The sequence below is a fragment of the Opisthocomus hoazin genome, chromosome 13, assembly GCF_030867145.1.
Source record: "Opisthocomus hoazin isolate bOpiHoa1 chromosome 13, bOpiHoa1.hap1, whole genome shotgun sequence".
NCBI lineage: Eukaryota > Metazoa > Chordata > Aves > Opisthocomiformes > Opisthocomidae > Opisthocomus > Opisthocomus hoazin.
In genome coordinates, this window is record NC_134426.1 from 29,631,737 (window position 1) to 29,746,508 (window position 114,772).

General features: G+C 42.0%; 1 protein-coding gene across 1 annotated transcript; it reads left to right on the forward strand.

The window, feature by feature from the left end:
* Positions 1–17,258: 17,258 nt before the first annotated feature.
* ZNRF3 (zinc and ring finger 3) lies at positions 17,259–110,400 on the forward strand. The gene is made up of 9 exons (XM_075434821.1): positions 17,259–17,613; positions 71,954–72,079; positions 95,200–95,274; positions 99,299–99,430; positions 100,361–100,471; positions 101,708–101,875; positions 103,909–104,011; positions 105,408–107,153; positions 108,247–110,400. Exons 1-9 carry the CDS (start codon positions 17,383–17,385, stop codon positions 108,288–108,290), a joined length of 2,736 nt encoding a protein of 911 aa, XP_075290936.1. The 5' UTR covers positions 17,259–17,382; the 3' UTR covers positions 108,291–110,400.
* Positions 110,401–114,772: the final 4,372 nt, after the last annotated feature.

Below are 114,772 nucleotides of genomic sequence, written 5' to 3' on the forward strand. Positions count from 1 at the left end.
GGGCACTGGTTAGATCTGAGATGTCGACCTTAGCTCCGTGCCCAAAGCTTTCCGTGCTTTGCCTGTGGCAGTTGCCCATGACCTGAGTAGTTACGAAATTTTGGAACTTTGGCCACTGATGTTAATTTCTGAAATCCATTGATACACAGAATTTAAGTTAATTAAAAGGTTAAAGAGTAAAGAAAAAACATGAGCTTTAAAAGTTCAAAGGCACTGGTGTGCTGGTTTGGCATTACTCCAGTACTGGAGTTCTGCCAGGCTTTTAGAATACAAAGAACAAACTGCGTTTGTAAGTTCGTGTTTGTTCTTTCTGTACTCACAGCAGCATGACATTTTAGTTAAGATGGAGAGTTCATCTTTCTGTTTTGACACCTTTGTGAAAAGTATGGCGACTTTTTGATAAGCCTTTTGGTCTGAGTGCAAAAAAGTCTTCTGGTCTGGTCCTGCTAAGTCCCTCAGATGCTCATCATTGAAAACTATCAGCTTCTCCCTTGTATGCCTTTTCTGGGTTTGGACTTGTTTCTTCTGTAATTCTAATTCCCGATTAAAAACTTTGAAGTTTTCTAACAAAATGCAGGTCCTGTATTAATATCTTTTTCTGCTTTCAAACATTCATTTCAAGTAAGTTGCCCTTTTTTACAACAAACAAAAATGTTGAACAGGCTGCCCCTGCTATTGCTGCTTTGTAATATTTATAGCTATACTGCTGAGACTAGCCATGATGGGATTTATCACATAGATATCCAGATTTCTTAGCACTATGGCTGAAGAAAATCCTAACTTTCTGTGTGTGATTTAATTTTCCTATTTAATTTCGTATGCAACCAGAGAAAAAGCATCTTTTTCCTTTTGCAATAAACAATTGTGATCATGAATAAACTTCAGAAGTGCAGAGGCATATATACTAGTTGTGGTACATGAACCGTTTCACAGTGATGTGTGACGAGGCATGAAATTGGAAGCTGCCCTTGGCACTGGTGGTGTCCACTCTTTCTGAATATAATAATGGCATCCATTAACATGTCTAGTGTGCACAGTAACAGCTGGCAAAAGAAGGGTTTGACACCCTGCAATGTAGTCCTGTTGAATAATTTTAGTAGCATTGCTAAGACTAGCAATGAGGATACTATTTGCTGTCCTGCCAGAAACAACATTAGTTCCTGCTACCATAGCTTTACGTTGTGTGTTCCAGGTGGCCAACCAGCCAAAGGAAATAGTTTTGTTTAACAAAGGTGGAGAGGCTTTGCCCTTGTGTAGTATCAGATACAGAGAAAGAAATAGGAGTTGAATGTTATCTACATATGAAAAAAGGGGGAACAGAGGAGAGAAAGAAAATGGAAGAAGAGGGTGCAGAGAAAAGATAGTTTAACAAGCATAGTCTGAGAAAGAGCTTGTTTGCCCAATGTGTGTCTGAAAACAGTTGGAAAGTAGCTCAGGGCCCCAAGCTCATGTCAACAGCTGGGGTATTCCCAGATCTGTATTAATAGCTGATTAAATGAGAAAGGGAACGGTTCTGCAGCCTAAAATTAGGTTATTCCAAAGCTGCAGTGTTTGTAATGAACTTTGTATTCATTTTACTTATTCTTAAATTTCATCATTACACTTTGGGATTTAAGAGCGCATCACTCAAAATTCTAGTGCTCTTAGTCTTAAGGTGGAAAGTAACCACTACCTTTCTATAAGACACTCTACTAACCTAGTTGCCGAGTTCATGATCAGCTGGAGCAGGGGAAGAGTTTCACTTCAGCCACATTGTTCAGTTGTCTGGGGTACTGGCAACACTTCCTGCTAGTCTTAACAGTTCAGATATTTTGGAAACATACATGAGGTTCATGCTGCTCCTCTTGCTCTGAGTGGAAGGGTTGCTCTTAATGGTCGTAGTGGGTGGGGACAATTTGCAGGCAACATGATAATAAAGGATATAGCACTTTTCAGCAGTCTGGCAAGCCTAGGAGGAACAGTGACACACCTTTTCTTCAGCAAAAAAGTGATACTCCTACAGCATGAAGAATTATGCCGACCCTGTATCCTTTGCTTATCACATGGAGCTGCTAACCTATCCGCGTGCTGTAGGAAGTGATGTTGGCTTTGCCTTCTCTTAACACTGCCACAAGGAAGTCCTGCAGAAAGGTGATTTTTTGGTTAGCTGTTATCCCTTCCCCATTCATACTTACTTTTAAGACTCTGCTTCATTGGCCTCTCTGATTGTTTCCAGTGTAGCACTGGAAAAGCGTGGAAAAGACCCAGTGTGCCCAACTTTAAACCCTGCAAGCATTTTACAAACATGTTCCTTGTCCTTGTGTTCCACCCACATACATTACAGGTAACGGTTGCTGCCCAGAATTACAAGAAACAGTGGGTAGCTTTGCTTCAGTTTCATGTTAGATTCGTGTAGTGGGCCACAGGCATAGGCTGGAGATTCTTAATTTGATGGTCTTGATGGCTCAGTCCTCTGACCTAACCACTTTTGTGGTGAGGGAGAGATCCCTTCACACTTGTACCTTGAGTGCCTCCTGTTACAACTCTGCTTCCAATACTTTCAGAACTTCATGCTGGAGTTCTGTCTGTATTTTCCCCGCAGCAGTGTCCCAGCCGCTGCAGGCAGCATCAGTTGACTCAGTCAGCATGTATCTTGTGACAGATCACACGCCCTCATAGCAGGCCCCTCTGTGTCCTCATCCCAATAGAATTAGTTTTCAGATTGCCACAGTCAATGAAGCCTTGCTTCTGATTCACAGGAGAAATCTGAGTTAACTCAGACAATCCTGTTAGTGTTTCTGGAACAAAGATATTCTGGCTAGAGGTTGGGCCTTTTACAAGGTTTTTTTTTTCAGGAAAAGAGGGTCTCCCTTCACTGCCACTGGAGTTCCCAGCAGCCATAGGCACTGAAGCTCAGCTTGGAGCTCCTCTAGGCAGTTTAGTAGCATTGCCTGCACTGAAAGAGGTTGTGCCCTATTCCAGATCTAGTGGTAGCTTAGTTACAATAAATTTCATGCAGTACATCATAAAAAAGGCAGGTGGGAAGCACGCTTCCCACAGACCAGTTGTAGATGCAGGTATAACAACTGATTAACTTAATTTTTAAAAAATATAAACCTCCATTGTTGTGCTCTCCTGTAGCAACCTTTCTGCATCACAGATTTTTTGACAGCAAAATCATCTCATGCTTCATGTCTTCTAACATTTTGTGTGTGTAATTCCTTTTTTTTAGTATTACAGAATATAAGATGGCAGATTTTTCTTAACAAGGTCTAATGATATATCATCTCTTTTTGGAGTGATAACAGTAAATTTAAGATTGAGCAACCTGTATAAAGAGCTCAGAATGTTCCTCACATTATATACTATCTTCTTTTCCCTGAATTTCACTTGCATTGTAATTCACATTTGCTTCATGTTGTTAGACTCCTCTGAAACTCAAGAATTCTCTGGTCTCAGGCAAGACCAGAAATTAACTAACCTGTATAATTTTGTAGCAATTGCAATTTTTTGCCAATGTGTTTTTTCTGGACTTTGTCCAGAAAACTGGCATGCTTACAAAACAGCAGAGGTCTCAGTGTGGAGGTAGCCTGCTAATCCCCACTCTCATCTGAAAGTTGATCTCTCCCTCCCACTGTCACAGAATGCTGATTATAAAGGGAAAACCTACATGTTTACAAGGACATTCCAGTATTTTGAGATAAAGAGCTTTTCATTTGATTTGTTCTGTCAAGAGTGAGAACCAAATTTCTCTTGCACATTCAGAGGCTGGAGCTTACCACTCATGGGAATTTAAAAGAAGACAAGATACCCACAACAGAGTAAATGGAAAGGCTTGCTTCCCAGCAACACTGTGCTACTAGTTCTGTAAAAATGAAACATTACTGGAAAGCTTTGAAAACATTAGTCATGTAAACAGATCTTTATACACAGCAACTGGATGCCCTTGGGTAGATTTAAGTCATCTGCTAGTCCTTGAGAGACTCCACCTGGGAATCAAACAGCATTGGATCAGCTGGCCAGGGAAGCAGGCTGAGGTCAGGGAATCTGTTTGGTGGGTGCTCCAGCTAGCTGATACGTGAAGGAATCCCACAGGTCAGGAGGAGGTTGTGGTTGTTCAGTGACTTTGGGGCTTTGCTTTGTGTTCTTGTTTCTGTTTCCAACCAACTTGCTTTTTGAGCCCATCCCCTTCCCACACCATTCCTCTATCCTTGACTACGTGATTGCATGGATGCCCTTTCCCTTTAAAAGGTCTAGCTGTTGGCATCTGTGGTGCTTGGCTATGGTTTGTCTGACTGCAATATCTGTTTCCATGCTGTAGTCCTACTTTAGCTCTGTGGCTATTTCCTTTGTAGCTTGGTCCCAAGCACAGTGTTCCCCTGCAAAGTTCTCTTCATAGTGCTGGTGGGAAAATGTGGACCAGAGAGTTATGTAGATTCTGCAGGATCTGGTGGTTCTGGAAGATGCCACTTTTAAACATAATTTCCAAATCTGATTAAGGTCTTGGCTAAACTAGAGGACAGAATTGTGCCCTGTGAGTTCTGTCTTTAGATGTGATGTTACTTGAAAGTTATTGTGTCCACCTTTGTACATTGACACATGGTGATATATTGGTGATGGTAGTCACAAGTGAAAGAAAAAAGGCAAAGGTACTACACTTAGTTGAGATGACGCAGCGAGTGCATCATTGGGCGTGATTTTGCAGAATGTGCTTGGGCAATACAAGTGAGACTAAGATTGCTGTTGTGCTGTCCCAGTGAACTGACAGCCTGTGTTCTGAATTCTGTATAAGTATTCGACATGTTGAGCAAGCTCTCTGAGAAAAACAGCCAACTGTTGAAATCTCACATACCTAAAAGCTCCTGTTCCAGTAAGTTTTTCTGTTTGCACATCCTGGTTCAGAGCTGGAGCCACTTCTTGGAAAATACTCCAGGAGGTAAACAACTGTGCTTAGGAAAACTTGATGACTACTTCCTATTGGCAGAAGCTAGCTCTTCTTTGGAGCAGTGCCAGCTTTTGGAAGGAAATATCTTCTCTGATTTCTTAGTCATTTCCTAGGCTTTGAAAATCCTGGCAACTTTCTTGTTTTGTGATTTTGAAATGATTTCCTGTAGTCTTCCATTTGGGTGCCTTCACCTAGTTCTGCGTTTTGTATGCAAAAGCCTGCCTCCAGCTGGTGTGAAAAGAGGCAGAGGAAAGTTCTCCAGAAATCTCAAGTTAGGAATCAGTTCTGTCTCAATATAGGTTCAGCATGACCCAAAATGTGAGGGATGTTGTCGGAATCATCTGTCTTCTGCCTCATACATTTCTGATTTGCTGAATGCTCTGAGGGCGCAGGGTAACAGCTGGTGTTCACAGAGGGATGAGTCTGTTATGTTTCGTTTCTGGTAGCCTCATTTATTTGCTCTGTTGGCACTTGACTTTAATGATAACTCTTACGTAAATGGTTAGGGACAGTTGAAGCCTTTTATATACTAATTAAATAGATCATATGCTAGTACTCGAAAGTGGAAAATGCAGTGCTTTAAGATGATAAATTAAAAGCGCCAGTCAGATCTTGTAATTTAGGTGAGTCTTTAATATAATAGATAACCTAAGATGAACTCACCTTTGCAAGAATGAATCGGTTGTTAATGTAGTAATTCCTTCATTTTAGCCAGTCACATTTTAAAAATGTGTTTTGCTTTTGGTAGTCAAAAGTGATGAAATCTGTTTGTTGGCTTTCATCATAGGAGTATGTCATATTGCAGGATTTATCCATCGCAATTAGTAGCTAATACATTATACACTTTAATCATGCTTCAAGTTTATTTTGTATTGTTTAGATACTGTTAACTTTAAATAGTGTATTGCTTGAAGTAGGGCACCATGAACAGCAAATTGTACCATGTACTTACTCCAGAAACACTAACGAAAATGTGAATTAAATATAGAAGTGTCAATATTTAGATTGTATGTAAATATGATTTCCACAAATATGCAGGGTATGTTATTTACATTGGATGCTTCTTCAATATTATGGGTGAAGAAACTGCTAAGCACTGACATAATGAACACATAAAATTAGCAGTAATCTGGGATTTAGTGGGGTTATAACTAGAAGTGAGTAGAGATGATACAGAACAATCTCAGGGGGGCAAGAGCACAGTGAAAGACGTTTCTATGGATGCATTTGAGGGTATTTCTTGCAGAAAGAATGGCTATTGAGAATATTGGAAAATATGGCTCCAAATTTTTTCCAAATTCATTCTGTTCCCATCTGTCCTTGGAGAGGGGATGATCAGCAACAATTTCCTAAAGTTATTTCTTAGTATTCTTTTTTTTTCCTTGGTAACATGATGTGCTGTGCCTGCATGCTTGGTGAGGACCCTGAAGGAAGGCATCATGCTTGTCTATACTGTGTTGCAGCTCTCATGTAAACTTGTACTGTATATTGGACCACGGTTTTCAAAAAGAAAAGGCTGCAGTTATCTAAATAAGGGTAGCTGAGGTGCAATTTAACATATTTGAATTTTACAGGCCAGATTCGTTATTATCTTTTCCTTTCCGTAGATAGTTACACGTACAGAGTGAAGGGTTCCCAAATCAGAATGTTTCTCCTTCATACAGGTTTAAAAGACTACACATTGTTGAAGACATTGGAAACCTTAACTTTTCAAACATCAACAGGGGATTTTGTTCACAAATAATTTTTATAATTAAAATTGTCACGCCTAGTCTGTTGGTTAATTTGGATTACTTCAATGCTGGTTTACTTGGATAAATTGTGTTTCTGATCTTTAAATAGCAAAAGGCAAAGCCACAGCTGCATGGCACTTTTTCTTGACATAAATCTCCACTGATTTTTCTTTTCTGAGTTTTAATTGAGCTGACAAGTTACAATACTTTGTGACTGTAATTTAGAATAAGTGATGATAATGATGAAAACATGGTTTTCATAAAAAAGTTTTGTCCATTACAGTTGGCTTTCTGTTCCAGATTGCAACTGCACGGTTCGACGGCATGAAAATGAAAGGCTATGGGAGACATCGTTAATTCAAACTAGTGTTTCTGGAGGTATTTTGGCGTGTTACACGTACTTGATGTGTTTCGCTGAAGGGCAGAGGAACTCGCCCGGCTTTTCGAGTCCAGGAGGTCACCTACTGGTTGCTCTGCCTCAGTGCATGCCGACGTCTCTTCTGGAGGGCAAAGTCAGAAACGGCTTAAGGAGTGCTGGAGATGTATCTCCCTGTATCAGAAGATGAAACTGTTAAAGCTGCTTCATCAAGCGCTCAGTTATGTCCGAGTAAAGCTTGCAGTTAGTCCTAAGCCTTTGTTTGTGCTGTGCAGTCATGCCTCCAGAGGCGTAGAATAACAATTTTACTTGGTGATGAAAAAGGGCAGGCATGTACATGCCCGTGGGTTTACGGAAAAAGGACATCTCTTGTTTCTGTTGCTTATTAGGAGGTACAGAAATTTCATTTGGTTATGAAATAAGCTGTAAGTAGCATTGGCCTCTGCAGAGCACGATGTTAAAACATGTAGGGAAAGTGGACAGTAGTCAGAGTTGTCAGTTACTGAAATCATCTGGAAAGGTAGATGTGGGAGCGTGAATGAGACAAACAGCTCTCCTTATCCTTCCTATGCACACCTGGTCTGCTATGAGGACTTCGCAGATACAGTTTGCTGTGAAAAAGAAGGATCTCAAGTTTGATTTAAGAAATGCATTAATGAAAAACTCTTTGTTCATCAAAACCTTATTCTCGTTGTGCAGAACTCTCTGGTATGAGGTTGCTTCTGATACCTCTTTAAAATTAGCATATGTGTCACCACACTGCACCATGCAATGAAGGTATGTCCTGAATCCCTCTATGACATTCTTTAATCTACACAAGGGGACCTCTGACACACCACCTGCTTCTTAAACTCAAGTGTTGTAACAGCTCAGAGTTCCAAGGTAGATGCTAAGTAAATATCTGTAATGTAGGAGGAAGATGTTGAGTCAAGTAGTTTACAATTATATAGTGGGACCCCTTTTTCCTTCACTTCACTTTACCAGTTTGATTGAAGCAAAAGGCAGACACTTCTTCGTTTAGGTGGAACAGATATAAGTAGAACTGTATCTCAACACAAATTGGCTTCAAAGGGAAATTGCTAGTCTCAGTTAAACATTTATAACACTCATAAACAATTATAAAGAATACTTAGAATACTTGGACTAATTTGTAAAAAGGAGTTATAAACAAATCCACTGGAACTATCCAGAGTTTCTTATTTTGACGGTGTTTAAAATGTAATGGTTTATCATAATTCTTCTGTTTTAATCCAGGTGTATTGGCATGCTTCTTCTTGATTAGTCAGTGATGTTTTTCTCAGTTTCTCTTGTGTCTCACCTGGACTTTGAGTTTTACAGGAAAGCCAGTATCCTAAGCATGGGCAAACCAATGAATCACTATGATCGAGCTGGCATGTGAATTTATAACCTAGAAGTGTGTGAGGTAACTGTATGTATGTTTCCATCCTCTAGTTAATGTGAAGTAGTCTCATGCCAGCAATTATTTCATGGTAACTTACTCATGTGCCCACATTCTCAATCCTTCCCCAAGTGCTTTGGAGCAATAATTTAGGAATTAGCACATCTGTCTGCAGTCATCATGCACAGCCTGATTTTTCCAATTAAATGTGTTTCAGAATTAGCATTCGAAGTCTAATGCAGAAGTGAGATATTATTGTTCTTAGCTGGGGGAGGAAGGAGATGATTCTTTAATGCACTTTGTTAGTATAAAACGAATGCATTACATGGGTTACCAATAGGTGCAAGCTGGCACTTACATGACTGTTTCTAACTGTCAGAGCAGTAAAGTCAATTTCCTCAGTAGTCACAGTAGTGAAGGTGATCCCTTTTAAAGGACAACTCAATCACTTTAGGAACAGGATTGAAATTTTGTGTCCATAATAAGAGAAATCTGGGTTTATTGACCCAGGTTCTTACCAGGTCTAAGCCTCCTTCTCACAGACTTTCTCCCCAGTACTCAAACACTGCACTGTAACACATTACTATTACACAAACACATTTCTATACAGTTCTTTCTCTAATTCATTGCCTAGTCTCAAATACCATAAAATACTTCAGTGACGTGTGTCTGTTTAATGAGAAAGTGCAGTAAATAGGAGAATAGAAGGTTAATAGAAAGAATGGGATGAAATTCTGATTGTTTCAAAGTTAGCAGAGCAAGGCTTTTGCTCACAGAATGAGGCCAGAAGGAATTTCCTGTGCCTATCTAATCTGAGGTTTTTATAATACAGGTACATATAATTTCATAAAAAGGATTCTTTCATCAAGCCTAAATGTCATGGCTTGAACTAAAAAGAAGTGTGGTCTTGCTTGTTTTTTAATAACTCATGTGATAAAAAATTTACCATAATTGCTAACTAAGCTGCAATAGTAACCTGTTGCCTTGTTTAAAATGCACCGTATCTGCAGATTGAATTTATAAAGCTTTACTTTTTAGCCAAATTCATTTGGCTGCTTTTCCTGTATGAAATTTTCTATCTGGACAGACAATCCATGGGACCATGGTCAGATTACTACTTTAGTTTAACTTGAATAAGGTGAGTAGGTTGAGCTTCCTAGACTCAGCTGTTCCTCAGGCCACAGAGCTTAAATGCTTCTTGGTGTTCTGTTAAATGCAACACTTCAGGATCCCTTGAATGGCTTGAATATATGCTTTTTTCTAGGGATCTTTTCCTTACCTTGCAATTCTGCAAACTAAGTCTTTTTATTGTTGTCCTGGTTTTGGCTGGGATAGAGTTAATTTTCCTCCAAGTAGCTGCTGCATTTTGATTTAGTTTGAGGAGAATGTTCCGATGTTTTCAGTTGTTGCTATGAAATCAAGGGCTTTCTCCAGTGTCCCATGTTCAGCTCCTGAGCAGGCGTGCAGGAGCTGCGAGGGGGCACAGCCAGGCAGCCAGCCCAGGCTGGCCGAGGGAAACGTTTTATACCATGGATGTCAAGCTCAGTTTATGAATGGGGGTTGCGGGGGGGAGAGGGGAGGGCGGGGTAGGAAGCTTTCTTTTCATTCTCGTTTCCATGAGTTTGAATCCTCTCTTGTCTGGGAGTTCAAACTTTTCTGGGAGTTCAGTCTTTTCTGGCAGTTTTGCAAATCCACAAGTTTGGAGTTCTGTGATTGCTGCTCAGGGACTGACTATTAAATGAATATTGTGACAAGTGTGATGATTACATTTAATGAAATTTGCATTTATAAACATGGTTATTTTTATGCAGTATTGACTAGCATTATAATATCATGGATTAGATTACTTAGTAATAAGTCAAGACTAAAATAGTTCCTGGTATGAATCAAAAGTCTGGATTTTGTTTGATTTAGTTTTTCTTCTTTACACTGCCACTACACTGACTTCTTTCAGATTGTACCTTCTTTTCCGTGGTGTGACTGAGGGAATAATTCATCTTATTGACTCGACAGAGTGTGTGGGTACTTCATAAAATTGCATCAATAAATTTTGTTAAATCATGAAACCCGTTATTTATTAAACATAGTCAATTTCCATTGTTCAGAGGTGTGTCAAAGTACCATCTTACTACAGCCCACTAGCCTGGAAAAACTGGAAGTCGTCTTTTTTGGAGTCACTGAATCTCCTTACAGAAGTGCATCTCTCCTGTATCATCACAGCATTGCCATGGAAACATAATACGCCCCAGCTTTCAGGAAATGCTCTCAACACTGTAAGATTAACTATTGTTTTGAATGAGATAACTGGGCTGCCTTTGCAAGTTGTTTACTTTGTCATAGTTATAGCAGCAGCCTGGAATGCTGATTATTGTCTAACTTAACTTGAAGATGTATCCACTTGCATAGGATCCTTTATGTGTTCATTATGTTGGTATTCAGATCTTTCAGCATCTTTCTTTCAGCATCTTATTTAGTACCATTGGTAGCTCAATACTTTAGCTGAAATCCCCTTGGTGACTTGTCACTTGGTCCTCTGTGTCAGGTGACAGTCCTCCCAGGACATTTTGCCTGTTCCCCTACCTACCATGCATACTGGGCATGATCATAACCCTTCTACTGCATATAAAAGCCTGATGATGCTTTTGTGACTATCAAAGATTGGTTGAGGATACAAGCTGTTTTGTAGTCATCACCGATTATTTACTTGCCTTTATAGAATAAATAGGTAGGAGGATGAGAAGCAGTTGTGTATGATCTGAATTAGTCTGTGAAGTATTGGTGGGATAAACTGCTCTCCTTTCCATCAGCACTTCTACAGTGCTAAGAATTGATGGAAACCAGTTTTTCCAGGAATAAAATTTCTGTTCATCGGTTGTCATTGTCAAGAAAGGAAGGAAATGAGGACCAGCTTGTTCTACTGAAATATAATCCATTTTTTCATGTAGACCTTATTCTCAACCGCAGTTCCCATTTGCCACTGTATGTGCAGAACACTTTTATTAATTGGAGACAGCAGTGGTGATTTGTTGGGGGGGGGGTGTTGTGTTTTGGTTTGGTTTGATTTGGTTTTTTAAGTGGCAGCTTATGAAACTTACATTGAATACCTGGTAGTTAAAGGGAAAAACAACCTCAGTACTCTCTGTGTGGGTGCAATATTCCCTGCAAATACTCACAGCCTAGATGTGGGAAGGTCGTTGCTCACCAGTGCAGTAAGGTTCACTGGATGCTGCAGTGACAGGTTGCCCTCACTCTTGTAAAGGGGTTTCCCATTGAAATGTAGCCACGCTGGGTTATCTAGTGTTATTGGACCACTTCTTATGATAAATCATAGTAGTAAGAGCCACCTTTTCTTACTATTTAAAGTATCTGAGCAGCCTCTTTTAAGAGATTTTCTTTCTTCTTTACAAAGTGGATGAGAGATGAACTATGCTCCAAACATGTCTGGCTGATACTGGAAACAATCTCAATCAAATGGAAATCAAAAATTCACAGTAACTGAAATACTTTTAGTCCATGCTCACTGGCTAGTTTATTTCTTTGAGAAAGGGTCGTATTTTCCTTTGTTATGCTAGAATCTAAGACAATATATGAGGAAAAGAATTTATTTAAAAATTCATGTTATTACTGGCTGAAAGTTCGGTAAATTTTTTGAGTTCTGATATTGTCATGCTTATCCAGACTGGATCATCAGAGACTTAACAGCATTGCAAATTGTCAGGAGGCTGGGTTTTGGTAATGTGTCCTAAGAAAACACTTTATCGAAAATGTCATCTGCTTGTTGCTGTACTAATAACTGATACTAGGTTGTGGGGAGGGTCCCTCAGTACTGGAGGACAAACAAGTTAATGCCAAAACAGCACAGTTAAAGACACTTTGTTTCCAAGATATTTGTTCTTAATATCCCTGGCCCCCTGCCCTTATCGCCTCCTTTCCATAACCTGAGTTCTTCTTCCCTTCCTTTCGTGTTCCTGAAGCATCCTCATCAAGCAAAAGACAACATACGCTGTAAGTAATCTGCTGCCGTGCACACACTTTTTTGCTGGCTACTGCCATGCAGAATGTGTAACAGCTGAACTCCACCAACCTCTGCCCCCCTTCCAGTAAGGGACACTCTACTGTACCAAGCATTTACATGCACACACATTTTTTGTGTCCTTTCCTAGTGTAACCCCTTATAATGCAAAGCTTCATGTTAATTAAATGGGATACAATCAGAATGGATTCTTTTATTTAGAAAACGTAAAATTAACAACAGACTGTTCTTTGGACAGTAGAACTGAAAAAGCTCTAGCTTCCCCCATGTCCTTTTTGGATGCTGCTGCAGTACCCAGAGTCCAGAGCCCCTGATTTTAACAAAATTTGCAAGAATGTACTATCTTAAGACCTCTGTTCTGCCCTTAAGCTTGGTTAAAATTAGCTAATAGGTTCAGAAGAGCAACAAGGCTAGCAGGCAGACAGTGTATGTTTAATTTCATTATGAAATGAGGCTAAAAGAGGCTGTAGAAGGGATTCTCCAGTGTGCTGTATTTGTGGTTGACTGCATAGATGTGACAGAAAGCAGCTTTCAGATGTCTTCAGCCAAATGTATTTTCAATTACAGGGATGGCAGGACCAGGGAAGCTGGATTCCTGCCTCATTTAATAGTGAGAATGGCTGATGGACATGTTGTGAGTGGCTGCTCAATGTTGTTTTCTTCTTGCCTGATGTGCAGAGCTATACTTACTGCACAATATGCCAGCTCTGCTCTCAGCACAAAATAATTTTGTTTTGGGCTTTTTCTATAACATTCATCACAGCAGTATGTGGGTACCTTGCTAACATTGTTTTCTCTCAAGTGCGGGGGAAGAGGAGGGTTCTATAATACCCATTTCTTTGCAAGGCAAATGAGATGTAGGAAGTTTTGTGTCAAAAGCACCCTCTAGTGTTGATTGCCCTCTTCTGAGATGCCTAGGGCGTACTTTCTCAGACCATTTGGTATTATACATAATTTCATTATGTTCAAATCACAGCTCTTACTGTCCTCAGTTGCACTTACAAATGCTTAAGACTTCAGTATTTCAGACCCTGGGCCTCAGTTATGCAGAGGGAAAGAAAGAAAACTTAACTGAAATAGTATGGCATAACTGAATTGTGAACTGTATGCTGCCAGCTGGGACAGAAGCCAATTAGAAATACTTGATTGCTTTAATGATAGACAGTCCATTCTCTTTCTGCAACCTCTTGCTTGGATTTCTGCCCAAGTGGAGGAAACTTTGTGACCTGAGACCTAGTGCCTCATGTCACTCCTCAGTATTCGACTACGAGGCTACTGCAAAGGCCATTTTGCTGTGTCTATAGTCCCATGATATGGGTAGTTTAGTGGGGTGGATAAGATCTTCAGCAACTTTTATTTTAGGGGTAGGATGCTTTCCACTTGTTATATAGACCCCCCTTCCCGTATTTTTCACCAGTTATTTTCCAGATTTATTTGACCCACCATTTCTGCATTCCTAATTCTCAACCTAACCTGGAGAGGCCCTGCTTCTAGGCCATTTCCTAGGAAATATCCAAAAAGTACTGATGATTCTATTTCATTAACAACAGAGGTAGAGGTCTTATCTATAATATTTTTTCACTATACTTCATTGATTTTTATCTACAGTGGGATTCTCCTGTGAAGCAAGACCCTGTGGGACAAATGCATACATGTAACAGAAGAATTTCACAGTACATGTAGACAGGAGACAAGATTACTGTTGAACTGTCTAATCTGGATAATCCCTATTTTCTTCATATTCAAATTTGAAATATAATAATATCTCAAGGTATGATGTTTATATAATTTTTAAAGATTAAATAGAAAAAAAGAGGAAAAATAAAATACGTAGCGTTCACAGATGCCTCATGAGGGGCATTTAAGTTTGATGCAATGAATCTTCAGACAGTTGCCTGACAGCTGAGCCCCTACACTGCTGAAGTAAATTGACATCCACTTTGTTGACCAGCAGGGAAGGACACAGCATTCTTGACTTTTCAGTTTCACAGCTAAGAATCAGGAGTCTCAGGTTCTTCCCAGCTTTTGTAGGACTAAAACTGTGTGTTCCACACACACTGAGCTCTTGTCATGGTTTCTTAATAAGAAACTCCTAGATTTCCAAGTCCCATCTCCACTCCTAAAGCTACTCTTCTCCACACTATTTTAGCTTGCTGATTCAGTTTAAAAATAACCTTCTCTGCTCCGTCCCTGCCCTGCCCTGGGCTGCCTTTAGCCCTGGTCTCTTCCCTGATCCAGTTTGCCGCACAGCTCCACAAACATTGACATGATTATGGAGAAATCATAGAAATGAAACCAGTGGCAAGAGAAGAGCTGTTTAAAATAAATACTCCAGAAACACATGAACTTCTCCCAAATGTGGCAAGTCATACTCAGCAAAAAGCTCATCAATTGGCACATCTAGTGCAATGGCTGTCCTTAGGCTCCGACTGTGCCTGGGACAGAGGAGGACAAATACCATGATGCTGGGCAGTTCCTCCAAGCTGCCCAACGGTGCCCTACTGGAAGACATTCTGTAAGGGGCACCATTCATTCATCACCTTTTTTGTGATAATCTGCACACTGCACATTGTCCTCCGACACTGGAATTCCAACTCTTCTTACTGCCAATAACCTGATGACTTACCCATTGAGCATGGAAAGTTGGGAGGCCTTGACTTACAACAACTTATCACATAAGCTGTTTACTAATAGTACATTGAAAAAACTTAATTACAGTGGCATAAGGATCTTTGCAAGAAGAAAAATACTCAGTGAAAAAACGACACCTAGAATCTGACATGCAGGGCATAAAAACCTGCCAGTGACTGGAAATTACTTCCTGTTGCCTCTTCTGGAAGGGATGACAATACAGCAGGTTAAAAAGTCTGGATATCATTTGCCTAAGCCACTGAAGTTAGTGAAGAGAGAGAGAATTAGCTGAATGTCAAGGGACTTTCTCCTCATGACACATGTACAGTCCAGGTTAACAGTGACCCTCTCTCATCATTGTAACAGCAACCTCTGCACACATCTCTTGCTTTTGCTACAGATTGTGAAATGATTTAGCTGACTCAACAGAGAGAAAATCTCCTGGAGTTCTCCAGCGTTTAAGCTGTTCCTATGTTGATTACGATGTAGGAAACCCTGTGTTGTCTAAGCGTCAGCCATTTGCCTCACAGGTGAAAGAAAATCAAGTAGAGGTAGTTTACACTAAGGGATTAAAATGCTTCTATTTAGTACACCAGATGCTATGCATTTCTGAAATTCTGCTGGAACATAATCTAAAATTTGCACGTTGGCCACATCTAAGTTTGCATTGTCTGTTGTTACCAGGCGAGCACCACAGCGATGCCCCTTCCAGCTCTCTTTCTATGCATGCTGTAGTTTTGCAGCCTTTGATCCATTGTACTGAAGTCTTAGGTTTGTGGGGGTATTTTGTGGCTTGTGGTAGAAGCTGAGAGTGTATGTTCCTGTGATTCCTTCTTGACCCTTCTTCAACTGAAGAAATCCTCAATCATTCATTAAGGTGATGTTGCTCACTGTGTCATGCTAAGGATGCCACTACCTTGTCTTCAGTTGTAACAAAGTATATTTAGGAAAAGAGCTGGCAATTCATAGACTGTGGTATTATTCCTCCTGCCAGTGGGTTAGGGACTCGCCCCAGAGCTGGAGTGTGCTTCCAAACATTGTGCTTTATAACCAACAAAGGATCTTGCACCAGTTTGTCTAATCCCTCTTGTAACCAGTTTATACTTTCACGCTCTGTAACATCTTGTGTTAATGAGTTCCACAACTTAGTTGTATGTACTTTTAAAGGAAAACTGTATCATTGGCTGCCATCCAGTTCTTGTAGTGCGAGACTTAAATAAAAATCATTACCCATACACCTTTTCCACATCATTCATGGAGGTTTCATAGACTTGCATTAACAGACAAGCCAAAGAGTCCGGGTGACCTAGTCCCCTCCAAGAGAAGCAACTGCAGAGCACGGAGTGCGAGGAGCCGGGTCAGCCATTCCTGCCCTACAGACAAGCGAGGAGCCTGTCGGGTGCTGCAGTCTGCTGGAAATGGCGAGCGTCACCGCAACGCCGTGCACGCCCCACAGCAGCGCAGCGTCTCTCCAGAGGCAACCGGAGACTCTGCCCGGCGGCTGCCCGGGGTCGCGTACCGCCGGCGCGGCTGCGGCCGTGCGGCGATCGCGCCCGGGCCTTCAAGACTAACGCGCCCGGGCATTCTCCGGCGCCGGCGAGGAGCAGCTGGCGGCTGCGAACCGCAGCAGCGCCGGGACGCGGCCCCGCCCGGTCCGCTCCAGCTCCGCGGCCCGCAGACCGCCGCCGCCGCTCCGCGACGGCTGCCAGGCCGCGGGCCGGGCGGGGCGACAGCTCCCGCCACCGGCGGGAAGGGCCGCGACGGACGCGGGCGTGCGCCACAGGCCGCCGGGGCCGCCGCTCGCGTCCCGGGCCCGCTCGGCCCGGCCCGGCCCCGCAGGCCCGGCCGCGTGGGAGGGCGCCTCCCAGCGGGCCTTCTCGAGCGCCGCGCGGGTCTCTCCCGCCCGCTCTCGGGGCCCCGGCGGCCCTCGGGCCCCGCGCGGAGCCGGGACGGGCCGAACGCTGCTCCGCTCGGCCGGGCTTGGCGGGGCCGCGGGCCGTGTGTGCGCCGAGGGAGGGAGGGAGCGGGTCAGCGCCGCGCGGAGGGCGGGGATAACCCCGCGGTGGCCGTCACGTGGAGCAGATGAAAGGGAAGCGGCTTGGCAGGGCGGAGAGGAGCCGGGGTGGGGGACGGGGAGCGCGGGGCCGGCGGCGGCGAGGAGCGGGGCGCAGCGCGGCGGGAGGGCTGCTGCTATGGGGCGCTGACCCGCCCGGGACCCCGGCCCCGGAGCTGGAGCCTCTCGGGAGCGATGTGCGGCGGCAGGGCGCCGCTCCCCCCCGCCGCGCGATGAGGGGCTGCGGGGCTGGCGCGGGGCCGGCCGTGCCGCCGCCGCTGCTGCTGCTCGGTCTGCTGTTGGTCGCGGCGCCGGGCGCGGCGCTGGGGAAGGAGACGGCGTTCGTGGAGGTGGTGCTCTTCGAGTCCAGCCCCAGCGGCGACTACACTACCTACACCACGGGGCTGCAGGGCCGCTTCTCCCGCGCGGGGGCCACGCTGAGCGCCGAGGGCGAGATCGTGCAGGTGAGCACCGACCGGGGGGCGCCGCCTGCCCCAAGATGGCTCCGCGGGCCCAGTCGCCCGTCACCTGGCGGCACAAAGCCCGCGCCGGGCCGGGCCCGCCGCCCCACGTGCGCCGCGCGGCCTGGGGGTGCGGGGCGCCGCGGCCGCGGTGACAGATGCGCGCCCGCGCACAAAGGCCGCGGTGCGCCCCGCGCCGGCGGCGCGGCCGCCGAGCCTTGGCTTCACCTTGCCGGGCCCGGACCGCTTCACCCCCCCTCCCGGACCGCGGGCGGCGGAGCCGCGCTCGCCCCTTTTGACAACCGGGCGCGGCCGCCCTCCGCGGCGGGAGTGCGCCGAGCCGCGGAGCAGCGCGGAGCCGAGGGGCTCCTCTTCGTGGGCGCCCTCGCACCTCCGGCGGCCGTCGGGCGCGGGGCGGCGCGGTGCCTGCGCGGCGGGGCGGGGACCCCACCCGCCGCGCGCTCCGCGGGGGCGGGGCGGCGCGGGGGCGGCCCCTCGCTGTGCCGGTGCTGTGGGGCTGTTCGCGGAGGCACCCGGTGCGAAGATGCGGCGGGAGCAGCCGGCTGCGGTCCGCGCCGGTCTGCTGCTGGCCCTCGCCCTTGGTCCGGGCGTTCTGCCGCAGCTCTGGGGTTGTGGGGACCGCTGCGCGCTGCTACCTGTTACTGCTGCGCTCGGGCTGGTCTTGAGCGATGCTTTCACAGCGTAAAACTTGTTACAGAGCTGCTCTTGACTTTCTCATCAGAGAAATAATTTTTTTATTTATCTGAACGCAGCTATTCTTTTACGCTGTTTGAAACTCTTGAAGTGCTTATCTAATTCCTTTGTAGTCACTTGTAATTGTTGACTTTTTTTTTCCCCTTTGGCTAAGTAAAGATAAATTACTTAAATGGTGTTTTAATAAGTTTGACTGTTAAGCATTTGCCAATAGCAGTCCTTATTTCTCATTAATGGCTGTGGACTTTGTTTGCTGGAGTTCCATGTATGTACGCATACATACACACAAATATATATATAAGTTTAAAAAAGCTAGCTGGTGGTGAATAAGCTCTAAAAACAACTGGTAAAGCTCTACAAGCACAAATACGTTTCTATCAAAATAACTTTTTTTTTTGGTTCTTTTAAAGTAAAGAATACTGCTTTTGAAGTGCTTGTTATTTCAAAACAGTTTCAGCTGGGAGGATTTCTTATAAAAGTTCGCTTGCAGGCAGAAAAGTTTTGAGGACAAGCTGCTGATATTTATCATTTTAGAGAAGAGAAGGATGGACCAATTAATTTATATTTCTGACATTTTAAAAAATGGTGGTGTTAGTAGGGGCTGAAGCAGACTTTGACGTCTTCTAACCTTTTGGTGTGTGATCAAACAATACCTGTAAGACTTAACACTGTGTCTTTCGGGACGGCAAGAGACTAAAGTTTCTTTTTGTGTCAGGTGTTGGTGTTAAGAACAGAATAGAGGCCGTTTACTGAGGTCATACTTTCCTTGAGACTGTAACTGAAAGTGGAGAAAAAACGTACTGTTTTAAAGACTCAGATTTACATAACTTGAAACAAATGTATTAAATGGACTGTTTAGTAGTAGGCCTTATTATGTATCACATCAACTATCTTCTTCCTTTTAATACCTGAATAGCCAGCCCCCCAAATAGGAAAGACTACAGTGAAAGTTAAATTATGTGGCAAATGTTTTACAGTCATTTATCACTCAAAAACTGTTTTGCTTGTTCATCTGTACATTTACTAGAGAACATATATCATGAACAGGCTATTTTTTTTCCTTAGTCACCGGGTGTGCTATTTTTCACTTTTTTTTGGAGAAGAGAGTATGGCAGACATTGTTCCAGAGCAGCTAGACTGAATGCTATCAGTCATATTTTCAGTATTGAGATTTTAGATATTATGTAGCATGTCTTGTCAGTGTCATGCTTCCTTCTCCTCCTCCTGAAAGTGAGTTTTTCAGAGCCATACTTTATAAAGATTTTCACAGCATTGTCTTGCCTTGTTTTTTCAGCTGGGCTGTATCTTTATGGAACTGTGTGAATCTGCTGTTCTGGATCATCGTTTAAAGCTCACTGTGAGATCTGGAAAAGGATCATGAAGCTAATGCCACTAAGAACCTGTTAAACAGTAGCTAGTGGTACATCAGTCAGTGAAACAAGCTCTTCTGGGCCCCAACCACTTTGTCAGTGCACACAGCTCTTTCAAGATTAAGATGCATTTTTCTTTAAAATTAAATATTAGAAATTCTTGAAAATCAGGCACACATTAAAGAATGGATCAAAGCAATTGTGGTTTTGGTACTACATAAAGACTTACTTTTGTTTATGTTAATAGCATCAATTACTCATTGGTCTTGAAAGTCTGAACAAAAAAACCACCTTAAGAAACAATGTGCTTTCAGCTTTTCATAGGTTATACATTCACTCCTAAAGTGGTTATTGGTCAGATTCCTATCCAGTAGTGGTGTGCTATTATATTGTTTCTCATGTTACTGCGAACAAGTCTTATTAGGGTCAAGTGTGTACCAGAATAACTCTTCAGAGAGATGAAATGTTCATGTATCTTCTTTCATGTGGCCACAGTTTGCATTCAGCAAACTCATCCTTAGGTTGCTGTGTCAGCTGGTCCTTAAACTGCTCGAAGGTCTAACCGTCTCAGTGGTATCTGGTATACTGTATTATGTGTTTCTTGGGGCAGTATCGTGGCCATTAGTATGGTTGAGACTGGAAGTTGAAAACGTCTGATTAGAGAGTGATTGTGAAAGCAAGACTTTGTTGAAACCTCTAAAATGATATTTTGCTTTAAAGTAAATGATGGCTGGTGAACTCCTTATGGATGAAACTTCTTGTAGCATTCAGGCCAAAAGCTCAGATGTAGTTCTGTGTCAAACTAGATGCTGTGTGGCCACAGACTTACAGCACTAGGACAGTGAGATTCACTGATTTGATGAGCAGTGGCTTTTTTGCTCAGAGTGCGATTACGCATCTTCATTCTACTTGCAGTTGGCAAGATTCTGTTCCAGTTGCTTATTCTGCTTGATAGCTAAGGTGTGGAGCATCAAGTGCTGTGTTTCTTATAAAGCTGCGGTGGTGATCGTACTGCTCAGGTGAGCTGCTGGGAAAAGAGGATCAAATTTAACGTTTGTTTTGGATTGCATTAAAAACTCTGACATGTCAAAAACTTCAAATGATACAGATTCATTATTGTCAATTTTCTCTCGGCCTTTCTTTTTGCTACTCCTGACTTAGATACACTGCTGAATACAGTAATGTAGGTGGGTTAACAATATATACAGTTTTGAAGAGAAGCAGCAAGGAGGAGAGATTTAGGAATATTATGCCTGCTTTTTCATGTGCAATAGAAGTTGGGGTTTTGGTTGTTTTTTTTTCTGCTTGGAAGCCTTAGCAGGGGAATAATGAACTTTATGTAGCCACTGTACTGGAGTGATGTGTAGATTACATTATAATCTCCAGTTGCATATATTTTTTGTGCTCAAAAGGTGACAGTTTGGGGACAACAAGCATAACCTAGTGCTTTAAGCTCCAGGAAGAAAACGGAAGTGGGACGCTTCCCAACTTTTTGCATGGCAGTTCATTGTAGAGATGATGTTACTCATCTTCTTTCTCTTGCAGAAGATGGAGAGGCTTAGAACTGGTGTGCAAGACCATGTGCCTGTGTGTTCCTTCCTTCTGTCTCCGTCCCACCCCTGATTTACTTGAATAGCTTTGAACCTTTCCTCCATTTTCTCAAAACACATAAGTTGCTAAAGACTGTAAACTTCTGTCAGGTAGTCTTTGCACTCTGAAGCATTGGCAGAGTTTTTAATGGCGTTGAAAGCAGTGACTTGAAATAACTGTGCAGATATATAGATGCCTGGCAGTGATCAGAGGAGGCTGAGTCAGGGGAATGCTTGTGTCCTTTGCAGAATGGAACAAAAATGTGTATTTTTGGGGTTGTTTTGTGAACAGGCAGGCTAAGTTTCTTCTTGCTGAAGTTGAGTGGCTGAGGGCTGTTCAAATTGAGGAAGTGGAATTATTTGTGGCTTGGAGTCACTATCTTGTTGGATGTTTTCTTTGCTAGTTATCTTCTTAGAATATGAAGACACCTGCGACTGGGTTGTTGTTAGTTTCCATGCCTTGGCTGTAAAGCTGCTGCTTACAGTAATGATCCTGAGGACATCAGGGATGATACATTTCTCTGGAGAAAGTGAGTTCCTAGTACTAGTGTTTCGGGCTCCAGGTTTGCTTTGTCATCGTGTCCTTGGAGTGAAGTATCTTGGAGTTGAGCTGTCATTGAGCACGTTCGTTCTGGTGGAAAACAAAGAGCTGACACCCTGCTGATACTGCAAACGGGATGAGGAGGAGGGCTGTTCAGCATTTACTATGTTTCTCTGTTGTGGTACAAAGACAGGAGACCTGGAACATACCTGTTCTGTCTTGTATAAGAAGTGGGACTAAGTTATAGACTTTGTCCTCTCTGATCTTCAGCCTTTGCTGTTATGAACAGATGCTCACAATTGGCAAATGTTGTGAGGCAAGTAAGAATAGTCATCTTTGAGATGTCCATCTTCAGGTGTTGAATCTAAGCACTGTCCTGCTTGAGCCTCTCATCTGAACTTGTATCAGACAGGACTGTGAGTCCCATCACCATTTTGAAGGCCTGCCGAAAGTTAAGGAGTTTGTGTTAAACAGATAACAAGGCTGAGTCATGAATGGGAGAGACTTAATTGCTACTGTCTTAACAAACAAACAAAAATTCTGAGCTTTCACAGTGCCTATTTACGGTTTTAAATTTTATTTATTTATTTAAATAACGGCAAGTCAGTGATGACTCCTTTTTGGTTATAACAGCATCAGGTGTGTGTCTGTTGTTATGTGGTCAGCACTGAGTGATTTCAATACTTATGGTTTTGCTGCTTTGTGGATCAGAAACCTTGTCTAATCTAAGCTTCAGTTTATCTTTTGTTGTCTGGTTATCATTGTATTAAGACTTGACTATCCAGCTGGTCGGAACAAGACTCATCTACACTACAGCCTTGACTTATGCATGGAATAGCAAAATATTTTACAAGTTTTGGTTGTGCAATTTCCAAAATCTTGGTTCTTTAGAGCATGTGTCCCGGTTTTGAAACCTGAACCGAAGGTTTCCATTTGTTCCGTGAATTGGCAGGGCTTGTCAATCCTCTCTGCTATGGAAGAGAGTTGATAACTGAAAAAAAGATGAAAAATGCAGGTTTAGTCTTGTGGACAGCAGGCTCCTCTTCTATAGTTTCTGTGGTGTGCTGTGCCTGATCTGAGCTTAATCGGTGCTTACTCTTCAGTACTTTCTGACAGAAGAGTGAAAACCGCCCACGTCCAGCGTTGCCTGGCTTCTTTCAGGGCTGGGGTCCTCTGTTGCTGTCAGTTGTTTTTTTGTGCTGTGAAAGTAAGGTGTTTTTCATGGGAGTGCAACAGATGACTGCAGGTCTGGGTCCTCTACAGGAGAAGGCCAAGATGATAAAAGAAGCATAATTCACATTTAAAATAAGAGACTGTTGAGGTAAAGACTTGCACAGTTATTGTACCTGAACAGCCTCTGTAGGGTGTGTAATGCACAAGCAGCTTGCTTGCAGCAGAGTTACTGTCCTGGGCTTGATCTTAGATTAATCTAGCTGTTTCCCAGTTTCCATCCCTCACTCTGTTCCTCCTCTCTGTTTTTTTAAAGTTTCAGTCATGCTTTATTCCATCGTGTACTGTAGTGTGGGATTGTACACAGGGGGAGTTGAAGACAGCCCATGAAAGTGTTTTGCATAGGTTGTTCATCCTCTTGTACTGTTTTGTCTTGACGCTGGGCACTATCTTCACACTGTGAGCTCCAGGCCGGTAACATCATTGCTGCTTTAGTTAACAAGAAGTTGCCTGTTCTCATTGGCTTCCAAATGCAGTATCGTAAATAAGGATCCTTATTTTTTATGAATTCTTCTGTATTGCAGTATCCAAGATGTCTCTTAGAATGGTGCTGAAAGGACTTGGTAACTCCTTCTGTGCTAACTACTGGCTGTTCTGTGATGTATACTTGCAGCTGTAGGGCTCTGCTTTGACAAACCTGTACTTGTGCGATCCTGTTAAGGTATGCTGCAACGCTGTAAGAGAACTGATGAGGAGGGGGTCAGAGATTGTGGTGAGAAGGGGCACTTGGCTCCTTAAACCTTCTGTGAGAACATCCTTCTCTCTCCTTCCGTTGGACAGTTTCATGTCTTCTTTCATATTTTCTGGAAAAATAAACCCTTTATGAAAATAGTTAATATAAACGCAAAATTATAATGGAATTTTAAGAGCTACTAAATCATATTTACCTAGTTTAAAACTTTGGACTTTCAAGCTTTAGACTATACATAATAATGTATTAATGCAGAGGTAAGGGCACCTGTGCAAACAGTTTCTAAATGAGTCTGAGGCAATAATAAATAAGTGTTTCTAGGCATTACTATAGGGGAGAGGGCTGTTCAGAAGATAAGGTACTAAATTCAGTGATGAGTTACTGGTTTTGGAGGAAGCTCCAGTGTCTGTGATGTTTGCACACAGTTGCAGCAATACCAGAATCCTTGTACCAGAGCCTTGTCAGTATGCAACACTGAGACAGTCCCTTGAGGAGAAGGTGGAAGGCACAGTATAAGAAAATGAGGTAGAAGATGTCTAAATATGGCTTGGCATTGAAAGAGCAAAAAACGCTAATGTAACCTATTCAGAGGAATAAGAGTAAAGTAGGTTAAGAAAGTAAACAGCAGGAGAAAGGTTACAGCACTGGGTCTTGTACTCAGGCCAACCAGTGCAATTTCTGTTCGGTTCCAAATAAAGATAGGTAATCAAGTGGGGAAAAAGTAGTTTGTGGGAGTTTGGGTAAATTTTCCACAGAGTCCATAATTTTAGTTAAACCTCTGCACAGATGTTTAAGGTCTGTACTGTTGAAAACCTTGCCCTTGCTGGCAGGATGCCGATCACTTCCTTTTCCATGTACTCATATTGCTCGTTCAGGAGGTGGAACTAGGAAAAAAACCCAGAGGAGTGGCACTCAAAAATTGTTAAACATGGAGCCATTTGGAGAAGAGAGGGAAGAGGCTGGCATGGCTGAGTTGAGACATGCTGGTCAAACTAAAGAGCAAGAGGGAACTGCACAGGCCATGGAAGCAGGGCGGGTATACTGGGAAGAGTATAGGGACACTGCCTGGTTGTGTAGGGATGGGGTCAGGAAGACCAAGGCATGGCTGGAACTGAATTTGACAAGGGATGCAAAGAGTAACAAGAAGGGCTGCTACAGGTATGTCAACCAGAAAAGGAGGGTTAAAGAAAGCGTACCCCCCCGATGAGCAAGAATGGTGACCTAGTATAAACAGATGAGGAGAAGGCTGAGGTACTCAGCAACTTTTTTTCTGTTGTCTTCACTGGCAGCCTCTCTCCTCACCCATCCCGAGTCGATGGACCACTAGATGGGGACCAGGGGGGTAAAGCCCCTCATATTGTAAGGTAAGATCAGGCTCGTGACCACCTGAGAAACCTGAACATACATAAATCTATGGGGCCTGATGAGATGCATCCCAGAGTCCTGAGGGAAATTGGCTGATGTCGTTGCCGAGCCACTCTCCATAATATTTGAAATGTGATGGCAGTCAGGTAAAGTCCCTGGACTGGAAAAAGGGAAACATTGCACCCATTTTTAAAAAGGGTAGAAAGGAGGACCCTGGGAACTACTGACTAGTCAGACTCACCTCTGTGTCCAGGAAGATCATGGAACAGATCTTCCTAGAAGCTATGCTGAAGCACATGGAGGACAGGGAGGTGATTCGAGACAGTGAGCATGGCTTCACCAATGGCAAGTCCTGCCTGACCAACCTAGTGGCCTGCTATGATGGAGTGGCTGCATCAGTAGACAAGGGAAAAGCAACGGATGTCATCTATCTGGACTTCTGTAAAGCCTTTGAGACGGTCCCCTACAACATCCTTCTCTCTAATTTGGAGGGATATGGATTTGATGGGTGGACTGTTTGGTGCATAAGCAATTGGCTGGATGGTCACATCCAGAGGGTGATGGTCAACAGCTTGATGTCCAAATGGAGATCAGTGATGAGTGGTGTGCCTCAGGGGTCCGTACTGGGACCAGTACGGTTTCATACCTTCATCAGTGACATAGATGGTGGGATCGAGTGCACCCTCAGCAAGTTTGCTGATGACACCAAGCTGAGTGGTGCAGCTGACACACCAGAAGAATGGGATGTCATCCAGAGAGACCTGGACAAGCTCCAGAAGTAGGCCTGTGTGAACCTCATGGGGTTCAACAAAGCCAAGTGCAAGGTCCTGCACCTGGGTCAGGACGATCCCTGGTATCAGTACAGGCTGGGGGATGAAGGGACCGAGAGCAGCCCTGAGGAGAAAGACTTGTGGGTACTGGTGGATGAAAAGCTGGACATGACCTGGCAATGTGTGCTCACAGACCAGAAAGCCAATCGCATCCTGGGCTGCATCCCCAGCAGCATGGACAGCAGGTTGAGGGAGGGGATTCTGCCCCTCTGCCCAGCTCTGGTGAGATGCTCCTGGGAGTCCTGTGTCCAGCTCTGGAGCCCTCAGCACAGGAAACACATGGAGCTGTTGGAGCGGGTCCAGAGGAGCCACAAAGATGATCAGAGGGCTGGAACACCTTTCCTACGAGGACAGGCTGAGAGAGTTGGGGCTGTTCAGCCTGGAGAAGAGGAGGCTGTGTGGAGACCTGCTTGCGGCTTTCCAGAACTTAAAGGGGGCCTATAAGAAAGATGGGGACAAGTTTTTTAGCAAGGCCTGTTGTGGCAGGACAAGGAGTAATGGTTTTAAACTAAGCGAGGGTAGATTTAGACTGGATATAGGGAAGAAATTTTTTACCATGAGGGTGATGGAACAGGTTGTCTGGAGAGGTAGTGGACACCCCATCCCTGGAAACATTCAAGGTCAGGTTGAACGGGGCTCTGAGCAACCTGGTCTAGTTGAAGATGTCCCTGCTCACTGCGCGAGGCTTGGGCTGGATGGCCTGTAAAGGTCCCTTCTAACCCAAAGCATTCTGTGATCCTATGAACTTTTTTTCGTTTATGTATATTTATGTTGAGACTGGATCTATGTGGCTATAGATAGGTTTACATATACTTACATCCTGCTTCATAATGTTACCAGCATTTGTGGCCAGCTGTGCCCCATGGATAGAATTAGCACTTGGTCCCCCTTAGCACTCCACTGGTGGATGTGATTATGGGAGACGGTAACTTCGTTTCATCGCTTTGCGTAGTGTGGAGCTTCTGAAATGACTCCGGGTGAAGCATGTAGATGTCATGATTTGGTGTGGCATAACTTGGTGAGAAAGAAATGCAGGCAGCTTTGCTGCAAGCAGATCTTATAGGAAAGTCTTGAGCGATTGTATAAAACCATTGATTAGCATACGTAGTAATTTTCTTCCAGTTTATACCATCTTGTGGTGGAGCGTGTATTTAAAAATGCTCCCTTTTTTTATTACAGTCTTCTAGTCCTTGTTTTGGAATTTCAAAGTGGGGCCCTTCTGGACCAAAATAACTTTCATAAACATAGTTTTTCAAAGTGTGAATGCTTTCAAGAGGCCAGCATCTTGCTGGTTAAGGAAAGGTAAGGTCTGGAGGCAGTAATCTGCTGTATGTTTTACCCAGTTATGTAAGTGGTACATGTATTTGCATTAATACACTTAGTACATTAGAATTGCTCAATTTAGAAAGTGTTGAGTATTAACTGGTGCATACTATCTCTTCTTTTGGGCATCTGCACTTCAGTAGTCAAATGTGGTCAGACCAGAGCTTGTGGTGCCTACATATGAAACAGAATGAATGCAAGCTGAATGCTTGGCCTTATTTCTCATGTTTCCTGGCTTGAAGGGAAAGCCCTTCACATTAAAGAAGATTGGCAAAGGAAAAAGAGATTGTTTAAAAACAAAGACATGTTTTTAAATTGTTACAGCAGCAACAGAAGATCCATGTAAAATAAATATTTTTTTTCTGCATTTTTCTTGACTGCTTGACACTTGAACCAGAGGTGACCAGGGGAGTGTGATCTTGCGGCTAGCCAGAAGAGACTGCTGAAAATTGCACTTTACTGCATTTATCCCATTGGTGGAGCTGTGCTTATGTTAGGATTGAGTAGTAGTGCTCAGGAAAATAGGGTTCTAGTGGCTTAGGGTGTCCTTTTCATGGTGATGAATTGCTTTCATTCATTTTTTTCAAATTTCATTTTCATGCTGCTTTAAAAGACTTTTGTTCTTGCACTTGGCTTTAAGATGAAAAGCCAGTTTACAAGAGTTGATTAGGTGCCTGTTAAGTTCCAGACACAAGTACACCCTTAAATATGTAGCTTAGTATGTGCAGACTTTCTAGGCTTCCCAGACACATGTTACTCTGTGCATTAATGTAAGATTTTAGTTGCTTTCTAAAGCTGCTGGCCAGCTTAGGTTTTCTGTTGGTTTTCTTGAGTTTAAGCCATTTTATTATTTTGCATCATTTTCAGTAGTAAAGCAAACTGAGGAATCGGGGAGGAGGTGAATGGCCTGACAGAGAACTAAGGGGCATACTTCAGAGTCTGCAGTCATGGCTGGAGTACAACTGTTTAATTAGCTGTACAGGCATGCATGTTGCAAGTACATGCCTCCTACTGTGAATTTATTGCATGTGCTTGCTAAGCAACTTTCAAATGCTTCTGATTGTAGTGTTTGAAAGATTGCTTTTAATTGAGGAAAGACCCTGGTTTGTGCCAAGATCTGTTTTCCTACTTTGAGGCTTATGATGCTTGCCTGCTTTAAAAAAAATACAATAGAAAATGTATTAAGTGTGGGTGGGAAAAAATCATTCTCCTCCATTTCTCTCTTTATCCATTCAGTCCCCTCCTGCCCAAGCAGAAGAGGCTCTAACCAAGCTTTTCGTTGAGTTCACCTTTGGAACTGAAAGTTTCCAGCCTGAAACAGTCCACTTTGATGGCAGATTAAGAAAAGTGGATTTGAAGGACTGACTTGGAATTGTAGAACGCATTCTGTTCATTTTTATACACTGATGGGACAGTTCTGAAACTCTCTAGCTCATGAATAAAAATATATTTTAAAGGCTGTGATTCCTCCCCCCCCCCCCCCTTCAGAGCCTGCCCTTGAAGATACATAGACTTCACTTTCTGTCTGGGCCTGGCTAAACGGTGGCACTTGCAATTGAGCCTTGATAGGTTTTACCTTAACAACAACAACAACAATAATAATGTCAGTATCTGGTAGATTAAACATCAATATTACATATATGGCATGCCAGGTGTGCACACTAATGCTGTCTGTTCTTGCTGCAATGAAGTTTGACCTGTCCTTGCTGGCTTTGTAGATAGGGATAGAGGTTAGGATATGCAGTGTAGCAGTTGCTGCCCTTTACTTGGGCAGAAGTGGATTTCTCCTGAGGCAGTGTCTAAACGGTGTGTATGCTATAACAGGAAAATGTACTGATTTCCATTGCAGCATTGTATTTTGCAAGGGTCCAGCGTACTTTCTCATGCTTGTTTTGTATTTAGTTAGAAGCCCTTTAGAGCAGATACTGTCTTAAATGCTGTGAGTATAAAGGGGAGATGAACGCTCTATGGTCTGGATGCCAAGCTGGCAGATGTCCTGAATGGTGTGTAGTAAGGCTGAGTGAGAAATGAAGACATGAAACCGAGCCAGGAGATGCTGCTGAGTTCAGTATTTAATAGGAGCCAAGGTCTGGGGACCCCTTTTTGCTCAGAGGCAAGGTATCCCCAGTCTGCTGTCTGACAGTATTTTGCCTGTTTAAAAGATACTATCTTTTGCATCCCAAACTGTGTCTGAGGAAAAGACGTTGTGGAATAGTTAATGCAAAAGAACTCCCAGGGTGTGATCTTACTTAGTTTTTTTGCTGTTTTACTTGAGAAATCTGCGGTGCCGGAGTTCTTCCTCCTCCACCACATTTGTAACTTTCAGTGATAATCTTTGTAGGTGCTAATAATGGGAATTTACAGAGATTTTATCTGTAGTGAAATAACAGGGTTGTAGTTGCAGATTGGGCTAAATTTCTCATCCATGAGTATTTTGTGTATATTCAGTTGCTACCAGGAGCTGAATGAGCTCTGGTTAGACCCCTCTGGGACTCCTTTGTCCAGCTCTGGAGCCCTCAGCACAGGAAACACATGGAGCTGTTGGAGCGGGTCCAGAGGAGCCACAAAGATGATCAGAGGGCTGGAACACCTTTCCTACGAGGACAGGCTGAGAGAGTTGGGGCTGTTCAGCCTGGAGAAGAGGAGGCTGTGTGGAGACCTGCTTGCGGCTTTCCAGAACTTAAAGGGGGCCTATAAGAAAGATGGAGACAAGTTTTTTAGCAAGGCCTGTTGTGGCAGGACAAGGAGTAATGGTTTTAAACTAAGCGAGGGTAGATTTAGACTGGATATAGGGAAGAAATTTTTTACCATGAGGGTGATGAAACACTGGAACAGGTTGTCTGGAGAGGTAGTGGACACCCCATCCCTGGAAACATTCAAGGTCAGATTGGACGGGGCTCTGAGCAACCTGGTCTAGTTGAAGATGTCCCTGCTCACTGCATGGGGCTTGGGCTAGATGACCTCTAAAGGTCCATTCCAACCCAAAGCATTCTATGATTCTGTGATTCTGTGAATCTCCTCAAATAACAGAAATCAAACAGAGTGATCTGGTCTCCATTTGTCTACGCTTCTTGTTACCTTCAGGCAACTATGCGAAGATGAAGGAGATGTGAAATCTCTCGGGACACATTTAGTATTAAACAAAAATAGTCAGCCAAAATGTATGCACATGTTTTTATGTGCGATGTATGTAGGATGATTAAATTGAAGTTACACTAATATGAAACCAACAAAATCTTCTCTGTTTCTGAAGACTGTGTAAGCATTTGTTTCAGTGGCTTGGATAGGAATGTTCCTGGAGCCTGAAGACATCCCAGCTGTGGAAATAGCATGGGAAGAAACTACTATCCTTGTCAGTAAAAGGGCTTAAGTGTCCTGAAAGAGTTAAGCTCTAATTAGCTCACTCATAAGGTATTTAATATCCTTATTAAACTCAACTGCTGGTTTGCTTTTTTCTTCCTTCTTATGGTGAATAAAATTTCTTGAAGAGCTGAGCCTCTGCCTCTCAGATCAGAGGCTCACATGTTGAAGCTGGCAGTGCTAGAGGCTAGTTCCTATCTGTGTGACAGCATTTTTAATTTAACAGGACTGGCTTTGATGTTCTCAAATATTTATAGTCAGCTTCAGATCACTCCAGTATGTATTCTTTTTAACCATAGCAGAAGTTCCTCCTCACACAACAAAATTTCTTTCCCTCTGTTTTACTCTTGGGTCCCTTTTGGATTTGCAGTCACCGGAGTGGTTTTATGTTACGAAGATTCTGCTTAAATACTTACTTGTGGGAGGAACCACTTGATTTCCTTTCTAGTTTCTGCAGCTTGGGGGTAGTCCAGCTATACTGTGTCTTAGCTCCTTGTTTGAGCCTCACTATGGACACTTACGTTCTAGGAGAGACAGATGCAGTGAAACATAATTTGAGCAAAATGCAGTTATCGTGAATCCTCTCCCACTGTCTCTGGGATCTCAGGCGTGCCCGGAGTGGACCAGACCTGAGGTCCGCTTTGGTCGGGGCTGTCATGGCCCCCATCAGGAGGATACGGAAGGGTCTCTCAGACACGCTAGAGAAAGAACAGGTTATAGTCGTGGTTTGTGGTTTAAACAGGAACTGAAATCTTGAGGTTAGGCCCTCAGTGGGAGCTGAGCAGAAATTATGGAAAAAAGTTTTAGCTGGAATTTGCAAATTTATTAAAATGAATTGTTCCACTCGGATGGTTTGACTTGCATGAAACTCTGACTAAACTCGGGCAGGCATCTTAAAAAGGATACTTGATGGGTCAGCTATGGTTTTAACCTTGCAAAGTTTTTAACCTTGTCTCAGCTTTCTTTGCCTCAGCAGCTAGGCAGACACACCATCTCTGACTCCAGGCCTTCTAGGGTGCCTGCAGCCCAGGAGGTGGGCTATCTCGGAGCTGGCACTATATATGTCCTTTCAAAAACAGAGATGTGGGGTTTTCTGCCGCTTTAAATTCACTAGTTTTGGTGTCTTAGAAAGGCCTTGTTGTCGTTTCAATCTTTGCCTTGATTGTGCCACAGGAGGAAGTGTATATGTCGCATGAAAGTGTTTCCTCAGACTAGGTTTTGCGGTAGACTTCTCTTTTCCTCCTTTCTCTGCCATGTTTCTCTTCTGCTTTTTCCTCTCAGCTCTGTTGTGGATCTCTCATGGACACCTTATTGCTGATGTTCCATCCCAGAGAAACCTTGTCATGGCCAACTAGAACAGCAAAGCTATGGGGTTTTTTTCCTAGAACTTTTCTGTGTGGATGCTGATAGTTCAGGCGGATTTCTGTATCCTGCTCTGCTGTGCTGAGTTTTTGTGGCGAAGTTCTGTACGCTTTGTGTTACATGATGATCTCCTCCTAGAGTTCTCGAGGGTTTATGTGGAACTCCATTATTGAAGTAGCAGATTTTTCGTGTATTAATTTGAATGATTTTACTTTGTTGAAACTTCTGTCTTTCAGTGATGATAATTTGTTTTAATGCATGGCCAACAGTGGAAAAGGTTTGTGGATTTAGACATTCCTGCTATAGATGCACTTCTTTGTTGGTACAGCCTTTTCTAGTTCGGCAAGCAAAATCAATTATGTCACTGCCTACATAGCTGAATAGTGCTGGGAAGCAACCACAGGAGGAAAGTGCTTGATTGTCTATTTGATGTAAATAGTTTGCTCAAAGAGCAAGGTTTCTCTTGCTGTGGAAATTCAGCAGGGAAATAGAGACCTATAACTTAGTAATATAGCAGTGAGAGTTTCAAAAATATGCCAGTAAACAGAACTTAGTACTAACATACTAAAGTAGGGAAGGATCTTGATACTACTTTTTCCAGAAGAAAAAAAGAATCTGCCTGTGGCATCTAAACATCACTTTTTCACAGTTAATTTTAAGGGAAGGCCTGTTTGGAAAGTGTGGTATCTTCAGGAATCTGGTGTTCACAGGCATCCTGCTCATGCTGATGTGAAGTCATTGTCTGAACTGTGTGGCTGCTAGAGTGCAATTTCAGTGCTTGCAGCTAGGGATGGGTGATTGTGACTTCATTTTTCTTTAGTTCCCTCCTTCAGATTGTTGTTAACAAAGGTAGTTTTCCTTCTCCCTACATCCCCTATAATATCCTTGTGAGACAGAAAAATTTATGAAGTATGGAAATACTTAATGCTTCTGTCTATAGGAAGGATTTATCCAGTTTAGTTTTTTCTTGGTTTTGGTAGAGCTGTAGTAGAAAGCTGGTCCTAATGGTCTAAGGTGCTTTACTAAATTTCCCTCTGTTCCATCTTTGTTATGCAGTACTATTGCTAATCCAAAAGAGTTACAGAAAATGAAAGAAACAAAATACAAGCAGTATGTGGTACATGCATGAGATTTTTAACCAGCTCTGCAACTTTGTTTTTTTTTTTTTTGGGGGGGGGGGGGGGTGGGGGAGGGGTGTGAAATTCCCCCAGGTGTTTAGGGTTTTTTTGAGGCTTTACTTTTCGTGTAGAATTCACATCTTAATTTAAATTTAGATTTAGTAACTTACGGAAACATTTTGGGATGTTTGCACAACCTAGATAGAAATTATATCAGGAAATCCACTTATTAAGATTAAAGAACCAGCTCTAAACTTATCATTTAGGAGTGAACAGTACATAGTACCAAGGTTGTGGCCCAAACAGGAACATCATCGCAATCTGAAGTTTATAGTCAACAGAAAGCGTGTTGTAATTTGAAAGCTGGTATGCTTCTTCAAGGCTGTGAGTAGATCTTCCTTTGAAATAAAGTCCTCAAGACTGTACTTTGAAGTATGCCCGTTCCCATTCCAAATTACCCAGTACTGACATTTCAGTTAAAAGCACAGTAGACAGAAAGAAGAGAGCCATTTTGCTCCTTCTCACTGCGAACCACGGAAGTTAATGACATTATCCAATACTAAGATGAAATTGCAAGTCAAATTAAAAAAAAGCCAAAAACAACTTGACAGTTTTTTGGCTTTGTAAAGCAAGAGTTGCCATTTCTGTAATTTCTTTATTGTTGCTGGTTTAAGATGAGTTTTACTGGCGTGGTGGCTGTTATTGACATGTCCTTGCACTTAACAGCTGCTTCTACTTTGCAGGCTTTTCCATGGATAAACTATTGCACTATGACCACCTAAATGAAACGTGCAAGCTACTGTGCACTAAGTTGGCATCTATGAACTGGGACGTTAGCATGTCACATACTCACTCTTCCTCTGCTGCTTCCCCAGTTGCAAAGTATAATGTCATCTTGAAGCCACCGCATTTTTTTTTCCCTAGTATTTACTTGGTTACTTGAGCTCACATCTCTGGAAACAGCTATGGGGGAATGTAAAATGGGGTTTTGTAGCAGTAACTCTGACTGCACTGACACCTCTTTTGCAAATGAGTGAGCCTCTTCGCGTACAGAGAAGGGAACTTGGCATGTAGTTGTGTGTCACAGCAGCATCATTGTTAATGCTCTGTAACTGAGACAGATGTGTCCTCATCCTTGTTCAAGTCTGTGCTGATCCCTCCTTGCTGCTGAGCAATCTTGCTTGGAATCATCAAAACCAAAGGGAAGATTGCTAAAAAGGCCCAAATAGTCCTAGGGCTTCTGACAGGTGATATCCCATGATACGAAGGAGGGGAGAAGGAATGGGTTTCTGCGTATAGAAAATCTGTTTTTCTTTGCTCCTTTCCTGTCCTTTTTGAAAGGGGTGTGGAATAATATAAAGTGTTCAGGGGCTGGATGGGTTTAAATGAACTTGTGCACTAACAGCATGTTCTGTAGAGGAGTGTTGTGGTTGTGCCCATATTGTCTCAAGGTGCAGCTTTGATGGTCCAGGGCTACGTTGGGGAAGAATCATTTTTGTGCTAGTAGCAGAGACCTTGGTCCCGTCAGCATCCATATTTAGTTACTGGCACAAATGAGAGCTTTGTATTCTTGCCCTTTAATTGTTCTTACAGTTTCCAAATCTATTTCTCTACTGAGTATTTTTTTTCAGTGACATTTAGTGGTCTGAAGTCATTGATCAACACGTATGCAAGCTGTAGCTGGAGCCATTGTGTGTGTGATTGAGTCTACAGCTTTGTAGTCTTCTTCCTCTCAGGTTACTCATGTGGTTGTACCCTTTAAGTGAAACGGTGTGCACTGGGTTTGATGAATGTTTTTCTGCCTTATGCTTAGAGGAAGGATGGACTTTGGAAAATTACTCTACTTTGGAAGGAGTTACTTCCATCTGATGAAGGCCGTGGAGCATCTGCTATAATTAGAAAAAAGCTAGTTTGGAAAGCATAATGTTTACGTATGTAAAGTAATTTTTTGGAGATTTTTTTTTTTCCCCCTGGGCTTTAAACTTGTTAAACTTTAAGCTGTTTTAAAGTATGATTGTATAGGGCTTTTGAATTATGTGATAGAATTGTGTGTTTTCTGACCCCATGCATTTGGTCAGCTCTGCTTAGACTAATCTTGTCATATTTGGTGATTTTATTTTCACATAATGTTATCTCCTTCCACTGTTTTCCCTGCTGTGCCATTGTCGTGCATAGGTCAAAACACTATCAAACACTTGCTACCTTGGTGTTAGAATTCTAATTTGTTACCTTAGATTAGAGACTTTAAACTTTTTTTTTTTTTTTTTTTTTTTTTAATTTACAGGTTCCCTAACATTTTTTCCAGTGAGGGTATGGACACCAGTGTGTCAATCTTAAGCTTATCTATGTATTTCACATCTACAACAGGCTGCATTTTATTAATTAATTTTTATATATCCTTTTTATGTAATTCACAAGCTGCAGGTTCACACCTTTCCTTGAGAATGTTCTCTGCCACCTGTATGAGGAGGGGTCAACACTCATACTTATTTCTGGGTCTAGGTAGGATTTTCAAAATGCTTATGCCAGCACTGACATGTATTGTTGTGGCCCTGTGAGGACCCAAATCTAAAATGTGTTGAGATGCTGTGGGTCAGGACTAATGGTGTAGATACTAGTATTCTCAAATATATTTAAGAAGTCTCTGCAAACAGTATTTCCATCTCTCATTGTGTTTGTGTTAGGAGGAGTTAGCAGACAGTAACGTACCTCTAATTCAGTGCTATTGCAAAGAGAATTTTTGCCAATCAAATACAAATTATTTTCAGTCTTTATCTTGCAGTTGGTGTCTTTGAATTGGAATTGGTAAAGCTAGGGAAGTATTTGCTCCCCGTGTAAGCAATACAACGTACCACGGCTGATAAGGATATTGCTAGTGAATAACCTCCTAGATAAAGATCTTAGTCAGACTAAGTTGCACTGCCTAGGAAGCTGAATTATATTTTTAGCAGTTGTACTACCCAAGTGCTGCTGAATCTTGAAATCTCATCTTTATAAATGTAGTCCAGATAAAATGGACACTGCAGTCTTCAAAACAATACACAAACTGATGCAGTCTGTTATGGAGATAAATGCCAAACATATCCTGCAGGCAGCAGAATTCTGACCTACGTTAGGACTAGTTCAGTTAGGAAAGGCTGAAAAAAGTAGTAGGAGTCCTGAATACCTGTCAAGGGAAGGTTCTGGGGCAGGGAACTTCACTATTTTAATAGCATTCTTGCCAGAAAGAAAATAATAAAAGGTACCCAGAAGAACAGAGGGAAGTTGAACAAGCCTTAGAAGAGAGCTATCCTAAAGTGGTCGCTGAGTGTATAACAAACTGTAAAAACTGAACAGCTGGAGAATACCCTTTAGCACTTTTTCTGCCTGCAGAGGCATGGTAGTTACAGCTACCCAGCTTTAAGGAATGGGTCATGAACTGTATGATAGAGGAATTTAATCTTTGTATCAGTGCAATAATGTGGCAGTTCCATGCTCAAATGTAGTGCTCCATTTCTCAGCGCAGAATAGCATTTCTTAGTCTGGAAGAGAATCTGCAAGTGAGTTCACAGTTTTTTGCTGTTTGTTTTGTGTGGAATTAACACCACAAACTGTGCCTCCGGGCTGAAGACTTGGTTTTATTTACCTTTTCAAACTGAGAGTGCCGCTAGAAGACCATAGTAATTTTTTAAAAAAAAAAGCTTTTTAGAAATAAAGTGACTTACATTTGTGTTAAAAACATAGTTGTTTTTCAGAACAATTGCAGGCATTTTCACTGCTTCTCCTTCATCTTCTTGCTTCTTAAGAATACAGAATACCTTTATAAGCGTATAGGCATTTTGAAAGCACTTAAGAATGTGCCGTTTGACTGGGTACCTGTGTTTGGTTTTTGTTTTTTTGTTTTTCAACTGTCCATTGAGAAACCCGTCAGTGAAATGTCCTTGCAGATGCTGAGGGATGACAGTTAACAGTGAACAAGGTTATTGGAAGGATGAGCAAAATGTGTTAGAGCAACGCATATGCTCTGCTTTTCTGCAGCAGAGCATGTGCTGCCTATCTGAAGTGCTAGAAAGGATAGCTTTTAAATCATGTATGTTTTAGGAAAATATTTATAATATGTCTTCCTGTCTCTCATTAGCTGGCAGAGAATTGCATCTCTGATGTTAAGACTCTAGGATCGTATTTCTATTGCTGAGGCAGGTAGTGGGTGAATAAACTTCATTCATGCTGTTTAAAACTTGGCAGCTAATCCTGGCAAAGCAGCAGTGCTCCCCTGCTGTCCTCCAGAGATCCAGATTGCTTTTCCAAGCCCACGTTCCTGCACTCAGGGTGGAAGGGGCTGGCACTGCCTGGGGAGGAGGAGGGGGGAGCAGCTTTCCGAAGAGGGGCTCCTTTGCTGATTATAGGCTGGGGTGCATTGTTTCCAGGGCTGGCAGCATTGTTACAAGAGCAGTGATGGATAAGGAGTGAATGACGTTAAATGAGGATGGGTGAGCAAGGTATAAAAAAATTTATGCTTGACCTCTGATTTCTTTCCCAATGTGTTTTTCTTGCCTTTGATTTCTCACGTTCTGATTCCTTCTTGTTTCTGGGTGAATTCCCAGTGCATTACCATGGACACACGCTACTGTCTTTGAACTCTGGGGTGCAACTGATTTGCAAGGTAGAAAATTAATTAAAAGTTCATCATCCTAACATTTCGACCCCGCACTTTTAGAATACAGATTGCTATCCTGCCTTTGCACTAGTCTCAGTTAGTTGAGTAACTAACTAAGCAAAGATATTAACAGCCAAGACTTCCCTTACAAGGAATGTGCTAAAAGGGTGGAGGAGGATGGTAAGCAACGGTGTATAGGATGAGCTCTGCCCGGTGTATACAATGAGCTCTGCCCGTAGCATGGCTCCTAGAGTTTTTCATCCTGTGTCTGATTTGGACTTTGCTGAAGAACTAGGAACAAATAAGAAAAGCTCTTCAGCCATGTAAGTTAAGGAGTGGCAATTGGCAGCACTGTGCAGTGAAAACGGGCTGAGAAATCCAGTAGTTCTTAGACTAAATTGGGATATTTTCTTGCTGTCCAGAAAGGACAGGGATACTGAATGTGGAACAATGGAGAATGGTTGAGGAACAAAGAAGGGCATGTAAGTTTCTGTATCTGAAGTGAAAGTATTAAGACCAAAGTTTTCTCTTAGCTGTTATGTTGGAAAGGGATACAAGACTGACTCTGACATGGCAACTGCTGGATGTCAGTAGACCATTGGGTATGAGGAAGAGTGTACCTTCGCTGAAGATGTGAGGTAAGTACAAGAATTGTGCCCTGAGTTACTTTCTTTCAGCCACAGTTCCTGTTACATGCAGGAGGTAGTTATTCTGGCAAAGATGGGCCTTACGGTGCTAATGTGAAATTAGTGGATCCTTGGGCTGTGTTCTGTGAACTATACATCCACGATTAGTAGCTTGAAGGGAACCAGGGAAAAAAAAACAGAGTACTGGGAAACTGAAGGATGATGAATAATGAACAGAAGGACTCTACGATTTGATGGCTGGGTAGCATGTGAAGAAAGGTTTGTCTAGCTTTTCTAAAACTCCTCTAGCTTTAATCTGGGGAAGTAATCTTGCATCTTGCAGATTTTACACATGTGGAGAGAGACTAGCAAGAGATTATAATGGTGACATGTTTGCTTGGAGAGGATTGGAGCAGAGAGAGAAGCTAGAGAAAAGGTTGAGGCAAGCTTTGCTGGTAAGCAGTGCTGTGAAGTATTTGGCAGGGAGTGCAGTGCCAGGACTGTTGGACTGGAACAAAGGTTTTGGAAGAAATGCTGAAGGTTGAGAAGGCAAATGATGCACTCTCGTGTGGAGTCCTAGAGTAGATGCCATGAAGAGATGATGGTAGACTTTTAGGAGAAGGGATGGGCATGGAGTGGGAAAGGTCCACATAAAGGCTTGCCTTCTGTGCTTCTGGTAGTGGGGTGGGCCTGCAGTCAAAGTTAGCAGGGCTTGGAATAGGTGAGATTCAGAAAGGGTGTGACAGAGCATGGAATGAAGCAGTGAGTGGGTATGCAACACAACGTGGATGAGAGGTGAGAGAGGTTTGAAAAGAAAGGAAAACTGATAAAACTGAGAATTGTACAGTATGTTGAGAAAAGGGAGCTGGGAAGCATGTAATAGTGATTAGTATATGGTGAAGAAGTGAGAATGATGTTGTCTTCTGCACCAGAACTATGCCATGGTTTGTTCTGAGCCATGTTTGGTCCTGTGTAAATTACGCTTAGATAAGAGATGGGACTGTTGCTGCTCTTGAAAAACTACCTAAACTTGCATGCAATGTTTCTGAAGCAGCTTCTCCACAGGGCAGCAAATGCTGTTGGTATGTCCCCAATTTGAATTTTCCCCCTTTTCAAAGCGTTGTTAGAGTGTCTATAAGTGAAAAACAGCAAGGTTGGTATGACAGCAGTATGCAGAACTCAATCCTGTCATATGAGTGAAGAACATAACTTCCTAAATAAAGCTTCTGCTCATATGTAAGTGGTGCATTGTTTAGATTGTGGGAGTACCCTAACCTTAGGCTTCTTGTGATTGTGACATGATGTGAAAATAAAGCTTGTATTAATAAATCAAAACAAAATCCTTCAAAACGATTCGTCTTACCGTCTGCACTGGTGTGGAAAACTAGAGAAGATGAAAACTTGGAGTTTTCAAGCAGTCTGCTTCTAAAAATACACTTTGAAATGGACTGTACAAAGGAGAAAGTCCGTGTCAGAGGTCTTTCTTGAACAGGTCCGTGGTGAATGTCTTTGCCCTAATTTAAAGAGGACTCCATGGTTTCAGTGTCTGTCATGCAGTAATGGTTACAGATTAGTAGGTGTTATGGTATGCAGGGGAATGTTCTGAAGGAATAATTCAGCGCCTAGATTTCCAGAGGGTGAATAAGTACTGGGTGTCTGTCTTTTGTCTTCCCTTGGAGCCATAGCACTGAAATTGTGCATCAAAATTTTGTATCTGAGATACATATTTAAAGACCTGCAATAAGATTCATTTCTGATGTGAGATGACAGTTTTTATATGCCTCACCTGTGTGAGAGAGTAAGCAGGCAGCATAAATGTCTTATTTCTTTAGTGTTGACAATCTTCCATATACATGTGGATATTTTTATATAGAAGGTTCTGTTTACTTGAAAGAATATAAGCTGTAAATCACTTAAATTCTTGATACAAAGATGTATTATAGCAGGCAGTAGTTCTAGATCAAGGAAGAGTATCAGGGAGTCAGATACCTTATAATCTTCATTTAAATTTGTGGTTCTGTAGAGGAATATTTGCAAGTGTTTCCCTCGAACATTGGAGGAGAAGACAGGAAAAAATAATAGTAACCTCTAACTAATTCAGAGTTAATCTTCACATAGCTGAATTTCTCTTCCTCTTTGTTTTTGAGGGTAGAGAAGGAAGCTTTAGTTTGTTTTGAAATGTGATGCTTTTAGTCCTATGCTGTTGGAGGTATACGCTGATAAAAGCTAGTTGCCTTTGTTATGTCTAGGCACAGATGTGCAGTGAAAGAGAATTAAGAAGAGAGATAATTTCTTATATAGGATGCTCCTTAAGTGGCATTGTTAGTATAACATCTTATCTCTGGTCCTTTGAGATGGACCAGGTCTAAAAGAACATTGAAAGGAAATGCCAAGGTGTTGTAGAGCCTTGACATTCTCAGCCCAGCCCTGCAGGGCCTGTTAGAATAACCACCGGTGCCTGAGTCATGGTTATCCTTCATGATGATTTTATAGGTGGGACAATTTCTGCCATGTTTCAATGTTTAATGATGAAGTTACTTCCAGATGGGTTGCAGGCAGAGAAACTAGGGTTGATATTTCTCATATCATGAGACCTTACCTTTCTTGATTAAAGGTAATTCGTAGTGCTTTGGAAATCAGTTCTGTGCCCTTCACAAAATCAAAATTAGGCATTTGACAGAGAGAATTGAAGTTCAAGTAAAGCATATCCAAAAGTTAGCTACTCGAGCATGCAGGTCTCAAAGTTACAGCAGGATTTGCATTTTTTGCTCTAGTATTGCACAAAGGAGGGGTATTATGCTTAAATAGTTGCACCAGTGTGCTAGTCTGTTAGGTTATGTACTACTTTTGTAGTCGGTATCATAGAATCCTGTGCTGAAATTTTGCCATCAACTTCCATTGCAAATTTTTGAATACAAAGTGTTTGCCTGCTCCCTTTCACCAGCCTATATGCCCAAACCAAGTTTCTGAAATTGTAGTATGAGATTTTAAGCTGCTGCTTGCATCAAAGACACTGCAAAAATGAAACTGACAAAGCCAGAGCTTCATTTTCTGATGGTTGTAGGAGCAGAACTCCAGACTGTGCCTCCATTCAGCAAATTCAGGTCTGGGGCAAAAGCACTCAGCTATACTTCATTCCTTAGCACACCCAAAGTATATGCATTCAACATGTACACACCCCTTGATGTTTTATTGCTTGTGCTTTCCACACGTGCACCCCTGACTTCCCTAATGATCATTCTGTCCTGCTCTTAGAGCTTTGGGACTATACTCTAAGTAGGTGAGGATGCTGAAAAGGAGGGAGAAGAAAGCAGAAATTTTGATGCCACCAGATGGAAGGCATTGTGGGATGCTAACTGGCACGCAGTTATTTACCGTGGCAAATTCTGAATCCTTGTTGTTAAAACTATTGATAATACATTCTGATTAAATAGCATTTGGTCTGGAGGGTGATAAGAAATAAACGCTGCGCTCGAACCACTTATCCATCGCTTCCCTAACAATGGTGCAGCCCCGGTGATACACCACCAGGGCTCGTGCTGCGGCACACGGTGTTCATTTTGTTGTTTGGAGGAAGGGGCTTACCTACATTACGTACCTGCAGCAGCCTCCAAATGAACCCCTTTGCCATGCTGCAGGTATGGGGGAATGGCTGATAAAGCAAGTAGGAGTTAAATGTATATGAGCTCTAATTCTGTGTTGTTAACAGAGATGTAGTTATTTAAAGTATCAGATAGGTATATGACACAAAAAACTGATTTCAGAAGTAAAATGTCCAAACTAAAAACACAGAGATATCATACACTGTGGTGTAATCTGGGTGAAGGCTTTGGCAACGTACCTCCCCAGTATTTGAGTGTTCTGAGTACAGATGTGCCTTAGTAAAGATGATACTGCTTTAGTTTGAGTGTAACATTGTACAAATACGTAAGTCAAACAAGCTCCAGTACAAAAAATTAAGTGTAGAGTGAAAGCATAACTGGAAAAATGGCATGGACAGCCTCACTGTAAGCAGGAGTTTTGTGTGTAAGTAATAGACAACCTCTGTTGTTTAATAACCAAGCAAAAAGGAACTTGGATCCACTAAATCCTACTGGGTTTTGCACATTCTGTAAATGAAATACCTGAGTGTATATGCTGATGTCAGACAAAATGAAGTGGCTTGTTTGAGATCAAAGTTTACCCATCACCAGTTAACATAAAGATTAGTGCCTTTCCCTGGGTGTTTGTGTGTTGATGGAAGGCTGGTTGTGTTTGTATACAATTGGCTGTGAACCATCTTAGCCTGAAACAAAATTGAGAACCAAGGGAACAGAAGAAGTGGTCGGCAGTGGTCCGCTGCTTGTGTGCTCCGAGTGGTGGGGGAATACCTGCAGAACATAGGAACAAACTTCAGGAGGAACCCCAGAAAAAAAAAAGACATTTTATTGATCCCATTTTCCAGTAAGAAGAGCATAACTTAGTGTCTTCCTCTAACTTTCCAGTTGTCTCCCATCATAAAGACATCCAGGCCATTTTAGTATTTTCTGCAAAGAGTTATTTGAGGTGTGTTTTGTGAGGAAGTCTGTCCTCCAGCTTGTCACTACTGTGAGGATGAGTGGGAGGTTGCAGCAAAGTGCTGAATTTGTGGGATCCTTTGAGGGTCTGGCTTAAGAAGGTATTTAGATATTTATAGCTGACTCTACATTATTGAGAGAAATGGGGTCTTCTAGCCATTTAAGCAAAATTCTGACGTGTTGTGGGGAGTATCTGTGTGAGTCATAAATTTGTTTTAGAAGTTCTAGTTTCTCTACCCTCTTTCTCCCCTCTAAAACAAGAGGGAGGGGAAATGGGAAGATGACTATTGGTAAGTCACTCTTCAGTTAAGTTGTTAACACAACAAACTTAATTTCTAGGCTCTTAGTGTTTTGTGTTGTTTGTTTTTTTCTTTACACACACATCCTCTGCTGAGGCCATAGCATATTGGGTACTTAAGGGTTAAATCATCTTGCTTTGGAAGCAGCTGGGCAGTATACACTCCTTGCTGGGCTGTACAAAAATACTTTTCCTTTGAAGTACTGGGAGGAGCGGCTAAGGGTAAAACCTGGAATGGGGTTAGAGCTAACAGTTTGTAGTGGGCTTAGCTTGCAACAGGCAGCTGCCTGCGACTGCAGTGTGGGATGGCAGAGAATATCAGGGTTTCTTTCACTCTCGCCTTCACAGTCTCAGTGTGAAGGCTTTCTTCTTGAAATTCTTAAAATGCTATTGAGTTTTTGGAAAATTCTTGGATTGCAATAGGTTGCAAGAAATATAGGTTAAAAATACCCTTTCCCATAAAGGCAGGCCGAATATAGGGGTCCTATTGGAAGTTTCTTGGCTGCTTCTGGTTTGATCTGGTAGTGAAGTACGTACACACTTGCTGTCTGGGATTAGAAAGATTCACCTCCACTGAGTGGTGGGAAGGAGGTCTCTTTTGAACAATGTATGTTCTAGAAAGATCTTTCAGAAGTAATTTTTTCTGAGTTTGCTAGAAAGTGCGAAATCTCAGACTTGATGCCATATGTTGAACTCTCTGTTTAGCAATAAAACAGTTGATGGGAGTATGGCAGTTCTGGGACTTGCTCTGGATGGCTGAAACCAAATTGGAAGACATGATGTTTGTAAGAAAAGCCACTAGATTTATAGTGTTGTACAACAGGAAGCCTTCTTCTCTATTGTGTACAGCATGCTACATAACTATGAATGACATTGCTTGATACAGCTTTTTAAAAGCACATCTTTTCATACATGAAACCTGATGCAAGCTGAGCTCCCGTGCACTTACTGTTTCCTGCCACTGCCAGCAGTGGAACTAGACTAACTGAAGCTGCTGTCTGGTTTTCTAGGGTAGTACTTGGTAATAATTTCTTGACAATATATGTATGCATATTTTGGGAAGGTCTCAATCTTAGAGATACTGTTGTTGCCATTATTTGAGACTGAGGAAAAGAAGTTTCCTTTTAGCAACCAGTGCCACTGAAGGGACAATCAAAAGCAGTTTACCCACCAGCTAATGAGGGGTAACATGAAAATGCCTGGCTGTATCTGTTGAATAGAATATGGTAGTGCTGTGTGTCAGATCTCCTAATTTTAAACTGATTTTATCTTATCTGCCCTTAATAATCCTGTGCATTTGTCTTTACTCATTTAAGGATATGACACTTAGCTGTTGGTAGGATCTCCAGGTTTATTTCCCTGCTGCTCTGCTACTTGCTCTTTAGCTTTCTACCTCTGCCTTTTTTCTGGACAGAAAAAGTATAAAGAATTTAGTTGCTAAAACAAGCAGAATTTTCCTCTAGCATTTCTGCTGTTGTATGAGTTACATAGAGGGTCCTGTCCTTGAAATGCTTGCTTATTAGTATCCGAAGTACCTTGCTTTCCCATTTAACAATTCAAGTGCCAGGGAAATTGTGTAGTAGCACAGGCCTAAGAATCTCAGAAAAGATTATCTGCTTTCATCCCAGATCTGTTGCTGAAAATCTTCACCTATAATCTACATGCAACACTTTCATTTTCTAGAAGGTGAGGGTTAGTGCCATGGCTGAAGTGAAAGTAAAAGGCCCCAGAACAGGATTTTGGGGATATTGTGTTTTGTTTTATTTTAGTTTTTCAAGAAGCTGCTGCCTGTGTTAGATCTCTGGTTGTAAACGGGAGTTGCCTGGCTCATTACATGTTGGCTGTGAAGGTCGTTTTGCAAGTGCAGGAGTGAAATAAAACCTCCAATCCATTTGCCATGTTGGATGATTTGTGATAATTGACACTCTTCAGTTTGATGCCGAGGATGTTTCCCACTTCTATGACACGAGAGACATAAGCTGATGGGCCTTTGTATTATTATTAAATATCCCTAACAAAATGGAGTCTGGAGAAACAAGAATGCAGAACTCTTCAGTGTCTAGATTGTGTGGCTGGCATACAGTGACTTTGCTTTGCGTAGCTAAAAGACTAACAAGTTATCACACTCAGCTACTTTTTAACAGGAGGAAAACTGTAGTCTGTTCAAGTGTTGTTATAGTGTCGTATGTGCATTGGCTGTGTTTTTATGTGTCTGTCTCTCTGGGGTCACAGGGGCGCACATGCTGTTTCAGTGTGTGAACAAAGCTGCTCTTGGACAGGAATGGGTGCTACTGCCTTTCCCAAAACTGTGCAGGCAAAGCAGATATTATCAGCGCTGGCCCTGGGGCATAAAATAGAAAGATCAAAGCACATGGCAGCAGCACACAGAGGTTCTTCAAAGCCTGGTAAGGCAGGATTGATAGAGAAAAGGAGAACGCTCTCTCTGATGTAATCACAGCCTGTGAGACAGGTTGGGTGTTTTTTTTTTTTTCCTTAATTTAAACAAAGACACAAAGACAGTCCTTGTTTGTTTAGAGAGGTGAGGTGTGTGCCACAGAGATAGAGCAGGGATACCTGAATATATAGAACATTTTCATGGGTAGCATGGAGCTCAAGCGTTTTGAAGTAACTGCAGACTTGCAGTTTTCCTTATTTTACTTTGCACAACTTCTGCATGTGGTATTCTTTCACTTGTGGTGTCCATGTGGGATGAAGTAGGAAAATGGCAACGGAAGGAATGCTTGTTTTCAGGCTGCCTTCCTTATTAAAATGGAAACTATTTTGTTTTCTCTTGAGAACCCCAGTTAAAAATTTCTGGGATTTGTATGAAAAGAAGTTGAGCGCAGGCAAGATGGAGTTAGAAGGGAAGTGATGGGACGTATCACTTGTCAAGAAGCACAGGCTTGTTCAGGCACAAACTGTGAATGGGAAAGAAACGGTTATTCTCCTCCTTTGTGTATGTGGAAAGGAGGAAAGAGAGGTGCGACTTTTCTGGAACAGATGTGAGGGATGGAAGGAGTTTCCAGTCTTCCCCTTTACAAACCTCACTTCTCTTTCACAGAATCACAGAATCACAGAATGTTCGGGGTTGGAAGGAACCTCTCTGGGTCGCTGCAGCTGCAGAAGTGTGTTTCTGAACCTCTATTTCAATTATAAAGGTGAGGGATAGAAAACCACTTTTCAAAGGAAACCTTGTGAAATTGTGAGCTAGAGCATGGTAGTGCAGCTTTTCCACCCAAAGGTGTATCTGTACAGTGTATTGCAGATGACCTGACTAGTACAGTGTGATATCCAAAAACTATGTGACCTTGTGGGCAAGATGCAAAGCCTGAATGAAGAAGTCTTACCAGAGAGGCAGCATATATTGGTTAATGTAGTTGCATTGATTTTGTACATGTTTGGACCTCAGGTGGAACAAGCTTTTCTGCTTGAATGGTGAGCAAAGTCTGCATACATCTGCTCTTGATATACACTTCAGGTAAGTCTGTGCGACAGAGGGCCTGAAACAGTCGCTGTGGGTGAGAGGGCTGCACCCATTAGTCTCTGGGAAGCTGTTAACTCCAAAACTGAAAAACGACTTCACCCTTCTGCATTGTTTCACTTACTGATGGTTTTAGAAGAACGATCTAATGGGATTATCTCAGTCCCAAAATATATTCCAGGATGCCAGAAACCACAGTGGTTATTTCTATCTGACAAAATCTCCGGCTTTCCTTCCCCCATAGCCGTTGCACTATTTGCAGTATAGTTCAGATTAGTACCCAAAATTGTGGCACTCTGAAGTTTGAAAATCTGTCACGAGGCAAAGGTGATTGCATATATTGTTGACTTTCATGCTTCATTCTGGGATTGAAGCTACATTTATAGTCTGCTAAATCAGTTTATTACCTTAAGAAGAGGTCCCTCCTCAAAAAGTGATGAATCCTCTTTATTGTGGAGTATGTGGGATGATACTGGCATTCTTGTGTTGTCTCATGTGGAAATCTCTCCTTTTTGCTGGTTGGCATCAAAACTTCTTCTCTCCAGCCCCCTGAATCTTTCTTCTGCCATGCTCCTTTCACAGATGTGTCTGATTTGATACTTGACACTAGTAGAAAAGAGCTTCAATACACTTGAAATACTCCAATTTTGGTTTCTAGTTCTGAAACCTTCAGGCACCAGGAAATCTTCACATCTTACAGAGCTCTGAGATAGGCTCTGACATGTACATTTGTTACTGCTGCAGGCACTTTCCTCTCATGATACAGAGAGGCTAGAGGAAAATTCTGGGGTGGGGATCCTGGCAGTTGCCGTGACTTTCTGGGAACTTATGCATCCACTTTAAAATATTTCTTTTTTTGGGAATTCCACCCAGATATGTGCGGGACAGGCTGTTCCAGTCTCTTGTAGTAGACAGTAGTTAGTAAAGCAGAGGTTTCTCTATGCATAGAAGAAGGTGAATTGGAGGGTTCTGCCATCAGTATGCCATTCCCATGCTTTTGCTTCTAGTAAGAAATAGAATGAAAAAAGGTTTTGACTGATTTCCTGTATGCTCTACACAGTCTGTGCAGCCACTTCTGTGAGCAGTACCCATGGCCTTTTGATTCATGAAATGGAGTGAACTAACACAACTGCCATGCCAAGTTAACAAAAAAACTCCTGTGCTCTAGTGACTCTGGCAGAAGCCAGTGGCAGATACTTGTGAAGGAATGTAAAATTAGAGCAGGCACATGGTGAGAATTCTGCAGTACATGCTTCCAGGCTCTACCACCTTGTGACTTAGGACTTCGCATTAGCGTCAACTAATACATGAGAGCCCTTGATGGCTTTTTTTTTCCATAGTTTTTTCCAGGCTGTTACTTTGCCTATAGCTTGTTTGTCTGAATTTAAGAGAGCACAGGGTAGATCTGTTTTGATTTTGAGGGCCGCTGTCATACTATGATGTTGTACTTATTTTTGTATAGCAAAGGAGTCAGTTGGTGTGTGTAGTGCAGGAGGTCTAGAACAAGTTTTGTTGGCCTGTCTGGTAGGTACCTAGTTAAATTGTTCACTAACAGGAATGGAGCAAAGATGACTAAATCTCTAGAATTTTTCTCATTCCCTTACTGTACAGCATAAGTTTTTTTTTTTTTTTTGAGCTGCAGGGGAAATAAACGTTGCCAGGAAGTAATTGTTCTTTCTGTCCCTTTCTAATTCTGTGCAGCAGCTGCCTGGTCTTTAGCTGCTATTAATGTTCAGAGCTCTTTGAACAAAGGAGCATTAGGCTGATGTAACTTCTTTCTCTGTCAGACATTCCCTCTGAAGCCATCTTTTGTCTCGATGGTGCTATTGTAACCATTCATATACTGATGAGTGAACAGGAAGCTGGTGATGATAGTGAGCGATGAGTTTGATCTTGAACAGGTTTTACTCAGACTCCAGCTTGAGGGGGCTTGTATAGGAACTGAGCCGTACCGATGTCAACTACAGTGTCTGATATGTTCATTCAAATTTTCTTTTGTTTAAGGAAACTGGAAAAGATTATTAATCTGGAAGAAAATGTGCTAACTTTTTTTTATTGAACAACAATATTGCAGATACAAATCCAGGAATTCTGTCTGTCACCTCTTCATGCACAGAGAAGTTTACTTGAATGGCTGAATTTTTATTTTTGGGATCCAGAGTTCTGTTGTGTTTGATTAGAGGTGATGGTCTCTCGTTTGTTATCCTGTATGTGACAAGCCAGATTCAAACACATCCTAAAGATGCTGCAGAAGATAACTTACGGTGCCTCGGGTGACAGTGATCAGTGGGGGAGAAGAAGAGCTGGGGGGAAGAAGTTCTACCTCTCCCTCCACACATGTTTTAAAGCATACTACTTTAGGCTGTTGACGAAATACATCGTTAAAGCCTAATACGAACAGCATTACATGTGGTTGGAGATCTTGGCCTTTTTCTTCTGGACTAGGAGAGGAGAGCAAGAGGAGCTTGTCAGCTGAAGCACCAGCAAACACGTATCCACAGTGCACAATACAAGTTTCCAGCATAGCAAACTAGTTTATAAAGTTACTTACTGAAAGGTGATGTGATCTGGCACAGAAAACATTTGTTAATCTGGGTGAATGTATTAAACAGGAAGTTGAATGCTAGTACCAGGCTGATGTCCCTCCAAGAAGAATGGCTGGGGTAAGGGGCTGATTCCTTAATGTCAAGAAAACTTTACTCACTTGAGGCTCCTGAGCGTGAAATTACTATTCTGGCAGTAAGAGGCAGATCTGGAGTCAGTAACACATTGTTTTAGTACTATGGTAGCTATGATGGTCTGAGGAGTGCTGAAAAAAAAGGCAATGCTATCTTATGATATTAGGTGCTAGAAAGAAGCCAAAATATGGGAGAGGATGTTTGAGTCAGATTGTCTGTCTGAAGACTAGTGATAAATCCTTTTGTGTACTATTAGCTACCTGACAGAGGGTGTAGATGGTATGACAGTCACCAAAGCATCCTAACCACAGCTCTTTAACACAGCTGTTTTTCTCATGTGGCCTTTGGTGCTTGCAATATATATTAGCTTTCTATAGATAAATAACTAATCTATTTTCAAAATGCTTGATGAAATGGACTCTTACATGTATTTTTAAAAATGAGGATCAACAGTTATTTAAATATTAAAGGCAAGAGTAGCAGTTCCCTAGCAGAGGAGTAAAGAGATGTGTTTGTGAGTGTGGTTGCTCTTTTCACAATGCCTAGCCTTTTTTGTTTATTTTTGTGATCAGGCACAGATTCCATTGACCTTGTCTTTATTTTTGCATATCTCTCATTTTCTGCAGACTCTGCTCTCTGTTTATCTTTGGCTGAATGTGCCATGTAAGGACCTTGGTTAAAGGGACTCTCCCCAATAAGTCAGAGCTTTATATACAGCGGGTTATGTATCAGTGCTGATCTGGGACAGGTTCTTGATTAATTGTAATGCAAGCTGGAGACATGTGCTAGGAAGAACAAAGAAGGATCATAAAAGGCTTCTCAAAGTTCTGGCTAAGATCATTCTTTTCATTCTTAAGAATAAAGTGTATTCTGAAAATCTTACCCTGGTAGAAGCAACACTGAAAATTCCATGAGAGTGTTGCAATTACTAGGAAAGGATCAGAGAGCAAAGCAGAAGACCTCATGGGCACTGTTGGGCTCCAAGAGCTGGAATGCAGTTTAAGTCAGTGCATCAGAAAACTGGAAAGGGAGACTAGAAAAAGGAACAGGTAGATCACAAGCTGTGGATCAGCCTCATCATGTAGTGGATTGACGCTCACTTAAAAAGACTGGATTTTATTAGCTTGGAAAAGAGGCAGTTGACAAGAGACTTTGAGTAAAGTCTGATGTAGAGACAGTGATTAAGGAACAATTATTGGCCATTCCCTGCAATACAAGGACTACCAGAGCGTACTAGGTGAGTGAAAAAAAAACAACAGTAAGTTGTGTTACTTGCTGTAGGATGGCATAAAAGCCAAAAGTATGTGTGTCATCCAAAAGGAATTAGGCAAAATCATGGAACATTGATGCATTGCTTACTATTAAACACAATGTTCTGGGGGAGGTCTCGGCTTTGGAAGTCTTCTAATCACTGATAGCCGTAATTAAGAGGCTGTATCAAAAGAAGAATCATTCTGTATCTGTTCTACTTTCCTACTCTCCAAACTTCTGCAGTTGGCATCTGTTGGACATAGGATGCTCTGCTGGTTGGTTTTTTGGTCACACCCTGTATGGCTGTTTGAGTTGCCCAACATTGCATAGGAACTCTGTGGCAGAGGAAGCAATACAGTCTCTTGGGAAGTATTCAGCTGCTTTAACCACAACGCTATATTTTCTTTTCTCATAGTATCTTACCTCATTCACTGCGTTGTACGATTTTTCTAACGTGTGAGGGAAATGTCGTGCAGACAGCACTTATTCGCCCCACACTGCTGCATTCTTGGAGTACAGTTTACACCATTAATTTCCCAATCAGTGAGACATACCTCAGTAGTGAGGTGTGCCAACAGTAGATACACTACACTAAACCCAAGCCAATAAGCTTTGCTGGACTTATTAGCATGGGCTGTATGCCAGTGCTACAGGAGTTGGTTTGGAAAAAAAAAAAAAAAGGGGGTGGGGTGGGGTGGAAGAGAAGTGAAGTGGTAGTCTGGAAGAGAAGAGAGATGGGGCAGTAGATTAGTGACCATAGGAAGGAGGAATCCAGAAAGAAAGGGATGGGGAAAGAAGGAGGGAAAACTGTTGTAGTATCCTGAAATACAGTACAAGTATCTAAAATTAAGGTCCTACTGGGCTGCCTTAAATCTCGCACTTAAAGTATGAAACACTTGCTATTCCAGCCTTGGCATTCCTATACAATTAGATAAAAGTGAACATGTAGAACAGCGATGTCAGAGAAAATTATTTTGACATAAAAGCTTAGGTAAATTTTAAATTTTAGAAACTCTGGTACCTTGGTTCCCCCCCCCCCCCCCCCCCATATATAGGGTACTGTAGTGTAATAAGCATGCATATTAATATAGTGTCAGAAGAAGCTGAGGAAAGCTGTTTTGTTTTACAGTTCTGTAAAACAGTTCAATTTTACAGTTCTGTATTCAAAGTGAAGCTGAATTGCTATTTGATCAGGGAATTAACCTCTTTGTAATGAAAGTGGAGTGCACTAGGTGTCCAGAATTTCAGAAACTTTCATTATTGTTAGTTTGACTTTAAATAATATAAAATGAATCCTTCAGGCACCAAGTGCTAAGTTTCTACAAATGCCTTTGAAAGACGATAAAGAATGATGGACTGATAATTTCTTGAGTGCAGAATAGCGTTCTGGTTCAAGATATCAAAGCATAGACTGTGAGCAGTGAGTGAAACTACATCAGTCAGCCTTGTGTGCTGATAAAGTGGTTTTGAATAGTGCACTGCACTGAGTTGTGGAGACTGGTTTACATCCAAGTTGCTTATTTACTGTGCAGAATAAAACTAATTGAGGCTGAAAGAGGGAAGAAGAATTTCACTGTGTGTGAAATGGGAATATTTGCAGTGACTATTGCAGCAATGTGCTACATTAGAATTAAGCAGAGCTTTTTATTTTGAAGTTATTCTCCCTACTACAGAACATTCTTCAGTGGTGACTCAGTGAGCTAATCTCACTCAAAATGGTTGCCACTTGCCACTTCGAGCAATAGGACTGAAGCCACAGGCTGCCATCAGGTGGCTGTTTTTAAGAAGGGCCTGTTTTCCCCAGTGGATTTAAGTGTTTCTTCCCATCTGATAACCTAGAAAGTCTCAATATTCACTGAATTTTCTTAATAGAAGACTTCGAAAACAGTGCAGTTACTCATTACTTCATCTGAAATGGAGAACCCAGTGCACCAGCTATCTTCTTTTAAGGGATAAAACCCACAAACCTTAATCTCTTTTCAGGAACAACTCTTTGCACCTGATTTATATGCTGTAATACTGGTGACTCCTTCCTTTTTTTTTTTTTTTTTTTTAAAGTACTCAATTCTTCTTTGGGCAGGGACTTCTTTTCCCTATGCTGTGAATGAGGCAGTTAAGCAGAGGGAGAAAGGAATGATTTCCATACAGTTGTAAAGGAAATGACTTAACTCGAACAGAAATCCAGCCACCTCCATCCTCTGTTAGGGTGCGATCCAGTGAGCAGGCTGCTCTGTTTCCTCCACTATGGCGTAATGCAGCAATGGTAATGCAAGCCTGCCTGTGTGTTCTGGGTGCACCCGGGCTCAGGAACCATCAAGTGAGGAGACTGGACATAAGACAGGATGGCTGGTGTTTCTCTGAGAGCCGTGTTGCTTACACTGGGGGCTCAGAAGTGGGGTGAGGGCCTTGAGAGAATTCTGGACCTGTGAGACTGGGGGGAGATGTCAGAGGAAACAGGGACATGCATCCAATTCCTGCTGTGAGACAGGCTGAAGTACGATGAAAGTCAACTTGCCTTCAAAAAAGGAGATTATGTTCCTTTGCATACAGCCTATTCTAGAGCATCATCTCGTGTAGTTGCAGCAGAGGCTTTGGCTTCACCTATGTTTCCATTTTAAATAGGTTTGAGAGATTGTGCTGGTATCTGTTATGACATTGGACCTGACAAAAGAGGTGTTTGTAAAACTAGATGTGATGTTTGGACCTTGCCCAGTGAATGTGAGTGCAAAGCAGGGGCAGAGCATGAAGGAGGCTGTGGAGGTCATTTCTTCAGAACTTGGTATTGAAGGATGAGGAGACAGTCTAGAAACAAACAGGAGGCTGTACCTGTCTGGAGACCTGTTCTTTCAGAATCAGTTGGCGCCTTTCCCTCTAAAATTTCCCTAACACCTTAAAATATTTTCATATGGGCATAAGTTATAAACTGGAGACAAATCCATTGAAGTATTCTAGGTTGTCAAACTGCAAAAGAGGTCAGGTGACAGATACCAGAGAGGAGAGTTAAGAGAAGTTTGGAGCACAAAGTGGGGAAACTGGGATATGAGAAGGCGCGTGGCAGCTGCAGTTTGAAACAGAACTTCTGTAAACTTTACCTGTTTGTATATTGCTCTGGGATGGCTTATAAAATGTAAACACAAATCTGACCAGAAGGTAAACTTTGAAAAGCAATTTAACATGGAACTCTTTGTTTTCAGGTTGTAAAAACTGTCACAAGAATTTTCTGGAGCATTTTTTGGTTCCTACAATGTAAGCTAAAGTGAAGTACAGAGAGAGGAAGAGTGCTTTGTAATTTATGATAAAATTCAATACAAGAATATGCTAGTTAGCATAGGTGACTTGAGAATCACCTATTTATAGATCTAGAAAACTTAAAGGTTAAGCCTCAGAGAAATGCATGCAAAGGTAAGAAGTAAGGGGAGGTGTCCAAAGTAGTCTGACTCTGTAGCAGCATAATGAAGGAAAATGTGTAGCTAAGACCCATAATACCCATAGCTGATTTTAGTATTTGTCTTCTTCATATGTCTGAAGAGAGATATGTGAAGGGATTTGCAGTAGACTGGGTCTGAACAGAGGGCAAGGGAGTGATTTGTGGCAGAGGAGTGAGGAAAGACTGGACAGAGTATGCAGCACAGGTAGTTTCATATCAAGACAGAGGAATAAATAAGATTCCCTAGAAATAATGCAACCTAGGGCGAACAACTGAGAGACAATGTGGAGGAGAAGATTGGGTGCTGGAAACTCTAGTCTAGGTGGTGAGAGGAGCAGATGTGAGAATTTTACCTCTGTTGGGCCTGTGCTTCAGGGACATGCTACTTGCTCTGGGAGCTGAGAAATCATTACGCCCACCACTGAGCTGAGAGCGTATCTCCAAAGCACAGTCTCAAAGAGATGGTGATTTTTTATTTCCAGAGAGTAAGCCATGCTAGGAATTTTCACAGAAGGAAACAAAGCTGGTATACTGTGCTTCAGTTCTCAAGGAAGTCCTTCTCTGGGGTACTCAGTATGTTGAAGACATGATGACAAATACCCAGGTAAGCACCACAACTCCATGTTTGGTCATCATGTTGTGTGGGATAGGTGGAGGTCAGCTCTGCTGTGTGTGCACTCAGAAACTCCTTACTCTCTGCTCTGCTCTTAGAGATATAAAACTCTGAATAAATGCCCAATAAGAAGGGTGTTCAACATGTCTTTGGTTTCAGTCTCTTAAAACCCTTTGGTGGTGATGCAGACATTTATGTACTGAACTTAAGTCTGCTGACAACAGGCTTTCTTTTTTTAATCAACTTTAGCACATCACTTTGAAAGACACAAAATCAATATTCTGTTTTAGGCTGTTTAATGTGCCTTGCTATAGTGGAGAACATCAGTATTTTTGTCATGTTCAAAAACTTCTGAGAGCATTTTCTGAGTCACAGGCTGAAGGAACTTCTGTTAGCTGGAGATTGTATGGTTTATACAATCTTGAAAGAGTCTTTATGTAAATATTCAAAGATTAGTTCACATGCTGACCTAAGAAATAGGGTGCATCTTTAGGGTATGAACTATTATGTTTCAGCCTTGAAAAACCTTTTTTTTTTTTTTTTTTTGCTGACTAACAGGAATGCAGGTCTAATGCTGTATCACTGACGTGTCTTTTGCTTCCTTGGTGGTGCTTCCAGACTGGCTTGCAGTCAAGGTGGTAATCAAGAACTTTCTAAATATTAAAACCTTTCTTTCTGTTGACCTTTGCATTGTAATCCAGAGGATTTGTTCAGACCATGTAACTCTGTGCCACGTGGATTTTCACTCAAGCCACCGTTGTCTGCTGATATCACCTGAAACTTAATGCTCAAAAATGCATGATAAAGAAGAGTGTTCGTCCTTAGCAAGTGCCAGCTGCTTCCTTTCTTTGTGTTTTGCGGAAGATTCTAGGCATGAGGTGGGAGATAAATATAATGGAATTAATTCTATTCTACCATTAACTGATAACAACTCTATTTTGAAGTTCTGTGAGCTAATTAAGCCACTTGTCAGGGGAAGTTGTCAGTCATTTTTCTAAAACAGAGTAGCCCCTAGCTTCTGGGAACTACAAAAGTGAGAATTCTCATTTTTAATTTTTTGTTCATAATAGAGCAATTTGGATTCCTCTTTCTGATTTTACTTAATCTGTTAGATTTCACTGTTTGCATTTGCAGCTTCTTTTCCTGTGTTTGAGGACTAGGTGTTTAATTTTTACGTGCGATCATTGTGTGTTCATAGAATCATAGGTTGGAAAAGACCTCCAAGATCAAGTCCAACTATCCACCCAACACCACCATGCCTACTAAACCATATCCCAAAGTGCCACATCTATACGTTTTTTGAACACCTTCAGGGATGGTGACTCAACCATCTCCCTGGGCAGCCTGTTCCAATGTCTGACCACGCTTTCAGTAAAGAAATTTTTCCTAATAACTAATCTAAACCTTCCCTGACGCAACTTCATGCCATTGCCTCTCATCCTATCTCTAGTTAGTTGGGAGAAGAGACCAACGCCTGGCTCACTACAATCTCCTTTCAGGTAGTTGTACAGAGAAATAAGTCCCCCCTCAGCCTCCTCTTCTTCAGACTAAACAACCCAGCTCCCTCTGCCACTCCTCATAAGACTTGTTCTCCAGGCCCTTCACCAGCTTCGTTGCCCTTCTCTGGACACACTCCAGCAACTCCATATCTTTCTTGTAGCGAGGGGCCCAAAACTGAACACAGTATTCAAGGTGTGGCCTCTCCAGTGCCAAGTACAGGGGCACGATCACCTCCCTACTCCTGCTGGCCACACTATTCCTGATACAAGCCAGGATGCTGTTGGCCTTCTTGGCCACCTGGGCACACTGGTGGCTCATGTTCAGCTGTCTGTCAACCAGCAACCCAAGATCCTTTTCTGCCAGGCAGCTTTCCGGCCAGTCTTCCCCAAGCCTGTAGCGTTTCATGGGGTTGTTGTGACCCAAGTGCAGGACCCGGCATTTGGTCTTGTTGAAACTCGTACATTTGGCCTCGGCCCAGTGATCCAGTCTGTCCAGATCCCTCTGCAGAGCCTTCCTATCCTAGAGCAGATCGACACTCCCACCCAACTTGGTGTCATCTGCAAACTTACTGAGGGAGCACTCAATCTCCTCATCCAGATCATTGATAAAGATGTTAAACAAGACCGGACCCAAAACTAAGCCCTGGGGAACACCACTCGTGATTGGCTGCCAGCTGGATTCAACTCCATTCACCACCACTCTCGGCGCTCGGCCATTCAGCCAGTTCTTTATCCAGCAGAGAGCACACCCATCCAAACCATGGGCAGCTAATTTCTCCAGGAGGATGCTGTGGGGAACAGTGTCAAAGGCTTTACTAAAATCCAGGTAGACAACATCCACAGCCTTTCCCTCATCCATTAGGTGGGTCACCTGGTCATAGAAGGGGATCAGGTTGGTCAAACAGGACCTGCCTCTCATGAACCCATGCTGGCTGGGCCTGATCCCCTGGTTGTCCTTCACATGCCCAGTGAGCGCACTCAGGATGAATCGCTCCATAATCTTGCCCAGCACCGAGGTCAGGCTGACAGGGCTGTAGTTCCCAGGATCCTCCTTCCGGCCCTTCTTGTAGATGGGTGTTACATTCGCGATCCTCCAGTCATCTGGGACCTCCCCGATTTGCCAGGACTGCTGATAGATAATGGAGAATGGCTTGGCCAGCTCCTCCGCCAGTTCCTTCAGCACTCTTGGGTGGATCCCATCCAGCCCCATAGACATGTAAGCATCCAGGTGGCATAGCAGGTCATTAAGTGCTTCCTCCTGGATTATGGGAGGTTTGTTCCGCTCTCCTTCCCTATCTTCCAGCACTGGGGGCTGACTACCCTGCGGACAACCAGTCTGACTATTAAAGACTGAGGCGAAGGAGGCATTAAGTACTTCAGCCTTTTCCTCAGCGTTGTTGGCGATATTCCCCCTTGCATCCAATAAGGGATGGAGACTCTCCTTGACCCTCTTTTTGTTGTTGATGTATTTGTAGAAACATTTTTTGTCGTCCTTTATAACAGTGACCAGCCTGAGTTCTAGGTGGGCTTTTGCCTTTCTAATTTCATCTCTGCATGATCTAATGGGACCCCTGTACTCCTCTTGAGTTGCCTGCCATCTCTTCCATAGGTGGTAGACCCTCCTTTTTTTTTTTTTTCTGAGTCCCAACATGAGCTCCCTGTTCAGCCAGGCCGGTCGTCTTCTCCGCTGGTTCGTCTTGCGGCACATGGGGACAGCCTGCTCCTGTGCCTTTAAGACTTCCTCCTTGAAGAATGTCCAGCCTTCCTGGACCCCTTTGCCCTTCAGGACTTTCTCCCAGGGGACCCTCTCAAGCAGCATCCTGAACAGGCCAAAGTCTGCCCTCCAGAAGTCCATGGCAGTGGTTTTGCTGGCCCCCCTCATAACTTCACCTCGAACCGAGAACTCTTATCATTTCATGGTCACTAAGCCCAAGACGGCCTCTGACCACCACATCTCCTGGCAGTCCTCTGTTAGTAAACAGGAGGTCTAGCGAGGCATCTGCCCTGGTAGGCTCACTTACCAGCTGCGTCAGGAAGTTATCTTCCACACACTCCAGGAACCTCCCAGACTGTTTCCTCTCTGCTGTGTTGTATTTCCAGCAGATGTCTGGTAAGTTAAAGTCCCTCACGAGAACAAGGGCTACTGATTGTGAGACTTCTGCCAGCCTCTTGTAGAAAACTTCATCTACTTCTTCATCCTGGTTGGGTGGTCTATAACAGACCCCTAGCAGGAGGTCTGCCTTGTTGGCTTTCCCCCTCATCTTTACCCATAAGCATTCAACCTTGTTATCAAAATTGCCGAGCTCTATACAATCGAAGCAGTCCCTAGCATACAGTGCCACCCTACTGCCTCTCTTTCCTTGCGTATCCCTTCTGAAGAGCTTATAGCCATTCATTGCAGCACTCCAGTCAGGAGAGTCATCCCACCACGTTTCTGTGAAGGCGACCAAGTCATAGCTGTCCTGCTGCACAGAGGCTTTCAGCTCCACCTGTTTATTGCACATGCTGTGTGCATTGGTGTAGATGCACTTGAGCTGGGCTATCGATCTCACCCCCGATCCCAGCATGCCACGCCTCGGCTCATCTCTAGTGAGCCTGGTTATATCCCCTTCCCCCCACTGAACATAGTTCGAAGCCCTCTTGATGAGCCTCGCCAGCTTGTGGGCAAGAATGCTTTTTCCCCTTTGAGACAGCTGGACTCCATCTGTCGCCAGCAGTGCCATGTAAACCTCCCCGTGATCAAAGAAACCACAATGGCACCAGTCTCTGAGCCACCTTAAATCAGGTGAGTTTTCCTGTCCCTTTCAGTGTTCTTCCCTGCCACTGATGGGATTGAGGAAAATGCCACCTGTGCCCCTGATCCTTCAACCAATCGTCCCAATGCCCTGAAGTCCCTTTTGATGGCCTTGGGACTTCCCTCCGTGATCTTATCACCGCCAACCTGCATTACCAACAGTGGGTAATAATCAGAGGGCCACACCAGACCAGGGAGCTTCTTAGCAACATCCCTAACCCGGGCCCCAGGGAGGCAGCGGACTTCCCTGTGAGATGAGTCTGGTTGGCATATTGGGCCCTCTGTTCCCCTCAGAAGGGAATCACCTATGACAATTACCCTCCTTTTTTTCTTAGCAGGGGCAGTCGTAATGCTGGGGCTGACTGACTTGTCCTAGGCAACCCCCTGGATGGACCTTCACCCACATCCTCATTTGCTTGTCCATTTAATACAAAGAGCTAAAGTTCTGAGAATTGTGAGAACCGAAATCTGTGGTTGTTCATATGTTGGCTTCTAATTTTTTAATGCAAGTGTTGCAGGTAGCTAGAAGTCTGTGTTATTATCTTGTACTTTCTCCAAGAAAAATGCTATGTGCTTTGTTGGGTAGTATTTGCAGGCAGTTTTTATTGTGGGACAGTCTCCCAAGCTCCAAGTGGGAAGATGTATTTGTATTTTCTGGGAGAAGTAATGAAACTACAGCTGGCTGCGCATTATCTGCTTGTACCTTTTCCGTCTCTGTTCTGTGTGTAGTCACTGAGCTAAAGTTTTAATTCTGAACCGAGCAGAAAGTTGATCCTTGGTGCCGCTTTATGCCTACTATTGAGGTGATTCTACAGGATGTATCTTAATGAGTTTAAAAAGTAGTTCAGGTATCTGAAGTGCAAAAATTGGTGGAGAGACGGATTAAAATATCATAACCCTTCTCTTTTGTGCTTTCCCTGTTGTAAAATGCAAAGCTACCCATTTTATGTTGCCAGCTAGAGCAGCTCCAGCACTACCCTCCATCTCTGAATTTTGTTGCAGCCCCAGGGGAAGCTGCACCTCTGTGGCGCTCTCACAGCTGCTGGAATTTGATGGGGACATGCCTGTGCTCTTTCCACTGGCCTCCCTTGGCAACCAGCCCTTTGAAGATGACCTCTTGCTGTTTGCCTGCTGTCTGTCTTGTGCTGGATTATAGATGAGAGGTTGGCATGAGGGGAGGGGGTTAGGATGGAGTGTTGTGTGTTTTAAGCCTCATTTCTTTCTGCATTCTCAACTTTTTTTTCTCTGTGGCTTTTACCTCTCTGTAAGGATAAAATATTGTCTTGTACATGGAAAATGATTTCTGGCAGAAATACAGAGTTTCTGCTTGGCGTTTGTGTATAGGACAAAGGAAGTCTGATTAGTTTTGTGGTGAGGACATTGCATTCTGCCTGTAACAATCTACTCGCATTAGTTCCCTTCCCCCATCCCTCTTCTTAAGGACAATATTGTTCTTAGTTATAGGGCAGCCTTTCTCTGTGTGCATGTTCTGTGTTCCTCTTCCCTCCCTCTGGCCCCAGTGAATGCACCCTCTCAGAGACAGCACAAAATATATCACCTTGTTAATGAACGCTATGGTGTGAAATGGAAAGGGATGCACTAGAGCCTTGTGACGGGGTTGCGTTTTGCACAGACACTTACTACTTTTGGAAGTCCAAGCAACCAGGCTTTGCTAAATGCTGACAAAATCTTTCATGATAGTCTACAGTGACTGTAGAGTAAGAAGTAAGGTGTTACCAGGGATCAAACAAAGCATAGGAATAAATGTCCAGTTTTCACTACAGTGAAAGGTGAACAAGTGAGGTGTTTTAGTACAGAGCATAGTAACTAACAGTGTTTACGCACTTTTACAAATTTACCATCATCTTTTTTTCTCAGTAATGAAATCGCTTTAGTCTACCTGTGTCAGCACTCAGTCCATCTGAGGTTTCTTCAGGCTTTATCATAGTCTGGATGTGGAGAGCAGAATGGCAGTTGACATTGCTGTTCAATGTTGATTAATGAAGTCAGGAGTTACATGTTACAGGGTATTTTACAGCAGACATGAAGAAAATAAATTGGATATGCCTGTGTATGCAGTTGGAACACCTCAGTGCAGCATAACACCCAAAATTAGAAAAATAGGATGTGGGAGGTATCTCTGCATGTAGCTAGTTTATCTGTATCTGGAATATTGCTTTTTAATTGGATCTCCTAGTAATATCTTCTCTTCAGAAAACAAAACCAGCCTTTATGCTCTCACCCCAGCTAGATACAGTAAACAAAGACATAAGCTAGTGAAAGAAATAGATTATTCCCTTGGAAATGAGAGACTTCATGGGACAAGGCCAGGGATAAGTTTTTGTTCCCTCTGCTACGTCTTTAAAGGAAATTGAACATTGATGTGTCTTTTCAGTACTTACTTTCTTCATGTAAATTTTTTTATTCTTATACAACCTGTGCAAAATTAGGCCATGCAGATTATAAATTTGTGCTTTGTATTCTACAAGCTACTAATGTGAGTGGTGTAGTCTAATGCATTTTGGCATTGCTGTATACCTAAGTTTTCCTCTGAAATAAAAAGTACAATGTTTACCGGATTTCATTTTGCATTCTTACTTCAGTCCATGCAAGAATATTTCCCTCCCCCTTCCTTCATTTCCTAGTACAAATTTTTGTGTTAAATGATCTGATTTTTGTCTAGGCATAGAATCATAGAACGGTTTGGGTTGGAAGGGAGCTTAGAGATCATCTAGGTCCAAGCCCCCTGCCACGGGCAGGGACAGCTTCTACTAGATTAGGTTGTACAAAGGCCCGTCCAACCTGGCCTTCAACACTTCCAGGGAGGGGACATCCACAACCTGAGGTACGTGTCTCACCACCTTCACAGTAAAGAATTTCCAATCTAAATCTACCCTCTTTCAGTTTAAAACTGTTACCCCTCGTCCTGTCACTACACTCCCCAACAAAGAGTCCTTCCCCATCTTTCCCGTAGGCCCCCTCTAAGTATTGGAAAGCAGCTATAAGGTCTCCCTGAAGCCTTCTCTTCTCCAGGCTGAACAACCCCAACTGTCTCAGCCTGTCTTCATGCAGGAGGGGCTTCAGTTGCCTGATGATCTTTGTGGCCCTGCTCTGGACCCGCTCCAACAGGTCCATGTCTTTCTTATGCTGGGGCCCCTGGAGCCGGATGCAGGACTCCAGGTGGGGTCTCACCAGAGCAGAGTAGAGGGGGAGAGTCACCTCCCTTGACCTGCTGGCCACGCTGCTTTGGATGCGGCCCAGGATGTGACTGGCTTTCTGGTCTGTAAGCGCACGTTGCCAGCTCATATTCAGTTTTTCATCCGTCAGTACCCCCAAGTCCTTCTCCGCAGGGCTGCTCTCAATCCACTCATCACCCGGGCTGTATCCGTGTTTGGGATTGTCCCGACCGAGGTGCAGGACCTCGCACTTGGCCATGTGGATCTTCATGAGGTTCAGATGCGGCCTGCCCCTCTAGCCTGTCAAGATCTCTCGGGATGGCATCACTTCCCGCTAGAGTGTCAGCTACCCCACTCAGCTTGATGTCATCCAGAAACTTGCTGGGGATGCACTTAATCCCACTGTTCATGTCCCAAACAAAGATGTGAAGTAGTACTGGTCCCAGTACAGAACCCCGAGGGACACCACTCGTCACTGGTCTCCACCTGGATGTCGAGCTGTTGACTGCAACTCTTTGAGTGCGACCATCCAGCCAATTCTTTATCTGCTGAGTGGTCCACCCATCAAATCCGTGTGTCGCCATTTTTGAGACAAGAATGTTGTGCAGGACGGTATCAAATGCTTTGCGCAAGTCCAGGTCGATGATGTCAGTCATGTGTAGTAGTTATGCAAGTCCTCTTGTATGCATGTTGTTTTGGTGCGCGTCATCTGTTGAGGTTACTTTGTTTCTTACTTTAAAACTTAAAGGATATTTTGGAAATTATTTTTGTTATTTCTGACTTGTCTTTATCTTCTTCCCTCCCGTTCTCCATTCATCTAGCACAGTTCCCCACAACTCTGAATGCAAGCAAACCAGCTATGCTTGTTAGCAGCTTACTGCAAAATACACAGAGTAGTATCTTCTCTTGCCAGGGTCCTAGAAGACTCTGGAGAAGCAGGCCATCTCTTAAACTCCATGTAACATCAGGAACTTCCTGGAAAGCCAGAGTCTAGATCAGATTACGTGTCAGAAAAGTGAACTGTACTGAGTTTGGAAGTCCATCACAAATCAGTCTACACATATAAAGAACAGTCTCTGTCAGTCTGAAGACTTACAGTACTGTGAAATTTTGGGTCAGCATGAGATATGTCAATCTGCTTGCTAAACTTCCTCACTAAAATACAATCTGCAAATGAGTAGCTCAGAGATTTTTCACAGAACTGTGTGCTTTTGTGGAATAAAATACTACCTTCTCTGGTGCGTGCATGTATGCATGTTGTCTTTTAATTCCCTTCGAACACTCTTGGAATTTTCAACCCAGCCAAATTAATTCCTTTGCTAAGTGTGCATCGTGTGTGATTTTGGCAAGGGAATGCAAATGGAAGTTTCTTTTAGGGTTCCTTGTACAAACAATCAACTGGGGTTTTTTTGGCTGTTGAATAGTTACATTCATTCTTTCTAGGCCCCAAACACTCCCTGGGATTGAACAAATAGACCCCATTATGTTGTACAATGTTTGTCAGGGTCTCTTCATACTTTCTACTCCATTTTGTACTAGAAAGCTTACTTGTAAAGTATTTGTAGCTCCGTATGAGGCCTTTAACTTAAGCCAAGATCAATGGCACTGACCTGATTCTTCCAGTTTTAAGTCCCAACTTGAGTGGTATGGGACATACGTAGTTGTTACATGAGATGTAAGGTAGTTCTATTTTTTCCAGCCAGTTATGATTACGTCTAAAGTTCTGGCCATTAGTGCATCTTTGGCGCCTGTCTTGTTCTATATAGGGCCAGAACTCTTCTGTTTTACTATATAGCTACTGGCAGCCGCCTTCTGCTAAAGTAATCTATGAAGGTATCATTTTACTCCAGTTTTTCCCTCCAATTTCCATCGTCCTTAGTGGCATTGTGCTTGCATCTTTTGCCAGCACCTTTCTGCCCATTTAAAGAGGAAAAAACCACAACTGTAAACATGACTGTTCCCTCTTGCTCTGTCAATACCGTGGTAGGAGAATTCAGTGCAATCAAAGCACTTAAATTCTTGAGAGAAGAAATCTGCCCTCAAATTATCTTGAATACACACATCTTTTTATGGAGTTTTGCATTTGAGACCCTTTAAAGGAAGGAGAGGCCAGCTTTCTGTTTGAATGGGCTGGGAGCTTCCCTTGCAAAGTGTTTGGAATAATTAGTTGCCAGCTGCTTTGTTGTAGTAGATCTCTCAGCTGCATAGTGTGGGCAGTACACTTGATCTTGGCCTGTGCAGTAAATCTGATGCACATGAGCTGAATTTACAGTTTTGTACACATCTGTTACTGTGCATGTGCTGGGAGTATCTGTAGCGTCTCTTTAACTGGGGGCAATCCTAGCAGGAGGATGTCTGAGAATACGCTGCTACTGCCAGGTATGTCTTTCTGCTGGCAGTTTTTTTCTCCTGTGAGATTTGAAGCTGGGCCGTGGCACAGGCGAATTGCTCAGAAGCACTTCACATACTCTGTGAGTCACAGGTTGGGTATCCGTGTGTCAAAGGAGTAAGGGAATGATGCTGCTTCTTGCTTCAGGTAATGAGTGTGCTGATCAACTAGATCAGTGCCACGGTCTGGTTCCCTAGCTAACAAAACCTACTCTGGCTGCTCTTCAAAGTTTACTGCTCCTTTTCACAGGATCTGGTGGACTGTGTGTAGTACTGGCCTGTCTGTGTTGTAGAATTTTACTGGCCTTTTCTGCATGGTGGATGTGTTCAACTGCATATCTCTGGTTTTATATTTAATTATGGCATAGACTGGATTTCTCATTGTTCCTTCTGGCATATTTCCTGGAGTAAAGTCAACCGTGAGAGGATTTCAGGAATGCCGGGTGCTCTTGCTTTAGAGAAAGTTCAGTGGAAGCTACTTGTGTGTTCAATGCTAACCGCTGGGTCAAACTGCAAGGTCACAACTGATAGCCAAGAAAAGCATGCTGCCAAAATTCTCAGGTCCTATAATGTTATATTTTGTGGTGATTTGGTTTTTGGCAGGATGTTCTTCAAAACAAGAAAGAAAATTCTGAAAGCGAAAAGAAACTGTTTTAATGGAGTTTTGTACTTGCGCCGGCTGAATGTTCCACTCTGCACAGCAAAGCTGCATGGTCTAGAGGAGCATAGCGTAATGAGAAGACGCTTCTGGCTTTCACCTTTAAAGAGGCTGTTATGTTCCAGCTGCAGCCAGCATAGAAACCTCATATTTTATCAGGCTGCAGAGACAATAGAAACTCCTAACTTTTTTAAAAAAACCCTACTATTTAGTTCTTGAAACTTCCCCTCCCTCCCCATTTGTATGGTTTTGGATTGCTTATCTGTAATGGCACATTCTACTGATGTTGTTTTCAAAAAGTACCGATACAGAGAAGCTACAGCCTGAGCCTTTTCTTTCTGGTGGGGTCTTAGTAATGCTGGGTTGGAATCTTTCAGTAAAGAATCTAAAATCACTTTTTTGGCAACTGGTTGCTCTGCTGATCCAGAAGACTAAACAGAGATGGAAAAGTTAAGTTCTTCATTCCACTGTATTTGTGAGTAGTGGGAACAAATACAGTCTTGTGGTGATGCAGTTATATTAGTAGATGCATGATGTTGAAGAACAAAATCACAGCAGTGGCAACAACTGGTGGGAAATACCTGTCAGCTGAGATGACTCTCAAGTCTATCCTGGAGAATGAGTGCAAAGTAATTTTTGTAGTCCTTAAGAAGCAGTTTCTCTTTTAGTAGGTAAGAAGGTAAAATTTCAGAGGAAATGCAAAAAATGCGTGTTGCTAACACTAACTTTACTGTTTTGCAGCCTTCTGGGTCTGATATTGATGATTTTAATATATAAGCTCTACTGGAATATTTTATACAATTAGTTCAGTCACTGTTCTCACTAGACAGTGTTAGCCAGCTGTCTTCCTTTGCTCTAGAAAGGCTTACTTTGTGCCCTGATGGAAACCTCTCTAGTTTACTACTTTTTTCCTCTCTAGCCAGTGCCACATTTTGGCCCTGTCCTGTGTTCCTTGTCACAGTTGAATTTCTTCTCACATGAATAAAGACTTTTTTTTTTTTAAAGTAATGGCAGTATGCAGCAAAGGCTCAGTTAGGTTTGATCTTGTCACTGTAGTAGATTGAAGACAGAAGCAGTTCTGCTCGTCAGCTCTAGATTGTCTTCCTTTAGGTGCTCATCTTATGTGATTTGGGCTTCATTGCGTAAATTCCAAATTCTTACATTCTTTCTGTCTTTTGATGATGGTGGAAAGTAGGCTTGAGAGACAATGGAGAAGTTAGGTGTTTTTCAGTGGAATTAATGAATGCATGGGTAATTGTTCCATGATATAGAGCTATCAAATCTGTAGTTCCTGCTGGGACAAAGCAAAGACTTTATTGCACAGGACTGGGCCAGTTTCTAGGTCTTGATGTTTCTAGGTCTTCAGCGTCTTGGTGCAAGGCAGAGTATGTGATGAGCTGAGCTCTCATCATGGCTCTGACAGGTATTTTCCACGTTTCTCACTGAAATGAGCTAGTATTCTGTGTTTTATTTCGGTCTCCCCCCCCCTTTGGTTATTTATCACTTATGAGTGGAAGAAGCAGTAGCTTTGTTCTGACCTGTACTGCTATAGTGAAAATACATCTGACTTAACATCCTTCACTTGTTTTCTAATGTTTTTTGAGTGGGAAACTAGTAAGAACACAAGTTCTTACTTTATTTCTTACTTCAAGCATCACTACATGCATAATATCCCACAGATTCCTCATCTGAGGGCATTGAAAGATTCAGATTAAAGCCAAGTACTAAACAAAAAGTGTTATGTAAAACGAAGTAATTTGGGGCAACCTGATTCAGAAGAAAGGTCTTATTCAGAAAAGGTCTAATTCTGTAGGAATAGGAACAAGGACAAAGTGAATACATTGTCATAACTTTGTTTGCTCAGGCGATTGTTTTTCATACAGTTTCATAAAGTCTGTGGTTTTGGCAAGCCAGTATTCCAGAGTGCATATATATTTGCCTTTACTGATGTGTCTGGTTCTGTTAGGGTTAGACCTTGCTTTTGGGCGATCAGAAACATTTTTGATGCTGATGAATACTTGCTGGCAATCTTAAGCGCACATCTTGTACATCCAAGACTACAGATCAGGAAAATTAGAGCAGAGACTAGCTGTTCTGTTAGGTGTAGAAAGCAGCTGTCTTAGCAGTATTATGCCCAATACAGTAATTTGCTGTTGACTCCAGTGAAAGGTAAAACCTAGAGCAGAATATTCCAGGGAAACTTGAAATCCATCACTTTCATTCCAGAGTTCTTGTGTGTGTCCTGTTGAAGTAAGCTTTGCAGATATCCTTGCTCCCAAGTTCTGGTCATGATATGATTAGTAAATTGGTAGATTGTACAACCTGTCATTAACTTCATAATGCCATTTTATTAAAAGAGTTGACACTAAGTACTTGAATGTGAGTTCCCTCAATGTGTTAATGGTTACACAGAGCTGATGGCTAATGTGTCTGACTTATCCCTTAGCTGAGTATTTGTATTGGTCCTGTAGATCTTCACATTCACTGAAACAAATACTCTAGGAACAATTCGGCTTTGCAATGCACATGTTTTCAATTGAACAGTGCAATATTTTTGTCAATTGTCCTTTCCTGAAACATGCAGACTTTGAGGGAGTACTGCTGGCATAATGTAATTTGTTTCATTAATTACTCTGGTGAGATTCCGGTGTGATGCAGCTCCTTTGGAGTTTGTAGCCTGCAGATGTACCTGGTAAATTCTCTACATTTGCCAGCACAGAGCCTGTGGCACCCTATTAGTTTTGCTTACTGCTTACACTGGGTTTTCTGTTTGGGTCTGTGGTTTCTCACGTGGAAGATCATTTTGCCATTGTGTGGTGGTTTAGTAAATTTCGATCTTCTCCCTCCTTCAGTCTTCTCTGCACTGGTAGGAAATGTAAGGTAGACATTCTGTGCTTGGGTTATTGGACTAGAAAATGGAATCCACTTGTTGTGGTCATGTTTGTCCTTGCACAGCAGTGGTAGTAGCCAGCATGGCCATGTTGGAGGAGAATGCTTCTGTGACAGCTGTTTGTTTTTGTTTGCTAGCCAGAGCACAGCTTTATTCTAGTAAGCAGTTCGTAGTGCAACCTTGCTATAGTTTCTGAGTAAAAGTGTGTGTTCTAAGTAGGCTCAGTTCATGTGTTTGAACAAAAATTTGAAAATTTCTTTCCCTCAGGGTGAATAGAACTGTGTGAATGTCATGAGTCCTGCACTGAGGAGATTAGTTCCTGCTTGATTTCTTTTCCCTGTACTGACAAACTTGCCAGGGATTCCTTTTTCAGGTTCTTGCATCAGGATAGAGTTCAGAAACTTCCTAGGAAATGTAGTTCTTTGGACTAGGTTCAAGAAGTAGGGTCTGTTGGTATTTGGAAAAGGAGTTTCAGAATGCCGTATAGTGGTCAGTAAACGCTGAGCAGAAGTCACCTCTTCCCAGAAAAATAATTGATATTTCTCAGATCTTGTACAGTTCTTCATTCTTACCTGTTCTCCAGTCCAGCTTCATAGTCCACATTTTATTTGAAGTCTTCTGCAGCTTTTTAAAGAGAGCTCGTTTAGTTACACATATTGGTCTTGTTTTTAGTGTGTGCTCCAAATTTCAGTCTCTGGATTTCAAACTTAGTGCCTGGTACCTACTGCATGATACCCGTGCTTCAGATGATAGTAGCTAATATTGTCATGCGTATTTTGTGCAAGGCAGCTGTAAACACATGACGCTCTCTGAATCCTTCTTAATGCATGCAGTTTCTCAGAGTCTTATTTCTTGGTTGATCTGGTAAAGTGAGATGAGAGAGTTTTCATCTAAGATTTTCCTCTAGTCTTTGGATAGCATATACCTCTGCTGGAAGGGTGAGTGTACTGGATATGCTGTCTGTTCCTACCTTCTTCTGATTCGAAGGTAGGAGCTCTGCAAAGCTACGCTACAGGAGTGGCCATCCTTCATGATCTTGGAAGCTGCATATAACTTTTTTCATACAATTAGAGACAGTGTCCTGCAGTTCTATCATGGAGAACCATAAAGACAATGAGTGTGGTTAGTGGTTTGTCAGAAAGAGATGAGTGCCTTTTTAGGGGTCTCATTATTTCATTTGGGTTGCAGCTAGAGTCAAAATGATCTGGTAATTTCAGCCTCAGCAGCTTCTGCTGGCTTATGGTCTGCTGGAGGCAGGAATCAGATAATGCGGCAGTCTCCATTTCAGCAAAACTCTGCTGCTGGTGTGTGGCATGAACCTGGAATGAGACTTACAGGAGCCATAGGCTGGTTGGTACCTAATTGTGTCTCTGATTACTCCGTCTTTTTGGTGCCATTCCTAGAATCTTAGAACGGTTTGGGTTGGAAGGGAGCTTAGAGATCATCTAGGTCCAAGCCCCCTGCCACGGGCAGGGACAGCTTCTACTAGATTAGGTTGTACAAAGGCCCGTCCAACCTGGCCTTCAACACTTCCAGGGAGGGGACATCCACAACCTGAGGTACGTGTCTCACCACCTTCACAGTAAAGAATTTCCAATCTAAATCTACCCTCTTTCAGTTTAAAACTGTTACCCCTCGTCCTGTCACTACACTCCCCAACAAAGAGTCCTTCCCTGTCTTTCCCGTAGGCCCCCTCTAAGTATTGGAAAGCAGCTATAAGGTCTCCCTGAAGCCTTCTTTTCTCCAGGCTGAACAACCCCAACTGTCTCAGCCTGTCTTCATGCAGGAGGGGCTTCAGTTGCCTGATGATCTTTGTGGCCCTGCTCTGGACCCGCTCCAACAGGTCCATGTCTTTCTTATGCTGGGGCCCCTGGAGCCGGATGCAGGACTCCAGGTGGGGTCTCACCAGAGCAGAGTAGAGGGGGAGAGTCACCTCCCTTGACCTGCTGGCCACGCTGCTTTGGATGCGGCCCAGGATGTGACTGGCTTTCTGGTCTGTGAGCGCACGTTGCCAGCTCATATTCAGTTTTTCATCCGCCAGTACCCCCAAGTCCTTCTCCGCAGGGCTGCTCTCAATCCACTCATCACCCGGGCTGTATCCGTGTTTGGGATTGTCCCGACCGAGGTGCAGGACCTCGCACTTGGCCATGTGGATCTTCATGAGGTTCAGATGCGGCCTGCCCCTCTAGCCTGTCAAGATCTCTCGGGATGGCATCACTTCCCGCTAGAGTGTCAGCTACCCCACTCAGCTTGGTGTCATCCAGAAACTTGCTGGGGATGCACTTAATCCCACTGTTCATGTCCCAAACAAAGATGTGAAGTAGTACTGGTCCCAGTACAGAACCCCGAGGGACACCACTCGTCACTGGTCTCCACCTGGATGTCGAGCTGTTGACTGCAACTCTTTGAGTGCGACCATCCAGCCAATTCTTTATCTGCTGAGTGGTCCACCCATCAAATCCGTGTGTCGCCATTTTTGAGACAAGAATGTTGTGCAGGACGGTATCAAATGCTTTGCGCAAGTCCAGGTCGATGATGTCAGTTGCTCTTGTTTTACCTACCAATGCTTTAACCTTGTCGTAGAAGTTCACTAAATTTGTCAGGCACAATTTGCCCTTAGTGAAGCCGTGTTGGCTTTCACCAATCACCCCTCTGTTTTCCATGTGCCTTATCATAGCTTCTAGGAGGATCTTCTCCATGATCTTGCTGGGCACAGAAGTGAGACTGACTGGCCTGTAGTTCCCTTATTTTGCAGTAATCACTCAAGTTATTCAAAAAGTCAGGGCCCCACAAGATAACAGAAATAGCTCTTCTTGTATCGAATCACTTGCAAGGTGAAAGTCAAGGTACAAGACATGGGAGAAAAGGACAAAAGGACAAGCTGATGATGTGGAAGAGATGGCAGGATTAGTGACTGTTATGTGGTGCTACTTTGCATGCATTAGTGAGATTATATATATATATATATATATATATATATATATATATGTAAATTGTTGAGCAGCGTTATCTTTTCCTGTTGTAATCAGCTACCAGAAAACAAAATTGTAATAGTGTTTATACCAGTTTGTGGTTTTCTTCAGCTAGTTTGGCAGAAGTGAGATTTAAGGAAAAGCGTGAAGTTGGATAAAGTACAAACTTTTTTTGTAAAGAACTTTTTCCGCATATATGTGAAAGTCTGGGCAACTCCTAGGCAAGGATCTGTGAAAAATGTGAGATTTGGGTTGAGGGAAAAAGAGAACAAAGAGAACATAGTAAACAGTGTAAGAAATTAAATGTTTCACACCCTAGTTTATACACAAAGATATTATCCTAATGAAGGACAGCAAACTTGGAAAAGACAAAGAAAGTTAAAAAAATCAATGCATCGGAAGCTCCTTGCCATAATAAAATTAAAGTAACTACATAGTGTTGGAAGGAGGAGCAAATATTAAAAAAAAAAAAAAAGTGATAATGCCTCTCAAACGTTGGTTCTGGATCTTATGACATGTAAAGCTTTTATGAGTGAGTCCGCAAAACAGTTTGTATTATCTCTGTCAGTTTGCAAGGAAACGTGCTTTGCAATACAAAGTGGTAATTTGTATTTAATTATTTTATATCTTGGAAAAGGACTTATAATCACATTTAATTGTGAGCCTTAAATGATTTTTCATAAGCAAGATGACAGTGAGCTCACAAAACATTCCAAGACTTTTTGTACTCGTAGCATGCTTCAGAAATGTACTAAATTCTTCATATATGCAGCTTTATGTTTCAGCTCTTCTGGTGTACCTCAATAAATAAAAGTACATTTATTATAAACCAAGGTATTCAAAAGCCATCTGTGTGTTTTTTGAATTCTACTCATTGGCTAAAGGTTTCTTTCTGATTCTCTTTCAGATGCATCCACTTGGACTGTGTAATAGCAACGATGAGGAAGATCTATATGAATATGGCTGGGTAGGAGTGGTGAAACTGGAACAGCCAGAGTTGGAGCCTAAGCCATGCCTGACTGTCTTGGGAAAGGTAAGGGGGTAGCCTGGGGTAAATGCTACATGTAACTCTTTCTTGGAAGGGTTAGTTGCTTTCTGGGAAAAATCAAGAAATAAAATGAGAAAACTCCTGTTACTCCACGAAATATTCCCATTTTGTCTGTTTTCACACTAGATGCTTCAGGGAAAGATAATGTCATAACTCCATTGATAGAGATGGTGATGGGGAGCTGAGGGCATACCTTCCCTTTCTGAGCTCTGTACAAACCTACAAGAACTTCTGCAAAAATGGCTGTTTAGCAGAAGGAGTATTGGAGTAGAAATAGCGTGAACTGCAAGTGTCATGCTAACTTGATCAAAGGAAGCTTGTTATCAAAAGCAGTCAAAATGAAAGCATTTTATTGGTTTTCCCTAGGTACAATTTTCTCAGAGGACATATTAATCTCCTTTTTTGGGGCAAGAAGAGTTTTCAACCCTGGAAGAGATTTCTCTGCTTTAATTGCAGGATAGATATCTCTAATAACAAGTGAATCTTACTGTATTGGTTAAAGAAATAAAAATTTTCATCTTGCTGGAATCTCCCCATGGAATACGGCCTTTGGAATCTGAATTCCTTGCAAAATATTTCCCTTTTTTTTATGAGATGAAGTTGGTAAGATATCATTACTGCTGCCAGATACATTAAAAAGGAAAGCAGAAAGCTGTGCTTTTTTTATTCTCAGCTTAGAATTTTTGAGGGTTGAGGTCATTATATGTTGACATTTGAAGTCTAGAGTAGTTGGAAGTGTGTGAAAGAGCATAGGCCACAAGTTCTACCAGTAACTGGGTAGTTGAAAACACAAAAAATCTCTGGGATTCATCCTGAACTCCATCTGGCTCAAGTTGCTGAGACTTTGGTAGGATAGTGTTGGTGACTTCAAGTGAGCAATGAAAATGTAGTATATCGGGCAGAAAATAAAATCCTACATTGACATTTTGTAGGTAAAAATTTGCTCTGTATATTTATAAACAAAACTTCTAAAACCCCCACATTTCAAAGGAAATGGGAAACCACCTGCTTGTCTAAAATTTGCTGCAGTTTTAGCTTGTGGTACATGGCCAGAAATACCTCTCTAAGAAGTGACTGCCCTTTCTATTGAATTTCAGCATAATACAACTTATTTTTCTAACTTGGAATACTATTTTTGTTTCACAGAAATTCCAACTGTTGCTTCTTTGCTCTTAGGAGCATAAAATCTGAGGATAAGGTCTCGTGAGGATGGGAATTAGAGATGACTGGGTACTGAAAGATGCATAGTAATCCATAAGTAAACTCCAGGAGTAAATGTAGTCTTGGGGAAAGCCATTTAAGGAAGGAATCTGTTCAGTCCCATCTGTCAGGCTCGTGAAAAGCATGTGAGGAAGCAGGTGTGTGAAATGGATGGAGAAAGTGGAAACCATAGATAACCTGCACAAAAATGTTAGAAATATTTTCTGACATAATGACATTGCTTGCCTGACCTACTGCTATGTACCCAAATCCCACCATGTCCTCTATACTCCCGATGTCCCCGAAGCCACATCAATCTCTAGCAAGAGTACACGTTAGTATCTGCTGATCCTAGCTTCCTGAAGCTTGGCCTGCTGAACAGCAGACCCTGGTTTTGCTTTAGGAGCTCTGTAGCATCTACTGTGATGCATAATGATGGTGACGTGACTCCTGCATCCTTCTTCGGGTGTACCCAGAGAGTTTGCACACAATGTTTCCTGTGTGTCAGTTTATGTGCAGTAATTTTAACAGGTGAAAAAGGACTGGCCAAGGTTCTAGGCAACACTTGCTTCTCTGTAACTGTAATGCAGCTCCTCATTCTGTATTTCCATGTCACCATTTATCCTTCACTTCCTGGGCTGTTTGTCACCTATTTCATGCTTGCTGCTGTAGTTTCTCCTCACTGTCTTTTCTGTGCAGCCCTTCTGCTCAGTCCTCCCTATGTTCAAGTTATGTCCTGATTTAGAAGGACTTCTCAGAATTCTTGAAATATTGTTGAGTGCTGATAGCAGCAGGAGCATCAGCCATGAGCTTCTTGCAGGTCTGTCAGTTAAGTCAGCCTGGTTATCTTACCCGTGGGAACAAATTGCACTGTGATTGTCTGGGTGTCTGGTAAGTTTGGTTTCCATGCAATTTGGTACAAATGGCTACATGAGTATTGAGTTTGGCCTGTAAGCTGTTTTGCCTGGGTAAGTATCAAACCTGTTGCATGTATATATGTGTCCTCTTCTGGTTGTTTTTAGGATTTTGCAGCTGTTTGACTTAAAGGAAAACATGGAAAGGGAAAGAGAAAGGGAAAGGGAGGGGCAGAAGGAGAGGAAAGGAGGACCAGGGCGGGGGAGAGGAGGGAAGAGGAGAGAGGACAAGGGAGGGGAGGGAGGGATGGGAGGGGAGGGCAGAGGAGAGGAAAAGTGGAATGAAATGGAAAAAGAAAAGGCAAGGCAAGGAAAGGAGAAAGGCAAGGAAAAGGACAAGGAAAAAAAATGTGAGAGAGGTGCCCTTGGAACAGGGCAGGGAAATAGAACTTCTTCCATTTAGAAAAGGAGGAAGAAATCAAGGAGTGCAAGCCTACTGTTTATTCCTCATTTAGTTTGATTAATCCTGCCCCCCAAGTGGCTCGTCCTGCACTATTTGATCTTCCAGATAATTGTTGTGTTTGTCTTTCAGTAGAGCTGTGGTAAGCTCTTGCTTTTCCATAATTCTGTAAAGTAGGCCTTCCCAACTGCAACATCTAGTGCAGAGATAATGTGGATATTCCAAGATGCAGGGCTGATGCAACATTTCAGAAACGTACTGGTCTCTTGGATATATGACCTGTTGCATTTCAGCTTTGCTGGTGTTGCTGATATTCAGATATTATGCACGTGAGATAAATGGCAAAGCAACCCCTTGTTACATACACATCTGCATAAAATGCTCAAGTGGGTAACAGTAAGACTTCACTGAATGTGAATATTCTTACCTCCTTAAAAGATGTAGTAGAGTGCATAAAATTGAGTAGATAGGGCATTTGAACCTCTAGACCACAGGAATTCTGCTTTGTCTAGTGAAGTCCGACTGTGTGATCAATTATATCCTGCTGGAAGCAGATATATCTCCCCTTTTCCGTTCCCATTTATTTCCTGATGCCGTAATTGGGAACTTCTAGTATCTGTTCTTAGATCTTAATTCCATTAGAAGCCATTCTGTGAAATGAAAGCCAAATCTTGTATGTTGGGAACGTGATGTGGTTGGATCAATTAGCTATTGGTTTGATAATAAGAATAAAGTTAGTGCCAGGAAGGTGAGAGAAGGACTTTCTTTTAATAATGTCACGGGCGTAATTGAAAGTCTGCCTCAACAATTTAGGGCACAGTAAAAAAACTGTCAGGGCAGTTGTCTGTATATGCACTTCCCTTTCCAGCTTATGGCACACATGGGCAATTCTGTTTCATTTGGACACTTCTCACTGGGAAAGCTAGTTTGCATACCCTCATCTTTGCTATGAACTAAGAGGATACACATGAAGAGTTATCCTGGCTTAGCTGACAACTACTTTGTCCATCTTTCTTATGTATGTAAGGAATGGATAACCTTGTCAGCTGCAGCCTGTCATAAATGAACGTGTTTAAAAGCTCAGACAAATGAAAAAAAAATTTGTAAGTCCAGTTTTAAGGGAGCCAATTGAAACTCATGTCACTAAAACCTGGTGAACAGTTTTTTGGGGTAATATAGTAGTAGAAGCAAAAAGGTTATTGCTTGTGTCTGTACGGTGGAATACATGTATATATGAAGGAATAAATTATGAGGTTTTGTTTAGTTTAATAGTACAGGAAAAGAAAGAAAATAGAGATGATATTGTGGGAAGTTTGGAATATTGCGAAGTGGAATATAGAGACTACTTAAAAGCTGTTTGTAGAGCTAAGTTCCATGACACACAAATCTGGTACAAAGATGTATGGTTTTATTCTTATTGTTGTTTTTAGTTGTTGTGGTCTGTTTTGGTTTGGGTTTTATTGTTTGTTTTGTTTGGGTTTTTTTTGTTTTGTTTTTAGTAAAACCTTGGTCTGTGTTTTCAGAAGCTTCACTCCATTTGTTTTTCCATGTGCTAAATGGGATTGGTAGCTGTACAGAATTTAGTGTGTCCATTCCCATATAGAGTTTTTAATTGCTCATCCTTCTTAGTCAGATTTATATGATGTAAAGGAAATGAAAGAGTTTAAAAAAGGTATCTCCTGTGAGAGTGCCCGTGAAAACTGGACGCTGGTTGGAAAAGGGATGTGTGTGGCAGCTGTGATTTAACATTGCCTTTGATCACAGTGCAGCCCTGTTTGAGGCAATGCTGCATGCAGGCAAAGCAAAGGCCTGGGTTTTACTGATCTCATGAGCTCCTGAATAGGGCTAGAAGGGGAATGACAGAGGAAGAAGAAAGCTTTGGAAATGAAAAGGAAACCCCATGAACCCGACCAGAATTATTGGCTGGATTTGCCTGCCAGGGAGCCGCTCAGTTTCTGCCAGGCTAATTCTGCTCCAACTTCTCTCCCCCACACCCCCGACCCCACCTCCCCCTCTCTCTTTCCTTCTTTCAGACTGTTTTTGTTTTTGAGGCATGGCTGTAGTAACTTGGTTCTCAGGCTGGGAACCCACTGAGCTGTTGCCATGGTCACTGGGAAGCTCTTAGTGCCATGTGCTTCAAAGGGAACCTTTCCCCTCCTGGAATTCTTGCCTTCTCTGCATACAGCACAATGAGACTGCTTCTCCTTTGCCTGCTGGCGCACGAGCTCCAGCAGTGTAACTTTGCTCTGAAGGAAGGGAAAAGCAGTGTTGCCTACAATACCTGTTGCATGCCTGCATCCACTGTATTGTGACGACAGCACCTGCATATGTCTGCACGTTCCAGTATGCAGCCCCCTGTTCTTCCTCTGCCCTAGTCATTTTTGAAGTGAATGACATCTGTCAAGACAGTGAAATACAACCCAGCAATGCCATTGTTTTTTTATTTCAGGATAGACAGTGAGAAAACGCTGAAGATTTGCTTTAAAGTAGCACTTCTTCCCTTTCTGCAGGCTTGAAAGTCCACAGGGAAGCATTTTGTTCTTGTTTCTCTTGCAGGGACTGGTGAAGGGACTCTTCTGTGTTAATAGGATGTGTGTATATGAGGATGTACATCTGAGTAGAAGCTAACAAAGAGAGGATGTTCCTGCTACTACAGCTTCCTGTTTTCTTGAGATCAAAGGAATCTGTAATATGAGGAAATTCCTAACAGTTCTCCCAGTATCCATTCACTTCTTTTCTCTCTTTTAAGAGTTTATTTACAAAAACATTTACACAAATAATAACTATTAGAATCTCTTGTTTTGCCACTTCATCATTGTGATTATACTACTTAGGCTGAGGCCAAAATCGTCATAACCTGAGTCTGCATTAAACAGTCTAACTGTGATTCCTAACCTTTTGTCTTGACAATTTAGTTTAAATGTGAAGATTCTTATAAGGCAGTCAAATGAGAATTCATGGGGCTGTGTTGGTATTTTAGTTCCTGAATAAAGAGTGATCTGTTGTAAGACGAGGAACAAGAGTGCCTTTGGGGAGTCGATTTTAATCCTTTTCTTTTGGAGTTACTGAAAGTAATAAAAAAAGAAAGGTAAATTAAGCAAAATCAACTTACACCTTTATATTAATAGCCTAAATTAAGCATACAGTTACATATACAAATTAGAATTGCAGTGACTATATAAGAATACCTTTTGTTTCTGTATAACATTAATAGTTTTATATACAGTTTGGATAATTTCCTGTAGAAACTGATTCAGTTCAGTTGTAGAAATACGTATGGAATTTAGGCAAATGCTCTTCCATGCTAAACTTTTTCAGAAATTAGGACTGAGCTATGCAGTAGATTAAGATCTAAAATTAATGAGAGATATGTCTAAAACCATTGTTCAATGTTTCCAAAACTTTGCTTGTTCAGATACTTTCCACTGGTAGTGACAGCTGTGGTAACCCATGCTGTGATAGGTCCTGTGCCACATGCAGTAGAAGATGCTGTCACTTGAGGAAAACTTCTTACATCCATTGAAATAGTTGGCATTCCTTTTGTGGTACCTGTTCCACAACTGCGGGACCTTTGCTGCCGTCTGTTTGTCAGCACATCTTTCTTCTTTGTAAACAGCATCTGAAAAGCATTTGGAATTGATTTTGAGGCAGTAGTCTCAAAATTTAATTTATCTGGCCAAAAAGTAATAGTATGAGTGGCTTTCAAGCTGGTTGGTTTGTTTGTTGGTTGGCTGGTTGGTTTGTTTCACTGTGTGGCTACCCGAAGGTTTGTGTTGGCAGCATAGTGTCCAGTGAAAGTAGGAAAAAGTAAGAGGAGGAGGGTAAAGGGACTGCTCTTTCTGATGGCAGTGCTGGCCTACATGCATGTCAAACTAGAGACTGAGAAAAGTTGTTCAGCAGTAGAAACCTAGTATTGGTTGTTTTGAACTCTCAGACATTCTGTGTTAAGTAGGAAGTTGTTATGAAGCAGAGAGAAGTTTCTTGAATGAGACCTGACTCCATTGGCTGTGGACTAGTTGATAGATCTACATTGCACATGCAAAACATGCCAAAACTCTGATCAAAACACAAGCTATATTGTTTATCAATGCCATTGTTTTGTAATGAAAAAACAGTACGTGTTTTGAGGAGGAAAAAAAGCATCCTGGCTAATATTAAAGACTCTGAACTTCTGAATCAGTCACATTCTTTAAGAGTCTCCATTAACTTTGCATTTAAATTTTTCATTTCTATGGTCTGTTGTCTTAGCACTGCCTAAAATTAGAGTTAACTGTGAAAAGAAGCAGTATATATAACTGTAATCCCTGCCATGCCTGTGTTTTTCTTACTGTATTTGTTCTAAAGAATATACTGAGAAACAGAGAATTACCATTTTTCTGAAGCACCAAAGAAGAACATAAGTACTGTAGTATCATACTGATTGTTTCTTGTTGTTCCCCACTTCATCATGGTTTATAATGTCCAGGACACCTGAAATGTTAACATCCATTTTAAAAAAACATAAAACATCTTTAAAAGATTATATTTGAAGTGGTACTGTTATTTGAGCAAATATTTTTGGTGTCATTTATCTTTTGACATTCTTGTTTCTTACTTCCCCAGTTTGATCAGTGTGATCAGACCTCTACAGCATATCAACAGAAAGATTTCTGGAGTTCTAACAAAATTGCATGGAGGAGGTCAGAAGAGGGGATAATATATGGTTTTTCAAGAAGAAGCTGGATTTTCATGATGACAGAAATAGTCAGTCCTCATAATCTTCCTGATAGGGACAAATGTGTATTTTTGAACAACAACAACAAATCACATAAAGTGAAATGCTTTTGCCAAAACCTCAGTGTATTTCTGCTTCCCATCTCCTTGCCTCTTCTTCCATCTTCCACAGGCCATACTCTAACAACAGGCCTATTTTAACAGATTAAAAAAGGGACTTAAATGGGGAAGAAAAAGAAAGAAATGTTGCATGTAAGAGTGTTTAGCTGCAGAGAACGTGGGGACGCGACATGAAGCAGCAGTCTCATCAGTATAGTTGAAGTCTGGAGTTCATATGTACCTTTCTCCTGTCTTTCCTCTTTAAATCCTCTCATTCCATGACTACTTTTTACCTTAATTTCAGCAGTCCCTTTGGGGAGAGAAGGGAAAGTTTGAGCACAGGTAAGAGAACTAACAAGCAAGCCAGTTAAATTCTGGAGACAGAGGAATGGTTTGCGTTGTACATGGATCATATGGTGAAAGATGTAGAAGGAAAGAAAAGAACTGGATCAAAGCCAAAGAGGGGAGTGCTCAAAGGAATGGACAAACAAGGGCTGAATCAGGTTATGCAGTTTAGAAGAAGTACTTCTATCAGGTGTTAATTCATGACTGGTCGTGGGCCCTTGCCATTGGCAACTAGTGCCAGCAATCTGTTACTGTATTATTTTACTAACTTCCTTTTTGTTTTCACTGCGCAGTTAAGAGAAGCAACAGCTATTCATGAAGAAAGGCTGTCTCTTATGTTTCTCCCTCTGGGCATTCCTTAGATTTGCTATTGTTGGATTGATTACTTTAAATAAATGTCCACTTTTAGAGTTGAGTCCTTAGCAGTCCCGACCACCATCTTCACTCCTTTCCAACCAACTGTGGGACACAGCTGCTTCTCCCTTAAGCTAAAGAAGCAGCTGTTGTTGCACAACATGTGTTACTGGAGTCTTTGCTCAGTCAGAACTCCCCGTGAAATTAATGGCAGTCCAGGCTGAGTAAAGACTAAGGAACAATTTTTTAAGATATGTCCCACATAATACTAACAACAATAATAATATTAATGATAATAATAAAAAAATATTTTGTGTGTCTTTATTTTTTGGACCCTCATGATTCTATGTGTGTTGTGAGCCTCTCAAACATTGAGAGATATTTTTATTTTACATGCAGAATCTACCTATTTCTCTAACAGGAGAAATGCACAATGGCAGACATGTTGGAAGAACTGCAGAAATGGAGTTTGAAGCAGAAAAATGAGTGGGCAAGTAAGTGCAGCTATGTTGGAGTATAGAAATGAGCACAAAAAAAGGCTGGCAAGCAGAATCAGATAAATGGATCAGAAAATTAAGAAAATAAGGAGCAGATATGGACGCAGGGAGTGAAATTATTTAGGACTTCACATGGGTGACACACCCAATTTTGGTGCACTAAGAGACAGAAGGCTTTGAAAGAAATTGGAGAACGGGGGAATGTACCCAGAGCTGCATCAGAGGGACTCTGATATTCAGAATAAAAGATGGGCAGATACAATCAGCAGTGGTAGAAAACAGTGGATCATAAGAAATTGCAGACATAAGGGCAAATGTTAATGTTTTGCAATGATTTTCACGGGATGGAAAGGGAAGAAAGAAAAAATAGAAGACAAATTGGCTTCACATCCTACTCCTTTAAGACAATTTGCCAGAAGTTGTTTTTCTGCTTGAAACTTTCTGTCTTCATGATGGCCAGGTGGATTTTATCTAGAGGTGCCTGTTTCGATTATATGATGATTTAATGTTTGCACTAAGGTCAAGGAATCCACTCCAAATGAGTCAAGCGATCATGCCGTGAATTCAAAATGAGTATGAAGTGGGCTTTTTGGTCAATGTAGGGAGCACTGACCAAGCCATTTGCAATTTCTTGAAAGTCAAGAGCTGGTCATATTTGTGGTATGAATTCTCTAGGCAGATTAGGTATATATTACCAATATTTCCATAGCTGTTGCCTTAGAATTGCTCAATATGGATATGAAACTCGCACCAAAACTATTAAAAATATCAAAAGCATGTATGTATCCTAGTTCCTTAATGTCTCAGTTGTTGGCCCATTGGTGTTTGGTTCAATTGGTAAGCCAAAAGAACAGAATCATAGAAAGTTTTGGGTCGGGAGGGACCCCTAGAGGTCATCTAGTCCAACGCACCCGCAGCAAGCAGGGACACCGCTAACTAGATCAGGTTGCTCAGAGCCCTGTCCAACCTGGTCTTCAACGTTTCCAGGGATGAGGCCTCCACCACCTCTCTGGGCAACCTGTTCCAGTGTTTCACCACCCTCATTGTAAAGAATTTCTTCCTTATATCCAGCCTAAACCTACCTTGTTTTAGTTTAAAACCATTACCCCTCGTCCTGGCACTGCTGTCTCTACTAAAATACATCACAGACATTTAATTATTCAAAACGCTCAAAGAACTTGGTCAGCCTAGGATAGGAAAAAAGATGGATCTTAGCCCCAAGGATCCAAATAGTGAGCTTTTTTTTGTGGGGGGAAGGCATTTGCGAAGAGCACAGAACGCATAGACTCTTGAGTCCATGAACAGTGTTGAAACTCCAGAGGTTCCCTTTAGCTGACTGTAAGGGACTAATGAGCCAGCCTGGTTGTTTATGGGCTGTGGTTAACCTCTTGCAAGTTAGGATTTCCTGTCACCAGCAATGAGCTGTGACCGCCAGCACCACAGTGTTAATGATGAGGTAGGGGCTGATGAATGGCTGGACTCCAGACAGCAGCCTTCACTGGCAAAGAATCAAGTGGCTAGAGGGGGAAAAACATTGATGTCTACAAGAGAAATAATGCAAACTTCAGAACCTATAATTCCCGTGTTTAAAAAAAGAAAGGGAGAAAGAAACTGGGGATAAATTCAAACCAAGTGAAGCTTTTATCTGTGCATTCTGAATAGAAGATTGTTCTTCAGCAAAACTGTCTGCAAAAGCCAGGCCAGATAAAACAATATGCAGGCTGCTTGCCTCCAAGTAACCAGAAATTGTTGGCTCCGAGTAGCCTACTCTGAGAAGCCAACCTGCTGGGAGACGTTATCCAAGCAACGGCCTGAATGTAATTCCTCCCGCTGTGGAATGGCTCTTTGGCAAATGAAGACCCTAATTAGAGATGGAAGGGTTTCTATTTTGTTTTTCTTTAATCCTTACCCTGAGGCCTCTGCAATACAGCCATGTCTCTGCTTGTGTGCAGAGAAGTTTCCAGTTTCCCTTTGTAACAAAAATCCTCCACCATTTTTATTCTCCTCCCCTCCCCCCTTTTTTTTTTTTAAGAATCAACAAACAACAAGGGCCCACCGCAGTCTGGGACCTTGAAACTAATCTAATCCAAAACCAAGTTTAAAAGAAAGTCCATGTCATATTAGGGAGCCCATGGAAAGTTGCTAGATAAACTGGAATACTAACCCACCATGTATCTTTTTACTACTGAACCTATACCCAAGTCGATTCTTGCAGTAGAGAGGGAGACGAGGAGAGAGAGAGGGAGAGGGATGACGGAAAGGGAGAGGGAGGATCTTAGTGAATCAGTAGTATTCTGCTGGATACCAAGGGAATGTTACATATCTTTGTTCATTCAGAGAGATTGAAGTCCCTGAGTGGGGATTACATGAACACTCTGTAGTGTTGGATGCAGATGCTCATCCCTGACAGAGAGGACAGGACCTGCAGGGGAATACACTACAGTGTTTTAACTTTAATATGCGTAGAAGTAAAAATACATTTACTGCTTGACAACTCACCTAGGTATATATGATGTCTGTCTGAACTTACTCTTACAGACCGCATGCAGGCACGTAATAACCCTGCAAAGAGCACTGCATTTTTTGTCACTATTGAGACTTGGATCTACTGTTTCATCACTGCAGAGGATGATTGTGTTATCTCTAAAATGTCCTTGTTTACAGTAAGTACCAACCTATGGATGAAGGCCAGCTACTTGAGGATGAGACTAAGCAAGACAGATGATACTAAGCAAAAGACACGGTGAATTTTCATTCCTGTCAGTTTCTTACATTTGAAAATAAGTATATACCCAAAATTGTCCATAATCACTCTAAATTTTTCATGCTTAGTAATGCTTTCTTTCATTTCTTCTCAGCACTTTTGGTGGGCTGTAGTCGTATTCATATCTTGTCTTGCCTTCCAGATATAGAGGATAGCTGTATGATATTAATGAGAGCAAAGCTCTTCAGGCTTTTGAATAATTTTTGGTTAATTTAGATGTGTCAGCCTATCTTGGATAGACTACTGAAAGACCTGTTCTATACTCTTTATGTAATTTCACACAGGCTGAATCTGTTTGAAATTTCTCCTCTTTCCTAAAATTATTAAATATTTACCAAAAGTGGGTTGGGAACGATGGCCCAAAACTGTTGTTTTCCTGAAAAGAGCTTTCTGCAGTAAGGTGAAACTTGTTTCTTAGGAGGATTGAACTTCCCCATTGAATTGACTGAGATTGGATGGAATTCCTGCAGCACTTCCAATTTTTGAAAGTTTTGACATCTCCCGTTCTAAATGAAAGACATATTTCTTATAAGTCTTCGTTTTCTCTTTTGATGTATATACATACCAATTTATAATTTTAAGGTTGTTTTCCATTAGAGCACATGCCTTGTGTATCTGAGATAGGAGGAACTTTGGTACATTCTAAATATTTACACAGCTTGGATTCTATAGGGATGGATTCTTACAGTGCTCTAGGTTAATAGTTCCTTTAATTTACAACTTCTCCAGCACTGTCCCATATCTCAGTTTTTTAAAGACTTCTCTCAGCACCACAGCATGCTTGTAAGTATATTTATGTAATTATCTTAGGTACAGTTTGCTGTTTCTAGTTCATCTACTTTCAGTACACCTTCAATGCAAAGATAAAGTTAAGAATTATCTGCGTTGCCTGTAGTGGTATTTTATAGTGTGTGATTCTTTAGTACATAATTTCCAAAATATACTCATCTTGTGACCATTATATTTTGAAGGTAACTGTATATAGGAATTCTCTTGCCCTGAAAAAGCTGGAAGGGTTATAAAATGTAGCAGCATTTCTGTGTAACACCATCAATTGTCAGGAATGCATCCACCCACTTCTGCTGAGTGTGCTAGTTCTCTGTGAGTATGTTCATTGAGTTCAAGACCTCAGTAGCTTCCTGTGCTCTCTTCCAGTGCTCACCCTTCTCTCTGTGACTGTGCCTTCTCATAGCAACAAGACTGCTGGCCCGGAGAATGGTCTGTGGTAGCAGAGGGCAGGTTTTTGGGAACGGAGTCCCATGACACTGAAATGTGTCACAAGAGATTTGCAACCAGCAGACTTCACTGTGTTCAGGATTAAATAAATGTCTTCTTCATCTTGTTTTTACTTGGTTTATACTCAGAACTGATCACAATGTTTCTCCTAGCCCCAGGAAAGAGAGGTACTTTTGTTTTTTTTCTTCCGCATTTTGACTGAGAGCCTCAGTACTGAGTGGTATGGATCACATTGGTATATATAGTTGATGTGATTATGTACTGCATGAGGTGATATTTTTCTTAAAACTACAAGTACATAGTTTTTTAAGTTTTTAAATTTTTTTACAGAGAATTATATTGGTTTTTAATTGTGATTATGTTTTTAAATTTAAAAATACTACTTTGCACTTTCTATTTCTATACTTCCTAATTGATAAAGCAACTGTCGCAATGCCATATAATGCTGTATCTGTAGGGCACATATATAAAACATATCCCAAAGTGCCAGAGAAGTTCAGCTGGGTATTCCAGTTGGGAACAGGTTTTATGCTGGTGTGATACTCAGGGATTTGACTATCTTGTGATATTCTGCCTTTGCTTTCAGACAGAAATCTGAAAGTTCCTTTTTCATTATCTCAGAAAAGGTTTGAAATGGCGTCCTGCTTATGCTTGGCTTATGTTAAGTTTCTGGAATTACTGGGGAATTGTACATTAACAGGACTGAGGCATCAGCTGGTTAATTTGTAACTTCTGCTGTTTGCAGAGCAGATGATGCCCTTTTCTCCTTCCTCCTCTGCGCTGCAGAATTGGCCTGTGGCCTGGCTTTCTAGCTCCAGTGGTGGTTCAAGGAGCAAGGTATTTTTGGTGATTGACTGAGCCTGATAGCAGTGTAGGAGAGAGACAGGGGATGCCTGTGTTGTTCAGATGTTGTTTGTATTTCCTGCAGCTCTGAGAGAAAAAGAGGTTTTGTAGTTTGACAATTGTAATGAAAAGGTGTATTTGACATAGTGTTGAGGAGTTTGTGCAGGGTTCTCAATGGTAAGCAGAGTGGAGCAGGCTGTTTCACTGGAGTGTCTTTGCCTGTGGCTGTTCCATGCTTTTGCAAGTACACTTGTGAGTCTGTGCTAGAAATGGGTTTTATTATGCTAATGAGATAATATTATATTTTATTTTCCCCAACAGTAGCTGCTGCTAACTGAATATATTATAGATAGTCAAGTGTCAATAGGAAACACACTTCCATGCTTACTTTAGCAAATAATGTTCCAGATGTATTTTCAAAATCATCTGAATAGTAATATCCACTGTAGTTGGTGTTTTAGCAGCCAGTATACCGGTGTTCTCAAACATACTGACAGATTTTGCTGAGCTGTTTTGGGGTTCTTTTTTTCATCCTCCTTAATGGGATATCTCTTTTGTGCCCAGTTATGGAGAGGAGCATCTAAAGTATTCCAGTGCAGAGTACTTTCATTTCTTCAGTAGTGAATATAGTGCTGTAAATCCTGCTGTGCTGTGATATGGAATCAAGGTGGAAAGAACTTTCTGAAATCCATGTTTAACGTGGTCCTGATAGCAGATTGCACTTGGCTTGAAGAGAGAACCTTTATATCAAGCAGAAGTCACAGTCACACCAAAAACCAGGTTAGGATCTTATTGTCTAGCTTCACCTGATGCCATTTTTGTCATACTGAAATGTAATGCTGCCACCCATAGCTGCCACCCATAGAATGGGGGTGCAGTTCATACCTACTGCTCGGTTTAATAGGGTTCTTTAAGGTATACATCTCTTCTGAAGAAGTTAAGGGCTTTGAGAGCATTGGGGTACAGAATGCTATTCAGCTGACTGAAATGGCAAACTGGCAGTGGCAACATCTGCTTGTCAAGACCTGCAGGTTCATCGTGCCTTTTATATAAGAACCAGTGGTCTCTTTCTCGTCTATAGAACTTCCTGGGTTTGTCCACACTTAACTGAAGACTCCTTAAAGCTCACGAGTTTCTGCAGAAGTCAAACCCTGATAATGTAGGCTCCTGATGCTTATTTTGTCACCAAAGTTGTCCTCTGCTAATAAAACAAAATCAAATGAGGACACGTCTGCAGAAGGTAACTAGAAAATTTGATATTCTAGAACCTGGTATGGCATTTTCTGTATCATAGCTCTGGTAATATTGTCTACATCTTTGTGGTCTCACTTGATTTTGATATGGAGAAAACAGGGGCAAATTAGTTGGTTTGTGAGTGCTAAAAATTATTGGAACAGATTTTGCTACTTTGAGTCTGCTCAAGAGAAGACCATGACCACTGAATTGCTATATTCATGATTTATTTTGGTGAAATATTGCAGATGGAAACCTCATCCCTTCAGTTGTATTCCCTAGCAGTCAAGATTGTTGAAATCCTTGACCTACCTTTCCAGAGCAATAAAGCAAGACACTGGACCTTTTAATTGAAGATCATGTTCCTTGGAGTCACAGAGTATGCAAGTTGCTTGCTACTGAGTATTGCTTACATGTTAACAATACACTGTGTGAGAGGCTGACCACTTATTTCAGAGGACCAAAGACAGTTGATGAAAGAATTAGCTACAAAAAGCTTCTACTTCATGCCGCTTGAATAATCTCACTCTTTTGGCAGATTAATAACCGCTAACTCCATGATGTGGAGAGTTCTGATATGGAATAGTGGATCTGATGAGCTGGATTAAACAGAAAATATGTCTCAAGTTCAATGATTTTTAGTTCATAGAGAAATTGAGGGGGAAAACCTCAAAAACTGACAGAGGGAATGCAAGTTTGGTCAGGCTGGCTCAGTTGTCAGCTAAATAAGGATGTATGGAACAATTTTCTTGACTGCTTTGTTCCACAATCTCTGCACAGAGTTAGAGCAACCCAACTATTATATTTTTGCCCCAAAAAGCATGAGATGTATTGAAAAAAGAAGAAAAGGGAAGAGGAAGAAGCCATGGTTATACCCGTTGGAGCTGTGCTGTTTCCCTCAGTTCGGACTGAAAGTAATGTTCTGCTTTTGGGATCCATAGGATGGTCTTTGGCATGCTGTATCCTTACTCTTTTGCTTTCCCTCTTGTTCATTTTGGAGGATCAGCTAATAGTACAATGCTGGCACCTGATGGAATAGAGTTGTGATAGTTTGCTAAAAGCTCTTTACTGGCATCTGTACTGGTTACAACTAAACTATTGCCCCATCTCCCCTTCCTGTCTTTGTCATTTTCTTAACTCAGAGAATAAATGAACTCCCTCATGTACCACATATCATAGTTATAATTAATATTTGTTATTTACAGTGATCTAAGTTCCAATGAGGGAATTCCTAGAGTTGGATGAACGATCCAATTAATCCAGGAGGCTAATCCAGGTAGACAGATACATAGTTCTAAATGTAAGAGCATTTGAGAGAACATAGTGTTAGAATAGCACGACATATCTGTGGGTTTACACAGGTAGCCAGTACTTTTAAAGCATCTTTTTCTCCCTTTAGTCTGTCAGTTTTATCTAGGATGTTAATTTTTTTTTTTTAAAAAGTGTATTTGTGAATAGTAATCTGGCTCTACCAATAGCCATTTTCAACAGAAGGTATTGTTACTATCTTAATAAAGGTATAATGCATTACTATGTCTACGTAAATGGTACAGCTAAAAGTGATTAATGAACTTTGATTTCCCCACCTATGGGTCCAAGCCTTAGTCCTTCTCTCATCTGTAATTTATTCACTCTCTGCGACCCATTAGATTAGTGTCATGTTCATATGTAAGTACAGCTGTATATTGTGAGGGAGTTCTAACTCTGGCAAAGAAGTAAATGTCACGAATAAAGGCTAATATTGGTATGATTTTTCTCTTGAACAGGAACCCTGTTAAGCAGCTTTTCTTCTTACATTGGTTTCTCCACTGTTGCATTATAACTGACATATTAATTGGAATGAGGCCATACTAGAAAGCAGAGGAGGAGATGCTTGCAATGTTTATATCTGCAAGCATGTGAGGTCCTTCTAGACGTCAGCAAGTGGCTGACCTTCTTACTGTTTTGATTGTTGCTGTCCTACCTGATTTGAATGAATGAGAGGCAGCAGTGCATCTGCTTAATAATCATCTCGTCCCTTGGGTTGAAAGTTTGTCTCATCAAGGAAGTTGTTGCCTCCTTATTGTATTATTGTGGCCCACAGGATGGGAGTGTGCAGAGCTCTTCAAATCTTTCTGGTGTTCTTTGAGGTAAAACTAACTAAAATTTCCTCAGGCCTGGAGATGTGAAGAGGTACTTTCCTCTCATGCTCTCTAGATTACAGGGCCTAGTAAATTCTTCCACATTTTAATCTGAGACAGTATTTAATGTGCATCTTACTCGTAACACTTATCAACAGTGAGTTCATAACAGGTAAGAACAAGCTCTAAAATCGGCCTTCTCCATGAGCTATGATAATCTCTTTGCAAATTAAAACACTACAGAAACACAGATGAGGCAAATATTACATATTTGCAATAAAAAATCATCTTAAAATGTGTGATAAACACACCATATCCTTCTGTTTACATTTTTCTTCGAGTATAAAGTAGCCACATATATTCTTCAGCAGAGGGCTTCTGATAAAGTCTAGGCTGGTGATGTTTAAGGAATTGAAGAAGGGCAAATTCAGAGCTGGGTTTTGTATCACTATCATTTTAGCTTAGAGGCACTTACATCCAACATTCAACTAGAGAAGATAGTCAAATGTCTACCAGGTGTTCGAGTGAAGTCTAGCAAATGGCGGATCTCCTTTTAATGCTCATTTACAAAGAAAAACTTAGGGTGTCATTTGAAAAAGATTCCTAAAGTGGCCAAAACTCAACAATAGTTACAGTCAAGGTGCATATTCTCTGTATTTTGATACAGACAAGTACAAATCTTTGCTGGTTATTTTAACAGCATTCTTCATGAACTTGATTGCCTTAATCTGCTTTTGTTATCTTCTCCCGTACTGAACAGATGACTTAATCCAAGTGATAAATAATCAAGTTTACTGTAAAGGGTTAGCAAAATAAAAATCCAAAAGAAACAGGTCTTTTTGCACTTTCTCTGCAGTCTCTTAGTCATGACTGGTGTCAGTAAGCACTACTAGACTCCTCTCAGGCACAACTTGCACACACCTAGGAAGTTGGGAGTATGATTCAGGGTATATGTTCCTTTCCCTCTGCACCAGGGATGCCTTTTGACCATCCTTTGACGGTACTATTTCATCCTAAGAGATTCAGTTCCGTTATACAGCCCTGGACTTGGGGCATTTAAGGCAGAATCATTCATTGCTTTCTCTATTTTATTCTGGTCTACTTGTTTTTCAGATCTGTAGATTGAACAGGGATTGTGAGATTGACAATGGAGTGATTTTTAATCTTCTGGACCTGCTGCAATATTGAGGTCAAATAGGTTTAAATCAAACCCCTAGACATTTGTCTGCCTTGTCCTTTTTATTTTCAGCCGATTCACACTAGCTATTACGTTTAGTTTTGTAGTATCATTAATGCACAAGACAGTAGATTTTTGAAGCTTGTTTTTTTTGGCTTTCTAAGGGGAAACACTACTAACTTGCCTAATTGTTCCATGCCTGGTTTATGATTAACTGAAATGTCTTGAACCACTCTGATGTTGTATACTACATCAGATGAAGAAGAAAAAATCCAACAGAAACTGCTGTGAAGACTTGAAAATACTAATTTTTAATGGCACTAATATTTAAAAAAGTATCTGGTAGTTACTTTTAATTCTGTTACCAACAAGAATAGGGATTTATCTGCAGTTCTGTGCTAAACTGATTTTGCATGTATTTTTCAGGGGGTAAAAAAAAAGTCACAGAACTTGAAACCCGTATACAAAACATTAGTTCAAATGGAATCTGAATCTGTATACAAGTAAAATCAGTACACAAGAAAAGGTTAGAATGAATACTGGAATTACAGCTTCTAGCATTTGCTGCTGTAATAGTTGCAACACATGGCTGCAAAATGTCCAGTGCAGTTACAGACTGCAATTTTCTGTGCTTCATTTACTGCTTTTGTTACTCCAGATTGCTAGGATAATTTTAAAATACAAATATTATTCCTTATCAGGTGGTGTGCTCTGTCTGTATCACCAGTCCATGATGTTATCATGCTGTAAATGGACCTCTTCCTGTTTCTTTGCCCTTTCAGCAATTCTAAAAATTTATTCTTCCCCTCTAATTGTGCTGTATAGGCTACCTCTGCATGGGCAGTCTGTTATCAACATCCAGTGAAAATGCTTGTTGTTACTCTGTCTTCTCTTTGGGCCCTGTGTTTCTGGCAATGTTGTAGTTGCATTTACTGCGACATTCTGAAACTGATCTATGAAAGGAACGTGCAAAGTTACCACTGCTCATAAGATCTGAAAATGAGAAATGGAGATTTTTTCCTCCTTCTGGAAGTGTCCAGACCTGTGAGGGCCTTTCCACTGCATTGTAATCAGTATTGATGGGACCTAAAGGCGGGGCTAATACATGGAAAATGAAATTTAACTTATTCAGAGCTATCTCTGAGTTCATACAATAAGCAATGTGAGATTCAGGCCGTGATTGACTTACACAGTTTCTCATCTGGGGAGTACACAGTCAGGGAGCTGGTTTGAGCTCATATAGAAAGAGAGGGCTGCCGTGTGAACAGTATGAACCTTCTTCATATTGCAGGGATTACCACATATAATTGTGACAAGAGATGCATACAGGAGGACTCCTTGGTTGTGTAACAAATTTCCACATTTGGAACTTCATTCCTAAAAATGAAAGAAGAAACTGAGGAGATTTCTCTTTTTTTTCAGCTGTATACTCCCAGATTTTTGTTAGGTCTGCCTTGCTGATCAGCTGTGTTCCACCAGAAGTAGTTTTGAGAGGGTTTTTTTTTAACGTAAGGCAGTTCCAAACCACAGCACTTGGACATAGTAGCATAGGTTGCAAGTGCAAACTATTGCAATTTTTTACACCATTATTACATATAACACAAGGGGGAAATGCCAGTAATAGTTGCCCCCTGTAAAAAAACGTAACTCACTTCCACAAAAATGACAGTAATTTCAGATGGTGAGTTAAGGTTGTGCTTGTCAAATAACATGCTAAGTGACTTGTCTCTGTCCTATAAAGACCTACTTATAGCTAACCTATATTTTGTATTTTATTAGGTTTGTACTGAAGGACAAAAGAATTTTTGAATTGCCAATACAGGGCTTGCTGAAGATTGTAAATTCCAGTCCTGCTTCTAGGACTAAGGCATGCTTAGTACAGTCTACATCAGTGTTTGTGCACAGTTGAGCCCTGTGTTTCTGCATGTCAGACATCTAGTTAGCTGCTGGCCTACACAGAACACATGTAACTATCCTGGGGCTCCAACTGGGATGTAGGAGCACTTCACAGAAAAAGTGAAAGTTATGATGGTGGTGCTTGCATACAGTGGCCATGTAGAGCAAACGGGTCAGAGTTCATTGCTCTGTAGCAGTGCAGGCTTTCAGACTCTGAATGCAAAGAAAGACTGGGAGTTTGTTGTCACTATGAACAAGGAGAGATCATTTGAATTACTAAAAGTGCAGTTATCAATTTTTTTGTTTTTATTTTTACAAAAAAGGACGACTACTGTTGTGTAGTGATAGTTATTTGTCTTCTGTGGTTTAAAATAAATAATCTCAGAAAGGGATATGCCTGGCACCTTTACTGCTTTCTGTCAGTTGCATGGGAATTGAATTGAGAAAATGCCTGTTTGTTTGCCACGGGAATTGTAAAGGTAAAGCACATACCAGTACAACTTTTTTTCCTCCCCCTTCATCCAATGTGTGTCTTCGTTTTTGATCTAGGTTTTGGCCACTTTGCTTAGAAGAGTGATGTAGGGGCAGTCTTTAAATGTGGAATAGCTCAAAATGGTGAAGTCACATGCCTGTTACAGACTGGCATTATTTTAAGTGGTACTTGCATTGCTGTGTTATTTTAAGCTGTCCTGATTACTGATTAGTGGACAGGATATTTTCAAAGACGTGTTAGCTTTAATTGTCCCACGTTTTTTGGGGGGTGAGGAAGGAGGGCCGTAGGGGCAGCCAGGCCTTCCGGGGCGCCTCGCGAGCGTAGAGCAGCTTTCTGAGGCGGGCAGCCAGGCCGCCAGCCCAGGTGCACGCCGGACCCCCGGCTGTCATCTCGAACTGAAGGGGAGGAGATGCATACCAGACGAAAAAAAGTGCCTGCGCTCAGGCCCCAGCCTGCTCGCACTCGTTTGCTTCTCAACAAAGTGCAGCCGTGTAACACACGAGCCGGGGGGCGGGGGGCACGGCAGGCGGTGGTGCGCTCGCGGCTGCTCTCTGATCTCTTGCCAGCGAAACCTGGAGGGTCAGGCGGGCTGCCGCCAAGCCGCGGAGCCGGGGCCCCGGGAGCGGGCTCCGCGGAGCGCGCCGCCGCGGCTGCCCGGTGCTTCCCGCGCAGGGTGCTCGGGAGCTGGAGGGTCGTCTCGTAACCGGCCTCCACTGCCGAGGCCGCGCTGTGCGAACGAGTCTCTTTAGCACCGGGAGTCTGGCGCAGGGCCAGGCTCCCTAGTGACGCGGGGGGAGGCCGCATGTTTTCCGCGAGCGAGCACCGCATCCCTTCGCTTGGGATCCGGATCTAGACCCGAGCGAGGGAAAAAAACCCCGCGTTTTCCCGACGGCTGCCTACCACCCTTCGCGCCCCCAGGCAGGGCGTCACTTCCGGGGGTGGGGCGGGGTCTGCGCCACCCATTGGGGCGGTTTCTGCTTGGCCGCGCATGGGCTGCTGCCCAGAGGCAGAGCCGAGGCCCCTAGAGCCGTGTGCGGGGAGGCTGGCAGCCCGGGAGAGGCATGGCGAGCGTGCAGAGCGTCCGCGAGTGGCGAGTGAGCGCTGCTGGTGAAAGACGGCTCGGGCCTGTGTCTGTTTGGGACCGCGCACAGGCCGCTGGTTGCAGTTGGCCGGAGTTAAACTAGCTTAGCAAGTTTGCAGAAGTGGGCAGGTGGCAGACCATTCACCCCACTTGCTGCTATATTCTCCAGCACGATTTTTGAACCCAGTACTTTTCATCTCTTAACAGCTGATTTTGCAATACAAAGTAAGGAATACAAATTACATCTTGTTGGTGAAAACTTAATGAATGGCTGCGCTGTATTCTGCTCATTCGGTGTGTTTACAAAATTCAGAGTTTCTTTTCTGAACCAACCTGAAAAAATCTCTTTAAAAACAGCTTCAGAGATCAAAGTGCCTTGCTTGTTGAGTGACCGTCCTCAGAGAACAATCTAAATAGCCTGAACAGCTCTAGACGCACTGCATGTATGTAAAAGGTGCCTTCTAGGGAAACCTGGATGAGCCTTTACCTCAGGGCCACGGTAACAGAGACCGTGTACTAGATTCCTTTTTAACTTTTCCTCTCCAACAGCTGTTTGTGATTAGCCAGGTGTGCTGACTTCAAAGGTGACAAATACCTGCTGGACTCAGAGACCCTATTTGGGAATTGCTTTCCCTCATGTGCTGTTTGATGGGCTTGATTGATTTACAATACAAACAAAAAATAAGAATAGAGCAAAGAAAGTGATCTGTAAGTGTTCAAACTAACAGCTCTGTACTGGCCAACATTCTTCCTGGAAAACACTGAGTGATATTTCATAATTTATCACTTTCATATGTTTCTTTTATATCTCAATTTAAGTTCAGGTTCTGCTAGTCTGCATGAAACAGCCAGTGTCCTCTTGTTTGGTAGTGTGATTGTGATAGCTGTCATTGCTTGGAGAAATAGTTATTTGCATTCTGCATCCAACAAAGTCAGTAAGAGCTTTGAAAAGTTACTGGGAATGTTTGCTCTGTGGAGCCGTTGAGCAACATTTGAACAGAACGTACAGAGGCACAGTAGCAGAAATGGTAAAAATACCCTGTCTTAGCCTCGGTGGTTAAAATACTGTTTTCTCCATCCCAGAGGATTTTAATATGTTCTAGTATCTTCTCTGTGCTGTTAGTTAACTCCAGGTTTTGACTTCATATATGATGAAAAACTCTGCACTTAAATAGGTCTAATCTAAGAAGTGGTGTGTGCAACAGTTCTGACCTCTAACGGTCAGAAAGAGCAGTATTCTCTGAGGCACTTTTTGCAAGGATTGTGAAATACTAGACTTTGTCATGACTGTGAGAATGACACTGAAAAGATGTAAAGAATGTGGTCCACCTTTATGTTCTACACTAGTGAGCTTGTCTCTCCATTCCAAGTCACAGGGAAGATTGTTTTTAATGACACTTCCATGTAACATAGAGAAAAAGAACATAATTTAATTGTAAAAAATTTGTACATTTAAAGTCTTTAGAGAATCTAAATCACATTTGAATTCCTTTAAAAGTTTGTTGAAGTAGGAGTTTGAAAAGGAAGGGGCAGAGAGATTGTAGAATCTGTAGTGAAGTTTAAACACATTCGATGCTGGTTAAGAAACTCCTGTGTTTATAATTACTCTGTCATTTGTTTTAGCTACACAGAAGCACAAAAATGTTAAGTTTGCTATCTGGAGATGAGGAGAGGGAGTAATTTTTGAGGTAAGAAGTCATCTTTTGGGTGGGACTGAGGATGCTGTCTTTCTTATTGCAGGCAAAACGAGCAGTACAGCGAGGAGCCACAGCGGTCATCTTTGATGTTTCTGAAAACCCAGATGCCATTGATCAGGTATGAAGAAGGGAGCCTAGTTTTGTTACAGCCTCTGTTGGGTTCTTTTAGGGTTGCTGAGGCAAGACTTAAGAGCATACAGGTCTCAGAGCACACCTACCTTAAGACATGCAGCTACTGACCCTGGGTGACATGGTGGTGTGATTTTTCTGCTCATCTTCTGGCAGGCAAGGAGCAATGGAGGTGTTGAGGATGTGGTAAAAAGAGAAAAGTTTGGGGAGTTATTTTTTTCTTCTAGCCTTTGGTAGACTCCAGAATCGAAGTCTGGGATTGGGGTTTTGAGAAAGGATGGAGTCAATTTTTTTGTATGCCATTATCTAGTCAAGGAGTTTTTCTTTGCCCAGCTCTGGGTACAAAACACAGGGTGTTTGGCCCTACCAAGCTTGTGATCGATAGTATTGGTGAGCAGCTGCTATTTTTGAGGTTTCAGAATGGCTTTCAAACCAGGTTCTAAACAAGATTCTTACAATTCTGTCCTGGTTGTGGCTGGGATAGAGTTAATTTTCTTCCTAGTAGCTGGTATAGTGCTGTGTTTGGGATTTAGGGTGAGAATAATGTTGATAACACACTGATGTTTTAGTTGTTGCTGAGCAGTGCTTACACCAAGTCAGGGACTTTTCAACTTGTCATACTGCCCTGCCAGCAAGGAGACTGGGGGTGCACAGGAAGCTGGGAGGGGACGCAGCCAGGACAGCTGACCCCAAGTGGCCAAAGGGATATTCCATACCATATCATGTCATGCTCAGCCTATATATCAGGAGGAGAAGCTGGGCAGGGCCTGCTGCTCAGGAACAGGCTGGGCACCAGTCGCTTGGCGATGAGCAATTGTTTTTCATTTGCATCACTTGTCTTTTGGTGGGTTTTATTTTTCTCTCTTTTTGTTGTTTTCCTTTTAATTACAATTTATTATAATTTTTATTTTATTTTATTTTATTTCCGTTATTAAACTGTTCTTATCCCATGAGTTTTCTCACTTTTAGTTTTCCAATTCGCTCCCCCGTCCCACCGAGGGCGTAGTGAGCAAGCACCTGTGTGATGCTCCGTTGCTGGCTGGGCTTAAACCACACCAAAATCTTAGAAACATTTCTTTCTTCTTCACAGCTGATGATTTCTGGCCTACATATTTTGTAGACAGGCAGGGTTTTTCTTTTTTTGGGGTCTTGGTACAACTTCCATCTTTTCATTTGAAGTGGGTGAGGTAATAGCTTTGACAAGATCCTTCCAGCCAATTCTGAGTTATTTGAGTAGAGAGAAGAAACATAACAAGCACAAAAATAGTCTGTATTTGATTTAGTTTTGTTTTGAAACAAACCTGCTGTTTCTGCTACAGCAGGAACAAGTGAAGCAAACTATTTTTAAGTGCAGCCTGAATTTCTTGGGGAAAAGAGACACCATCAGTGTTTACATTAAAAAAAGCTGGCTTTAATTCTGAAATGAGCATCTGTTGAACAAAGGAATGCAGACCCTGTGCAATGGATGATTTGAGAACTGTGTTCTGCATGTGCGTCAAGGCTACAGCCTTGATCTTGCAGACATTCTCAGGGATATTTTTACCCCTTTTGTACACAGCAAAATTATCAGCACAAAAATGTAATCTGACTTTTTCCAGTTTTTTCTTTGTATTACAGCTTCCAGTTACTTTCAGCCACCCTGCTCTTAACTTGTGAAGCTGAGTTACTGCCTGTTGCTCTTTTCTCTGTACCAGCAGCAGCTGTCCTTCCTTGATTCTTCGTAATAAACTGGGTGCAACTCTCCCCAGTAGCTGGGAAACTAGTGTAGTGGATGATGGAATATTTTGGGTGTACCAATAAAATGGAAGGTTAGTGGCTTAGTGCAGTAGATGACAAAGTAGGCTCTATACGAGGACACAGCAGCAGCCTATGCAAACATTCCCAAACAGGAGAGAAATGACCAGACCTAGCTCTCATACTCGTAAGCATAGAGTTACTTGATTGGGTCCCTTCTCATGCTGCTCTGGACACTTGTGTTTCATGCATTTTGATTCTCAGCCAAAGTCTTGACAACCCTTGACATCAGGAGATGCTAATTAATTAGTCTGTAAAATAAATACCATTTTGGCAGTCACAATGGAATTGTGGAAAACAATGACAGATGGGTAGCAATGGAAGAAAAACTCACATGAGATAATCTGGAGTATCTTTGATGCAAATTAAAGCATCCTAAGACACTGAGGGGAGCTGTTTAGGAAGCTTTCCCAGGTATGCTTGTTACCAAGCAATAGATCAACTAAGGGAGAGTGCTTTGAAAGGGAGAAGTGGAGTATTATGAAAGGCGATCCTTCCTACTAGTCAATGAACAGAAATAGAAGGCAGGCCTGACCAGGAGAATTGTCCTCAGACAATTTGGTAGCAGAATTGCTACCAAATGAAAGGGCTTTGCATATAGATTTTGTGGGTTTTATTCCCATTGATCAGAGTGTCTTTTGCTGTAGCTAAGAATAAACTTTTATTTTTAGAAATGCTCTGTGAAGTCTGATTTATTTCTTAGTTTTACTTTTCCATAGTTCGAAAAGGAGTAACAGCACCCAGAGCATCATATTTAGCAAAAGTCTGGCAGTGTGTAAAAGCTACTGAGAAATCAGGTGAATTCTTTCTCAGACAAGAAAGCTTGAGAGAGATTATGTGTCTGGGAACTGTAGGGACAGTGACTGAATTTGGCCTTGGGCCAGCAAGCCTTGTAGGCACATAGGATCCCTGGATTGGATTCAAGTACTTCAGCTGTTTATTAGCTCTTTGAAAGACATCTGTCTTAAAAATAGTTTGATCAGTGTTCTCAGAAGCCTAGTAAAATACTAGGAAGAATCTGTTTTAAAGTTTCAGTGAAGTCTGTCACCATCATCTGGACAGATTAGGTAGAGTGCTTTGTAAGCAGGATGATAGACCAGTCGGTAATTTGTACGTATTTTAGCTGTGAGCAACAGGTAGATATCAACAATATAGATATGATATCTCTGCCATACTCTACTCTCAATCAATTTGCTCACACTCCTGTCATCTCATTCCTTTCCTCTGTACCATTTCCATGTGCTCGTCAGTGCCTTGCTTATTTTCTATCAACCAGCCTCTATACTAGGATTTTTCTTGTGGGTCAGAATAAGCTATATGGATTTATCATGTTGGTGAGATTTTGTAACAGAACAATTCTCTTGTCTTGTTATGCCCCTCTCTGGTATATAGTTTAGTGGATTGTTTTTCTGGATTTGTTGGCCAGAGGAGTTGTACAGTCTCCAGTCTTCAGCATCTGACTGGAAAAAGCCCTGGTCTGATGTCATAGTTGACCCTGCCTTGACCAGGAGGCTGGACTTGCGGAGTGCCTTCCCACTCACAATGTTTTCTTATTCTGTGATGTGGCCTTTCAAAAAAACTTAGCTGGACCTGGAAGGAAGTTTCAGGGGGAATTAAGCTATCTACTCATACGTTTTAGTCTTGAGGCCCCTATCCTGTAATCAGTAGCTCTGGTGGTCACTATAACCCAAATAACTGAGTTTGCTGAGTTAAACAGCAGATGTTACAAACTAATAAATTGGCTATGTACAAAGAGCCTGAAAGACAGGAGTCTGACATGAGAATGCTCAGAAGACGAAAGAAATTTTTATGTGAATAGTCTTAACTACAAAGTTGAAATTACAAAAGGTTCAGACCATGCAGCAAGGCTGTTTTTTTGGAATGTGCAGATTTTTTTTCTTCATTACGAGGTTTAACTTACTACGATATTAATATAAGCACTGGCACATAATGCAGTTAAGTTAAAGCTGCTGTTCAGAAATAACATTTTCTTATCCTTCATCTTAGTGTTGGTCAGTAAAACAAAAAAGCAGCTTAAGTCAAAAGTTTAATTAATGTTTAAGTCTGTGGAATACTTAAGTGACAGTCTAGGCTAGAAGAGAACAACTGGTACTTGATTCAATTCGATATTCATATTCCTTTACTCTTCTCTGCATTGTCCAAAACAGAGGTAGTTTTCCTGAAACGTGCCATTTGAGTAGATTATTCTTTTGTTCTAGCTGAACCAAGGCTCTGAGGATCCTCTGAAGAGACCAGTGGTGTATGTGAAGGGTGCTGATGCTGTCAAGCTAATGAACATAGTTAACAAGCAGAAAGTGGCAAGAGCAAGGATTCAGCATCGCCCCCCACGGGTGAGACTTTAAGAAACTTTATCTAGGTATTACACTGCTGTTACTTCATATAGTGCAGGCTAACTGCAATGAGTGTGAAGATGTTTTTATCCTGCCCATGAGCACTAATACATGTGAAATTCTGTTGACCTAAATAAATTGAGCAACTACACTGTGGACAAGCAGCTACACTTGATGTAAGTATAGAATCCACAATGTGTCTTCTGCTGTCTTTCATAAGGATGCTTTTGAATATATAAAGGGCTAAAAATTTTTTATAATAGAAGTTTTCCTTTTTCTTAAGTAAATAACTTAGTGATTGCACACTCCTGGTAGTTCAGATTGTAAGGTAGTCTGCCCTGTGTTAATTAATAATTCAGTGTGGTATTTTAAACACAGTTTACTGGTATTTGTAATTGTAATACAAAATAGTTTTTCTAGAGCTTTTTTGAACACACTGTACATGTAGTTACAGAAGAAGAACAAAGCTAGAGGTCATCCGTGTCCCAGTCACCACTTCGATTTTGTTGTGTTTTTATGGAATTCTTCTGTTAAGAAATGTATTTGAGAAGTGAACCATTTGCTGAAAATTCAAATGCTGGTATTCACTCACTTAAGTATACAAGCAAACCTATAAATCATGAAAATTTGCGTTAGTGTGATTCACTCAGTTAAAAAACCTGGGTTTTGTGGAATCGGTTCAGAGACACTGTAAATCTGACATCTTGTGACTGGCATTCTGTGTATTTCATTCACTTGCAGTGGCATATGAAACCCAGGTTTTGTCTCAGAATCCTAGTTAATGAATAGAACAGTGTGTACTTTCACTTTTGCCATTGTGACTGTGTACATTTGACAATGACCACTGAGAAAGCAGAGAAGAGAAAGGAGCAACAGATTTGAGTATGATCTAAAGAAAGGAAAAATAATATTTTTGTTTCAATTTTTAAGCAACCCACCGAGTACTTTGATATGGGAATTTTCCTGGCCTTCTTTGTGGTTGTGTCTCTTGTTTGCCTCATTCTTCTTGTCAAGATCAAACTGAAACAGCGACGTAGTCAGGTAAGAGCAGTAATGGGATATTCACTGATTGTGGAAAGTTAGCTACTCTTACTTTGTCCTAGAACTTGCTCACTACTTTTGGAAATGCTGGACACTGACTTAGAATAGCCATCTTTGTGGAAAGGATTTTATCCATGGGTGTAGGCCTTTGGAAAGATTTGGAAATGTCTTCAAAGGAGATCTACATTGACCTGTGATGCTCACTCACTTAAATCCTGAGATTGGGAGAAAAGAGTATGGAAGCAGTCCATTTAGCCATTGGAAAGGAAGAACATTTCTGGTTGTGCAGAGGTTGATTATCACTAACACTGGTGTACTTCTGAAGAAGTCCGAGCTCTTGTTGCTGTTTTGTGGAGAGAATATCAGGACTGAAAATTAAATTGCAACTCTTGTCAATAGAAAAACATGTATTGTTTCTTAACAGGAGAAGTTTGTAAGGTAGTAAGTTTGGTTAGGAGAAATTCTAGTTGAGATACTTGAAGTTTGTCCTGTCAAACATGAAAGGGAAAGTAATTGGAAGCTAATGGACTCTGAAGTTTGTAGTTGTAAACTGTCCAGTGTATACACGTAAAAGGAATACAAAGCACTGTAGTTGCTTAGGATTCTTGCTTTGGACAAACTGAGTAGGAATACAGAGATGTTATGGGCCAACAGCAGTGTTAAAAAACAGTGTTAAAGAGGGGGTGATAAATTCTACAGTAAAATCAAAACAACCCACTGCCTTCCTAAACTTCTACTATTGATTAAATTCAGGGGAAGGGGAAAATGATACAGCTATTTTAGTAACATTTCATTTTAATCCCTCTCTCTAGTATTGCTTCTGGTAATATGGTGGTAACAGCATAATGGAGCATTACAGTGAATATTGACAGTTCAAAAAAAGTTCCTGACCAAGTCTTTCATGTTGCCTTGAATGGTTGCTGCCTATTAATTGAGCAGTTGCAGTGTATGCCAATTGTCAGCACCTTCACCCTGTTTCAATTCAAAGTAGCTTATCGTTCTCACCACTACGCATGTGGCATACATTCTTTTCATGAGGCTTTTGATCAAAATTCTAATTAGCCTTCTCTCTGCTTAATTTATGAAATTATACATTAGTCTGGGCCTGGCGTGATTTGGTAAGATACATTAGTTTGATATGGTGGTGTTTCTCTACACACTACATTATAGTCCCTTATGCAGCAGTGTTGCCTTTTTTTTCCCTCCTTTCTTTTTTTTTTGTTTCTTCTCTTGTAGAATTCCATGAACAGGCTTGCAGTGCAAGCACTGGAAAAAATGGAGACCAGGAAGTTTAAGTCCAAAAATAAGGGAAACCGGGAAGGTAGCTGTGGAGCACTGGACACACTCAGTAGCAGCTCTACCTCTGACTGTGCCATCTGCTTGGAGAAGTACATTGATGGGGAGGTAAAGGATAAATGGTTTCTTCAGCATGGGCTGAGAATGTAGCTGGTTTATTTTAGCACTGTGGTACACATCTGGCTGTTGGATACATTGTGTACGGAGATAGTGCTGCTTGTCCAACTGATTGTATTGAGTAGCCAACTCAGCCTCAACTGCATTCTGCAGCTCCGTAAGAAATCTCAAGGCCTTTTGCCCATACTACAAAGTGAGAGCTGAGGGATCTCATTCTGCAAGTTGCTAGCTCCATCAAGTTGCTTTTCTGAGGAAGAACTTGGAAAGTAGTCAGGGTTACGTCAGCATTTAGTTCTCTGGGTATTTTTAACAAATTGTGTGCTAAGGTGATGATGCGTGTAAGCTCTGTTGGACATAAGGGGTGCATTTCGTGTTTTGCTTCTCAAGCTTTGATGGCACCTTGTCTTTAAAATGCCAATTACACAGTGCTGCTGGGAAACCAGAGGAAAAGAAGGAGGAGGTGCCAAAAGGTTCAGGAATCATTTTTTGACTCCTCAGTTACAGTCACTGCATTGATGTCAGTGCTTGCCTTCTGTGACACAGTTCTATCTGGAGGAAGCAATGAAAAGATGAAATAGAAAACAGGCTGCTTAAAACAGAGGCAGTCAATAATCACAGCTTTAAACTTCCATCTAAAAAATTGAGGACGCTTTATTTTGAAATTATTCATAAAAGATTCATCGTTTTTAAGGCAATAGAAAATACCAGTTGCAGTATTTGAGTGCTACAGACTGCTAACAGAAAGTTAATGAAGTTAGCTGCTGGGAAATTATTTAGAGTAGCAAGGCTGAAGGCAGACAAGAGGGCAGGCAGGAGGGCTGTACAAAACTGACTGTACAGAAACTTCATACATGAACTTCAGCATGAAGTGATATACATAAGGAAGAGCTTCCCATGGATTAGTGATGGGTTGTGGCTTGAGCATTACTGTTCAGGAGCAAGATCTTGAATCTGTTTTAGATAGCTTTGTGAAAGCAGATCGGTGCTTTGTGGCAGTCAAAAAGGCAAATGATATATTAGAAGTGAGAAGGGGAAGTCTAGAGAACTGAACAGAAAACATAATTACATCACTGTGTAAGTTCAGTCATGCTCTCACACTGAGTACTGTGTGCACTTCTGATCTCATTTTACAAAATATATGTCGGAAATTAAGGCGCTTCAGAGAAGGGCAGTCACAAAGTGATCAAAGATTTGGAACGGTTTCTGTACAAAAAGATGACTGAGCGGGCTAGGACTGTTTAGTCCTAGATTGCTTGGGGGCAGAGGGAGTATGAAGTCGTGAATGGAGAGCATGAACAGGAATCAGATGTTCATTTTTTTTCCAGTACAAAATTGGCTGCAATTAAATGAAACTGCTAGGACTGAATTGGAATCAGTATGTGGTATTTCTCTGCCAGCAGGTAGTAGCCCTGTGGAACTTTTTGCCAAAGCATGTTAGAAATTCAAAACCTGAGCTCATGGGGAGACTTGGGCAGTACTTGGAAGAAAGATCTGTTGTGAGTTTCTGAACTGGTAGATATTTAGCAGGCTCAGGAAATCCTGTAAACAGATAATAGCTGAAGATGAGAGTGTTGAGCAAGGGAAAAAGTATCATATACACTGTGTTATTTTTGCTTTTCCCTGAGTGTTTTCCATTGCTAGTTGCTGTAGGCAAGAAGCATCATTAAGTGGACTCTGTAGATTTTTTTTTTTTTAAAGTTCAATTAATATATTAAGGAAAAATTTAATAATGAGCTCCTTTGAAGTGTTAGGTCGTGGGGACACACAGCAAAAAGTATCCGAAAGAAATGTGGTATATCTGCATGCAGTTCTAACATGCCTGCAGGATGTTCTTTTAGTGACACTTGATCATTAGCTGTTGTACTTTTGGCTGTGTTGAACAGATGGCACTTTTTTCCTGCTTGTCATTCGAGACTAGGAATTGATCCATTTAGTAGCTGGGTTGAAAAAAATAGGAATAAGCTGTGAAAAATTCACTCATTAGGAAGGAGTATGTTTTCACGTTCCTTCATCTGTTCATGTAGGAACTGCGTGTCATTCCCTGCACTCACCGATTTCACAAGAAGTGTGTGGATCCTTGGCTACTGCAGCATCATACCTGCCCTCACTGTCGCCATAACATCATAGGTAAGTGCTGCAGTACAGATGCTCTGTTGTGGACTTAACAGCAGGCGAGATGAAAGACAAATAATGCCTGTTTGTAAATCTCCATAGAGCCCATAATCTTTATTGTAGTGCAACCCTAGAAACACAGTTAAGACTTAAGTTCTTGGGAAATGACTGCGTGCCCTGGAATAACAGGTCACATTTCTGGTTTTCCCTCTTTCTGGGTGCGATGCCCAGCAGAGGGCAGCGTTGGTCAGCTTCTGAATGCAAGGACGACAAACAGATTTCGTATACAGGTATGTTTTCTCCTGGTAATTGTAAAGAAAAGGCAATATATTGGTTTTTATTTCTGTTTGCTGTTGTAACTTGGAATGTGGTTTCCCTTACTTGCCCTCTCCCACTCCCATTTCCTCTGTCTTGAAGAAGTTTTCTATTAATACACATTTATGTAAAATAATGTGTCATATGACAACTCAAACAATGACTGCCAGCCTTGCTCTTAACCTGCAAGACCAGGAATGTTGTGTAAGCAGAAGGTTTTGCTTATATGAGAACAGTATCTGAAATCACTTCACTTCTCTTCCTTTTAAGCCAATACAGTTGAGTGTTTCAAAGGCTTCCAGGCAGATGGTCTTGACTTGTTTGGTTTTTGTATTTTTCTTTCTGTGTAAAAAGCTGATGCTTTTTTTTAAAAAAAAAACCTGTTGCGTGCTGTCCTGGATTCAGCTAGGATAGAGTTAATTTTCTTCCTAGTAGCTGGTATAGTGCTGTGTTTGGGATTTAGGGTGAGAATAATGTTGATAACACACTGATGTTTTAGTTGTTGCTGAGCAGTGCTTACACCAAGTCAGGGACTTTTCAGCTTGTCATACTGCCCTGCCAGCAAGGAGACTGGGGGTGCACAAGAAGCTGGGAGGGGACATAGCCAGGACAGCTGACCCCAAGCGGCCAAAGAGATATTCTATGCCATGTAATATCATACTGAACAATAAAACTGGGAGGACTTGGCTGGGGCATGGTGTCCGCTGCTTGGGGACTGGCTGGGCAGCGGTCAGCGGGTGGTCAGCAATTGCATTGCGCGTCACTTATTATGTATATTCTATTATTATTTTTATTATTATTACTACTACTACTATTACTATTATTGCTATTATTATTTTCCCTTCCTTTTCTGTGTTATTAAACTGTCTTTATCTCAACCTACAAGTTTTACCTTTTTCTTCTGATTCTCTCCCCCATCTCACTGCGGGAGGAATTAGCAGACGGCTGTGTGGTGTTTAGCTGCGTGCCGGGTTAAATCACAACATGTGCATAATGTAACTAAATTCAGAACAAAATATCCTTCTTTCTTGCATAAAGTATATTCCTTTTTATTCCTTCATACTTCTACTTCTCCACTCTTATTTCTCTCATTCAGAACAGAAGAAAGGAAATGCAGGTCCGGTCTGTCTGGAATCCATCAACCCAGCACGCAGCCGGCAGCAGAGGGTGATTCTGCCTGTCCATTACCCAGGCCGAGTGCACAGAGCAAACCAGTTAACAGCATATCCCACTCGGACAAGCATGGACCCTCATGGAAACCCTATCACAGTACTTACAGTTGAGCGACATGGTGAACAGAGCCTCTACCAAGCCCAGTCTCCAGCCTATATCCGAAGTTATCAGCCTATTCATTTGGAGCATGCTTTAAGCACACATCACTGTAGCCTGGAACATAGGGCTTACTCTCCAGCTCACAACTTCCGAAGACCCAAGTTTGGTGGGCGCAACTTTTCCAAAGCAGCGTGCTTTTCCCAATATGAGACCATGTATCAGCACTACTACTTCCAAGGCCTTAGTTACCCTGAGCAAGATGGACAGCTTCCAGCTGCCATTTCCTCAAAGGGTCCATCCCGTGCCTTTCAGCCTGGTAGCAGCATGCTTTTCCCTCCTGTGGTACATGTAGTGCCCTCATCCCGCTTGGAGAGTGGCAGTACCTCCAGCTTTAGCTGCTATCATGGTCATCGTTCAGTGTGCAGTGGATATTTGGCTGACTGCCCTGGAAGTGACAGCAGCAGCAGCAGTTCTGGTCAGTGCCACTGCTCGTCTAGTGATTCCATGGTTGACTGCACTGAGGTCAGCAACCAGGGAGTTTATGGGAGCTGCTCCACCTTTCGCAGCTCTCTGAGCAGTGACTATGACCCATACATTTACCGCAGCAAGAGCCCTTGCCGAGTGAGTGAGGTTGGTGGTGCAAACAGGAGTGCAATTGTTCTCTTGGAGGGCCCCCACCAGGACGAGCCTCCAGCTCATGGTCACAGTCTGGTGGGTGCTGACTGCCGGCCTGTGCCAGCTTCTTCCTCAGGGGACCAACTGTCTAATTGCAGCATGGATATGAACTATAGCAGTAATTCCTCACTAGAGCACAGGGATCCAAATGGCACTACCTCAGAGGGAGGACATGAAACCACTCCTGGTGCTGCCTTGGATGTTAAAAGGAACTGGAAGAATCCAGAGATAGCAGGGCCGCTTATGGAGCAAGCATGCGCATGCTGCTTTGAACTTCAGCACTCTGCCCTGGAGCCTAGCAATGGGACAGCTGACTGTAGTGCACTCTTCCTTAGCTCTCCGCTGTGGGGGACATGTGGCCCAGGAATAGAACCACAGTCAGGGAACACCCCGGGCTTGTACAGTATTAACTCAGACCACTTGCATAGGACAGATGGGGTAAAATATGAGGGGTTGCCCTGCTGCTTCTATGAAGAGAAGCAGGTAGCCTGTAGGAGCAACAGTGGCAGTGGAGGTGGTGGCTGCTATACAGAAGACTATGCAGTGAATGTGCAGTACACCCTTCCTGATGACACCTTGCCGAGCTGCTGTAAGGGTGTACGTGATCTGGGTCAACGCATTCCCATCATTCCTGAAGACAGAGACTGTGAGCTGATCCTACCTACAGAGTGCCAAGGGACCCACACAGGAGGCTGTAGTTCCTGGGATGGAACACCTGAGCTAGATACTTACCTGCACTGCCCAGGTATAGGAGAGGTACAGGATGAGAGGGAGGTGTGCTACGAGGCAACGTCATTCCTGCGGCAGAACTGCTCTCAGGAGGAGGAAGCCAGAATGCTCTTTCCTAGTCCCACTCTGAACTCCCAGAAACTGATGACAACCAGAAAGGCCGCAGGTAATATTTGTGCTTCTGTTGATTACTCACTACCTTTCTGTCCTAGCGTATGAAATGCTGCCAGCTTCCTAGGTACCTGTAGCCATAAAAGTTACTGCCATCCTTTGCGTAAGGATGACTAATCCTTCACCCAGAAGTGTTACTCTCTTCTTACCTGTGCTCGTTTGGTCATAGCTAGAGGAATAGAAGATTATAGTTTACTATCTAACCCTATGAGAGCTTTCACACTCAGAGCTTTTGTGGGGAGGGGAAAATATGTCTGCTAGTACCAGGCCCCCATTAGAGCTCCTGTAGCCAAGGATGCTGTGCCAGTCATTGCAGCTGTGGCGGGCTGCTTAAGTAGGCAAGGGCGCAGTACTGGGAGGGAACAGACAAGCTGAAGGATAAAAAAAAAAATGAATGAAAAATTCAGAATTGCTGTAGAAGAATATGTGGGAAGGTCTCTGCTGTGGACATACACAAGGGGAAAAAAGAACCATTTGCAGAATGAAGGGGGTATTCCTTACTTGTCTTGCCAGGACTATATTTAAGGGTATTCATAGAATCATAGGATACCCTAGGTTGGAAGGGACCTCAGGCTATCATCTAGTCCAACCTCCTACTCAAAGCAGGGCCAGCTCTTAGATCAGATCAAGTTACTCAGTTTGCCAGATTAGACCAAGGTTATCCAGTCAGGCCATGACAACCTCCAGGGACGCAGAGTGCACTCCCTCTCTGAGCCCTTGTTTCCGTGCTTGACAGCCTGCATGGTGAAAACATTTTCCTTGGACCCAGTCTGGACATCTCATGTTTCATATTAAGCTCCTTACCTCTTGTCCAGAATGCGTCACTGTGAAGACCCTGGCTCCATCGTTGTGACAACCTCGGTGTAGGTATTGCAGAGCTGCTAGAGGGTACCCCCAAAACTTTCTCTTCTGCAGGCTGAACAAACCCTAATCCCTCAGCCTCTTCTCACAGTGTGAGTCTGCCAGCCCTCTGAGCATCTTTGCTCTTGCTGAACGCGCTCCCGTCAGTCAGTGTCTTGTTCTGGTAGGCCCCAAAAACGGGGTGCAATATTCTAGATACAATGTTCTTAGTTTTCTTTATCCTTCAGGTGCTGGATCCTATCCCTTGGAGAGAAGCCAAATTGGTGACTAGACCTGCCCAGATGATCCCAGATGGAGAAGCGAAGCTTATCAGAGACTCCAAATTCCCATGGACTTAATTTTTTTTAAGCTTTGACGAACACACAAAAGTGGTAATGTGGAGAAGTCCCTCCCCCACTTCCTCTTCCTCTGTGTCCACATCAGCTTGATTGTTTCCTTTCTCCCTCCCTCTTGCCTGAAGCCTTCAGGCCTCCATTTGTATGCAAAGCCTGTGTGGGACATGGTGTGGAGCATTTCTGAGCTCTAGTGCCATTTCTATATTAATGACAAAGTGTTATTTATATTTTCTTTGTAGAAGTGACCGTGTCAGCTCTTGCTGAGAGGTAACACGGTGTGTTAAATAAGCCAGGCTATTTGTGATGCTGTTATCTCCTACTTAAGGGAGTCCAGCCTTCAATAAGCTCAGGGCTACACCTGCCTTAGAAACAAGATAGCACCTTGAAATATAGTAGTCCAGAGGGATACAGCTGCTGAATGGATGCTCAGATAACGACTAATCCTTGTAGCAAATCCTAGTAGCCAGCAAGTTATATGACCAATTTTGAGGGAGGTGAAGCATTGGACTGTCTCCTTTCTCCTCTCCCTTCCTCCCCCTTTCATGCTGCTCTGATGATTTGGCTAGGAAGGGTCTCCTGCCATTACAGTTAGTTTTAACAGAGTGGGAGTAGGGAAACTGGTAACTCGGAATGTTCTCATACTCACTTCCTGCTAAACCGTGGACCTTATTCTATCTTCTGACTGGTGAAGAATGCTGGGGACCTCTCCCTCAAACAAGTGGTAGAAGAAAGTGCTTAGAAAGGATAATACCTTTGTAGGTAATGAACCTTGCCTTCCCTAGGAAGTTTCTCATGCACCTGTAGCCCCAGTTATGGCTGTGAGGAATGCTGGCATATGCAGGGAAACAGAGTTTGCAGGGTGCTTGCAGCTTGGCTGGCTCATTTTGGAAACAGGTCAGAAGGCGTCTTGTTTCCTAACAGACTGCAAGTATGCCGAAGGGAAGCAGTGCTTGTCACCTTTTGTGCATGTGGGAAAGTGAGGGACTTGGTTTACTCATTGTTTTCTTCTTTGCTGTGGTTGATGTAGCTTCCATGGATCAATCTGTTTTAAAGGTTTCCTGAGCCCAGCCACTTGTGCTTCATTTTTGTCTTGTCTACAGAGTGCTTTCTGTACCCCATTAGCCTGGGCACAAACTTCTGTTCTTGTTCTTGTACTAGTGGGGATGTTTGTTATCATGAGATAATATATGTCGTCACTTCTGATAACAATTGTTTCCTGTGGAAACAGCAGCTTCTGAGTAAGAGGCTACCATAGCATGGTTTAAATTGCCTGTCATGCTGCATGTGCCTGAGGACACAGTGTCATCCTGTCTGGTGTATTCACAGCAGGAATTCTCCTAGAGGAAAAGTAATTATTTAGTGCCCACAGTGCCAGTCTTCTGAAAGATTTGTCTGATGTTAAGTACACTTAAAAGACATGAAAAACAGATGTACACTTCACGTTACATTTTCTGCCAAAGTAATGTCCTTGACAGCACTGGGCTAATTGTGAGAACCAGCAAAGTTAACTCATTTGCTTTATAGTCCCAAATGAAATATTTTAAAAGAAGCAAACATCTAAGAAATAACAAATATGTTCATCTGTTTACTTTAATTTTCTGTGCTCAGTAAGTTAGGAAAAAATAATTCTGTTTAAAGGAATTCACATGAAGTCCTTTTAAATGAACAAATACCAAAATCCAGCTGTTCAGAGAATTAATGCAAGGCAATATCTGGGTATAAGATTAAAAGAAAAATTCCAATAAACACATTTTCTGTGTCTAAAGCTTATTGAAAACTTATTCATTCTCTGAATGACTGAAGTAAGTGGTATGTGTTGGGAGAATAAACTCTAAAGGTTTGGGTTTTTTGTTTGGTTGATTTTTTAAGTCTTACCTTTCTCCTTCCTCCACTCAAAAGAAATGCATTGTAGAAGCTATGGTATACTGCCTTGGTTATTCTGCTTGGTGTTTTGTGAGGCACTGTCTAAGGCCACCTATGATGCATTGTACTCTGTAACTACACAGCGTGTTGTGGTAAAATGTGGTTATAAAAAAGAAATTTGAATATACTGGCTCATGGTGTTCCTGGATGTACTGGTTTCATTCACATGTTGTGGAAATCTCTGCCAGTACAACAGTTTCTGCAGGCCTTACCACAGAGGTGCCCTGCACTTGGTTTCTGTGTTTGGTTTTATATTCAACATTTAGTTAATTCCCTGCTACCTGTATGTTCCTACAGACTTACAGGCTAGCTAGCTGTGATAGATGGTTTTTATAACAAAATGCCTTTCTACTACTTACATGAATCGTTGTCATTGTGTTTGGCTCATGAGGCACTATTTAAAATGTTTTTAATTAAAATTATAGCACTTAAAATTGTTTTGTATAAAATTTGATGTAAAGATTTGTAATATGGTCAAAGGGCTCTTTCTCCTTCATTACCATTTTTTAAAAATGTTTTAAAAGCTAGAAAACATCTTGTATATATTCTGTATATGTATAGCAGCACATTTCATTTATGGAAATATGTTCTCAGAATATTTATTTACTAATATATTTATCTTAAGCCATGTCTTATGTTGAGAGTGTGTGACATTATTGTAATAATCATTGAAAATCACTAACATGAGGCCCTGTAAATACATGATAATTGCACACAAAGATTTTACAGTACTTGCTGACCAAAAATGATTTAAGAAAGGTTGTAGTTACCTGCAGTTTTGTAAGAAAGTGTACAAATGTCTGTATTAAAAAAAAAGGCAAAACCACACAAAAATACAGTTTTCTTGCATATACATGTGGAAGTTGTCCTTCTTGCTTTGGGGAAAGGACATGGATAGCTGTACTCAAAGTATATTCCTAGATAGACTGAGATGAACTGTAATAACAATATTTTTTCCTTTTCTTAAATAATAGGTAGATGAATATATATATACATACACACACGTACAGATCCTAACAAAAATGATCATGATAAAATGTTCAGAAGTGTTTTTTTTCTGGATGCAACGCATAATGTTGTGTCTCAGGGCCATTCAGCTTTCAGTAAGCGCCACAGTTGAATATCCACCAGAGATTAGCTTTTTTTACCTGGTATTGTGTGCTGTAGAAGTCCAGTACTTGACAGTTTTAGCTGCCTTCTTAGTACTGTCCCCAGGTAATCTCACTCAGTATGTGTGTTACCTGAGGGCTGCCTGTTGCTTCAGCATCCCTTGTCACACCTGGCTGATGGTGCTGTTGAGGAGGGGTGAAGCTAGATACATTCCTTGCAGAAGAACAAAGATTACGTAGGAAGGAAGGCAAAGAAGATGTAGGGCACAGAAGGAAAAGTGAAGGGTTAGGAAACTAGTGTACTAGAGTGTGCTGGGGAATAGATGGGGTGAAGACCTCTGCCAGGGGAAACGGAAGGAAAGGCCCTGAAGCTGAGACTGTAGTGTGGCAGTCCATAACTAACAGCACAGCGCTTGTCTCTTTATATAGTAAGCAGGTTATCCGAGGGGGGAGGGTGGGTCTTACAAGCCCCTGTAGCCTTCAGGCACATGAGGAGCAACACATCCGCTGGAAGGCATCCTCATTTATGTTTGGAACATGCCTGTTCCTTGTAGTAGGGAAAGTTAATTCTGGTTTAATATCAGGTAAAAATAATACAGTGTCCTGAAATAAAACTGTTTTGAGACCTGAGCCAGCATGATGCAGGTGGATGCAACTGGATAAATCATAGCTTGAGTAGTCAAGCTAGATACAAATCCGTAACTTGGATCATGAAATCAGTGGTCTCACCTAAGTGAAAAGCAGTGCTGTGCTATTCTCTTTGTGCCAGCAGAGGGTATATTTTGACCAAAGAGGTTTATGCAGACAGCAAAAGAGAGGGGCTTAGAGGTATGTGGACAGCAACCTAGGCGCGTGGGTGTGGTTGTATGTATGTATTTAAGGAATATATGTTTATATGTTACTATATAAACAGTTTGCCTCTACACATTATTTATTTCCCAACCAGTGATTAAAAAAAAAATCCTTTCTAGTCTCCTCCTCCAGGTTCTTCCTTCCAGAGATTTTCACCTGGTAATCCCCTGGACTTCCCCTCCCCTCATCCATGTTCAAGTGCACTGTAATTCAGTCACCTCAGAATTCAGCCAAGAAATGAGCCTTACTTATCTCCAACACCCTGTTTCATCTGTGACAACTCTATGTTTTGGATGACAGACTGTTGAACTGAGGAGTATTGTTTTGCATGAGACTCCTTCTAGCATGAGCATCAGTTATCATCCTTATCTCAGGTACGATGGGAAAGCCTGGTCTGTATGAGAAGACAGGCACAATAATGGAAGAGCAACAGGCAGGAGGGAGTTAAGCAGCACCAGCAAGTGCTTCCCAAAGTATGTGCCCCTTTTTTCTTGGTGAACAGCTGTGATTATAGATATGCATTTTATTTGCAAATTAGTTCATTAAACAATTGTTCTTAAAAATAGTGTAAAACTTGCCAGATGTGTTTGGCTGATACACCTATGTTGACGAGTCACATCTGAGTCTCGTTCCTCTTCCCTCCCTCCACCCCCAGTTTGCTATTGCTGACCAGTGTTTTGTTTTCTCATTTCTTGTTCTGAAGAAAACTGTGAGGTGATTGTGCTTTTGAAGAAAGGACATACCTTTACCCTTGCTGTCCCAGAAAATAATCCGTGAGCCCATAGTCTGATGCCTTGAGAAAGACAGTTGTGGGCTGTTGACTGAACTTGAATGTAGGGCTGAGCGTTACGCATGTTTATATATGTGTGTGTGTTCGTGGTATTCTGTCCCTTCTTTGTTGTGGCTTTTTTTAATGACTAAATGTGAACATTTTCTATAAAAAATTAGTATTTTAATATTTGGCAGAGACAGGTTCTTTTCACTGTTGAAGTTCAATATGTAAGGAACAAGTTTGTGGCAAAATGACAGTCCTGTGGGCACCATAAACCTGCATGGAACCTCCATATGGTAAGCCAAGAAAAGCAGGAGCAGACTATTCTTAAGAAGATTGTACATTATGGTAACACTTGGTGTTTCTGTAACACTATCTTATTTTTGCTGTAGCAATATTGGTGCATCTGTCAAATCCTACAACAGCTGTGAGGTAGCATTGGTTGTGTGTAGTGTGAAAAGTGTCCTTAGAAGGATGACCGTGTTCATACTGTGTGGAACCAGCCTGGCCTAAGTTTTTCGCCAGGGTGAAAACAGCATGCTGAAACCAGCTATTTTATCTTGCAATGGAAGCGCTGTGCTCCTGTGACTTAAACGTTTCATGGAAAAGTGACTCTTTCAGAATAAAGAATACATTTCTCTCATGGGGAATGAAACTGTTGCTTAGGAAACAACAACAAAAAGGCAACAGATCCCAGAATAAACAGTAGTGTAAGAGGAATCTCATAACCTGAATGGCGAGAAAGGAGAGCAAAGTAACCTCCCCTGTGTAAGGGGAGGCCAGTCCCCTGTGACAGTAGTGTTTCTAAAAGAAACTGATAATTTGAGTCCTGACATGAGAAGCTGGAGACAGTTTTGGTATTTGGCATTGGTATTAAGGCATTCACGTAAATGTAGCTGATGATTTCTTTGAGAGAGTGTAGCATTATTTTAGTAAGGAGGAATTCATGAAAGAAAAGATGAATCTCGCAAGAAAGTGGAAACAGCATTACATGTTGCTGCAATTTGTAGAGAAAAACACTCAAAAGAATTGTTATAGTTACTTCTAACAGTTTGAAAACATGTAAACTGAAAACTTCAGTTTGCTGTTACTTGGGAAATTGCTTCTCAGAGCAATAAGATGCTTTCCATTTGTAATCATTCTCGGCATTTTTTCAGCTCAAATACTCTTTTCTAACCTCCACGGTGGACAATCCTGCTGTAATCTGCTGGTAAACTGAAGCAGTTTCTGCCTCCTTCATTCACTGCTTGTCTACACTTTAGTGATACTAACTGAACTCCTCTTGCAGAGATTCACTGTATTTATTTTTTGTAATTATTACTTACAACCATTTACTGAATGCAGGATGGCCATGTATAAACACAGCACATATTTCAGTGGTGAGTCATTTCAAGATTGATTTGTTCTGTTTTCTTGTCAGTCTTACTTGGTTCATGTGATAGCCTTTGGATTTACAGTAAGTTGTCTTGAGACTGAAATGTAGAATGCCGAATTTCATCCCAAAGCACAGGTGTTCAGTAAAGTTGAGAAAGTATGAGTTGCATGAAATGCATGGGTGTCGGGGGGGGTGTGTTGGTATAGAAAAAATGGTGTGGTCTGAAGGCAATTGTATTTTTCACTGTCAAGATCTCAAGGTAGCAGAATGATAAGGTTGTTCATAAATGTCTAGAGTAATATTCAGGTGAAACTATCACTGGACTATATTTCATTGGAAGATTGTGAAATATCATTGCTGCAAGGTATTAAGAACTAGTTGGACAAG

Coding starts and splice junctions, on each gene's coding strand:
- ZNRF3 (XM_075434821.1), top strand. CDS start 17,383: ATGAGGGGCTGCGGGGCTGGCGCGGGGCCGGCCGTGCCGCCGCCGCTG. Junction 17,614..71,953: donor CCGAGGGCGAGATCGTGCAG/GTGAGCACCGAC, acceptor ATTCTCTTTCAG/ATGCATCCACTTGGACTGTG. Junction 107,154..108,246: donor GACAACCAGAAAGGCCGCAG/GTAATATTTGTG, acceptor TTTATCCTTCAG/GTGCTGGATCCTATCCCTTG.